At 44.4% G+C, this 123,255-nt stretch overlaps 4 protein-coding genes across 13 annotated transcripts; 1 reads left to right on the forward strand and 3 right to left on the reverse strand.

Annotated features, from left to right (window-relative positions):
- Window positions 1-12,815: 12,815 nt before the first annotated feature.
- LOC306980794 (uncharacterized protein) lies at window positions 12,816-59,331 on the reverse strand. Of its 10 annotated transcripts, none has more exons than XM_079580229.1 (5): window positions 54,959-54,980; window positions 20,847-20,878; window positions 14,939-14,991; window positions 14,008-14,045; window positions 12,816-13,937 (listed from the first exon to the last, which is right to left on the reverse strand). In XM_079580229.1, the coding sequence occupies exons 2-5, from the start codon at window positions 20,853-20,855 to the stop codon at window positions 12,826-12,828; spliced, it is 1,212 nt and encodes a 403-aa protein (XP_079436355.1). In that variant the 5' UTR covers window positions 20,856-20,878; window positions 54,959-54,980; the 3' UTR covers window positions 12,816-12,825. The 10 variants fall into 10 exon arrangements, with proteins under 10 accessions (XP_079436355.1, XP_079436350.1, XP_079436354.1 ...); XM_079580224.1 differs by lacking the exons at window positions 20,847-20,878; window positions 54,959-54,980 and adding exons at window positions 29,614-29,858; window positions 31,081-31,092 and having other exon boundaries at window positions 14,939-14,979; XM_079580228.1 differs by lacking the exon at window positions 54,959-54,980 and adding an exon at window positions 29,756-29,808 and having other exon boundaries at window positions 20,847-20,881.
- LOC306980833 (uncharacterized protein) lies at window positions 36,891-51,693 on the reverse strand. Its single transcript, XM_079580314.1, has 4 exons — window positions 51,602-51,693; window positions 47,486-47,535; window positions 46,194-46,231; window positions 36,891-38,079 (listed from the first exon to the last, which is right to left on the reverse strand). The coding sequence occupies exons 1-4, from the start codon at window positions 51,608-51,610 to the stop codon at window positions 36,902-36,904; spliced, it is 1,275 nt and encodes a 424-aa protein (XP_079436440.1). The 5' UTR covers window positions 51,611-51,693; the 3' UTR covers window positions 36,891-36,901.
- Window positions 59,332-62,649: 3,318 nt separating the features above from the next.
- ltbp4 (latent transforming growth factor beta binding protein 4) lies at window positions 62,650-104,741 on the reverse strand. Its single transcript, XM_079578080.1, is given in 33 exon segments — window positions 62,650-62,964; window positions 64,452-64,589; window positions 66,146-66,732; window positions 66,966-67,218; window positions 67,295-67,447; window positions 68,403-68,543; window positions 71,609-71,737; window positions 71,802-71,873; window positions 71,946-73,010; window positions 73,358-73,489; window positions 73,604-73,735; window positions 73,800-73,922; window positions 75,230-75,352; window positions 75,625-75,747; window positions 75,822-75,941; window positions 76,662-76,781; window positions 76,892-77,011; window positions 77,084-77,197; window positions 77,280-77,399; window positions 78,384-78,500; window positions 78,571-78,702; window positions 78,772-78,945; window positions 79,092-79,289; window positions 79,430-79,585; window positions 80,876-81,064; window positions 83,344-83,466; window positions 84,420-84,482; window positions 90,403-90,505; window positions 90,601-90,822; window positions 90,824-90,912; window positions 91,730-91,942; window positions 100,359-100,561; window positions 104,514-104,741. Coding segments are annotated over 33 exon segments (5,964 nt in total). The 5' UTR covers window positions 104,588-104,741; the 3' UTR covers window positions 62,650-62,821.
- Window positions 104,742-110,387: 5,646 nt separating this feature from the next.
- On the forward strand, window positions 110,388-117,848 carry LOC306979233 (uncharacterized protein). Its single transcript, XM_079578095.1, has 5 exons — window positions 110,388-110,447; window positions 112,407-112,827; window positions 114,488-116,213; window positions 117,395-117,560; window positions 117,620-117,848. Exons 2-5 carry the CDS (start codon window positions 112,411-112,413, stop codon window positions 117,837-117,839), a joined length of 2,529 nt encoding a protein of 842 aa, XP_079434221.1. The 5' UTR covers window positions 110,388-110,447; window positions 112,407-112,410; the 3' UTR covers window positions 117,840-117,848.
- Window positions 117,849-123,255: the final 5,407 nt, after the last annotated feature.

A 123,255-nucleotide genomic window follows, 5' to 3' on the forward strand; every position in this document is an offset into this window, starting at 1 on the left:
CTTCTGCTGCTCGAGTATCCTGTCCCACACCGTGCACACCTCTCTGCACCGTGCACACCTCTCTGTACCGTGCACACCTCTCTGCACCGTGCACACCTCTCTGCACCGTGCACACCTCTCTGCCTGCTCAGGTATGTGCACGACGCTGCACGTGTGCACGTGTGCCGTGGGCATAGCCACGTACCTCACACACACACACACACACTGTGCAGAGGATGTGACAAAGCCTTAAATACATCATTATTTACGTGGGGTTTGTTTCGGGCTCGGGTCAAGTGAAGACATTACTTCAAAGCCACTTGTATCATGTCCAATGTTTAACTTTAGTCAGACTTTTTACAGTTTTCTTCTAAACTTTATCATTATGTTTTCAACATGAAAAAAGAGACTTTATTCAAGTGTGTTTTCTAGTCCAGCCCGTGTCTTACCTGTGCACTCGGGCTCCTCTTTAAATTCGCACATGACACTGGAAGAGAAGCAGAACAGAGATAAACACAGTTAAAAATAACTCAGTTATTGCATTGTGGTTTTTTTAAGTCAATTTATTTGGACCAGGCCCATAAACATGTGATGTGAAAACAGTGAAAACCGAAACAATTCACGTTTCTACAAACTTAAGAGAATGCTTATTTGTTTGATGATTTAAAGGTGCCGTCAGCAGGTGTTTTAAGTGTTTTTTTGTTTAGTTTCACTTTGCTACGGCACAAAAGCACTTGAACCCGATGCCCTCGTAATTTCCACTTCACAAGTGGAAAGGATCCGTGCTGCGGTAAAACTGACCTGTGCTCCTCCTCCGCGCGCTCCCACAGCTCCTCCTTCACCTCCGCGCGCTCCCACAGCTCCTGCTCCTCCTTCAGCTTCACCTGGGCCATGTTTCAGAGGCTCTGGCCGCTTTAAGGAGAAGCTTCGGGGCTAAAGCGACACGGCGGCCATGTTTGTTTACGCTCCTCTTCCTCTCCTGCTCTCTCACACTCACCTCTGCCCTCTAGTGCTCACATTTAGATATAGCACAATGTAGGCCTGGATTCTAGGAGGGCTGTACTAATGTGACTTAATAACCACTAATCACTAATATTTTGGTGCAAAATTAATGCCATTTATTACTAAGACATGAAAAGAGCTGTTCATGAAAGCCACATGTACATAAATGATATAATGCACTTCACAATCAAGTTGTTTTGTTTGGTCCAATATGAAAACAGGAGTTGCTTCAAAGGGCTGGACCAAACATTAAAACAATGAACCAGAAAACAGTGTAATGTCTAAGTAACCGTCAGCCTTTGTGGATTATGATAGTGTTGTAATTTCCACACTTTTTAAATCAGAATGAGAATTGACTTTATTGCCATTGTCAGTGAACAGTTTCACAAACTAGGAATTTTCGTTGGTCGTGCAACATAAAACTTGTAATGCAGAAATATGAAACGTTTCACCAGATGTCACTGCACTCATTTAGATGTAATTCAATTAGAGACTTTCTTTTTTATTGCATCAATGTGCTTCCTTAGGTTTTGACTTTATACATCCGTACAAATGTCCTCTCCACAGCAATGCATGAGCTATGCAGAGAGTCAAGAGATCATTTTCAATAGTTTTCTGACTTTTATTGGAACTAAGTATTTCACACATTGAGGCCGCTCTGTTTTGGGGATTTAGCTGTTGAGCGCCAACAATCCAGACCATTTTTCATGATATTTGTAGAACCACAGCGTATTCTATGTTACAACTATGGACACATGTTTGAAAGGGGAGACGAGCCTCGGTTCCGGAGATTCTAAGCTGAACAGAGGCAGGTTTTGATCACAATCATTGGGTTTTTTGCGTGTTTTATGAAACACAACCGTCTCTCTCATTTCACTCTGTTCACTGAGCTGTGACTGAAAACAGGGGCTTCAGAAAAGAACATTGACTATTGAGAATGTCTGACACAGGGTTTATTTTTAGATCGGCTTGTTGACCTCATTGGTCCGTGATAATGAGGCTGACTGATAAAAACTAAAGACCGATCTGAAGCACAAGGTGCGGAGGTCGTTGTTCTCACATCCTCCTCTCTCTGCTGCAGGACCGCTGGGCGGGGCTTTGAAAACACAATGATCTAACCAGGGCCGTGGTCATTCCTGCCGCGTTGTGATTAAAAGCCCAAATGAAATGTCCAGTTGTGACTTTTCACAAGTTGTTGGTCTTCATTTATTTCAGTTCTGTTCATCACAGAGCCCCCAAAACCACACATAAGGTGTATTAGAGTTTTTTCTTTTTTCACTTTCGGCACTCAATGTGTTAAAGAGATATTTCAGGATTTTTGACATAGGGCCTCATTTCCTCGTTATCCAGAGTGTTGCTGGTACCTGGAGATACTTGTTTTGTAGTTCATACAGTTTTTATGTTTGAAGAGTTTCGTGGCGCTAGGCTAGTGCAAGGCTAGTGCAGTTCTATGGTATCAGCTAGCCTGCATTAAAAACAGTGTGACCCGCTCCACAGAGCACCTGAGGCACTGATAACACCAGACTAACCATATAAATGTCTGTGTCCATAGAATCATTTAAAATACCTTATATTTGAGCAGCATCAGCTTCGTGGTTGTACAAGGTGCTACGCAGCGGCGGAGTAATCTGCCAGAAAATAGTCCCTCAAAATGCAATCATTCATGTGATGCAGGTCAGTTATATTCCAAACATTATTCTATGGACACAGACGTTTATATGGTTAGTCTGGTGTTATAAGTGACTCAGGTGCTCTGTGGAGCGGGTCACACTGTTTTTAATGTAGGCTAGCTGATACCATAGACATGCACTAGCCTAGCACTAGCCTAGCGCCATGAAACAACATTCAAACATAAGAACTGCATGAATTACAAAAAAAATATCTCCAGGTACCAGCAACACTCTGGATAACTAGGAAATGAGGCCCAATGTCAAACATCCTGAAATATCCCTTCAAGTTAGTTTTAATAAATAATTTGTCGCATTTCAACAAAGTCCCCACATGAACTAGTCTCTCATATACAAGATTTAGAAAGTTTTCTGGATTTTTGTGCCACAAATATAAATGTGTCAACGGAAATAAATACTCTATGACAATATTTCATGAATTTACGAATAACTTGCAGATACTTACAGATAATACTTGCAGAACTAAATTAAATGCATAGATTTGAGCTTCTTTGCATTGGCTAATATTGAATGTTTTGAAAGTGTTTGACTGGCCCCCACTCTGCATTATGGACCTCCTCAGAACAGCCCACACTGAGGTCAGATGAGAGTTTCTCAGTCTTACTTTCGTGAACCGTCATGTGTCTTTTTAAAGTGACATTCAGGGTGAAACATTTTGCACAAACTGAACACCTGAACGACTTCTCCCCTGTGTGAAACCTCATGTGATAGTTTAGATTGCTCTTTGTTTTAAAACCCTTTTCGCAGACGGTGCATTTGAACGGCCGCTCTCCTGTGTGAGTTTTCATGTGTTCGTTTAGATAAGTCTTTCTGATAAAATCCTTTCCGCAGGCTGTGCACTTGTAGGGTCTCTCTCCCGTGTGAAGTCTGATGTGTTCGTTTAAAATCCTCTTTGCTATAAAACCTTTTTCACAGAACGGACACATGTAAGGCTTCTCTCCTGTATGAATCCTCATGTGTTCGTTTAGATGACCCTTCTTTGTAAAACCCTTTTTGCAGACTGTACATTTGAATGGTTTCTCTCCCATTGGAGTGTGTTGATGAATTCCTAATGTCTTCATGAACTGAAAACTATTGTGGCCATTGGCTTCGTTTCCTTCACTAACATAGTTTTCTCGAGCTGGTCCATGCAGCTGTTCTTTGGGCCTTTCAGCTGAAGGAGCCCAGTCTTCAGAGACGTCAGTGTCAGAAGAACCAGTGTCCTCTCTGTTCTCCTCTGTTTGATGAAGGGGAGAGGACTGTGGCTCTCCCTCTTCACTCTTCACAGACACATGGAGAAACTGTGGCTCCGCTTTGATCTCCACCTCCTCTGGTTCTTCTTTCTTGCAGTAAACGACTGAACTGGTGTCTTCTTTCCGGATCTCTGCAATGACCAAAGAAAAGATTAAATCCCACTTTGATATTGTCCAAGGTCTGAACGTTTTCATTGTGTTTCAACATATAAACATCAGACTGTCAGAGACGTGATTCAGTTGTGTTTTCTGGTGCAGCCTGTGTCTTACCTCTGCACTCTGGCTCCTCTTTGAACCCCCACATCACACTGGAAGAGAACAGAGACGGCTTTACACACAAGGATCACATTTGGTAGAAAAAGGCTATACTGGGTTCACAATTATGACACAAGCGAGTGTTTGATCATATTAGTATTTTTTCGTCACTTGTTCAAACTCCAGACTGTGTAAAACTGGAGGGCTGTTGGATAAAGCAGTGCAGAGTTATCATGCAGCTATGTTCCCTCACACAAAGCGGGAAGGAAAAGACATCTGAAAAACTCTGAAAAGTTACAAATGGTTAAAAGCAGAATATCAAAAAAACACTGGGACAGGACACAGAAGATAGTGGGCTAAACACTTTCACTGTGTCTTTTTGTAACATGTAGTGTCGGCCGCAGCAGCGAGCAGCAGGATTTACAGTACTACCCTTTATTCAATCTTGGTCAGTGATTCATTTTTCAATGGTTGTATCACTGCTGCTTCTTCTCATTCATTTGATTTTATTCTCATAATCCTGAGCAGTCTCAACCTGGGGGTCGGGACCCACTAGGGGGTCGCGAGACAAATTTGGGGGGTCGCCAGAGCATATAGATAAAATATATATTTTAATATTATTATTATGGTGTTGTAGCAAACATGCTGTTTTACCAGGGTGCCATTAATTGTTCTAAATTTAATTCATTTTTGTGTTAGCCATTGTTTTTTCTTTGTTTTTTAAGAGTTATATAGGTTAACCTCTTAACTCTCGCCTGAACCGAGAGGATCTTTTTCCTCACGTCATAAGATTTTTTTTCCATCATTTTTTGGTTGGTGTTCAACTCATTTTTGTAACTTTTTCATCATTTTTTTGTCACATTTTTGTCAGGTTTTTATCACATTTTTGGCACATTTTTTGTAATTTTTTGTCAAATGTTTGCAATTTTTTTTGTCAAATTTTTATCAAATTTTTGGTCATTTTTTGGTCACATTTTTTCCACTTTTTCATCAATTTTTCGTCACTTTTTTGTCAACGTTTTCTCACTTTTTCGTCACATTTCCATCATTGTTTTCGTCTCAGCTTTTTTCCAGACCCGGGTGGCGGTTATAATGGGGGTCGCGGCTCTAAAAGGTTGAGAACCACTGTTCTAAATGATCACTCACTTAAAACTGACCTGTGCTTCAGCTCTGCGGGCTCCCACAGCTCCTCCTTCACCTCCTTCACCTCCTCCTTCAGCTCCTCCTTCAGCTTCTCCTTCACCTCCTCCTTCACCTCCTTCAGCTTCTCCCACAGCTCCTCCTTCAGCTCCTCCTTCACCTCCCCCTTCACCTCCTCCTTCAGCTCCGCTTGGGCCATGTGTCAGAGGCTCTGTCTGCTTTTAGAAACAGCTTTGGGGTTTCGAGTTTAGCTTCTCTTTAGTGGTGTCGATCTGTTCGGGGCTCCTCTGCACGGCGGCCATATTTGTTTATCCTCTGCTTCTTCTCCTGCTCTACCAGCCTCAGCTCTGCCCTCTAGTGCTCACATTTAGATGTTACACGGATACATTGATGTTGCCAGGCTCTGCCATACTCTTCACTGTCCATTCCACGCAGGGAAGAAGGTGGCTGTGGTTTATCAGGCTAACATTGATGCAGCAAAAAAACAAAAAACTTTAACTTTAAATCAGAGTTTCCGCGTTGCATTCATTTAAAAAGCTATTTATTTAATTAGCTGCACACTGGTATGAAATCAAATGTTACACGGAAATGACTGTCATTGTTCAACTATTTTTATTGTATAAGACAGAGAGTCCTTTCTTTCTATCTATCTATCTATCTATCTATCTATCTATCTATCTATCTAGATAGATAGATAGATAGATAGATAGAAATATATTTCCTATTTTACTTTGAGAATCATCAGGTTTTCCACGTTTATGATAATGTTGTAAAGTACTTCCTGAAGTTATTCAAACCTTTTTTCAACCCTTTATTGGGCACTCATTGAAACACTCAACCATCAACCCCAGAGCGTTATTGGACAAAACACAACTTTATTTCTGTTGTTTGTCAATGTGAATGAGTTAAATCAATGTGAACAAAATTACCAAAATGTGCATATATGTATAAAACAATAGAAGGAAAACACCTATAAGGTGAAAGTAACACACATGTTTCAACATGAAAACATCACTTTTAGATGATACTTCAACATTGAAATGCACTAAGGCCGATGTCATGGTACCTAATAAAGCAGTTCCGCTCAGCCTTCATGCACAGGTGGACCTGGCAGACCCTGCAGAACACATTGGACCTGATAACGTTGCCCTGGCTGCTGCAGTACTTGCAGGTCTGCCGGTTGGCACGTACAGGAGCATGGAAGAGGGACAGGTCAAAGCGCACAGCTTCAGTGGGTGTGTGGCTGCAGTGTCCCCGGACAGGCTTGGGGACATCAGCACTCGAGGTCAGGCCTTTGACAGATGAATATGAGCTGGATCTCACAGGCGTCTGGCTGCTGGCCTCCCTGAACACCTGGATTCTAAAATCTTTCAGACACTGGCCATTCACTCCAAGTGCCTTACAGTCCCGTCTGTAAACAAGCCAGGCGTTTGTGAGACTGACATCGATGACATATGCAAACAGACGCAGGTACCACCTCTTGGACTTCATGGGAGTCCAGTAAAGGTGGACCAGCATGTTGCTTCTATCAATGCCCCCCATGTTGGCATTATAACTTCTGATGACGGCAGGACAGCTCACAAGCTCCTTCCTCTTGGTCTCACTGCAGTACCTGATGACTGAGGACATGGGCTCCACCCCCTGGTCTGTAGACAGCAGAGGATGCCATCATCACTGGTAACGTGGTCACAAGTGCCACAGGGGACAGTTCTTCTCTCCATCTCCTTGTTGGACATCAGTGGTGCCTTTTTGATTCTATTGTGCCTTACTGTCCCTGTAAACCTGCACTTCTGGTCTCGGAGGAACCGCATGAGCTCCAGGCTGGTGAAAGAGTTGCCAGCAAAGATGGCTGTGGTGGTGGGGGAGGACATGGTACTGGCCAGGACCGCAACAATCTGGCTGGTGGCGCCCAAGACGGTGTGGGCAGGTGTCAGGGGGACGTCGTGGGCCTCCAGGGTCGTCTTGCCCTGGTATAGAACCATGTCATGGATGAAGCCGTCCTCAGAGGCCCTGGCAAACAACTTAAAACCACACTTGTTTTTGATGTAGTGCCTCAGGTTTCCAGCCGTCTTCCCTTTATAAGCAACGATCACCTCATCCACCGACTGTTTGGGGGTCTGCGGCTCCCGCCTGAAGACAGAAGTGATGAGGCTGAACAGAGGCCGGACTTTGAAAAATCGGTCCCTGGAGCCGGGGATCCGAGTGTTGTCATTGAAGTGGATCATCCTTGTCAGGAGTCTGAACCTCTTCGACGACATCAGATTGGCAACTTGAGAGACCCTGGTCTCCATGGCCCAGTAATCTTCAATAGACGGGAGCACCACAACCCACATATAGATGAGGATGGCCAGGAAGGTCATTATTTCGTTGTCATTGGTGGTGAAGGTGGTGTTCGTGTCCGTCTGAGAGGCGTATAAGTTGGTTTGATGTGTGATGTGACAGATGATTTGGGCATCAAAGTACCTCGTAAAGTACTGAAGAGGTGTTTCAATGTAGTCAGGGGGGGAGTGCTGGTATTGTTCAGGTCAATTCTCTGCCAGGTGGTTGGCCTGGCTGCTGACTTACGGCGAGGCCTCTGAGCTCGTGGCTGCACATCATCATCATCATCATCATCCTCACTGACACTGTCGCTGTCCTGGAGCATCTCCACTGCGGGCCGGACGTATTTCCTCTTGGCAGAGGGGCCTGGAATGTCCTGGTCATAGGTGAGAGGCACAAGACCAGGGTCTGCCACATCGTCATTTTCTTCTTCCTCCTCATCATCATCATCACTGATGGCAGGGTGAGCCGGCATGACAACAGTATCTCTCCTCTCAGTATAAAACTGCCGAGCCGGCATTGCCTAAAAGTTACAAACAATATATAAACCATTAAAAGAAACTGACACAAAACAAAAAATCACTGTTTTAAGCTTTAAAAGGGGCTAGACGCAAGTTAGCCATTTTATACTCACTACTGCCACCTCAGATCATACGTGTAACTGCACCTTCTATATTAAGCTTGTGCATGACGGCACTTCGGGCCGAAGCAACACTGTTTTTAGTGACAGTGCAGGATTTTAGAGGCAGTTGTGGTGAACAGGTCTGTGCTCATTCTATACATTAGGACATGGAGGAACATGTAGTGGGAGGAAAATACTTAATTTTAACATTTTTAAACTCCGTATAGTCCCTTTAAAGGTGCATTATGGCACATTTTATGTGAAAAAGATTCAGTGAAAGCTTGATATTAGTGCATATTTGATCTTTTAGTGACCCGGTAGCTGCTTCTGTCACGGTGTCCTGGATGGAAAATATGCGTAACCATGGAGATAGTTCCATAGCAGAGAAAACCTACCAGAAACCCTAAAAACAATAGATCCCTGTTTGCCCGAGGCCACTTCACATTCAGCCGCTGGGTCACAAGGCATAAATAAATATATTTGTCTGAATAATATGTATAATTCTAGAAAACAAACCGACATATTTGGACAGTTTCTTTGTCATGTCATCAATGCTTCTTGAAGTTTGAGATATAAATTCAGCTGTAGAAATTTGGAGAGTCAACTTTGTGGCTCTTATTGGAACTGAACATAATGAAATTTAAATGTAATTCTATTTTTATACATGATTTGTTACATTTCAAGAAAGTGTCCTCTTTAACCAGTCTCTCTTCACAAGATTCTGGAGATTATCTTTAAAAACAAAAATACATTTCTAAAAAATACCTCATGTCATGTCATGACCTGTCCTGGCCACCTGTTTTTTAAATTGTATTGTTTGATTTCAAAGCCTTGCATGGACTGGCCCCACAATACATGCAAAGTGTTTTAATTTAGATGAGTGTGGCTTATAGTCCATTTTCAAAATATTCTTCTTCTATTTTTTATTTGTTTTTTACAAGTTTAGGCATAATTTAGATTATCATTTAGATTAATTTAAATTGATTTTAATTTAGATTATCTAAATTAAAACAAATAAAGAATTGACATATCTCACTTTGCATGTAGTGAGTCATATATTAGTTTCACAGTTTAAATTGAATACAGAAATAAATGCACTTTTAACGATATTTTATAATTATTTTATAATTTTCCGAGTTTCAGCTGGATATCGTGGACCTCATTGAAACGTCCACTCCACAAACGCACTGAAGCCCCAGGGCTCCAGCTCGTGGTGCCTCTGTGGTCGGGTCTCAGCTTTGTGCGGCCACTCCTTTATGTCAGTCCTCATATGTATTTTAAATTTGCTATTTCTTAATATGGCTGCATACTCCTAAAGTCTTTCCACAGTCAGAGCCTGTGTGGTGCTTGGCTTTACTCATATTGTTCCTGTGAGCTGGTCCATGCAGCTGTGCAGCTGAAGGAGCCCAGTCTTCAGAGTCGTCAGTGTCCTCTCTGTTCTCCTCTGAGGACTGTGGCTCTCCCGCTTCACTCTTCACAGACACATGGAGAAACTGTGGCTCTGCTTTGATCTCCACCTCCTCTGGTTCTTCTTTCTCACAGTGAACAATTGAACTGGTGTCTGCTAAACTCTGGATCTCTGCAATGACCAAAGAAAAGATTATATCGTACTTTGAGAAAGCCCAAAAAGTGTGGAGTTAATAAATAATGCACAATATTGTAAATCGACTTCAACCGTCTGTAAAAGCTCTAAATAAAACCAGTGCATTATTATTGTTGATCATTTATTGTTTATAATTGGAGGGGTGGTTTAGCTGTGAGTTTGTGGACACTTCAATCAGAGACTTTAATAAGTAAATAATTTAGGTTTTCTACAGCGAGTGAAGAGGTGAAGATTCAGAGACATTTATTAAGGACATGAAAACGTTTGAAACAGTGACTGTACCTACGGCTCAGACCGGAGCCTCCAGAACGACGATGCATAAGAGCTGGATTAATCACACAAAACCTGAGGGCGTTTCGGTGATTTAAGGCGTTCTCAGGAAAGTTACAGATTTAGTGGCTTTTTCCACAGAGCCCAGTGACAGTGGACCTGAAGGCTGTGCGGGATTTACTTTGAGCAGGGGCGAATCCGAGTATACAGAGGCTGGGGCAAAACAGGGGAACCACTGACAGAAAAACTACCAGAAACATAAATAAAAATATAGTTTTATATACATCTTTCAGACTGCAGCAAAAGCAGCTCATGTTTAAAAGACTTCCATTTTTTTAAGTGCCCCCCCCCCCGGGCCCCCTTCCTTAAAATGTAATGTTGTACATAGACTAGAGCATTTATAACATATATAGTTAACATTTTGTGTCTATTTAATTATTAATTAGACTTTTTAAAGTTGCTAAATCTTGAGTAAGCACTTTATATTTTCAAGTAGATTAAACACATTTTGAAAAGAAGAATTAGGCTTTTTTTTACGCTGACGTTTGTGACTTGCCGGCTAAAGAAAGACTTGACTTGACAAAAGCTATGACTCGACTTGACTTGACCCCATGACCAATTGGACCTTCAAAACTTGGACTTGACTCGACATTTGCATTTAGTGACTTCCTCCCACCTCTGGTCTCACCTGTAACTCACCTCTGCATTCAGGCTCATCTTTGAACTCACGCATTTCACTGGAACAAAACAGAGAAGAATCATTTCATTGTTTTAAAATGTGTCAGTTGTTTCATTTATTTTTAGACCAAGCCCTAATCAGCTTTGTGCTAACTCATGGTCATGGGCATTCCACTTGCCATAGCAGAAGTGAGCCAGATGTCCAGGTCTGAAGCTGGATTGGTCGCCTCTGTGGGATATGGTGGTCTGTGGTCCCGCATGTGACGCCTTCATTTTCATTACTGATTAATGCTGACTTCATGGACAAGTAGAAAAGTGCACATGAACGCCACCTCATCTCGTATTTTCCACTGAGAAACTGGGAGATCATTTTGATGCCCAAGTTCCTGAGATGACCTTTGAACACAACAGAGAGCAGCCATAATACGTTTTTATGTCTTTTAGCTGATTGTTATGAAGCCGACACTGTGCATTTAGCAATTTAGCTACTCAGTTTTAATATCATAACATCTTCCAAACTTATCGTGTTGTAAAAAATGTATTTATTTAGTTGTTTTTACAGTGAATCAGACACAAAGTAGTAGTTTAGAAGGCACTTCAGTCCATTAGGTATGTAAAATATTTAATACAATGCACTCGTAATTTCCACTTCCCAACTGGAAAGGATCATTTTTACCAGAGCACCTGAAGGCAGCATTAAAGCATAAAGCGCAGAGTTAACACTGCACATGCGCAATTGTTTTGTTTTGGTGTTCAGTCACAGATCGCGCAGTCACCCCGTGTGTGCCGCCAGTTACTCAGTGATCCACGCGGATCTAGATTAAACTTTGGTCTAAACTGACCTGTGCTCTTCCTCCGCGGGCTCCCACAGCTCCTCCTCCTCCTCCGCGGGCTCCCACAGCTCCTGCTTCTCCTTCAGCTTCACCTGGGCCATGTTTCAGAGGCTCTGTCCGCTTTAAGGAGAAGCTTTAAGGCTTCGAGTGTAGATTTGTTCGGAGCTAGCGCTACATGGCGGCCATGTTTGTTTACGCTTTACTTCTTCTCCGGCTCTATCACACTCGCCTCTGCCCTCTTGTGCTCACATTTAGTTTAACACAATCTAAGACTGTTTTTCAAGGCACATTTTTTTCATTGAAAAATCACGAGTCACACCACCGGCAGAGAATGTTAAATCTCTGTATCTCTGTAGCCTATATTCACAATATAAAGTCGTTCTCATCAAAGTGTCTTGAATAATTAACCACAAAGCCACTGTCACACCTGTCGCCTGCATCACTAATGATCTCATCTCAAAGAAATGAGCTACTGCGGCCACTTACTCAGTATTATTTGCGGATAATAATTAACTTGTTTTAAAGAAATATATATTTTAATCCAACTAGGTGAAATTGGATAATTCCACTTAGTTTCTGTTGTGCTGTTTTTATCTCTTGTTTTGATCACGAGAAGAAGAAAATACTGAAATGAAATGACGGAGTTTGTCATTGAGTGTAAACAGCACATTATTCGTCACGTAGCTTTGTGACAGACGTTGCACTCAGTGATCTACAAATGCTTTCATGAAACAGGACACGAGCGAGCATTAAACTGTTCCTATGGCAGAACACAGATCACGTTGGAAGAAGAGTGACAGCTTGGGAGAGGGAATCCTGTCAGTTAAAACTTCAAACTTTCTTCTGTGATTTTCCCAGGTAGTGACGGTATGCGTTGCACCACATGACACTGCAGTAATTTGTACAAATATTTGTTATATTTTAACCAAGTGTCCAGTAAAACTAGTCACGCATTTACAAGAGTTTGAAGATGTTCTAGATTTTTGTGTGACAAATATAAACGAGTGTCATCAGCAAAATAAATATTTTATTGAGAATATTTCATGAATCTACAAAAGAATTTTTAGATGACGAGGAAAAAGGGTTTTCTAATTCATTACAAATGCTTAAAAAGTGATTGTGTGTTTTTAAAGCACAGACTGGAGCTCGGTGAAACTTCCACTGAGCCTCTTCTTCGTGCGAGTCCTCGTGTCTTTTTACCGTTTTATCTTTTGCATAAACTCGTGTGTTGTTTTAGATAACGTTGACATGTAAAACTCTTCGCACAGGTTGAACACTTGAAAGGTTTCTCCCCCGTGTGGGTTTCCATGTGTCTTTTTAGATTGTAGTTTTCTGCAAACCTTCGATCACAAACTGAACATTTGTAGAGTTTCTCAGTGACGTCGGCGTGAGTCCTCATATGTTTCTTTAAAGAGGCATTTTGTGTGAAACCTTTTTCACACACTGAACACCTAAATGGTTTCTCTCCTGTGTGGATGTTCATGTGATCATTCAGGTGACTCTGTGTTGTAAAACCTTTTTCGCAGACGGTACATTTGAACGGTCCCTCGTTCGTGTGGGTCGACATGTGTTCGTCGAGATTCCTCTTCGCTTTGAAACTCTTTTCACAGACGGAACATGTGAACGGTCTCTCGCCTGTGTGGGTTCTCAAGTGTTCGTTTAGATTCCTCTTCGCTATGAAACCTTTCTCACAGAACGCACATACAAACGGTTTCTCCTCTGTGTGAGTTCTCATGTGCTGCTTTAGATTACGTGAATATGAAAACAATTTTGAACAAATTGAACATGTGAACGGTCTCTCTCCGGTGTGAGATCTCATGTGCTGTTTGAGAAAACGCTTGGCATTAAAGTCTTTTTGGCAGACTGAACATTTGAAGGGTTTCTCTCCTGTGTGGGTTTTCATGTGTTCGTTTAGATGACCCTTTTCTATAAAACCCTTTTCGCAGAGTGTACATTTGAAAGGTCTCTCTCCCGTGTGAGAACGTTGATGAATTCTTAATTTAGTGCCCGTCGGATAACTCTTTCCACAGTCAGAGCACATGTGGGGCTTGGCTTGGGTCCCGTCAGCTGGTCCATGCAGCTGTTCTTTGGGCCTTTCAGCTGAAGGAGCCCAGTCCTCAGAGTCGTCAGTGTCAGAAGAACCAGTGTCCTCTCTGTTCTCCTCTGTCGCTGTTTGATGAAGGAGAGAGGACTGTGGCTCTCCCTCTTCACTCTTCACAGACACATGGAGAACCTGTGGCTCTGCTTTGATCTCCACCTCCTCTGGTTCTTCTTTCACGCCGTCAAGGACTAATTCGTCGTCTTCAATCTTGACCTCTGCAATGACCAAAGTGAAGTTTATCTCCCACTTTGAGAAAGCCCGAGTGAGATCCTGGTTGTGTCTTACCTATGTAGTCTGGCTCCTCTTTGAACTCCCGGGCCACACTGGAATAAAACAACAGAAATATTTACACACAGTCGAGACATTTTTGAAACCACTAAAATACTAAAATACAAAATTGATTATGATTATTGAGCTTCAGATTTGCTGCGGTGCAAAAAGAATGAAATGCAGCTTCTCAACATAATAACCTGTTCCAGCCATTTGCACTGCTCTGTGTCCACACTCACTTATTACACCTGCACATCTGTGAACACAATATCACTGTTGGTCTTTGTCAAATTGTTGTTGTCTTAACATATTTTACTTTTTATCAGTTATTTGTTTTAATATTCATTATACATGCCCTTATAGCCTTATAGTTTTTAAGTTTTCACAGCTTATTTTTATCTAAATTCTGTGTTATGTTTGTGAACCTGTTCTTAAACAAAGGCAATACATACAATTCTGATTCTGATACAAACACACAACATTCTGTAAACATGGATGAAGAACTAACCTTTTGTTTTGTTTTTGGTCAATTCTGCCTGAACGGTCATAGTAATAAATAATGAGAATAATGACTGATCAAACTCTCATTCACACCAAGCCAAAGAGTTGTTTTCAGGGACACAGTTTTAACTTTTGTTATGTTTTACATCGTGTTTTTGTAAAAGATTAGAAAATGCTAACGGTTAGCCTCACTAATTATTAGCTCTGCACATGCGCAGTTGCAAGTTTTCCAGCAGATGGCTGCCGCCCCAAAGGATGCAGCCACTCTTTGTTCTTGTGTCGAAGTTCTCGAGTTTATTGTAAAACTACTGCCTGGTTACTTCTTTGTCATGTTCCAGTGCTTCTCAACGCCCTTGTGTTTGAATTAATGTCATTATTATTTCATTCAAAAGGTTCAGCTCCTCAGTGTGGCTCATTTTGATCAAACTCTGTGTCTGAAACTGACCCCTGCTCCTCCTCCGCGGGCTCCCACAGCTCCTGCTCCTCCTTCAGCTTCACCTGGGCCATGTTTCAGCGGCTCCGTCCGCTTCAGGGCGAGGGTTTGAGGCTTCAGTGTCGCTCTGTTCGGAGCTAACGTGAGCTAACGCTACACGGCGGCCATGTTCTTCTTCTTCTTTCAGCGTAATGGCGGACTGCTCGCCAAAGTATGGCGCATACCGCCACCTACTGTGTCGACTGTGTTACTTTATGCCTTTGAGAATCTATAATAGAAAACGCAATCTCAATGGCCGCCGCCTGGGCGCCGCAATGTTTATTTCCCATACCGACTTTGAAGCTAAGCAGGGACGGGCCTGGTTAGGACTGGGATGGGAGACCGTTTGGGAACACCTGGAAGCCTGGCGACAGTAGTGAGTTTGTGCGTGGTTGGTGCTGACCTTATTCCGTCTCCAAAGCTTTGTCTCCGAAAAAAAGTACACGCAAAACATTGCCCAAAACCTGCTCAAACACGAGCCTCTAATCAAACGCGCTGCTCCGAGTGATTTATCCTCCGTGTGAGTAAAAGCGAAAATGAAACTACCACTTAACGAGCGAATGGCCTGCACTGCGTAGTTTTTTTCTTTTTTTTTACGTTGCTGCTGGACCATTTGTTTTCTATTTTGCTTTCACGTATTGTGAGCCCAGAGGTACATTTGATTCTAAAGCAGCTTGGAAAGCATTGCCAATTTTATTGTAAGGTTATAAATATTGTCTAACAACGATCATTAGGCTATTTCATTTCAAAACCTACTTATTATTTTTTTGATTGTTCACTACCGTGATGCACCAAACCGCGGGTCCTGCACCGTGAACCAAACCGTTAGAGCTGAACCCCTAATATTTATCCATAATTATTCCAGTGTCTCTTGAATTCTATTCCCTGAGTTTAGCGAACATATTGTCGTTGTAGTTTATAAGAAAGGAGCACGGGTGCATCAAACACTCCAATTGCTGTTTGTCTAAAATAATGAATGCTAAAAATAATTTCAAACATTTATAGTGGCCATAGTTTTTGGAATGGGTTGGGAACCACTGGTCTACAGCTGAACTGTGTGACGGGTTGGACATTTCTTTGTAATCACTCACAATCTCTGAATATCAAATGTGGAGACTAGCGAGGCCCGGCCGAAGGCCGGGTCTCAGCTAGTGTTAATGTATATCCTGGATATCCATCCAGATTCACATAAAAAAAGAAAACAAAGCCTTGCAGACAGTTTTTTTTTATTCCAGACCTTTAACAGTTGGCCATGTTAGCTTTTCTTTGCTTAGCAACCATTGATTGGAGCTTTACAGCCACCGTCTGTTCCGCAGAATAAGACAGTAGGTCATATTCTATTATCCCAATCATAGAGTGAACAGCCTATGGTCCCAACATGGGATGGAAAAAGAAACATTGAAATAAGCCTTTCCTTCATAACCTCATGACACACAGTGTTGCCACAACACAGCAAAAGAACAGGCTTTACAGACTTTTCTTCCCGCTCCTGACACTCCTCACACATCTGTATGTAGTGTCCTGTTCAGAGCACTGGTCAGGACACATCTGTATGTAGTGTCCTGTTCAGAGTACTGGTCAGGACACATCTCTATGTAGTGTCCTGTTCAGAGCACTGGTCAGGCAGTGCACAACACGTACTCAGCGCTGTGATAGAGGCTTTGCATCAGTGAGGGTCAGAACCTTGTACCGACGAAACAGAATCAGAAGGAGCAGGAATCTGGACTTTCAATCAAAGCTTATTCATGTAGCATTTTACAACTCAAAGACCAATGTTGTTCACAGGAAAAAATACACGTAGTTTAAAAAAAATAAAAATAAGCTTCAGGAATTATTCTTGTCAGTCGGTGTCAATAGCAAACCCTGTTCTGCTCCCCCATATTCTCAGAGCCCATGATGGGTCTTATGGCTCTAACATGTCAGAAATGTACTAAGGCGTCAGTCCGTGAAGAGACTTGAACACAAGTAAAGCTATTTCAAAATCTATTCTCTGAGCGATGGGAAGCCAGTGCAGAGATCTGAGCACTGGACTAATGCAGCTGCATTGTTGAACAGTAGCATGTTGAATATACTGCAGTTGCAGTGCAGTTTGTTTAGACAGATCAGTGAGCCGCCGTTAGTCTAACTTGCGAGAGACAAAGGCATAGATTAGCCTCTCCAAGTCTGGCCTGAAGAAGCTGTTCTGGATGGACAGCCAAGCTGTTGCTTAAACGTGTGTCCAGTTGTTTTTCTTTTGTCTTTCTGAACTTAAGACGAGACTTGGCTCTGGTCAAATTCTAAGCTTCGCTGGCCTCTCCTTTGTGAATCCCCATGTGTCTTTTTAAATTACCAAGCAGTCTAAAATCTTTTGCACAAACTGAACACTTGAAAGGTCTCTCTCCTGTGTGGATTCTCATGTGTTTATTTAGAGTGTGCTTTTCCTTAAACCTTTGATCACAAATGGAACATTTGAAGAGTTTCTCGATGACGCCGGTGTGACTCCGCATATGTTTCTTTAAAGTGTAACTTTGTGTAAAACTCTTTGCACAAACTGAACAACTAAATGGTTTCTCTTCTGTGTGGGTTTTCATGTGGTCACTTAGATGACTCTTTATGTTAAAAACAGTTTGGCAGACGGCACATCTATATCCTTCTCCCTTGTGACTTCTCATGTGTCTATTTAGGAGGTTCTGTTCAGCAAAACCCTTTTCACAAACGGTGCATGTGAACGGTCTCTCTCCTGTGTGAGTTAACACGTGTTGTTTTAGCGAACGCTTTACTTTAAAATCTTTTTGGCAAAAGGAACATCTAAATGCTTTCTCTCCTGTATGAATGTTCATGTGATCACTCAGATGACTCTTTGTTTTAAAACATTTTGTGCAGACGGTGCATTTGAAGGGTCTCTCTCCTGCGTGAATGCTGCGAATGTGTTTTTGTAGACGGTCACTTTCAGCAAAACTCTTCTCACATAGTGTACATTCGAAAGGTTTCTCCTCAGTGTGAAGTCTCAAGTGTATTTTTAGACTATATCTATATGTAAACAACTTGGCACAAATTGAACATCTGAAAGGTTTCTCCTCACTGTGAATCCTCATGTGTTTGTTTAGATGACTATTTTCTATAAAATCCTTTTCACAGACGGTACATTTGAACGGCCTCTCTCCTGTGTGAGTACGTTGATGAATTCTTAATTGGGCCATGTACTTATATCTCCTTCCACAGTCAGAGCATGTGTAGCGTTTGGCTTTGTTTCCGTCACTAACGTTGTCCCCGTGAGCTGGTCCATGCAGCTGATCTTTGGGCCTTTCAGCTGAAGGAGCCCAGTCCTCAGAGTCGTCAGTGTCAGAAGAACCAGTGTCCTCTCTGTTCTCCTCTGGTTGATGGAGGAGAGAGGACTGTGGCTCTCCCTCTTCACTCTTCACAGACACATGGAGAAACTGTGGCTCTGCTTTGATCTCCACCTGCTCTGGTTCTTCTTTCACGCTGTGAAGGTCTGAATCGACGTCTTCGATCTGAATGTCTGTAATGACCAAACAAAAGATTCAAGCCCACTTTGAGAAAGCCCAAGTGATTGAACAGATCAACTGAGTGTCGAGTGAATAAATATGTTGTAAAGCAATATTTAATCATCTGGAAAAGCGGCCAATACATTATTGTTTAAGGCTCTTTGTTATCGCACCAAAACAACTAAATGAAGTCATTTTTGCCTTGTAACTATGGAAGCGTCTTGTAACTGATGACAGTTCCTTGGCTATAAGGAAAAAATGACTTCATTTTGTTCTTGCAGCTTTTGGTGCAACATGTTTGTTAATCACACACACAATGATGAGCTTCTTCCAAGTCCAAAAAAAAACACAACTTTATCTGACTCTCCTGCTGAAATAACAACAGATAAAAGGCCAACAACTGTTTTACACCTAATTAGAATTATATATCTCCATTTGTCCAGGAAAAATGATTTTTTTTGTTATATTTAAAATAAGTATTTTAAAATTCTGTATTTTCCTCCCCCACATGTTCCTCCATGTAGTGATGTGCCGATCATGTCGAGGCTTCGCAGCGTGTGACGAGTAATCTAGAGGAGTGTCTATTAAAGCTTGTATCGATGCGTGTGTTGATCACGTGTGTTGATCACATGTGCAGCGGCGTTCGAAGCCTCGGGAAGCGGCCGCACCACGTGACTGATTCAGGAAATGATTCGCGGGTTTGAAGCGTGATTCAAAACAAAAGCGACAGTGACATTTTGTGTATTTGAGTTGGACATAAACAAAGCAACACAAGCACATTTTCCATCACAGCTCTATAAATTTGCAAATTTAGTCCCAACAGAGCCCCACCATTTATTGTCAGCACTCAGCATGATGTACATATGGACCTGTCCCTTTTTAAATCCAGATTAAAGACTCATCTTTTCAAACTTGCTTTTAATACTTAAAGACACTGAATTGTGTCCAGGTTGTAAACATTTGGTGTTTTTGTTATTGTTTTTATCTTTCTGTGAAGCACTTTGGTCCTGGTGTTGTTGTAAAGTGCTATATAAATAAACTTTAACTGATTGATTGATAAATTTCTTGTCCACATGATGGCGTTGTGGAGCAAATAAACCACCTTGATGCTTCGAAACATGTGTGATGCAATTGGCTGTGAGGCTTCAATGCTTCATGGGGCTTCATCTTGCCATCACTTACCTCCATGTCCTAATGTGTAGAATGAGCTCAGACCTGTTCACCACAACTGCCTCTAAAATCCTGCACTGTCACTCAAAAAGTTTTACTTCAGTCCGAAGTGCCGTCATGCACGAGCTTAATATAGAAGGTGCAGTTACACGTATGACCCGAGGTGGCAGTAGTGAGCATAAAACGGCCAACTTGCATCGAGCCCCTTTAATGTCAGAAAAGACTTTTGGAGTAAAGAAAATCTGGAGTAAAAGTAACAACATTTCGGTGTGATCAGATGTTCACAGCCTGTCGTCGGCTCTACAGCAGGTTAAGATCAGTTAAATCCCGTTATAATGACTAGGGCTAAAGTTCCGTTGGACCCGGAAAAAGAGCGATGCTTTTGATACGTCCTTTCATAATTCATCATCATGTTAAAGTTATGAATCGCCAGAGACTTAATTCAAGCTAATAACCTGTATCTTACCTCCGCACTCTGACTCCTCTTTGATCTCACACACCACACTGGAAGAGAACAACAGAGAAATACCACATTAATTATCACATACTGTGTTTGTTTAATGAAGACCAGGCCCACAGCAATTAAGAAAATACTTCTATTCGGGAAGACTCGCTCCAAAATTTCAACTGGAACATCATGTCCATAGTTCAGACATAAAAAGCAGTGACAACATGACAAAAAAGATACGATCACTTTGGTAGGTCTGAGCTTTCATAGGTGCTCTGCCCTAACCCTGACCTTAAAGGAACAGGCCATCGTTTTTCCACACTGAGATCTGCTCTTACCTGAGCTTAGACGAGTTGATCCGTACCTGTCGGGTCTTTGTGCCCGTGGAAGACCTTGGTCGCTTCCAACTTCACCCCTGTTTGGAGCTATAGGAATACACTGGGAGAGGCTAAATGCCAACAACATCTTTTGTCGTTTTACGTGACTGAGCGCACGCACAAAGACCAGACAGGTACGCAGCAACTACTCTAAGCTGAGGTAAGAACATATCTCAGTCTGGAAAAACGGTGGCCTGTTCCTTTAATAAATCCTCTCAGATCCAATGACAACCACCCAATGCGGCGATTTCCCATTGTTTTCAATGAAGCCGAGAGGCCTTGCCCATGTTGGGGGGAAAACAACGAGATCCACACGGTTTTCGATCTGAATGTTGATCTAAAAGTGACCTGTGCTCCTCCTCCGTGGGCTCCAACAGCTCCTGCTCCTCCTTCAGCTTCACTTGGGCCATGTTTCAGTGAGTCTGTCCGCTTTGAAGCTTCGGGTGTCGCTCTGTCCAAAGCTACACGGCGGCCATGTTTGTTTATGCTCTACTTCTTCTCCTGCTCTGACACTCACCTCTGCCCCCTAGTGCTCAGATTAAGATATAGCGCTGAATTAATGGGCACTAATAAACATGCACCACCAAATTACTGTTGTTAAAAGAAATGAATTTATTTAAAAGACAAAAAGCTGTTCAACACAGTCCACATAATTCCACCACATTTAGGTAAACTGTTAACATTTGTTTTACATCAAGTATCGTCAGGCTTTGGGGGTTTATGATGATGATAAACACATGCAAAGAAGGTGATTTATCTTCAAATGTCAATCTTTCTGGTCCTTTGTTTGTGTTTCTTTCCCTTTAGCTGCTTTTTTCCCCTCCATTTGTCATCATGAGAGGAAGTATAAACTAAAATGAGGACATTATACGTCAGGCAGGCCCCATTATTCATGTTGCTCTCGGGAAACAGGATCAGAGCCGGCATTAAACTGTGCCCATGTTTGATTTTCCATCATTTTCCGAGGTAGCGAGGACATGCATTCACCATATGACATTGCAGGATTCTCGATGTGGTTCAAATAGAGATTGAAACGGGTAAGCAGAGCATCATGTGGAAGAGTCTAACCTTAAAAACAAGCCAAGATTTGGACAGTTTGTCATTTCATATATATTTTGTATTTACATCCATAGAAGTTCAGTTTACTTTACCTGATGCCTCGCAGACACATCAGGAGTTCAGAACACAGATTTACATTTCAGGAACAAACACATTTCCACATCAATACAATTCAATGCTTTTTTTATTTTTATTTTTAAATGGCTGTGTCTGCTTGCTCGCATGCTGCCTTCATGTGGTCTCGTAATTATGGCGAATACAACTGACCGGGTAGACAATTGCACATGAACGCCGCTTCATCTCGAAATAACTTTGATGCCCGAGTTCCTGCGATGAGAGAACTTTGACCTTTCACCACGATAAAGAGCAGCGAGAACACATTTTTATGCATTTTAGCTGATTGCTCTGAAGCCTAAGCAATGTATTTAGCTTCTCAACTTTCTTTCTCTCTGTCTTTTTCTCAAAGCGCTAAACCGTAATTATTATTTATTCACGCCATACTCTGTGACTGTAAGCTACTATTTCCACTTCACAACTGGACAAGCTCATCTTTACCAGATCACATGAAGGCAGCACTAAGCACCGCAAAACGAGGCATCTGTTGCACGTATTACTGTACACCTGATGGAGACATATATAAAAGGGGTCCCAGGATTGATCCCTGGGGGACTCCACAGGTCACAGCCACACAGCAGTAGTCTCTAGGCTGCGTTTTCATGGAGCCTCAGACACTTCTCTCTGTTCGGTCCTCAGCGCTGCATGGTTTCTCCTCTGCGTGAGTCCTCATATGTCTCTTTAAATGACTTATTTGGCCGAAGCTGTTTGCACAGACTGAACACGTGTACGGTTTCTCTCCCGCGTGAACTTTAGCGTGTTTCTTCAGATAACGTGGACATGTGAAACTCTTTGCACAAATGGAACAATTGAAGGGCTTCTCCTCTGTGTGCGTCCTCACGTGTCTCGTCAGCGAGCTCTTTTCTGTGAAATCCTTTGCACAAACTGTACATTTGAACGGTCTCTCGTCTGTGTGGGTTCTCATGTGTCTTTGCAGATTAAACTTTTCTGAAAAACCTTCATCGCAAATTGAACATTTGAAGAGTTTCTCGGTGTTGCCGGTGTGAGTCCGCATGTGTCTTTTTAAAGTGGCATTTTGTGTAAAACCTTTTGCACAAACGGAACATGTGACGGGTTTCTCTCCTGTGTGAATTTTCATATGATGATTTAGATGACTCTTTGTTACAAAACTCTTTCCACAGACTGTGCATGTGAACGGTTTCTCTCCTGTGTGAGTCCTCATGTGTTCGTGGAGACTTCTCTTTTCGATAAAACCCTTTTCACAGACGGTGCATGTGAACGGTTTCTCTCCTGTGTGAATTCGCATGTGGTTATTTAGATTATGCTTCGTTATAAAACCCTTTTCGCAGACGGTGCATTTGAAAGGTCTCTCTCCTGTGTGAGTTCTCATGTGTTCACGTAGATTTCTCTTTTCTATAAAACCCTTTTCGCAGACTGTACACGTGAACGGTCTCTCTCCTGTGTGAGTTCTTATGTGTTCATTTAGATTCTTCTTTGCAATGAAACCCTTTTCACAGATTGGACAACTAAATGGTTTCTCTCCGGTGTGAATTCTCATGTGCATGTCGAGATGATTCTTTTTGACAAACCCCTTTTCGCAGACGGTACATCTGAACGGTCTCTCTCCTGTGTGAGATAGTTGATGTATTTTTAATATGGTGACAGTCTTATAGCTCTTTCCACAGTCAGGGCACATGTGGCGCTTGGATTTGTTTCCTTCACTAGCATTGTTACCGTCAGCTGGTCCGTGCAGCCGTTCTTTGGGCCTTTCAGCTGAAGGAGTCCAGTCCTCAGAGTTGTCAGTGTCAGAAGAACCAGTGTCCTCTCTGTTCTCCTCTGTTTGATGAAGAGGAGAGGACTGTGGCTCTTCCTCTTCACTCTTCACAGACACATGGAGAAACGGTGGCTCTGCTTTGATCTCCACCTCCTCTGGTTCTTCTTTCTTGCAGTGAACGTATAAACTGGCGTCGTCTATCACGATCTCTACAATGACCAAAGAGACCAAAGGCTTGTCATGATCAGAGACAATTTTTATAATCAAAAGTCGACAGAATAAAAATACTTGCCCAGCTCTATTTAAAGTGTTTCTTACCTCTGTACTCTGGCTCCTCTTTGAACTCCTGGATCACACTGGAGCAAAACAGCAGAGAAAATATTTACTAACAGGGGAAACATCTTTGTATAATTTCATTATTACAATCTGAAAAAAAATGAACTGAAATGTGCCTCCCTTCTGTTGTTGAGATATGTTAAATGATAACAGTTAAAAATAATCATGCAACACATTTAGGCACCGGGAGACGCCACGCTGTATCACACATGTGGTTGATCGGCGTCACATGATGAAGGACTAAGACCCCGAGACGTCACTCTGCCGGTGTGAGCAATAAAAACTGGTGAGCATATACAGCTGTGCGGATCTCTTTTCCATTTTTAGATCCAGCACACTGGTGGAGAACTGTGGATGTGCGTGACTATCCTCCAAATACAGCCCAACCATCAGGGGCGGACTGGGACTGAAAAACAGCCCTGGACTCTGACCAGCCTGGCCCAAATTAGCGTAAATGTTCACTTACCACCCGCCTTAACGGAGCGCATTTTCTCCAGTTTGGCTTTACCCAAATCTAAAAGCTTCTCGACTGGAGAGCAACAGCGTAACACCTCATTTGAAAGCTGAGACCTGCAAAAGTGATTGTAGCTTTTTGTCAAGTCGCCGCATTTTTTGTGATATTTCTGTTGTTTTTTCATTACTTTTTTGTGGCTTTTTGTCACATTTTTTCAATAATTTTTTGTTGTGTTTTTGTCACGCTTTTGTGGCCTTTTTGTTGCTTTTTTCGTTGCTTTGTTGTCGTGTTTTTGTTGACTTCTCATCACATTTTTTGTCACTTTTTTTGTTGCTTTTCCGGCACATTTTTGTTTTCTTTTCATCCTCTTTTTTGTTGCTATTTTGATGCTTTTCTTTATAGCTTTCAGATTTGGGTAAAGCTCGGTTAAGGCAGGATTGGTGGCCCTAGAGCCAGTGGCCTTTCTGTGCTCTTCCAGAATGGACATATGGCCAGTCCGCCCCTGCCAACCATAGAATTATATAGAACCCAACATACGACATGTTAGTGCTTACTTTTTCCCCCAAGATTCACCATATCCCTTCACCTAACCCTGTTTTTTGTCACAGAAAATCACAGCTACTACTAAAAATAATAATAATGATAAGTGTTATTTGCATAGCTCTTTCCCAGACACTCAAAGACGCTTCACAGAAATGCAATATATATCAAACACGGCAGGCAAAACAGCATAGAAAAACTAGAGGGTTTTGTTTCAATGAATTTGTTCTGCACATGCGCAGTTGCATGTTTTGCCGCCCCCGGTGTGTCGTTCTTTGTTACAGCGTCGATAGCATGTCGATATCTGGCTCCTTCTTTGTGATGTTCTATTCACTAACTTTAATGCTGTTGTTATTTCATTAAAAATAAGTTGCGTAGCCTCGGCTTCACGTGGCTTCATTTTGATTGATAGTGATTTCCTGGACTGTAGAAGCCGCTTTTACGCAGTCGCTTCTACTTGGTGGTGGTGCTGGTGGTGCTACTGGGGTAAACTGAGGGTTTACATTGTGGTGTAAAACTGACCTGTGCTCCACCTCCACGGGCTCCCACAGCTCCTGCTCCTCCTTCACCTTCACCTGGTCCATGTTTCAGAAGCTCTGTCCGCTTCAAGGCGAAGCTTTGCGTTTTCTAGTGTCGGTCTGTTCGGAGCTAACGCTACACGGCGGCCATGTTTGTTTATGCTCTTCTTCTTCTTCTGCTGCTCGATCAAACTCACCGCTGCCCTCTAGTGACGGCAAAGCCAGTTAAATCAAGTTTAAAGAAATGATGATTTTATGGGCTCGCTGCCAGTGTTAATTTCGTCGACTAAAAATATTTAGTCTTAATTTTAGTCAAAGTGATATTTTTGACGACTAAAATTGGACTAAAACTAAATTAAAACATTTTCATGAGACTAAAACTATGACTAAAATGTCCAGATATTTGAGTCGACTAAAATCAGACTGAATAAAAATGAAAAGGAGAGCCTAAAATGATCCAAACTTCTATTGAGCGTCTGAAAGAGTCTCATATCATGTAAATTCTCTGCCAAAGGATCAGCTCTGAGCTTTGTTCATGTGGAGCAGCTCCATGAAGCAGAGGAACAAGATTAAATATGATTATAATGAATATTATCAATGCAAAGTTGACTAAATTCGTCTTAAATTTAGTCAACTAAAACTACTTGCAATTTTAGTCTACTAAAACTAGTCTAAAATTTAAGATATTTTTTTGACTAAAACTAGACTAAAATCGAATTACATTTTCGTCAAAAGACTAAAACTAAATTGAAATATGTCAAAATTAACACTGTTCGCTGCCAAATGTTAGGGAAAAATACTGATTCTCAAACTCTTTTCAAACTATTGCCTCAACATCCTTATCCCTCATAGGCGTTAAAGCATATCCGAAAATTCAGAAAATGTGGAAAAATATGACAGACAAGTTGCGTTTGTATGAAAAAACATAGACTATAACAGACTGTACAGCAGATTAAACAGAGTCCCAGTCAGAACAGTTGTATCTCGGAGCTGTATGTAACCACTAAAAAATGCCTGATGCCAAACAGCAGTACCAATGAAATACTGGATCATTTACTGCAACCGATCAGAGGAAATATGAGCTCATTTTAAGGACTGGACTCAATTTGAACATTAAATAACAAAACATCTCAACTCTATCAACCGACCATTTCAATAGATTCAGTGAAAATATGAAGGACACAGACAAAATTAACTATTCAACAAATCTTTATTGACTGTTCCACAGAATTCAAACAAATCAATGCAGAACTCAAACGAAAGGAAACACTGGACACGAACCATCACTTTATTGGAGTTGTTTTGTATTCATGATGTTTTGATAAACTTTTTGTATATTTAAAGTGTGAACATGGTAAGGAAACCTCCTCATAGGAGCCGATGATCAAACATGCATGACTCTCAGTGAATCAGTAATTTTCTGAGGTAGCGAAGAAATGTGTTGCACCATATGACATTACATTATGACTTTAATATATGTTGTGTTGTATTTTATAATATTTTGTTTTTTATCTGTGCTGTCCACTGCAGCACTTTGAGATTTGGTGTCAAATGTAAAGTGCATTATAAATAAAATGTATTATTATTATTACAGTAATATAGATGTGGTTCTGATAAAGGGTCAGAGCTCCATGTGGAAGATAGAGTCTAACTTTAACAACAAACCAACTTCCTGAAGTTTTGTATGTACATCCATGGAGTTAGCATGGAGAAGCAATACATAATAAGACTTAGTTCAGAACTAAACACAATTAAATTAGTTTTAAAGAAATAACTTGTTACATTTTGGCCGAGAAAAATCCAGAAAGTGAGAGACTGGATTAAATGAACTTCACCCAATGTCTAATTTCTGGATTTCTTGGTGACAAACATAAATAAGTGCCATCAGCAAAATAAACTTTATGGAGAATATTTCATGAATTTACAATTAAATGCACATATGACATGCAAAAAGCAAACCTACAATCTTTGCGGGGTTCCACAGTCAACACCCTATGACAAATGCATATGACTAAGATTTTAGCTTTTTGCAATGGCTGCTTATGTATACGTACGTTTTAAACCTACACCCCGAGGTCCGAGGGCAAACTCCAGCTCGTGCCCAGGACAAAGGTCAACAGTTTCTCAGTCTCACTTGTGTGAGTCCTCATATGTTTTTTTAAACCAATATTTTGTGTGAAGCCCCTTTCGCAGACGGTACATTTGAACGGTTTCTCTCCCGTGTGAAACCTCATGTGGTTGTTCAGATTACTCTTTGTTTTAAAACACTTTTCGCAGGTCGTGCATCTGAATGGTCTTTCTCCAGTGTGGATTCTCATGTGCACGTTTAGATTTCCCCTTTTGGTAAAGTCCTTTTCGCAGACTGTGCATCTGAACGGTCTCTCTCCGGTGTGAGATCTCATGTGTTGTTTGAGAGAACGCTTTGCAATGAAGTCTTTTTGGCAGACGGGACATTCAAAGGTTTTTTCCCCCGTGTGAGTCCTGATGTGCTCATTTAGATGCCCCTTAGTTATAAAACACTTTTTGCAGACGGTGCATCTGAAGGGTCTCTCTCCTGTGTGAGATCGTTGATGTATTTTTAATATGGTGACGTTCCGATAGGTCTTTCCACAGTCAGAGCACGTGCGGCTCCTGGCTTGCGTTTCTTCACTAACGTTGTTCCCGTGAGCTGGTCCGTGCAGCTGATCTTTGAGCTCAGACTGTGGCCTTTCAGCTGAAGGAGCCCAGTCCTCAGAGTCGTCAGTGTCAGAAGAACCAGTGTCCTCTCTGTTCTCCTCTGTTTGATGAAGGAGAGAGGACTGTGGCTCTCCCTCTTCACTCTTCACAGACACATGGAGAAACTGTGGCTCCGCTTTGATCTCCACCTCCTCTGGTTCTTCTTTCTTGCAGTGAACGAATGAACTGGTGTCCTCAAAACTCTGGATCTCTGCAATGACCAAAGAAAAGATGGGTTTATGGCAGCCGTCTAATATGATTGAATGTGTTATGTGCTATATTCAATTATATTCCAATTAAATGTAGCACATAACATCCATAACAACAGGTGAATGTGCAAAATTCTCTCAAGAGCGTGAAAAACCTACCTTTTTTTATCACAGACAAATCGTTTGGTAAAGCTCTAGCGTCTAACAGAGTTTTGAAAGTCTGATGTGTGATTCTAGTCGGCTCTCGACAGCAGCTGTGTCTTACCTCTGTACTCCGGCTCCTCTTTGAAGCTCACTCTGGAACAGAACAACAGAGAAATATTATATACACACAGTTAACACACTTTGTAACAATGTCATGAATGAAGAATGTGTTTGTGTAGTCATTTAATAACATCTCTGCACACGTTCATACATACAGTGATACAAAACGCTGAAATGCAACTCTTCTTCCAGCAGAACATTAAACAACAGTTCAGCTAAGAGTATCCCGATTGTGTCCTTTTTTAAATGTGATTGTTAGCACTGCGGACACTAAACTCCCCCACTGTTCAGTGCTCTGATACTAGGGGCTGTCATCATTACACCCCATTAAGGAGAAAAGATGCATTCTTGTGTCACTATTAAACTTCAGGCCTGTTCCACAGTTTCTCCACAATGTCCTCAACTCATTTTCTGCTATATTTGATTTTGCATTTGTCAATGAGGAACTTATTACATACAGATTATCATCGTTACACCACATTAAGGCGAAAAGATGCATTCTTGTGTCATCATTAGACTTCCACTCACTTCCACAAAGTGTCCTCATGTCCCTCAACAATTCACAGCAAAAAATGATGTTGTAGTGTTCACACATAAGGGGCTTAATACACTGGAATACTCACAAAATGTCAAATATTGCCAAACCAATGGATTTTAGAGAGCCATCACAATTATTCACAGGAAAATAATGCAGCCTTTCCCAAATACAGTCTCTTTACACTGTCAGTATTCCAGTGTCATTTTTGTAGTAAATTGCTGAGGGACACGAGGACACGCCATAGAAGCAAGTACAAGTGTAACGGTGATGCACAAACATCTTGTTTTGGTTCAGATAATGGAAAGTCTGGAGTCACTGTAGCTGCACAGTTCGGGGCGGAGAGTTCACACATCTCAAAAAGTACCTGTTCACAACCAGCCCCATATTCTGCTATCACAGGTACAATTACACATTTAAGTCAGTATTACAAAAATGACTTCTATATATTTATCCGGAAATGCTAACGGTTAGCCTAGCTAGCCCCGCCTCTCGCGAGAGAATAATGTGAAAAATATTTAAACCCGACAAACCCTAATGCGATCAACACAACCTAAGATTAAAGCGATGAGGGACGAATTTTCCATCGTTTATTATGACATCATTGTGTCATTACAGACATTGATATATTAGCGCTGCAAATGGCTTGGTTTTGATTACATTTGTGTGTAAACTGACCTGTAGTCCACCTCCGCGGGCTCCCACAGCTCCTCCTTCACCTCCGCGGGCTCCCACAGCTCCCCCTTCACCTCCGCGGGCTCCCACAGCTCCTGCTCCTCCTTCAGCCTCATCTGGGCCATGTTTCAGAGGCTCTGTCCGCTTTAAGGAGATGCTTTGGGGCTTCGAGTGTCGATCTGTTCGGAGCTAACGCGACACGGCGGCCATGTTTGTTTACGCTTCTCTTTTTTTCTCTCCTCTGCCCTCAGTGCCAGTGCTTAGGTTTATACTGAATACTATACACAAAATAGGGGTGATTTCACGTGGTTTTCATCACAGTTGAAACAGGTTTACTTTTTCTTCATGGATAGAAACTCTGACTCAAATTGAACACAATTATATGTAGTTTTAACCCCTTAACTCCCGCCTGAACCGAGCACATTTTCTCCAGTTTGGCTTTACCCCAGTCCAAAAGCTTCTGGAGAAAAGGTGAGATAATAGCAACAAAACTGAGACGAAAACAATGAAGATGTGATAAAAAAAAATGATGAAAAAGTGGCAAAAATGTCACAAAAAATTGACAAAATGTACAAAAAAATGACGAAAAATGTACAAAAAATTGACGAAAAATGTACAAAAAATTGACGGAAAATGTACAAAAAATGGACGAAAAAATGATGAAAAAGTGGCAAAAATGTCACAAAAAATTGACAAAAAAAATGACAAAAATTGACCAAAAAAATGACGAAAAATTGACAAAAAATCGACAATTTTTTTTTTACAGAAAAAAAATATGAAAAAATGATGAACATGTGACAAAAAAATTACCATTTGACAAAAAAAATTACAAAAAAGTTACAAAATTTAGTTGACCCCCCCAAAAAAATGATCTGAAAATCTGATAACGTGAGGAAAAAGATCCATTTAGATGTTTTGTAGATCTTAGCTTTCAAATAAGGCATTACACTGGCCTACAGGATTTGGGTAAAGCTGACAAACAAACTCTGGACAAAACACGCTTTTTTAAATATTTATTTCCAAGACAAAAAGAAGCATATCAGCAGCCCATAGCATTTCATAAAGTTGATATAGCAAAACCCCGCCCCCAAAATGGTAATCTTCCAAATCAAACATCTTAGCAACCGTTACTAGTACTGCGAACCCAGGTCCGTCAAGCCGCAGACTTCCGGTAACCGTGTCCGTGTGGCTGTTAGTTAGGCTAACAGTGGCTAAGCTAACAGTGGCACAAACAGCAGCTCTGAGCGATGAGCTGATGCACTTTTCTACAGTTTACCGCCCCAAAAAGCAGCAAAATGGTGAAGCGATGCGCCTATGGAGTGTGCAAGTCGGACACTCGGTACCCCAAAAGTGTGGCTGGAGTAAACTTCTACCCTTTCCCAAAGCCGAAAACCAAACTGCAGGACTGCCTACAGTGGATCAAACAGTGTGGACGGCCCTACTACCAGCTCAACGTGTCCAAGATAAACAAGCACACGTACGTCTGCTCCAAGGTAAGGCTCCGTTCACTCTATCCATGAGGCTAACACCTGACCAGCTAGCTAATGTGGAGCTACTGGTGGTGCGTTCAAGGCAGCTGGTATTTTTTTTTTAGGTTTAATCATTGGCTGCGCTCCTCCTACACCAGGGGCCGCCATTAACCTCTTAACCCCCGCCTGAACCGAGCACGTTTTCTCCAGTTTCACAAATCAAAAAGCTTCATGAACAAAGTGTCAGAAAAGCGACAAAAAACGTGATTAAAAAGTGATAAAAACTGTGCCAGAAAAGCAACAAAAACACTACTGAAAATGGATGAAAAGTAAAGGAAAAAAGTGATGAAGAAAGCAACAAAAAATGACAAAAACACGAAAAAAAAAGCTTTAAAAATGTGACAATACGCGGCAACAAAGCAACATAAACGTCACCATCAGTTTTATTGGTCTTAGCTACTAATTAAAGGTGCACTATGTAACTTTTTATGTGGAAAACATAAATTATATTTGCATGTATTTGACCTTTTAGTGACTCTGTAGCTTTATTGGTGCAGCACGGCACCTTTGCTTTCCCTCACAGTAGCCTTTATCATGCTCCAGAATCAATTGTTTGCGGGTTTCTGGTCCGTTTCTGGTACGAACCCTTAACAATTGATCCTAGAGGCCACTGTGAGGGAAAACAAAGGTGCCATGTTGCCCCCATAACGCCACAGAGTCATTAAAAGGTTTAATGAATGCAAATATTACGATTTTTTTCACCTAAAAAGTTGCATAGTGGATAGTTTTTAAGCTGTTACTCTGGCCTTTAGGCTGTCAACTCTCCAGTCGAGAAGCTTTTTAGATTTGGGTAAAACTCAACTGGAGAAAATGCACTTGGTTTGCCCCCTCCTATTCGGCTTTACCCAAATCTTAAAGCTTCGTAACATGAGAGCTCACAGTCGATAGCTTTCAAATAAGTTTTAGTCATTTTTGTTGCTTTTTTTGTAGCGTTTTGGCCGCATGGCGTGATGGAGCCACAAAAGTGTGACCAAAACGTAAAAAAAAATGGAAGAAAATGCAACAAAAGCGACTTAAACTTTACCACAAAAGCAAGGAGAAAATTAGAGTGGTTAAGACGGGTGGTAAGGAAAACTCTGAGCTCATAAATTGTAATTAGAACTTTGAGTGGCAGCTCAGAAATGTTTTTTGAAACACCACTTTATGTCATTTTCTTTTGTATATCAAAGTTGAACCTGAAATTATTTTGTTTTCATCTCTCATGTAGCATTTTGTGAACGGCCGGCCGACTCCTGAGCATCCCAACCCCGTACCTGCTGTCCAAGCTCGAAACCGAACTACTGAACAGAAAGGCAGAGGAAACCGGTGAGAGGGGATTTTTAGTACCTGTTCACAACTACAGTAGCATTAGTCACTTAGGAAGAATGAATGTTGAATGTTTATATATTGCCCTCACAGTAGTTGAGCAACAGTTATATAGACACTGGCATTGAAAACTTCTATTGTATTTATAAATCCAGACGCAGGTTCGTTGTGCAAGAAGACTCCAGCTCTTCTTCCAGTATTCCTGCAGAAGAGAGTCAACAGCAACATGTTTCCTGTGGTGAGTGATTGTTCATGTTAATACTGCTGTAACAGAAGTGGAGCCGTCTGTGCCCAATCCCTTTAACCTCTGTATTGTGTTGAATGATAATAATCTGCAGCACGATGTTTCAGACAGTGGATCTGTTCCTTTATTGGCACGATCATTCTTCCTTCAAAAGTCTAAACAAACACACAACAATGGCAGACACAATAGAACAAACTAACAGTCACTGGTAAAATAATGGCTGTATCATGATATATAGGAGTTTGTTCTTTGGGTTAAATATGTGAAGTGAACTTCATTGTGGCTATTCCCAAAGAGAACAAAAATCCAAGGCACACCATTGTACCTGTATAAAGAAAATATTTAAAAGGATTACCTGTGACCTTGTTCTCCCTCTATGGCCTAAAGGTGTGCATTGTCAATGTAAGTGCACGCACATGTGCGGGTGTTGAGTGTGTATGACGGCAGGTGCGCTCTCCAAACGGCAGCTGTAAAAAGTGAAAAAGATGAAAGATTATTGTGAGAAATTCCCATCATCTAAGGACTCCCTGTTTCAGAGATGAAACCATGTCTCATGCTCTAAAGGCCAAAAGAAACCAAAAGAAACCACGCTTCTTGCTCTAGTCTAAAGGCAAAAAGAAACGTAAAAGAACAAAGACTGGAGAAAATAAATCTACTAAAACTGATCCCTTGCCTCCTGTCTGTCTGTCCATCTAAGGGTTTTACATTTACCAGAGTCACAAAATTTACAATTATCATTAACATGGAAACATTCTCTCTTTACAGAGAGTCCTGAGCACCCTCCTCTTCCTGGATGCCAGCTGGGAAGGGAGCCTGAGGAGGAGAAGAACACTGTAAAGACGAAGACTACATTAGAAGAAGAAAACAACAACATGAAATTGCAACTGTCTTTAAAAGAAACTGAAATCGAAAGCCTCAAAGCACAAATCAGCACACTGAAAAAGAGAACGCTGACGCCTGAGCTGCTGGAAAGCAGTGAAATCCCCCAAATGTTGGAACACAGCACTGGGTTTACTTATGACACATTCAACCAGCTGTGCACATTATTTTGCATCCCAAATGACCCTCACACCCCTCAGATAAACGTGCCCCTGAAATACAAGCGCAGCGATTGGCAAGTTGCTGAGATGCCCCTGCGTAGCCAGTTACTGTTTACTTTAATGAAACTCCGCAACAATGAAGCCCTACAGGACCTTGCCTTTAGATTTAATATAAACATGCAAACAGCAAGTAATATTTTCAACTCCTGGATTCATTATATGTTTTATGTATTAGGTGAAATACCAATTTGGCCTCACAGAGACATCATTACAGTAAATATGCCAAAAGCCTTCGAGGCAGAGAGCCCGTCCACATTCGCAGTGTTAGACTGCACAGAGCTGCACATGGAAAGGCCCAGGACACTGAAGTCACTAGTTGCCTGTGATCCCCGCGGGGCTCTGATTTTTTCATCTGCCCTCTTTACTGGATCCATGTCCACGAAGGAAATAGTCAGACGGAGTGGCCTCATCCCGCTGCTCGAGAAACTTATCGACGGTGGTTATTTGCAAAGAGGGGACGGTATAATGGCTGATGAAGGTTTTTTAATCGAGGAAGAGATGGAGGCGCTTGGATTACAGTTAAACCTTCCGCCGTGTTCAAGGACTGAAGGACAAATGCCAGTGTCGAAGCACGTAGAGAGGGCCATCGCTAAAATCAAAAAGTTCAAAATAGTATCGGACAAAATTCCAAATACAAGGTTAGGGCTCATGAATCAAATCTGGTATGTGGTGAGCATGCTTTCAAACTTCCAGCCTAACATACTAATGGACAGTCAGAGACATTAGTTTTTCTTTTTGATTGGTTTATTTAAGTAATGCATAATATGATTCTTAAAGGGCCAACTTAAAATATGGTCACCAGGCAACAAAACACCTCAGGTTTAGTGGAACTCGCTCAAACAAAGACTTCACCAATCAAAATAAAGGACAATATAAAACAAAATGAAACTCTTCCTCCAGAGTGTGTCGTCTTCAGGGAGGCCTTTGAACCGTCCCACTTAAAATAAACACATTGTTTTGTTTGATATTCATCCTTAAAGTGAATATAATGTCTTTGATTTTTGGAAAATGTTTCCATTGTTTTTGTAAACTATTAAACATGTTTTATTTAATGACTTGAGATTGCATTGATGCCTGTTTCTATAAATATAGTTTAAATCTAAAATGGAAAAGACTGTGGTCATTTCTTTAGCAAATGCATCATTCCAACCCTCTGCTTTGTAAAGCAAGGGTCCCATCCCACATCACCCTCTAGAGCCAGTGAACCTATGAACCCCCAAAACATCCTAATGGCCCTATTCTGGAGAGCGTGGACGTGATACTTTGACATAAACCCCACTCACCTGCAGAGAACAACAGAACAGAGCCCGCGGGGGAGCCTGCAAACTGTGCATCACTACTGTACATATGACAAACTGAAGACCGAAAATCACTCTTATGTGGAGCACTTCATATTAAGTGCATATTACCCAGACTGAGGGCCTTTCCGAAACCATTCCCTCCTCCCTTCCCCTACACCCTTCCACTCAGGCCTCAGTGAGGGACCTTCCACTCAGGCCTCAGTGAGGGACCTTCCACTCAGGCCTCAGGGAGGGACCTTCCACTCAGGCCTCAGGGAGGGACCTTCCACTCAGGCCTCCGTGAGGGACCTTCCACTCAGGCCTCAGGGAGGGACCTTCCACTCAGGCCTCAGTGAGGGACCTTCCACTCAGGCCTCAGTGAGGGACCTTCCACTCAGGCCTCAGTGAGGGACCTTCCACTCAGGCCTCAGGGAGGGACCTTCCACTCAGGCCTCAGTGAGGGACCTTCCACTCAGGCCTCAGTGAGGGACCTTCCACTCAGGCCTCAGTGAGGGACCTTCCACTCAGGCCTCAGGGAGGGACCTTCCACTCAGGCCTCCGTGAGGGACCTTCCACTCAGGCCTCAGGGAGGGACCTTCCACTCAGGCCTCAAGGAGGGACCTTCCACTCAGGCCTCAGGGAGGGACCTTCCACTCAGGCCTCAGTGAGGGACCTTCCACTCAGGCCTCAGTGAGGGACCTTCCACTCAGGCCTCAGTGAGGGACCTTCCACTCAGGCCTCAGGGAGGGACCTTCCACTCAGGCCTCAGGGAGGGACCTTCCACTCAGGCCTCAGTGAGGGACCTTCCACTCAGGCCTCAGGGAGGGACCTTCCACTCAGGCCTCAGTGAGGGACCTTCCACTCAGGCCTCAGTGAGGGACCTTCCACTCAGGCCTCAGTGAGGGACCTTCCACTCAGGCCTCCGTGAGGGACCTTCCACTCAGGCCTCAGGGAGGGACCTTCCACTCAGGCCTCAGGGAGGGACCTTCCACTCAGGCCTCAAGGAGGGACCTTCCACTCAGGCCTCAAGGAGGGACCTTCCACTCAGGCCTCAGTGAGGGACCTTCCACTCAGGCCTCAGTGAGGGACCTTCCACTCAGGCCTCAGGGAGGGACCTTCCACTCAGGCCTCCGTGAGGGACCTTCCACTCAGGCCTCCGTGAGGGACCTTCCACTCAGGCCTCCGTGAGGGACCTTCCACTCAGGCCTCCGTGAGGGACCTTCCACTCAGGCCTCCGTGAGGGACCTTCCACTCAGGCCTCCGTGAGGGACCTTCCACTCAGGCCTCCGTGAGGGACCTTCCACTCAGGCCTCCGTGAGGGACCTTCCACTCAGGCCTCAGTGAGGGACCTTCCACTCAGGCCTCCGTGAGGGACCTTCCACTCAGGCCTCAGTGAGGGACCTTCCACTCAGGCCTCCGTGAGGGACCTTCCACTCAGGCCTCAGTGAGGGACCTTCTGAGGTTCACTCAGAGAAATTGGAGCAGTGACTTTCAGACGCTCTCTCCCTCGCCCCCACAGTCCTCACAGCCCATAATGTGGCAAAAATCACAAGTTCAACAGATCATACTTTTAAATAAATAAAAGGCTCTCTTATGAGTTACAAAGTAATTCAGATTCAAATATGTCGTATTTAAATTCTATAATTTAGCTTCTTCAAACTCACAAGTGAGAACTTTTCCTCTCATATTAAAATCATATTAAGTCATATTAAGCAGACTGAGTGTTAGGGGGAGGGGGAGGGAGGAGGGAGCGGTTTCAGAAAGGCCCTTAAGGCACGGGCTGCCACTGCTTTTAGGAATTGATTTTAAAATGTATGACGTGTTTTTACCTCGTGGACCTAAACCTACACTCCGAGGTCGGAGGGAAAGTTCCAGCTCGTGCCCAGGGCAAAAGTTAAGAGTTTCTCAGTCTCATCTGTGTGAGTTTTCATATGATTCTCTAAAGCGATATATTTTATAAACCCCGTTCCGCAGACGTTACACTTGTACGGTTTCTCTCCTGTGTGAGTTTTCATATGATTCTCTAAAGTGATATATTTTGTAAACCCCGTTTCACAGACTGAACATTTGAACGGCTTCTCTCCTGTGTGAGTCTTCATGTGCTGTTTTAGATAACGATATGTTATAAAATCTTTGTGGCAGACTGAACATGGGAACGGTTTCTCCACCGTGTGGATTTTCACGTGTTCATTTAGAGAATTGATTCTTAAATAACTCTTTTCACACACTGTACATTTGAACGGTCTGTCCTCTGAGTGACTCTTCATGTGTTCCTTGAGATTACTCTGTTTTAAAAAACTCTTTTCACAGGCTGCACATTTGAAAGGTCTGTCTCCTGTGTGATTTCTCATATGTTGGTCTAAGTAACGGCTTGAAATAAAAGCTTTTTCACAGATTGTACACCTGAAAGGCCTCTCTCCTGTATGAGTTCTCATGTGATCTTTCAGATATCTCTTTTCTGTAAAGCCCTTTTCACAGACTGTACATCTGAATGGTTTCTCTTCCGAGTGACTTATCACGTGCTTGTTAAGCTCACTCTGTTTGAAAAAACTCTTTTCACAGACTGTGCATTTGAATGGGCTGTCTGCTGTGTGAATGATCATGTGTCGGTTCAGATTTCTCTTTTCTATGAAGCCCTTTTCACAGACGGTGCATCTGAATGGTGTCTCGCCTGTGTGATTGCGCTGGTGAACTCTTAACTCGCAGATGAACCGATATCTCCTTCCACAGTCGGAGCATGTGTAGCGTTTGTTTCCGTCACTAACGTTGTTCCCGTGAGCTGGTCCATGCAGCTGGTCTTTGGGTCTTTCAGCTGAAGGAGCCCAGTCCTCAGAGTCGTCAGTGTCAGAAGAACCAGTGTCCTCTCTGTTCTCCTCTGTTTGATGAAGAGGAGAGGACTGTGGCTCTCCCTCTTCACTCTTCACAGACACATGGAGAAACTGTGGCTCTGCTTTGATCTCCACCTCCTCGGGTTCTTCTTTCGTGCAGTGAAGGTCTGAATGGATGTCTCCTATGTGGATCTCTGCAATGACCAAAGAAAAGATTAAAACCAGTGGTTGGAGGAGGTCAGATGGGTTGGTGGCAAAGCGCTGCATAAAAACGTTCCATTATTATTTACTGTCAGGTTGAAGTTATTACAATGAACAAGTGGTTCAGACAATTGAGAGGAAGTTCAGCTGTGGGTGGACTCGAGGTCGACCGATATTGTTTTTTCTAAGGCCGATGCCAATATTTATCCAAATGTCTCGTGTTTGAAGCTCCTAAACTGTAAAATGTGTCAGTGTTGAAGTGTGACAGCAGGGGGCGCTTTATTGGGGCATAGGATGGTATATTTGTTTAGTAGGTACTTTAGTGGGAGCTTTGTTGAAAGTCAAAAATCAGCAAAAAACGTCTCCATCTCGTATGAAGCCGAAATGATCTCTGGATGGAGATGGTAGACATGACTTTAAGAGTCAGGTGCTTAAAAGGTGAAAAAGAAGCTTCTCTGTTTGAGCAGATCATCTGTTCAAGAACCGACTCTGAATAATATATTTACACAGCGGTTTGTCACATGTTACATCAATATCATTAAATAAAGTCAGCATCAGCTCCATTTAGGTGGATTATAGTCCAGCCTTTACCTCTGCTCTCTGGCTCCTCTCTGAAGCTTCTGTTCTGCTCCGGGACAACACTGGAACAGAACAACAGAGAAGTATTTACTCACACGTACTTGAGTAACTTCTTGAAGAAATCGGACTTCTTAGAGTAGTACTCTATACATCTAGTATAGTCCCACCACCGTGTCCTGGGTCTTCCACAAGGCCTTGTCCCACTAGGACATGCCTGGAACACCTCCCGCGGGAGGCGACCAGGAGGTATCCGGAACAGATGCCCGAGCCACCTCAGCTGCTCCTTTCGACGTGAAGGAGCAGCGACTCTACTCCGAGCTCCTCCCGGGTAACTGAGCTCCTCACCCGATCTCGGAGGGTGCGCCCAGACACCCTGCGAAGGAAACTCATTTCAGCCGCTTGTATTCGCGATCTTGTCCTTTCGGTCATTACCCAAATCTCATGACCATAGGTGAGGGCGGGAACGTAGATCGATCGGTAAATCGAGAGCTTTGCCCCGACTCAGCTCCCTCTTCACCACGACAGACCGATACAGCGACCGCATCACTGCTGACGCCGCACTGATCTGTCTGTCCATCTCACGCTCACCCAGAGATACTTGAACTCCTCCACTTGAGGTAAGGACTCCCCAACGACCCGTAGAGGGGAAGCCACCTTTTTCTGGTGGAGAACCATGGCCTCGGATTTGGAGGTGCTGATCCTCATCCCGGCCGCTACACACTCGGCTGCAAACCGCCCCAGAGCAGCTGAATTTCCTGGTTTGTTGAAGCCAACAGAACAACATCGTCTGCAAACAGCAGAGATGAGATCCTGAGGCTCCCAAACCGGATCATCAGTTGTGAGGCTTCTTCAGTGGATTCTCGTCATGCGCTGCAGAAACCACACTTCTGTTGCATGTTGTCCGTTTTCCATTTGATTTGAGACGGTCCAACTCTCATTTCATACATATAAACATATATATTTCCACCAGACAAACTCAACTGTAGTCAACACCTTTTTAGATTCAAGTGATACAAGTAGTTATTGATCCCTAAACAATTGTTAGGACACTCATTACATTACCGAACACTCTGATGTATTAGCACTGCACATGTGGCTTGATTTCAATAACATCTGTGTGTTAAACTGACCTGTGCTCCTCCTCCGCGCGCTCCCACAGCTCCTCTTTCACCTCCGCGCGCTCCCTCAGCTCCTCCGGCTCCTCCAGCTTCACCTGGGCCATGTTTCAGAGGCTCTGTCCGCTTTAAGGAGAAGCTTTGGGGCTTTGAGTTTCGCTCTGCTCGTTCGGAGCTAAAGCTACGGCGGCCATGTTTGTTTACGCTTTTCTTCTTCTTCTGCTCGATCAAACACTCCTCTGCCCTCTAGCGCTCAGACAGATACAACACAATCTAGGTAATTAAAATCTGACTTCAATTTACTTTTGAAAATATAATTAAAAAAATAAATAAATGAAACTCAGATAAAACACTAACATGTCAATGCAAAAGAAGCACCGCTACATTACTGTCCAGACAAATGCATTTTCTGTGGCTTTAAGTCTTTTATTTACTCAAAAACAAAACATTAATGCAGGACATTAAAAATAATATAGAAGTTAATCACATTAAAATACATAAGCTAAACATATTAAGTTCTTTGGTAGTCATTGTGTATAAGATACCTCTATTTACTTTTTCATTGATTCCACATTTCCCGTCTGTTCTAGACTCTGAGGGTTTCTGAGAGCTGAATGGAGCAAGTGAATTCCTCCATTGTAAGATCTGAACCTCCTGAGACCCGAGAGTTTGTCTGTTGTGCATTTTATAATTGTTGTTGCTATTTGGGATAAGTAGGACCTATTATGTATAATACCTCAAATGTGATGTTGTACAGGAAGTAGTTTTTGCAGAAAATGATGTCCTCATGTGAGGACAGTGAGTCTATCATAACCTTATGAAATATCATTTGCTGTTAAGGGCCAGAAGGTCCTAATTAGTCAAAATTCAAAATTTCAGCTTAATATAATAAGTAGTTCTCTCAAAAATGTATGACCTCATACGAGTACAGTGGGTCTATCTTACCGTATGACACATATAGACTCCATTGGTCAAAAAAGTTCATTTGACACATTTTCACAGTTTATTTGAAAATGTTTACATGTTTACATTTGTTTATTTGAAAATGTAAACATCAGAGTGTGTAGCCTACACAAAATGTAAACAACCGTTTATTAAAACCTGAAACATGGCTAATACAAAAGTTAAAGTGTAAACTGTAACCAAAAACAGTCCAAAAGCAGTTGAATTCTGAAGAGCAGCCTTTGAACTGTGGCTTTTTTTAACTGTGGCATTTTTTCGAACTTGCTCCGTCCATGGCCCTATTGGCCAGTGTGAAATGCTGCAAAGCAGTTGCGCTCACTTTGCAAGCACAGATGCACATTACATGTCATGCATCGCACACGGGATTTCCCAGTGCAGCCTCGTGCTCTGCAACGCTTCGGGTTTTTCATGGCCACCATCTCCGGGAGATGAGCAGTGCTGGAACGGACTGAGATATGAGGGATTGGAGCAATCCGAGATTTTTTGCCTGGTGGTGGAAGGTGTCCGTTCTCATTCTCTTCTTCTGTAACATAAGCACCTTCATGAAGAAAATCACACTTGCTGAGAAGTACCTGAGCCACTACAATGCGAAACTCAAGAAACTTCATAATAGCTTTCCTAGGGGTGCCATTTTCCTGGCAATCTCTCCGATACAGCAGCCAGCTGTTGACAAGAGCCAGATCTGTGAAGTGCATCAGCATGCGAATGGTCCACTTCTTCGTCCGCACAGACATTCGGTAGTAGCTCATCATCCGATCTGACATGTCAACACCTCCCATTTTTGAGTTGTATTCGCGCACAATGCTTGGTCGAGTCACGGTCACATACTTTTTTTCTTTCTTTGACCACCGCTTGCAAGTATCTTCTGGCTGCTCTGAGTGAACAGTGGAGAGCATCACAACTGACTTGTTATCGTACCACTTGACCACGCATAGTTTCCCATCTGCCCTGGTCACTGTGGAGACGGCACCTCTTCCTTGGTGTTTCAGGGTTTTGTCATCAGGTAGCTTATCCATTGCTTGTTTGACTCGGCTCTTCATCACTGCACCAGTAAGATATATATCATCCTTTAGCATGTGATCAACTGCTTGTATGGTGGTAAAGAAGCGATCACAATACACCTGTGTGCCAGCAGTGAGGGTTTCAGAAAGACGTTTGATGACTAGTGTTCCTAGACCTAATCCATCTGAGTCATGAACCTTCGAAGCCAGGGTTTTTGAACCTTGATACACTTCAAAGTCTAGCACAAGTCCATCCACAGATGCCAGCACGAAGTTCTTCATTCCCACTGGATTTGGCTTTAGTGGCACGTGTTGTCGGAATGGACAGGCCCCTGTAAACGGGATCATCTGCCCGTCTATTGAGACGCATTCTGGACGAGCCTGAAGGTGGCAGCCGGTGAGTATACGGTCCATAAAAGGTCTCACCTTCCAAAATTTGTCGGTTTCCCTCTTGTCTTCTGGGACATCATGATCAATTACCACTTTCAGATGGCTCCTCAGCTTGAAGAAGCGATCACGGGACATTGTGTCACTAATAGCAGGGATTTGTAGGGCATTGGACCAGAACATCCTTATCTGTGGATAAGGCACGCAAGACATCAACATTGCTGCTCCAAAAAAGTGATACATCTCATCAACTGAAGTTTTGAGAGATCTCCCACCGTTGCCCAGTGACATGGCATTTGTGCAGTCAGCAATGAGTTTCATCAGGTCTGAGTCAATGTACTGCTCCACATAATCCAGTGGCTGCCAACCTATTCGCTCATCTTTCAGTCCATCATCTCCATCCTGAAACTGGACTAAATTCGGGCTAAATGAAGCAGACCTCCAGCGTGGGTGTGGTCTGGGCTCTTCATGTCTCTGCTCTTCCTCATCCAGCTCTGCATGCTCAACATGCTGTTGTTTACATCCACGTCTGTGCACTTGTGGATGATCTGGCTGACTTTCATTCTCAGAGTCACTATCTTCAGCTGCATCAGGTGGTGCGTATTCTTCATCCGAATCATCCCCTGGTGAATAGGGTGGCAAAAAATCAGGTTGCTCATCCACGAGGTCTACACCTTGTCGAATGACTTCGTCCACAGCGGGATCTTCCGCATCTGAGAGGTCCTCCACCTCAGAGTTGTCTGCAATTGCCAGGAGCAATTGCTCTGCTCTTGACAATGAAAGTTTCCCTGTAATGATAATGTGAAAAAATTAGAGGTGTGTTTTTTGCTCCCGATACTGGGGTTTGAGAATCTGCCAACATCCGATATTTACCGATATCAAGAGATTTTCTTAAAAGTGTCTTTCTCTGATATTGAATTGACCCCCTTTCTCCATTTTATGATCAATAAAGTCATATTTTATTGTCATTATGTTACAGATCAATTTTATCAATTTCCGGAGGTTAGAACTAACTCCGCGGTTGAATTCTCCAGGTTCATGGCTTCAAAATGATAAGCAGCCCATATTCACTTAGATTTAATTGTAAAAATCGGGTTTTTCAGGCGATGAGAGCCAAAATTGGTATCGGTTCAGTATCGGATATTTGTAGCCAAAACCCAATATCGGATTTTTTCCAGTGTCGGTTCCGATAACGAATGTCAGTATCGGATCGTGAAAAAAATAAAAAATATACAAAAAATAAACTAAAATCTACATCTGAGACAGATGGCTATCATAGAGGCTGGGCTAAATAGGCTAGCTATCTAGCACGCTAGCTATATCGTTTATTTCTACGACAATATACCATATAGTATTTACACACATGTGCAAATGTGCCACTTACAATAACTATTTACAACTGTAAATCATCTAAACAGTCCCAAGTTTAACCACATGGTAGAATAAATAACGTTATATCGTCCCAATGTCCTCAAACCAGTGCTTCACAGTCACTGATGTCCGAGTGGCTACAATTACTAAAATATGTCACATTTTAATCCCCACATGATGAAGAGACAGTGTTGGACATAAATAAATGTCTCTTATTCATATCATTTGGATAGATTTTTTAGCTGGATCATTTTTCTTTGGAGAACTGGTGTAAAAGGATTTTGCTGATATTCCCGCCATCGTCTTCTCACTGACATCGGTGTAAATGTTATGATCACCACAAGATGGCATGGGCAGTGTCCCCACATGTGGCCAACAGGTCAAAGATCATTGTGTCAAGAGGCAAAAATATAATGTCCTCGTATGAGGTCACAGGGTCTCAGGAGGAACAGGCCACAGATCTGCTCTTACCTGAGCTTAGACGAGTTGATCCGTACCTGTCTGGTCTTTGTGCCGTGGAAGAGCTCGGTCGCTTCTAACTTCACCCTCGTTTGGAGCTATAGGAATACACTGGGAGAGGCCAAATGCTAACAACATCTATGGTTGTTTTGCGTGACTGAGTGCACACACAAAGACCAGACAGGTACACATCAACTCGTCTAAGCTCAGGTAAGAACATGAGTGTGGAAAAACGGTGGCCTGTTCCTTTAAGCGCTACCTGTAATACTAGAGGACCGTCAACACTTTCTTTCCAATTCATATCCTTCTATATACATTTGAAGAAATTTACTTTACTCTCGGCTTCTGCTGACAAAAATCAAATGGTTGCAGTGAAGCTTGAATTGTCGACTGGACTGGGCTCAGTTGGGGATGTTTCGCTTTGTACACAGAATCTTTTTCTTATGTTTTGTGGTCAGAATGAGACACAGGAAAGCAAACCAGAGCATTTAAAGGGGGGGGTATTATGCAAAATGGACTTTTTCAAGCTTTACATCATGTTATTCTGTCACTCCCTCATTAAAAACATGCCTGAAGTGTTGCCTTGGCACATTCACGTATTTTTGAGTAATCTGTAAAAACTCTGATGGCGGCCATTTTAGGGATAGGTTTGCCTGAGTCCTCCTAGGAACGCCCCCACCTCCTGGAGACGCCTCCGAGCTTTCGTCACCAGCCGAGTAACCAACCACTGCTCCTCAGCAGAACCCCCTCCCCACTGATGCCACAGACAGCGTGTGGAGGGGGCATGTCGGAAAGGCTCAGAGGTTCTTAAAGAGACAGAGGCCTATTTCAAGACATTCACTACAGCCATTTTGAGAGAGACATTTTATACAAGGCAGTTATTCTAATTTACTGCATTTACAGACCAACAGAAGGTTTGTCATCATTGTAGTGTGATATAGACTGGTGCTATGGGACTGCAAAAAGCAGAATACCCCCTCTTTAATTTGATTTTGAATTTGAATCAACCACCTGGATCGACTGAGAATCCACATTTTTGTTGTGGGTTTTCATGTGTTGGTTAAGTTTGTTTTTTGTAATGAAACGTTTCTCACAGACGCTGCATCTGAACGGTCTCTCTCCCGTGTGAATCTTCATGTGTTCCTTTCGATGACTCTTGGTGATGAAGCCCTTTTCGCAGACGCCGCACGTGAACGGCCTCTCTCCCGTGTGAGTCCTCATGTGTTCGCTCAGACTACTCGGTCTCAGAAAACCCGTTTCGCAGACGGTGCATCTGAACGGTTTCTCTCCCGTGTGAATCCTCATGTGCTGTTGTAGGTAACGCTTTGCTGTAAAATCTTTCTCACAAACTCTACATCTGAATAGTGTCTCTACCGAGTGAATTTTCTTGTGTTCGTTCAGATTACTGTTAGTTATAAAACCCTTTCCACAGACTGTACATCTGAATGGTTTCTCCCTGGTGTGAGTCCTCGCGTGTCTGTTTAAATTAGTCAGATACGTGAAATCTTTGGCACAAACTGAGCATTTGAAAGGCCTCTCTCCCGTGTGAGTCCTCGTGTGTTCGGTTAGATGACTCTTCGTTATAAACCGCTTTCCGCAGACCGTACATTCAAACGGTTTCTCTCCCGAGTGACTTTTCATGTGTTCGTTAAGATTGCTCTGTTTTAAATAACTCTTTTCGCAGACTGAACATTTGAACGGTCTTTCTTCTGTGTGAATCCCCATATGTTGGTTCAGGTAACGCTTCGCTGTAAAGTCTTTTGGGCAGACGCTGCATCTGAACGGTCTCTCTCCCGTGTGAGAACGTTCGTGTGTTCTTAATCCAGCACCAGTCCGATATCTCCTTCCACAGTCGGAGCACGTGTGGCGTTTGGCTTTGTTTCCTTCACCGTCGTTCCCGTCAGCTGGTCCATGCAGCTGTTCTTCGGGCCTTTCAGCTGAAGGAGCCCAGTCCTCAGAGTCGTCAGTGTCAGAAGAACCGGTGTCCTCTCTGTTCTCCTCTGAGGACTGTGGCTCTCCCACTTCACTCTTCACAGACACATGGAGAAACTGTGGCTCCGCTTTGATCTCCACCTCCTCGGGTTCTTCTTTCTCGCAGACTGAACTGGTGTCTTCTATACTCTGGATCTCTGCAATGACCAGAGAAAAGATTATATCCCACTTTGAGGAGGCCCCACACATCACCTGAGTGTGGATCAGTAACAGAGTTTGGAAAAGCTGCCTGTATCTTACCTCTGCAGCCTGGCTCATGTTTGAACTCCCGGAACTCACTAGAAGAGGACAGAGAAGGGTTTACACATCATTAAAGAATGTGTTTATTGTTTCATTTGTTTAAACCAGGCACATAAACACAGCGATGCTCCACTTTACAACTGTAGTTATTGTTGTGATCTGAAGACAAACTCTCCTACTATTGGTATCTCAAAAAATTGAAAGTATCGAGAGCAGGGACCGGAAAAAAATAAATATATCATTAGATGCAAGTTTTGATGCTGTTGGTCCAGGGACAGCATTAACCCCTTAACTCCCACCTGAACCGAGCACATTTTCTCCAGTTTGGCTTTACCCCAGTCCAAAAGCTTCTGGAAAAAAGCTGTGAAAAAAGCAACAAAACTGAGACGAAAACAATGATGTAAAATGTGACAAAAAAGTGACGAAAACATTGACAAAAAAGTGGCAAAAATGTCACAAAAATGTCACAAGAAATTGACAAAAAAATTGACAAAAAAATGACCAAAAATGACCAAAAAAATGACAAAATGTGACAAAAATTTGACAAAAATTTGACGAAAAAATGACAAAATATTGACAAAAAATGACAAAAAAATGACAAAAAAAAGTTACAAAAATGAGTTGAACACCCAACAAAAAAAAATTGGAAAAAAAATCTGATGACTTGAGGAAAAAGATCCTCTCGGTTCAGGCGGGAGTTAAGAGGTTAAAGGAAATTGTTAGTTTCAGCTCAAATAAATGTTTTTTTTTTTTTAATTTCTTTATGCACCACTTTTTCAAATTTTGTTTACACTTATTATTTTTGCCACCATTTTTTCTCGTTTTCCGATTTGATTCACAAATGTTTCTATTACATATATTTTCCTTATTGTCGGCATCTGCCCCGATTTATTCATTTGTCTCTATTTTACTGTGTTTTTTTTTTACAAAATTTCTGCTGATTCCCAGTTTTTTACACATTTCCTGACATTGGAGATGAACGTTTCTTCCAAATATTCTGTTCTGTTTTCTGGTTCTAGACGACAAATATTTCAGTGTCGTTATTGGGAAAAAGCATCGTTCAGGTATCGGTATCGAAAATCAAGTAGGTACCGGCGGTCTTAGGGGCTAACTTTATCATACTTATGCAAACAGTTAGCCTTAGCCTAGCTTAGAGCCGCTCGTGACCGTGAAACACTCAAATGTAATCAAACCTCTTTGTTATATTATTTATGTTTTGGTGTGTCGTTTAGCAACAGGCCCTCATTGACAGACTCAGTTTGTATTTTGATTAAATCTTGGTCTAAACTGACCTGTGCTCGTCCTCCGCGCGCTCCCACAGCTCCTGCTCCTCCAGCTTCACCTGGGCCATGTTTCAGAGGGTCTGAAGCTTCGAGGGTCGGTCTGTTCGGAGTTTATTATGATAGATCCATGGTTCGGAGCTAACGCTACACGGCGGCCATGTTTGTTTACGCTCTACTTCTTCTTCTTCTTCTTCTTCTTCTGCTCTATCAGACTCACCTCCGCCTCCAGTGCTCAGATTTAGATATTTCCCTAAATAGTTTAACCTCTTAACTCCCGCCTGAACCGAGAGGATCTTTTTGCACACGTCATCAGATTTTTATTCCATCATTTTTTTGTTGGGTATTCAACTCATTTTTGTAACTTTTTTTGTCATTTTTTTGTCCAATTTTTATCACATTTTTTATCAATTTTTTGTAATTTTTTTGGTCACATTTTGTCATTTTTTCGTAATTTTTTTTATCACAGTTTGTCACATTTGTCATTTTTTATGATTTTTTTGTCATTTTTTTAAATATATTTTTGTCATTTTTTTGTCACATTTTTGTAATTTTTTTGTCACATTTTTGTCAATTTCTTGTGACATTTTTGCCACTTTTTCATAAATTTTTCGTCACTTTTTTGTCAATGTTTTCTCACTTTTTTCACGCATTCATCCTTGTTTTCGTCTCAGTTTTGTTGCTATTTTCCAGAAGCTTTTGGACTGGGGTAAAGCTGGAGAAAATGTGCTCGGTTCAGGTGGGAGTTAAGGGGTTAAACTGTAAAAGATGCTGACGCTCTCCCAGAGGCTGGTCACATGACCTGTTTATTCTGTATGAGCCTCATATAAAACAAAGCCTTGTGTAACGGACTGAACGCGGTCAAACCGAAAACTCTTCAGCTCCGGTTCATGAGCGTGACCTCCAACTGTCAAGACGTCAATGAAGAAAACATGATAATTCAGAGATGCAATGTATTTATTTATTCCATTCTTTTTAATCCAACAAAAGCAGCACATTAGGCCTGTGTGTACATGTACTGTATAACGTAAAGTCAACTTTCTGATACTTATATTCATTTGATAAATAACTTACATGTGTGTTTTTGGCTTTTATATCATAATATTTCAATGTAGAAGTGCAGTTACAGTGCTGAAGTTTTATAAACCACACCCTCATCACACGGTGGAGCGCTGTGTGAGTACAGATGGTCAGTTTGTGGAGATGTTGTCGGGGCAGGTGAGGGGGGGGAGAGTTGCCCTGATTTCAAAGGCTCTACATCTGCTCTGTTTCTCCCCGTGACTCACAGTGCACGGTGTCTGAGCCAAACTGGAGAAAATGGCACTCGGTTAAGCTGGGGGTTATAATAATTGGAGGTTCAGGTTGTGATCTCTTACTGTTTTCCTTGCCCTTTAACCTCTTAACTCCCACCTGAACGGATCCCATTTTCTCCAGTTTGGCTCAGACACCGTGCACTGTGAGTCACGGGGAGAAACAGAGCAGATGTAGCGCTTTACTCTAATCAAAAAGCTTCTTGGGAAAAAACACCAAAATAGCCACAAAAATGAGAAGAAAACAAGGATGTAAACGCAACAAGAATGTGACAAAAATGTGACAAAAATTCAACAAAAAATTAACAAAAATGTGACAAAAATGTGACAAAAATTCAACAAAAATGTGACAAAAAAATAACAAAAATTCAACAAAAACTTTAAAAAAAAGTGACAAAAATTCATCAAAAACAAAAAAAAATGTGACAAAAATTCAACAAAAACTCAAAAAAAGTGACAAAAATTCAACAAAAAACAAAAAAAAATGTGACAAAAATGTGACAAAAATTCAACAAAAATGTGACAAAAAAATTGACAAAATTTCAACAAAATATTGACAAAAATTTGACAAAAATGAAAAAAAAAAAAGTGACAAAAACGAAGAAAAAAAACAAGCAAACAAACATACAAAAGGTGACACAACACAGCAACAATGGGAGGAATAATATCAGTTTTGTGGGTCTTAGCTTTCAAATGAGGTGTTACACAGGCCTATATAATGGCCAAAGAGGACAGAATGCATTTGGTTCAGGCGGGAGGTTAATTTCACACACACTTATTTGAACGGTTTCCTTTCGCGTGAGAACTCATATGTCTCTTTAACAAAATCATTTGGGTAAAACCTTCGGCACAAACCGGACATTCGAGCGGTTTCTCTCTGCTGTGGGTTCTCATGTGATCATTAAGATGACCTTTTATTTTAAAACTCTTCTCGCAGACCGAGCATCTGAAGGGTCTCTCTCCTGTATGAATCCTCACGTGTTCATCGAGGTTCCTCTTTATGATGAAGCCCTTCACGCAGACGGGACACGTGAACGGCCGCTCCCCCGTGTGGCTCCTCATGTGCACGTTCAGATGACTCTGTCGCACAAAACCCTTCTCACACACTGCGCATTTGAACGGCCTCTCTGCAGCGTGGAATCTCACGTGTTCCTTTAAGTTACTCTGCGTTTTGAAACTCTTTTCACAGACAGGACAGCTGAAAGGTCTCCCTCCTGTGTGAGTCTTTTGGTGCTCGTTCCGATCGCTCTTTCTCCTGAAATCCTTCTCGCAGACGCTGCATTTGAAAGGCCTCTCTCCTGTGTGGATCCTCATGTGTTCGATGAGTTTGCAGTTTGTTATAAAACCCTTTTCGCAGACTGAGCATCTGCATGGTCTGTCTCCCGCGTGCCTCCTCATGTGTTCATTTAGTTTACTGTTCGATATGAAACCCTTTCCGCACATCGCACATCTGAATGAAATCTCCTCTGTGTGAATCCTCATGTGTTTCTTTAGATTCCCCTTTTCTGTAAAACCCTTTTCGCAGACGGAACATCTGAACGGTCGCTCTCCTGTGTGAGAACGCTCGTGTATTTTTAATTTAGCGACGTACTTATAACTCTTTCCACAGTCGGAGCACGTGTGGGGTTTGTTTCCTTCACTGTCGTTCCCGTGAGCTGGTCCATGCAGCTGTTCTGTGGGTCTTTCAGCTGAAGGAGCCCAGTCCTCAGAGTTATCAGTGTCAGAAGAACCAGTGTCCTCTCTGTTCTCCTCTGGTTGATGAAGAGGAGAGGACTGTGGCTCTCCCTCTTCACTCTTCACAGACACATGGAGAAACTGTGGCTCTGCTTTGATCTCCACCTCCTCTGGTTCTTCTTTCTCACAGGGAACGACTGAACTGGAGTCTTCTATCTGGATCTCTGCAATGACCCAAGAAAAGATTATATATCGCACTTTCAGCAGCATTAGCAGCATCGTTGGTTCAAAGTATGAAATGTAGCAGCTTTTAGTGCAGATATTACAGTGCATGGGGTTTGTCAAGTCCAGCCTCCACAGCTGTGTCTCACCTCTGCACTCTGGCTCCTCTTTGAACTCCCCGACCACGCTGGAAAAGACCAACACATATAGCACAGTCGTCACGTTTCGTAATCATTTCTTCAATACAAATGCTGTGGTGCTGGTGAAGCGGCTGCCAGTGGAAAAGAGGCTTCATTAGCTCACTTTTGTAGCATTAGCCGTTTTGCTTACATGCGATTTATTAACCCCTTAACTCCCACCTGAACCGAGCACATTTTCTCCAGCTTTACCCCAATCCAAAAGCTTCTGGGAAAAGGGTGTGAAAAAGCAACAAAACTGAGACGAAAACAAGGATGAAAAAGTGACAAAAAATTGACGAAAAATAGAGAAAAAATTGAAAGTGATAAGAATTTGACAAAAAAAAATCGAAGATTTGACGAAAAAGTGACAAAAAAGTCACAAAAATTTGACAAAAATGAGACGACTGCCCAACAAAAAAGTGATGGAAAAAAATCTGATGATGTGAGGACAAAGATCAATTTAGTTTTGTAGGTCTTAGCTTTCAAATGAGGTGTTACACTGGCCTACTGGATTTGGGTAAAGCTGAAGGCGGGAGTTAAGAGGTTAACTATAACTGAACCAACGTGGTAAATAGTAATTTTCAGCAGTTACCAGTGACTGAAATGGAGCAAAAATCCTGATGACTGCACATGCGCAGTTGATGTGTGCACTCACAGCGGCTTAGTTTCGATTAAATGTTGGTCTAAACTGACCTGTGCTCCTCCTCCGCGCGCTCCCGCAGCTCCTGCTCCTCCAGCTTCACCTGGGCCATGTTTCAGAGGCTCTGAAGCTTTAAGGAGAAGCTTTGAGGCTTCGAGAGTCGATCTGTTCGGAGCTAACGCTACACGGCGGCCATGTTTGTTTACGCTCTGCTTCTTCTCCTGCTCGATCAGTCTCACCTCTGCCCCCTAGTGCTCACATTTAGATATTTCCCACTGCGAAACACCAGAGCCTGTTTTGTTGCTGTAGTGCAGTAATAGAACAGGTGGATTTTACATTTACAACCTCCAACTGTCAGAGGTCAATGAAGAAATAACAATAATACAGAGATGCAATGTGTTTATTTCATTCTTTTTTAATTCAACAAAAGCCAACAGTACATTATAATATAATAACATGAGGAGCAAAGTAAACTTTTTGATACTTATATTCATTTGATAAACAACATGTGTGTCTGAGTTTTTGGCTTTATATCATATTTCAATGACACACTTACAGTGCTTCAGTTTTATAAACCACACCCTTCGAACGCCTCATTTCACAGTGGAGCGCTGTGTGAATAAAGATCAGATCAGATTCGTGTCCAAGATGGCCCCGCCTCGCTCTGACGCCACCTGTGCGGCTGGAGCGCTTTGGGTCGGCGAGCAAAATTGCTTTGCTCCGCCTCGCTCGGCTGCCTGAACTACAAAGGCCAAAGGGATTGTGGGAAATGAAGTGCTGTAAACACGTGCGCTGACAGAGGACTGACAGATGATGATATGAGTTGTGTTTAGATCAGAGACGTGTTGTCCTGACGCTCCGCGGCTCCTGCCTCATCTTTTCTCATCACAGATCTACTGAAATCTGCAGAAGTGCTTCATATTTGACAGAAAGTGCCAGTGTGTTCAACATATGGCCTACATTTAAAAAAAGCATAAGTTTATTATTCTAATCCTAAACTGTAAGTGTAAGTTATTTTAGCTGTAGTGATGGGTCTGTCTGGTGTGTGGGAGAAGCAGAAATGCGTCCTCACGCGAGACGCTGCGTGACCTGAGGCTCCTCTCTGTTCTCGAGGCTGAGATGTGTCTGCCTTGATTAGAGGCGCCTTTCTCCGCCCTCAGACGCCACCGCCTGGTCTCGTCTGGAATCGAGGCGAGGCCACTTCATCTTAACTCCCGCCTGAACCGAGAGCATTTTCTCCAGTTCAGCTTTACCCAAATCCTGTAGGCCAGTGTAACACCTCATTTGAAAGACCTACAAAACTAAATTGATCTTTTTCCTCACGTCATCAGATTTGTTTTCATCCCTTTTTTTGTTGGGCAGTCGTCTCATTTTTGTCAAATTTTCTTGACTTTTTTGTCTCTTTTTTTGTCCAATTTTTTGATTTGTTTTGGTCAATTTTTTGTCACTTTTTTGTTAATATTTTGCCACTTTTTTGTCCATTTTTTCTCAATTTTTCGTCAAATTATTCTCACTTTTTTGTCAAATGTTTGTCCATTTTAGTCTTTTTTTTTTGTATTTTTTGTCACTTTTTCGTAAATTTTTCGTATTTTTTTGGTCCATTTTTTGTCACTTTTTTGTCAAATTATTCGCATTTTTTGTCAAATTCTTATCAGTTTTTCGTCCATTTTTCCTCCATTTTTCGTCAAATTTGTCTCACTTTTTTGTCAATTTTTTGTCAATTTTTGACATTTTTTCTCCATTTTTTTCTCCATTTTTTCTCCATTTTTCGTCCATTTTTTCTCACTTTTTTGTCACATTTCCATCATTGTTTCCGTCTCAGTTTTGTTGATTATTTTCACACCTTTTTTCCAGAAGCTTTTGGACTGGGGTAAAGCTGGAGAAAATGTGCTCGGTTCAGGTGGGAGTTAAGGGGTTAAACACACTTATTGTCGGGGCAGGTGAGGGGAGGGGGGGGGTAAAGCTCCAGCCTCTGACAGAGAGTTACGCTGATGCCTCACAGTTTAATCACTGACTCTCTACATCTGCTGTTTCTCCCCGTGACTCAGTGCACGGTGTCGTATCTCTGTATCTCTGCGGCGCTTCCCTCCCTCTGCTGCCGAACACGTGGCTCTCAGACCAGTGTAAACACATGTCTCTGCTTTGGCGCACGGTAAACACTCGCAAAGTTTCCTTTTCCCGCTTCTTCAGAAACTTAAGCTTGGGCCTTCGCTTAAGCTCGACCCACGAGACCAAAGCTGCATGACCTGAGTGAAGCTGCCCCCCTGTTAAACACACGTACAGCTGGTGGGGTAAGACGTACGATCGTTCCACAAACAGGACATCATGAAGTCTTTCCTCCAGAGTGAACCTTCATGTGGACTCTTAAGTTTCCCACCTGAGTGAAGCTTTTGGCGCAGACTGAGCACGTGAACGGCTTCTCCCCGGTGTGAATCCGTCTGTGTCGACTTAAACTCCCCACGTGTTTAAACGTCATCCCGCAAACCTTGCACTCGGGCGGCTTCTTCTTCACGTGACACCTCATGTGTCTTTCCAAACCCGTCCACCGGGGGAAACTCTTGGGACAAACCGAGCACCTGAACCGCGTCCCCTCCGAGTGAGCGAGCGCGTGCTGACTCAGCGCGTACGTCTGGTCGAAAACCTCTCCACAAACCGGGCAGCGTAGACTTCTCCCCCCCGTGTGGATCTTCACGCGGTGTTTGTGAAGCTGCGAGTGCGTTTTAAAGGACTTTTCACAGATTCTGCATTTGAACGGTCCTTTTCTTTTGGTGGTGCAGTAGTCGTCTCCACCGAGAGAAGATTCCTGGTCTTCCATCTGCCGTTTGGCTCTTTGGGTCTTGGTGGGAGGGGGGTTGAACTCCCAGCTCGACTCTGAGTCCGAGCGTTCCTCCTCCTCCTCCTTCACGGACCGTCTCAGAGCTGAAGGAGCCCAGTCCTCAGAGTCGTCAGTGTCAGAAGAACCAGTGTCCTCTCTGTTCTCCTCTGGGTGATGAAGAGGAGAGGACTGTGGCTCTCCCTCTTCACTCTTCACAGACGCATGGAGAAACTGTGGCTCTGCTTTGATCTCCACCTCCTCGGGTTCTTCTTTAACTATCTGGATCTCTGCAATGACCGCAGAAAAGATTATTCAGACTTTTAAAACTCACCCTTTGGAAAAATTGTGCTCGGTTCAGGTGGGAGTTCAGAGGTCAGAGGTCAACGACACCCATTCCTACTGTCAGACATTGTGATTCTCACCTCTGGACTCTGGCTCCTCTTTGACCTCCCTGGAACAGAGAAAGCTTTACAGAGTTTTCACATTCAGCTGAAACGCCTTTCGCCTGAGAAGCGTCTTGTTGTGGCTTCATTTTGATTAAATCTGTGTCTGAAACTGACCAGTGCTCCTCCTCCGCGCGCTCCCACAGCTCCTGCTCCTCCAGCTTCACCTGGGCCATGTTTCAGAGGCTCTGAAGAAGAAGGAGAAGCTTTGGGGCTTCGAGGGTCGGTCTGTTCGGAGCTGACGTGTTTATAATAGATCCATGAGCTGACGCTACACGGCGGCCATGTTTGTTTACGCTCTGCTTCTTCTTCTTCTGCTCGATCAGACTGAGCTCTGCCCCCTAGTGCTCAGGTGTAGACATAACATTCGCCTGAGAGACAAGATTGTTTGAGAGTTCCAGGAAATTCTGTCTGGCTTTACCCCAGTCCAAAAGCTTCTGGAAAAAAGCTGTGAAAATAGCAACAAATCTGAGACAAAAACAATGATGGAAATGTGACAAAAAAGTGACGAAAAATTGATGAAAAAGTGGAAAAAATGACTAAAAAACGACAAAAAAATGACAAAAATGTGACAAAAAATGACAAAAATGTGACAAAAATGTGATAAAAATGACAATTAAAAGTTTCAAAAATGAGTTGAACACCCAACAAAAAAATGATGGAAAAAGAAATCTGATAACGTGAGGAAAAAGATCCTCTTGGTTCAGGCGGGAGTTAAGAGGTTAAGAAACTCTCCACAAATTGGTAATTGTTTCATCTACATAGAAAACACCTGTAACACATGTGCTGAAAGTCTGTTATTCATGTATTTTTCCCACACATTTTGCATTCTCGTCCTTAAGTCCAGATTCATTTAGTCCAAAACATGTTTACAATGTACGAACAAAAAGAGTGAAATACAGTATAATGTAAAGCTGCCTTGCCATAGTTTCAGCGGCATCGAAGGGTGGCTTAAATGCAGAGGACAAATAAAGTACAAACAAACAAGTATGTGTGTAATTTAAAGTGTTTTTTAAGAGTTAATGTAATTAAAGGAAAGAATAAAGTTGGCAAAGTTTTGAAAAGTGTAAGTTAGTGTTTTTACAATATTCTTCAGCATTATTTATTACCATACACTTTAGTGACATAATCTTTGGAAATATCAAGATTTTATTATCACCAAAAAATGACAAAAAATGTGACAGAAAAATGACAAAAATGTGACAAAAAAATGACAAAAATGTGACAAAAATGTGATAAAAAATTGACCAAAAAATGACAAAAATGTGACAAAAAAATGACAAAAATGTGACAAAAAAATGACAAAAATGTGATAAAAAATTGACAAAAAATGACAAAAATGTGATAAAAAATTGACCAAAAAATGACAAAAATGTGACAAAAAAATGACAAAAACGTGATAAAAATGGATGAAAAAATCGACAAAAAAATGACAAAAATGTCACCACTTTTAGTTGCCGTTCAGAGAAAATAATTAGACATGAGTTCATACATAACTTCAAAAGAAAACTTAGATTTTCAGTTTCAGTTCAATTTCAGTTTTTCTTTCATGGGATTCTTCCAGATATTAGCCAAAAATTAAGAAATCTGCAGTTTGCCAATTACCATGGTTACCACAGTTACCACAGTTACCATCATGGGATTTCCATCTGCTCCACCTCAATTTTAAACTAAAAGCTCTTTAGAATGTTGTGACGTCACGTGAGCGCAGCCGAAAGAGAATCACCTGATCAGAAGTTTAGGACCAGTTGAAAACTGGACGAGGTTCCGAGCAAAACCTCAGCGTGCAACAAGAAAAGGGAGTGAGACAAAAAAATGATGGTGAACTTTTTATTGAAAACTGAAAGTCTGTTTTTGCGGCTGATCAAAAGTTCAGGATCATGTGACTTTAAAAGACTAAATCTGTGCAAAAATGTGGATTTAGTGTCATTTTCTGTCAGGTTTTCACACAGACTTTGTCCTGATGCAAAGGTCGTGTTTGGGTTGTTGAGCTACATGAGCCGAGGTCAAAGTTTATTATTTATAAAGCACATTAGAAAACAGAGTACTGTCCCGAAGTGCTTTCCAACGCAAACACACAGACAACACACAAAAAACACCCGAGACGGAAAAATCAAACAAATCTAAAACTGCAACAATGTACGAAATGTAAAAGCGGGGCCTCTCGCAGCTGGGGCGGGGCCTCTCGAGCTGGGGCGGGGCCTCTCGCAGCTGGGGCGGGGCCTCTCGCAGCTGGGGCGGGGCCTCTCACAGCTGGGGCGGGGCCTCTCGCAGCTGGGGCGGGGCCTCTCACAGCTGGGGCGGGGCCTCTCGCAGCTGGGGCGGGGCGCAGTCAAACAGTCTTTTTGAATGTCTGAAAAGGTCCTGAGGGAACAAAAAAGTGGAAGAGCAGAAAAATGTCCCAGCGCTGAGCCGGAGGATCCTCCACTCAAACGAAACCGTCACTGGAGCGACTCAAATATAGAGAACGAAAGTCCCCACAGGGATCAATAAAGTCGTCAGTAAAGTAACGTTACCTTAAGAAGAATAAAATAGCTTTAAATTGATCTGCCCCATGTTGTGTCTGGTGTGTCTTACAGAGCCTCTCGGAAGTATTCATACACCTTGAACTTTTGCACATTTTGTCATGTTTACAGCCCTAAACATAAAGATTTTATTTTGATTTTTTTACTGAACGTTCACACACAAGTAACAGACGACTGTGAAGTGAAAGCAAAATGATACATGATTCTGTTCATACAGCATGAAGGAATACTTTGTGGAACCCCCTTTTACTGCAACAACAGCAGCAAGTCTTTTGTGGTTAGACTCTACAAGATTAGCACATGTAGAGACTGACATTTTAACCCATTCCTCATGCATCATTTTGCTTTCACTTCACAGTTGTCTGTTACTTGTGTGTGAACGTTCAGTAAAAAAATCAAAATAAAATCTTTATGTTTAGGGTTGTAAACATGACAAAATGTGCAAAAGTCCGAGGTGTATGAATACTTTCGAGAGGCACTGTATATCATCAAACAGAGGCTATGATGATGTTTCTCCTCTACAGAGTGAGTTATATGTTAGGTCACATCGCTCTGCTCTGAGTGGATTTTCATGTGTGATTTGAGTTTTCCGATTTGTCCAAACTGTTGAGCGCAGACTCGACACGTGAACGGCCTCTCGTTGGCGTGAGTCCGCATGTGTCGGTGTAAACTGCTGAGGTGGATGAAGCTCAGGTCGCAGACGGGGCAGCCGTGCGGCGTGTTTCTGGTGTGAGTGTTGACGTGGAGTTTTAACCGACTCATGGTGGGAAAACGCATCCCGCACACCGAGCAGCGGACGCCCGGCGCGTGCCGCTTCATGTGCATCCGCAGGTGTCCGCTCTGTCTGAAAACCTCGGCACAGATGGAGCACTTGTACGTGTACTCGCCGGCGTGCGAGCTCACGTGGCGCTTCTGGTGGGTCCTCGTGATGAAGCACTTCCCGCAGACGGGACATTTGAACGGCCTCTTCTTGGGGAAGGTCCAGTACTTCTTCCCACAAACAGAAGCCGTCAAATCTTCCATCTGCCGTTTGGCTCTTTGGGTCTTGGTGGGAGGAGGGTTGAATTCCCAGCTCGACTCTGAGTCCGAGCGTTCCTCCTCCTTCACGGACCGTCTTTGAGCTGAAGGAGCCCAGTCCTCAGAGTCGTCAGTGTCAGAAGAACCAGTGTCCTCTCTGTTCTCCTCTGGTTGATGAAGGAGGGAGGACTGTGGCTCTCCCTCCTCACTCTTCACAGACACATGGAGAAACTGTGGCTCTGCTTTGATCTCCAGCTCCTCGGGTTCTTCTTTAACACAGTGAACGACTGAACTGGAGTCTTCTACACTATGGATCTCTGCAATGACCAAAGAAAAGATTATTTACAGCAAAGAGAAAAGTTAGAACAGACCGGTAGATAAAAGGTGGGGGATGAAATAAAGTTATTTTGTTTATTTGAGCAGTTTACATTCTTAACCTTTGCACAACATTCACATTATACAGTTGGCTGAAGCTTTCAGCTCCTTAGCTTTCAAATGAGGTATAGCCTGTGCTTGTGTTCATGTACAGGACAACTCTGCGCCTTTCACAGGAGAGCCGATTCGTAAAAATAACATGTAGGTTATTTACTAGAATAATTGATAGTTTCAGCCCTACTCGAGTAAGTACTTTGTAGTACATCCTACCTCTGGACTCTGGCTCCTCTTTGAACTCCCGGACCACACTGGAACAAAACAACAGAGAAATATTTACACAAAGGACTCAAGGCAAACCCCAGGTCCATAAAGATGAGCAGATCCATCTGGAGAAGGGTGGAGGCTCTGACGGAACAATGGCTGAAGCGCCTTGTTGCTTCATTCAGATGAAATGTTGTTCTGAAACTGACCTGTGCTCCTGCTCCGCGGGCCCCCGCAGCTCCTGCTCCTCCTCCGCGGGCCCCTGCAGCTCCTGCTCCTCCTTCAGCTTCACCTGGGCCATGTTTCACCGCCTCCGTCCGCTTTGAGCTTCCACAAAAAGCTTTGGAGCTTCGAGTGTCGATCTGTCGGAGCTAACGCTACACGGCGGCCATGTTTGTTTATGTTCTGCTTCTTCTTCTTCTGCGCTTTCAGACTCACCTCTGCCCTCTAGCGGCCACAGGGGTTACACGGGCACCAGCAAGTCACATCTAATGCTTTTAATGACAATTTAAGGCCCACATACGATATTTGAATGCCACAAACGCAGAAAGAATCGGTGCATATTTAATTTCTTAAAATTTGAAAACATTTAATCAAACAGAGGAAAGAGAATTGGACAAATGGCAACTGAATGTGTTTCCAGGGATGTCATCCCGCTCTGCTCTGCCCGATCAGAGATCCAGACCTCGGAAGCTCAGCAGGAAGGGGGGTACTTGGATGGAGATCGTTTGGGAAACACCAGGAAGCCTGGTGAATGTAGTGAGTGAGTGGGTGGTGGTCGGAGGGGCCGATGGCGCAGACTGGTTGCCTCGCTTCCGTCAGTCTACCCCAGGGCAGCTGAGGCTGCGAATAATGCAATAAAAAGCGTCTTTGAGTGTCCAGAAAAGCTCTATATAAACCCGAGACATTATTGTTATTATTATTATTATTATGTATATTATTTAAGCTTCCAAAGGTTTGCGTCACATTAACGGCCTTGATATCGGCGCAAATCATTTAATGACTTTTAAATGACTTTTAACGCATCGGCGAAACCTTCTCAGGTTTACACACCACCTACGTGACTCTAAAGCACATTACGATTATTATTAATTACATTTTAAAACACATTTTGTTCTATTAACTGTGTGGAATGTTACACGGTGTGGCTTCAAAATATTAACAAATGTTGCTGTAGGTGAAATCTTTAATAACTACTTAAACTGCTTACTTAACTACTTAAATACTGATATATATATATTTTTTTTTTTAAGTTACTATTTTTACGTGGCCTCTAACCTGGCTAACGCCATGCTGCTGTGTGCGCTCGAATTATTTCGAACTGCACAACAGCCTGGGGACCATGGCCGACATCTCCGGTGGATTTGGGAACCAATCACAGAGCGAGGAGGGACGGCAAGACGATGACGCGCTATTCGATATATTGAAGCTTGTAGTTTATTTACGGATAATAAAAAAAAAAGTTTATTTACGGATCCAACGTGACAGCAGCAGACACGATGGTATTTTTTGATCAAGCTTTAGACCTTGTTCTAAATAGTTTATATTCAAAAGTTTACAGCGGGTACGTCATACGTCATCTCATACGATGATACGATTGGCTGTGGCTACGTGCAGACGCAAGAGACTTTTTTTTTTTTTTTTTCGTATCGCCCAATAAACGACTGTGGACGATCGTAAACCACACCTCTCCTACGAGAAAATGAATTGGTGTCCCCAGACTAAATATCACTTGTGATTTTAGTCTGGTGTTAGCCAGGCTACGTGGCCTCAGTATTCTCATGTAATCTTCAGACCTTGGCGTCATGTCAACACTAAAATGTATAAGTCAAAAAAAGCACAGACCAGACGACTGTTTTCACATTAAAATTGTGCAAATCTAATTCATTTTCATTGGAACAGTCAGTGATGAACTCCACAGTGCATGTTACATCGGTGCAGACAAAAACCATGAAAAACTTCAGCCGCGGCTTCATTCATTTCAGTAAAAAACATCGAATCAGGTACAAAAACATTCAGACGATACAAAACACGACAGGCACAGCTTCGTTTCTGTGGGCGTGGAGGATGTTTTGTAGATACTTCATAAACATGACTTGATCTGAGGGGAACAATACGGGACTCGGAGACCAGAATCTGTCCCCACAAAAGGTCCAAACAAGTGCAGCCACAGCCCTGCGTCTCGCCCTGCTGGTCACCCCTGGGATAAAGGCTTTGGTCACGGTGAAGAAGGGACGAGCTGTGTCCGGAGGGGTTTTTGGTCTTTGTGCTTTGGTGGAGACCCTTCCTCTGCTTTACGTCATCAGTGACATCAGCAGGAGGCAGGAAGTGAGCAGCGGGAAGAAGATTAAACTAAAACTACTGTGAAATTTTAACTTGAAAGTGTCGTCCTGTTGTGTGTTTATGAGCAGGAACAGGAGCAGTTTGGTTCATTCCTGTCAAAACTAAAGCTTTTTTTATTTTTTATGTTACTTTGTATTTTGTTTAAAGCCGTTAATAAAAAAATGGCAATAATACATTCTTATGTTGGAGTATTTATCTCTGCAACTGTCAGAAATGTAAATTCCCTGTTAATTCACAGTAATACCTGAAAATGTAGCTGATAATGGAGCTGTAGGGACAGTAGGAGTCTTTAGGGGGCGCTATAGTTCAGTGATGGAGCTGTAGGGGGCGCTGTGGTTCAGTGATGGAGCTTTAGGGGGCTCTGTAGTTCAGTGATGGAGCTGTAAGGGGCTCTGTAGTTCAGTGATGGAGCTGTAGGGGGCGCTGTAGTTCAGTGATGGAGCTGTAGGGGCGCTGTAGTTCAGTGATGGGGCTGTAGGGGGCGCTGTAGTTCAGTGATGGGGCTGTAAGGGGCGCTGTGGTTCAGTGATGGGGCTGTAAGGGGCGCTGTGGTTCAGTGATGGGGCTGTAGGGGGCGCTGTAGTTCAGTGATGGGGCTGTAGGGGGCGCTGTAGTTCAGTGATGGAGCTGTAGGGGGCGCTGTAGTTCAGTGATGGAGCTGTAGGGGGCGCTGTAGTTCAGTGATGGGGCTGTAGGGGGCGCTGTAGTTCAGTGATGGGGCTGTAGGGGGCGCTGTAGTTCAGTGATGGAGCTGTAGGGGGCGCTATAGTTCAGTGATGGGGCTGTAGGGGGCGCTGTAGTTCAGTGATGGGGCTGTAGGGGGCGCTGTGGTTCAGTGATGGAGCTGTAGGGGGCGCTGTAGTTCAGTGATGGAGCTGTAAGGGGCGCTGTAGTTCAGTGATGGAGCTGTAGGCGGTGCTGTAGTTCAGTGATGGAGCTGTAGGGGGCGCTGTAGTTCAGTGATGGGGCTGTAGGGGGCGCTGTAGTTCAGTGATGGGGCTGTAGGGGGCGCTGTAGTTCAGTGATGGAGCTGTAGGGGGCACTGTAGTTCAGTGATGGGGCTGTAGGGGGCGCTGTAGTTCAGTCATGGAGCTGTAGGGGGCGCTGTAGTTCAGTGATGGGGCTGTAGGGGGCGTTGTAATTCAGTGATTGAGCTGTAGGGGGCGCTGTAGTTCAGTGATGGAGCTGTAGGGGCGCTGTAGTTCAGTGATGGAGCTGTAGGGGGTGCTGTAGTTCAGTGATGGAGCTGTAGGGGGCGCTGTAGTTCAGTGATGGAGCTGTAGGGGGCACTGTAGTTCAGTGATGGAGCTGTAGGGGGTGCTGTAGTTCAGTGATGGAGCTGTAGGGGGCGCTGTGGTTCAGTGATGGAGCTGTAGGGGGCGCTGTGGTTCAGTGATGGAGCTGTAGGGGGCTCTGTAGTTCAGTGATGGAGCTGTAGGGGGCGCTGTAGTTCAGTGATGGAGCTGTAGGGGGCGCTGTAGTTCAGTGATGGAGCCGTAGGGGGCGCTGTAGTTCAGTGATGGAGCTGTAGGGGGTGCTGTGGTTCACGCGGCCACACAGTAATGCGGCCGCTCCGACAGCACGTATCCACGGCGACACACGCAGCGGTACGAGCCCACGGTGTTGACGCAGCGAGCGTTGACGCACGGATACTCCAGCTGCACGCCGCCCTCACACTCGTTTATGTCTGAAACACATGAAGAAGACGATTAAAGGAGGCTCAGAGCAGAGTGGCCCCCTCACCAGTGGGGGCGCTGCAGCGGGAATTAGCCAAAGAAAGGACAGGGGAAACTGTGAACAAAACCCCAGCTCAGTGGAGGCTCACCGATCATGAACATCAATATTAACCCCTTAACTCCCACCTGAACCGAGCACATTTTCTCCAGTTTGGCTTTACCCCAATCCAAAAGCTTCTGGAAAAAAGCTGTGAAAATAGCGACAAAACTGAGACGAAAACAATTGATGAAAAAGTAGCAAAAATGTCACAAAAAAATGACAAAAAAATGACAAAAATGTCACAAAAAATGACAAAAATGTGACAAATGTGACAAAAAATTGACAAAAAATGACAAAAAAATGACAAAAAAATGACAAAAATGTGACAAAAAATGACAAAAATGTGACTAATGTGACAAAAAATTGACAAAAAATGTGACAAAAAAAGTGACAAAAAAATTACAAAAATGTGACAAAAATGTAATAAAGATTTTACAAAAAAATGACAAAAATGTGACAAAAAAATGACAAAAATGTGACCAAAATGTGATAAACAATTGACGAAAAAAAGGACAAAAATTTGATTAAAAAATGGCAAAGAAAATACAAAAATGTGACAAAAAAAATTACAAATATGTGACAAAAATTTGATAAAGATTTGACAAAAAAATTACAAAAATGTGACAAAAAATGACAAAAATGTGACAAAAAATTGACAAAAAATGTGACAAAAAAATGACTAAAAAATGACAAAAATGTGACAAAAAATGACAAAAATGTGACAAATGTGACAAAAAATTGACAAAAAATGTGACAAAAAAATTACAAAAATGTGACAAAAATTTAATGAAGATTTTACAAAAAAATGACAAAAATGTGACAAAAAAATGACAAAAATGTGACCAAAATGTGATAAACAATTGACGAAAAAAAGGACAAAAATTTGATTAAAAAATGGCAAAGAAAATACAAAAATGTGACAAAAAAAATGACAAATATGTGACAAAAATTTGATAAAGATTTGACAAAAAAATGACAAAAATGTGACAAAAAATGACAAAAATGTGACCAAAAAATGACAAAAATGTGACAAAAATGTGACGAAAAAAATGACAAAAAATTGATTAAAAAAATGACAAAAAAACGACAAAAATGTGACAAAAAAAGTTACAAAAATGAGTTGAATACCCACAAAAAAATGATGGAAAAAAAAATCTGACGTGAGGAAAAAGGTCCTCTCGGTTCAGTCGGGAGTTAAGAGGTTAAAAGCCAACGGAAATGATTCAGCGATTGTGTCATAGTCTCTGGCCTGGAACACTCAGAAACGCCACAAGAGAACTTCGAACTCAGAAACTGAAATATTTTTGGGATCGTATCATCTCCTGCTGTCGTCCCGTCTGATCGACACCGGGTCAAATGGTTCACGGACACAGTTCAGCCGGTTTTGTTTTCTCTCACCGACGCAGGTCATGGCGGTCAGATCCAGCTCGTATCCGTGGTAACAGTCGCAGGTGTAGCCCTCGGCGACCCGGATGCACCGTCCGTTCACGCAGCCGTCGACAATCCCACAATCCTCTGCTGCAGCTTCAAACCGCCCTGAACCGGAGAGACACAGGGCTCAGATTTCACAAGACATTTGTTCTCCCACAGAGGCTCCCGGGGCTGAGTCAGACTTCACAAGAGAAACCTTTGTTTTGGTCAATAATGTCCGTCATCTCTCCAGGAGATTAAAATAACAAAACCTTATTACATTAGCCTGTTTGCAATTTAGGCCTTTATCTTTTTATAAGAGGCAAATGTGAAGCCTTTACAAATCAGAAACATAACCTCTATGTCAGAGAAGCCTGAATCAAACTGTGAAATTCGGGTAAAGTTGAGCATCATCTCTTAGCTGTTGTTCGTTTCTAGCTCTCACAGCCCACACGCACATCCCTTGAGTTAATTAGAAGCTTGACTTAGCTGGAGTTTATAGTGAGACGTGCGACGTGAACAAGGCGGAGCGCTAATGCTAATGCTAACGCTGTGCTTCATTTAGACTTTGAATTCCTTGTTCGCGCTGGAGGAAAATAAGCCAAACAGTGAACTGTATCTGGTCTGTCTTTCTTTCACAAATGTCGCCTTCACGATGTAGAGCTATAGCGCCAAAAGAAGTTTACTCTAGTTGATTAGCACAGCTTTAAAGCTAGCCTAAAAACATACGAGCAACTAAATGTAGGCTATGTACCGTAAATGCTCTAATATGGGCCGGGGCCTTTGTTTACTCGAGGGCATCGAGGACCAGGCCTTTATTGGAACCAGGCCACAATTAGAGACAGGCCTTTATTTCTATTTGAGCAAAACGGACGACCAGGAAAATGAAGAACATGGAACATTGACGCCTTTTATTTTGTCGGGACAACAGGAAGTGTTTCGTTGCTGTTAGCGGAACATTGACATCAATGTCACTGCAGGTTTCTGTTTCGTTTTTACCGGATTATTTGTTGTTATCTCGTGTAAAAGGCGAGTTTAGACGGAGCGTTTGTGTTTGTGATCGATCATGAGACTGACCCGAGAAGACGAGACGCTCGCGCTGATGGGAGGAGTTATTTTGAGGCGTGGGACTGACCTGCACACGGAGCAGCTGGACGTGCTTTGAAGACGCGATGGAGACTTTATTAAAACCCTGGAGGGTCACACAACATTTGTTGCCCTGTTTCCAAATATCATCACAGGAGGTTTGAAAAGTGGCTAAATCTGTGTCAAAGTTACGCTCGGATCAGCTCCTCCGCAGCGTCCCCCTCGGCCCGGGTTCCCGTTTGTTACTTCCTGCACGTGAGTTTTCATTTACATGAGTATGAGACAAATTCCTAACATGGGGAATATTTCCACCGCTAAAGTTTTTAATAAAAGCCCCGGCCTGTTTTAGAGACCGGCTTTAATTTGCTTCCGCCAGCCGTGAACCCGGCCTCTGTCAGAGACCCGGCCTCTGTCGGAGACCCGGCCTCTGTCGGAGACCCGGCCCCTGTTAGAGGCTAACTTTTCTGTTCACGGTATTTATACAACAAAGGTGTCTCTGGTTAAGTTTTAGCTGAGCCTCGTCAGAGTCCAACACTTCTCTCACACTGTAGAGCTGACGTTTAAAAAAATGAATGTTGCCTGAACATGGTACTGACTGTCGTATACTCTCCGAGGTCCCGGTCGGGTGAAGGGGGGGAAGCCTCTCCAGTCCTGCTCCTCAGCCTCGGTGTAGAGCGACGGGTCTGAGGCCGGAGGCGGCTGCACCTCGAAGGCCTGCTCCGATCTGGGGTCAGGAGGGACCAGGAACGGCCCTGAGTCCGGACTGAACCTGGAGTCTGGGCTAAACCTGGAGTCTGGGCTGAACCTGGAGTCTGGGCTGAACCTGGAGTCTGGGTTAAACCTGGAGTCTGGGCTGAACCTGGAGTCTGGGCTTAACCTGGACCCGTCTGGACTAAACCGAGTCTCAGGGCTTAACCTGGACCCGTCTGGACTAAACCGAGTCTCAGGGCTTAACCTGGACCCGTCTGGACTAAACCGAGTCTCAGGGCTTAACCTGGACCCGTCTGGACTAAACCGAGTCTCGGGGCTAAACCTGGACCCATCTGGACTAAACCGAGTCTCGGGGCTAAATCTGGACCCATCTGGAATGTAGCTGGAGTCTGGACTAAACCGAGTGTCCGGACTAATCCGGGTCTGGTCTGGGCCGTAGGGGTCGTAGTCTTGTTCTGGGAAGAATCCTCCGCTGAAACAAGAGGAAATGGTTCAGAAACGGTTAATAGTTCTTTATAATAATGTGGCCGTGAAAAAGGCCAGGTTGTTTCCCTTTATGCAGTTCAGGCGCCCCCTAGTGGTGAGTTTTATCAGTAGAGTTTAGTTATAATTATAAGTCGACGGATATATCAGGCCAATATTTGTGTGTTTTACAGTATCGGCCGAGTCATTAAACTGAACCACAGTACATGTCAGAGGCTTTACCCGTACGGAGGGCCTCTGTATTCGGGAGCCCTGAACCCGGGGTCGTAGCCTCCTCCAGCGCCCCCTGCAGGAGCAGTGTCGTCGTAGTCCACAGGAGGGTACAGCTCCGAGGCGAAGGGCGGGAAGAACGGCGCTCCTCCTCTCTCTGCTCCAGGGCTGGGTCCAGGTCTAGACCCCGCCGGGGCCCGGGGGTCTGAGAAGGTGTCGGGGTAAAGCGGAGCGTGGACGGAGCTGCACAGGTTGGCGTAGTCCTCTGTGGAGACACGGGCGGCGGCTCGTTAACCACTGATGCAGTATAGTTAAAGTAGTGAGCGGTAACAGTACTTTACCCGTGTCGGGCTGCGGGCACAGGGCACACTCCATGCCCCAGCCCTGCCCGTACAGACAGCAGCAGTCACTGAAGGACAGCTGGGCACCGAGCAGCAGAGACTGGCACAGCAGGTCTGCGCTCACAGTCTGCCAACACAGGGACACGTGCTCATCTGAGGACGCAAGAGACACATCTGAGACGCCTTAAAGAGGGGGTATTATAGCACCAGTCTATATCACACTACAATGATGACAAACCTTCTCTTGGTCTGTAAATGCAGTAAATTAGAATAACTGCCTTGTATAAAATTGCTCTCTCAAAATGGCTGTAGTGAATGTCTTGAAATAGGCCTCTGTCTCTTTAAGAACCTCTGACCCTTTCAGACACAAGTTAGCATTCTCCGTTATTCATGTCTTTATGGGCTGTTGAACCACTTTGCTCCTCTCCATGTCTTTCTATCTTTATTTAGTAGAAACTATATTCATAATTCAGCGTTTGTTACAGTAGTTTTTGAATAATTAGACAAAGTTTAGATTTTTTTCAAAATTGTTTCCCCCCTTTACTGTTTTCAAAAATGACCATATATGGGCGATTCCAGAGATGCCGTCTGTATCTATGTTTAAGTTAGTCATTTCCCCCCAAATATGCGTTTTATGAGATATTAGCATCGGCGCTAAATAGCCATTAGCTCGCAGCTAACGTTAGCCTGCTACTTATTTCAGTTGTGTTAATCTGTCTATATATTTAGGAGCCATAGGGGACCTTTTTTTGTATATGTAACTTGTAAAATGCTGTTTTTGTTTGTTGTTTAAATGTGAACTCATACACACTTTTCTGTGTCATGGTCACGGTTTTTAATCCTCATTTTTATGCATCCAGCAAATAAACCCAGTAAAGTGTTTTTTGTGAGATGATGAGGCTTTGACATCACCTAAACGTGGACGGCAGCTGAAAACACCTGGATCCGATGTTTGATGCTAATGCTCAATTGCTCACGGATGCTATAGGAAAAATACATTGGGCAGGCGACAGAACTCAAGCCCAGTTTAACTCTCTGTTCACTCCCGTATCGTGGTTGTGAAATGGCAGTAGCTGCTGGAGACATTTGAAGACAGAGTAAACTCTACCCAGGCTCTGCTCGGTGGCGTTGATGCAGGTCCTCTGGGTGTCGTCCAGGACCAGGGGGTGGGGGCAGCTGCAGTAGAACGAGCCGTCCGTGTTCACGCAGACGCCTCCAGAGCAGCTCTCCTCCTCACACTCGTCGTGGTCTGAGGAGGACGAGAAACCGTCAAGGAAACAGAGACGACACCTCCTGATGCCCACACCTCCTCCGTCTGAGTTTAACCTTTTGTTTACAATGTTTGAAATCGATACCAGATACAGTATTTTTCCCAGGATCTGCTCCGAGATCAGTCCATCCCTTACGTTTACCTTCCAAATCACCGACATGGCAGATTCAGAAGGGCAGTTTTACTTTTAGGCGATTCTATTCCATGTGAAAAGTTGTGTGTGTGTTCTTGTAACTATAACATTGTGAGGACCAGTTTGATGTTTTTAACCAGCAGCGTGAGGACATTTTGGGTGGTCCTCACTTATTTGAAGGACTGTTTGAAGGTCAAGATGTGGTTTTAGGGTTAGGGTTAGGATTAAGGTTAGGGGCTCAGGGTTAGGGTCTGGGTAATACATTATGTCTATGAGTGTCCTCACTAAGATAGCATTACAAACGCGTGTGTGTGTGTAGGATTATGTTTGTACCTGTGCACTGGAGCAGGTTTAAAGGCCCGTGTGTGTAGGATTATGTTTGTACCTGTGCACTGGAGCAGGTTTAAAGGCCCGTGTGTGGGATTATGTTTGTACCTGTGCACTGGAGCAGGTTTAAAGGCCCGTGTGTGGGATTATGTTTGTACCTTTGCACTGGAGCTGGTTTAAAGGCCCGTGTGTGTAGGATTATGTTTGTACCTGTGCACTGGAGCAGGTTTAAAGGCCTGTGTGGAGGATTATGTTTGTACCTGTGCACTGGAGCAGGTTTAAAGGGCCTGTGTGTGGGATTATGTTTGTACCTGTGCACTGGAGCAGGTTTAAAGGGCCCGTGTGGAGGATTATGTTTGTACCTGTGCACTGGAGCAGGTTTAAAGGCCCGTGTGTGGGATTATGTTTGTACCTGTGCACTGGAGCAGGTTTAAAGGCCCGTGTGGAGGATTATGTTTGTACCTGTGCACTGGAGCAGGTTTAAAGGGCCTGTGTGTGGGATTATGTTTGTACCTGTGCACTGGAGCAGGTTTAAAGGGCCCGTGTGGAGGATTATGTTTGTACCTGTGCACTGGAGCAGGTTTAAAGGCCCGTGTGTGGGATTATGTTTGTACCTGTGCACTGGAGCAGGTTTAAAGGGCCCGTGTGTGTAGGATTATGTTTGTACCTTTGCACTGGAGCAGGTTTAAAGGCCCGTGTGTGGGATTATGTTTGTACCTGTGCACTGGAGCAGGTTTAAAGGCCCGTGTGTGGGATTATGTTTGTACCTGTGCACTGGAGCAGGTTTAAAGGGCCCGTGTGTGGGATTATGTTTGTACCTGTGCACTGGAGCTGGTTTAAAGGGCCCGTGTGGAGGATTATGTTTGTACCTGTGCACTGGAGCAGGTTTAAAGGCCCGTGTGTGGGATTATGTTTGTACCTGTGCACTGGAGCAGGTTTAAAGGGCCCGTGTGTGGGATTATGTTTGTACCTGTGCACTGGAGCTGGTTTAAAGGGCCCGTGTGGAGGATTATGTTTGTACCTGTGCACTGGAGCAGGTTTAAAGGCCCGTGTGTGGGATTATGTTTGTACCTGTGCACTGGAGCAGGTTTAAAGGCCCGTGTGTGGGATTATGTTTGTACCTGTGCACTGGAGCAGGTTTAAAGGCCCGTGTGTGGAGGATTATGTTTGTACCTTTGCACTGGAGCAGGTTTAAAGGCCCGTGTGTGGGATTATGTTTGTACCTGTGCACTGGAGCAGGTTTAAAGGCCCGTGTGTGGAGGATTATGTTTGTACCTGTGCACTGGAGCAGGTTTAAAGGCCCGTGTGTGGGATTATGTTTGTACCTGTGCACTGGAGCAGGTTTAAAGACCCGTGTGTGGGATTATGTTTGTACCTGTGCACTGGAGCAGGTTTAAAGGCCCGTGTGTGGGATTATGTTTGTACCTGTGCACTGGAGCAGGTTTAAAGGCCCGTGTGGAGGATTATGTTTGTACCTGTGCACTGGAGCAGGTTTAAAGGCCCGTGTGTGGGATTATGTTTGTACCTGTGCACTGGAGCAGGTTTAAAGGCCCGTGTGTGGGATTATGTTTGTACCTGTGCACTGGAGCAGGTTTAAAGGCCCGTGTGGAGGATTATGTTTGTACCTGTGCACTGGAGCAGGTTTAAAGGCCCGTGTGTTTAGGATTATGTTTGTACCTGTGCACTGGAGCAGGTTTAAAGGCCCGTGTGTGGGATTATGTTTGTACCTGTGCACTGGAGCAGGTTTAACGGCCCGTGTGTGGGATTATGTTTGTACCTGTGCACTGGAGCAGGTTTAAAGGCCCGTGTGGAGGATTATGTTTGTACCTGTGCACTGGAGCAGGTTTAAAGGGCCGTGTGTGTGGGATTATGTTTGTACCTGTGCACTGGAGCAGGTTTAAAGGCCCGTGTGTGGGATTATGTTTGTACCTGTGCACTGGAGCAGGTTTAAAGGGCCGTGTGTGGGATTATGTTTGTACCTGTGCACTGGAGCAGGTTTAAAGGCCCGTGTGTGGGATTATGTTTGTACCTGTGCACTGGAGCAGGTTTAAAGGGCCCGTGTGTGGGATTATGTTTGTACCTGTGCACTGGAGCAGGTTTAAAGGCCCGTGTGGAGGATTATGTTTGTACCTGTGCACTGGAGCAGGTTTAAAGGCCCGTGTGTAGGATTATGTTTGTACCTGTGCACTGGAGCAGGTTTAAAGGGCCCGTGTGTAGGATTATGTTTGTACCTGTGCACTGGAGCAGGTTTAAAGGGCCCGTGTGTGGGATTATGTTTGTACCTGTGCACTGGAGCAGGTTTAAAGGGCCCGTGTGTAGGATTATGTTTGTACCTGTGCACTGGAGCAGGTTTAAAGGCCCATGTGTAGGATTATGTTTGTACCTGTGCACTGGAGCAGGTTTAAAGGCCCGTGTGTGGGATTATGTTTGTACCTGTGCACTGGAGCAGGTTTAAAGGCCCGTGTGTGGGATTATGTTTGTACCTGTGCAATGGAGCAGGTTTAAAGGGCCCGTGTGTAGGATTATGTTTGTACCTGTGCACTGGAGCAGGTTTAAAGGCCCGTGTGTGGGATTATGTTTGTACCTGTGCACTGGAGAAGGGTGCGGTTGAAGACGTATCCGCTGGGGCAGTAGCAGCTGAAACCCGGGATGTTGTTCACACAGACTCCGCTCTTACAAACTTCCAGACCGAAGCGCTTACACTCGTCCACGTCTGAGGGAGACAACACTGCGTTTACTACATCAGTACTTTTCTACTTTAGTGACAGTATTCGCACCCCTGTAGTCGAACGCTCCCGGTCCTGTCGTGACGTAGCCTCTGCCGTTCGGACACAGTGCCTGGAACTCCGCTGAAACCACAAAAAAACTCGAATAAACGGAGCCGGCGTCGGGGGATGAAGCCGATGTGGGCGTGGCCTCACCTGTGTGCGGGCGTGGACAGGTGTGGTAGACGCAGCCCCGCCCCCAGCCCTGCCCCTCGGTGCAGCAGCACTCCTGGAGGGTGGCGTTGGACGAGAGGACGCTGCAGGCGCCGCGCTCGGAAAGGTTATAGTAACACTCCCGCAGCTCACCACGGCCAGCAGGGGGCAGAGAGGAGGCGGAGGTGGAGGGGGAGGAGCCAGCATTGGGCAGAGAGGAGGCGTCGACTGAGGGGGAGGAGCCAGCAGGAGGTGAAGAGGAGCGGGAAGTGTCTGCAGATGAGGAGGGGATAGAGACAGAGGGACGTGATCCAGCTATGGAGGAGGAGGAGCCTGAAGAGGAAGGGGAGGAGCCTGAAGCGGAGTGGGAGGAGCCTGAAGAGGAGGGGGAGGTTCTTGTAGAGGAGGGGGAGGAGCCAGCAGGAGGCGAAGATGAGCGGGAAGTGTCTATAGAAGAGGAGGGGATAGAGACAGAGGGACGTGATCCAGCTACAGAGGGGGAGGAGCCTGAAGAGGAGTGGGAGGAGCCTGTAGAGGAGTGGGAGGTTCCTGTAGAGGAGGGGGAGGAGCCAGCAGGAGGTGAAGATGAGCGGGAAGTGTCTATAGAAGAGGAGGGGATAGAGACAGAGGGACGTGATCCAGCTCCAGAGGGGGAGGAGCCTGAAGAGGAGTGGGAGGTTCCTGTAGAGGAGGGTGAGGAGCCGGAAGTGGAGTGGGAGGAGCCTCTGGAGGTGTGGGAGGAGCCTGAAGACTGGGGGGAGCTTGAAGAGGAGTGGGAGGTTCCTGTGGCGGAGTGGGAGGTTCCTGTAGAGGAGTGGGAGGAGCCTGAGGAGGAGTGGGATGAGCCTGATGACTGGGGGAGGCTTGAAGAGGAGTGGGAGGTTCCTGTAGAGGAGTGGGAGGAGCCTGTGGAGGTGTGGGAGGAGCCTGAAGACTGGGGGAAGCTTGAAGAGGAGTGGGAGGTTCCTGTAGAGGAGTGGGAGGTTCCTGTAGCGGAGTGGGAGGTTCCTGTAGCGGAGTGGGAGGTTCCTGTAGCGGAGTGGGAGGAGCTGGAGGCATCAGATGAAGCTGTTGGAGACAGAAGACACTGATTAAGAAAAGGACAGAGACTGAGGTCCATTGCTTATAGTTCCCAAACATGAGCTGGAACCGGAGCTGCAGGAGGATAATGTTTCCTTCTCCAGTTCAACTTCACCCAAATCTAAAAGGTCACAGCCTATAGGCCTCATTTGAAAGCTAAGACCAACATAATTTAAACAGATTTTTTTCCTTGCGTTAGTGTTGCGTTGTTGCAACTTTCTGGAAAACCTCAGGGATTCTGTGGCTTCTTACAATAATAGTGTACGGCATAATAGTAGTAGTAGTGGTAGTAGTAGTAGTAGTAGTAGTAGTAGTAGTAGTAGTAGTAATAGTAGTCGTACCCTTGCAGCTCGTCCCGTCCGGCTCGGAGCTGTAGCCCTCGTCGCACTGACACCGATAGGCCCCGATCAGGTTCACACATGAGGCGTGGGCCCCACACACCTGTGACCCGCTGCACTCATCCACATCTGGAACACAGAGAATCCAGTCAGATGCCCTCCCATCATTCCATATCTCTCCCGGAGCATTGAACGACTGAGGCTACGGCAGATTTTACGGACATCCGGGGAGATGAGACTGACCTTGGCAGGCGCCGCTGGGGGACGTGTGGTGCCCGGGCGGACAGGGGGCGAGGCAGCGGTACGAGCCGATGGTGTTCTCGCAGCGCTGAGAGCCGCAGACGGAGCCCAGAGACGACACACACTCGTCTACATCTGCAGAGAGGGAGAGGGGGTGAGCCGGGGGAGTCGGGACAGCACTGACCTCAGGGGGACGTACCCAGGCAGGTGTTCCTCTCGGGGCTCGGGCTGAAGCCGCTGCTGCAGGCACAGTGGAAGGAGCCGGGGGAGTTCAGACAGCGGCCGTGCTCACAGACACCGGGCCGCGAGCACTCGTCCACGTCTGCGGAGGGAAGACGGCGTCAGAGCTCAGGACTTATGAAGACACGGCGGACTCATAATGGAGGCAATATTCGGAACGATGAAGGGACTTTGAATCCAATCACTTCTAAATAACGATCTGGGAAAACATTTGGACATTTCCACAACTGTGTGTGTCCCATTGAGTCTCCGCCTACTTTGCCAAAGTCTGCTGAAGTGGACTCCCACCTGAACGGATCCCATTTTCTCCAGTTTGGCTTTACCCTAATCAAAAAGCTTCTTGGGAAAAAAGCACCAAAACAGCCACAACAAATGAGAAGAAAACAAGGATGTAAACGCAACAAAAATGTGACAAAAATTCAACAAAAATGTGACAAAAGCTCAACCAAAAAGTGACAAAAATTCAACCAAAAAGTGACAAAAACTCAACCAAAAAGTGACAAAAATTCAACAAAAATGTGACAAAAACTCAACCAAAAAGTGACAAAAATTCAACCAAAAAAAAAACACAAATTATCTCCGAATCTAGAAAAAAACCTGTGACTTGTGAACCTGCTTGTTTTTAAAGCCCTCCATGGTCTCGCTCCGTTATATCTAACTGAGTTGGTGACCGTACATCGCCACAGCAGAGTCTCCGGTCTCTGATCAGATGGTTCTGGACGTGCCCAGGTCCCGGTACAAACAGTGGGGCGATCGCTCCTTTGTTGTTGCCGCGCCTAAACTGTGGAACAGCTGCCCCTCAGTCTGCGTGTTCTCACAGACCTGTCCCTCTTTAAATCAAGATTAAAACTCATCTTTTCAAACTTGCTTTTAATACTTAGAACACTGAATTGTGTCTAGGTTGTAATTATTTGGTGTTTTTAAAATGTGTTTTATCTTTCTGTGAAGCACTTTGGTCCTCCTGGTGTTGCTGTAAAGTGCTATATAAATAAACTTTGATTGACCGATTTTGATAATAAATTTGCCTCTGTTTAGATTTCTCAGGAACTGAATGGAACAGTTTTCACCGACGGAGAGCTTAGAGGTCCGTCTTTTAAATGAGCCATAGCCTGTGTCCATAGCTACACAGAATATGTTGTGGTGCTACAAATATCATGAAAAATGGTGGCACTCTAAAGCTAAATCCCCAAAACAACGTGGCCTCAATGTGTTAAGTAGTTCTTCATCGAATAGCCTTGGAATGTGCACTGAAGGGCTCCTTTGTGAACTTTTGCTTTTGCCCCAGAAAGACTAGCCCGGCTCTGAACAGGCCGGGATGACTGAGAGCGTGTGAGTGGGTGGAGACCACAGGGCTGCGGCCGCTCAGGTAAATGTGACGGGGAGGCTCACCTGAGCAGCTGGTGCCGTTGGGGCTGAGGCTGAAGCCCTGAGCGCAGACGCAGCTGAAGGAGCCCAGAGTGTTCACGCAGTCGCCTCCAGAGCAGCGCCCCGACTGCAGACACTCGTCTATGTCTGAGGGGAATCAGGCATGAGAGGCAGCAGTAGTAGTAGTAGTAGTATAGTAGTAGTAGTAGTAGTAGTAGTAGTAGTAGTAGTAGTAGTAGTAGTAGCAGTAGCAGTAGCAGTAGCAGTAGCAGTAGCAGTAGCAGTAGCAGTAGCAGTAGCAGTAGTAGTAGTAGCAGTAGCAGTAGCAGTAGCAGTAGCAGTAGTAGCAGTAGCAGTAGTAGTAGTAGTAGTAGTAGGAATAGTAGTAGTAGTAGTAGCAGTAGCAGTAGCAGTGGTACCTCTGCAGCTCCGGCCCAGGCCGCTGCTGTATCCTCTGGCACAGCTGCAGCTGAACGAGCCCACAGAGTTCACACAGACTCGCTCGGAGGGACAGGCCCCGGGGACCGAGCACTCGTCCACATCTGCACACACAAACAGCACTGTGCCAGATGCCCTCCCGACTGTAACCTGAGGTCAAAGGTGGGAGTGACGTTACCGTGACAGGAGCCGTCCCGGGCGCTGTATCCCTGACGACAGGACACACATCTGTACGAGCCCAAGGAGTTCACGCACATCTGTCCGGGACACTGGGACGGGTCCGAGCACTCGTCTACGTCTGAAAACCAGCAGTAACACGTCAGTAACACGTCAGTAACACGTCAGAAACACGTCAGACAGGTCCACAGTAACAGGTCAGGCGGGTCCACAGTAACAGTAACAGGTCAGGCAGGTCCACAGTAACAGTAACACGTCAGAAACACGTCAGACGGGTCCACAGTAACAGGTCAGGTGGGTCCACAGTAACAGTAACAGGTCAGGCGGGTCCACAGTAACAGTAACACGTCAGAAACACGTCAGACGGGTCCACAGTAACAGGTCAGGTGGGTCCACAGTAACAGTAACACGTCAGACGGGTCCACAGTAACAGTAACACGTCAGACGGGTCCACAGTAACAGTGACACGTCAGACGGGTCCACAGTAACAGGTCAGACGGGTCCACAGTAACAGTAACACGTCAGACGGGTCCACAGTAACAGTAACACGTCAGACGGGTCCACAGTAACAGTAACAGGTCAGACGGGTCCACAGTAACAGTAACAGGTCAGACGGGTCCACAGTAACAGTAACACGTCAGGCGGGTCCACAGTAACAGTAACACGACAGACGGGTCCACAGTAACAGTAACATGTCAGACGGGTCCACAGTAACAGTAACACGTCAGACGGGTCCACAGTAACAGTAACAGGTCAGACGGGTCCACAGTAACAGTAACACGTCAGACGGGTCCACAGTAACAGGGGGAGGAGCAGTAGTTGTGGTAAAGTGTGTTCTCACCTGTGCAGACTCCACTGACGGAGCTGTATCCCTCGGAGCAGGACACACAGCGGTACGAGCCGTCTGAGTTCACACAGCTCTGTCCAGGGCAGGGCTGCCTCTCCTCACACTCGTCTATGTCTGAAACACAACAGAGGCTAAATCTGGTTCATTAAATAAACTAATACATTAAACTATAAAGACGGCCCAAACACACCTTCAGAAACAAAAAGGCATTAGGCAATAGTTACCGATGCACTGTCTGTTGTGGAGTCTGTATCCATGGCGACAGGACACACATCTGTACGAGCCGGCGGTGTTCACACACATCTGTCCGGGGCACTGTGACGGGTCCGCGCACTCGTCTGTGTCTGAAGTAAAGGAACACAAAGTCAACGCTCTTTTCTAACCCGCAGACCCCCACCTGCCCGGGCGAGCGGTACCTGAGCAGGTGCCGTTCTGGAGCCTGAACCCGTGACGGCAGACGCAGCGGTAACTTCCTGGCGTGTTCTCGCAGCGGCCATTGGTGCAGGGCGCCCGGCGACACTCATCGATGTCTGAGAGAGAGAGAGGAGAATTCACCTGCAGCGACCCTGTGACGTTTGTTTGTTTGTTTGTGTGGTGTTGTAGCGCCCTCACCTGTACACACGCGGTGCAGCAGGCCAAAGCCCGGGCGGCAGGACACGCAGCGGAACGAGCCCACAGAGTTCACACACTCCTGACCCGGACACAGCAGAGCATCCTCACACTCGTCCACGTCTGAAACACAACGACGATTAGCGTTAGCATTAGCCTATTTACTGTATTTTTCCAATAGCCATTAGCATTAGCCTATTTTATGTATTTTTCCAATAGTTGCTAGCATTAGCCTATTTACTGTATTTTTCCAATAGCCATTAGCATTGGATTATTTACTGTATTTTTCCAATATCCGTTAGCATTAGCCTATTTACTGCATTTTTCCAATAGCCGTTAGCATTAGCCGATTTTATGTATTTTTCCAATAGCCGTTAGCATTAGCCTATTTTATGTATTTTTCCAATAGTCGTCAGCATTAGCCTATTTTATGTATTTTTCCAATAGTCGTTAGCATTAGCCTATTTTATGTATTTTTCCAATAGCATTAGCATTAGCCTATTTTAGGTCTTTTTCCAGTAGCCGTTAGCACTAGCCTATTTTATGTATTTTTCTAATAGTCGCTAGCATTAGCCTAATTACTGTATTTTTCCAATAGCCGTTAGCATTAGCCGATTTTATGAATTTTTCCAATAGCCATTAGCATAAGCCTATTTACTGTATTTTTCCAATAGCCATTAGCATTAGCCCATTTACTGTATTTTTCCAATAGCCGTTAGCATTAGCCCATTTACTGTATTTTTCCAATAGCCGTTAGCATTAGCCCATTTACTGTATTTTTCCAATAGCCATTAGCATTAGCCTATTTTATGTATTTTTCCAATAGCCATTAGCATTAGCCTATTTTATGTATCTTTCCAATATCCATCAGCATTAGCCTAATTACTGTATTTTTCCAATAGCCGTTAGCATTAGCCTATTTTATGTATTTTTCCAATAGCCGATAGCATTAGCCTATTTTATGTACTTTTCCAATAGCCATTAGCATTAGCCTATTTTATGTATCTTTCCAATAGCTGTTAGCATTAGCCTAATTACTGTATCTTTCCAATAGCTGTTAGCATTAGCCTATTTACTGTATTTTTCCAATAGCCATTTAAAGTAAACCTGTGCAGGCGTCTCCTCGGAGCTTGTATCCACGGTGACAGATGCACCTGAAGCTGCCGGGCGTGTTCTCACAGCGAGCGTTGGCGCCGCAGGGGTTGTGTGCGCACTCGTCTGTGTCTGTGGGACAAACTACAGTCAGATCTCTGCACATGTGCACGACTAACCCTTGGGGCAGCGCCAGTCGCACCGTGGCAGGAGGTGTTGGCCGCGTTGGGCTTGTATCCACGGTGACACACGCAGCCGTGCCTCCCCATTGGCTGATTGACGCACAGGCCCCGCCCACACACGCCTGGCCGCGCCTCACACGCCCCCGCTGCACCTGTGGGCGGGGCAGAGCGAGGTCACATCCTGTTTCGCTCGGACGTTTGTGTCAGGGTGCAGTACTCACCGCGGGCTCCGGGGGGACGCGTGGAGGTGGTGGTCGGGCGCTTCGTTGTCGTCGTCGTCACGGTGACGGGGCGTTTTGTCGTGGTGGTGGTGAGGGGGCGTTTGGTCGTCGTGGTGACAGGGCTCCGGGGGCGGGGCACCGTCTGCTCAGGGCGAGGAGGAGAGCGAGCGCCTCCTGAAATATCGATCATAAAACTCAAGAAAGAACCTTGTCATAGTAACCGCCCGGAACAAAATGGCGGCCATGTTGTGATGGTTCTTTTAACTGCAGAGCTCAGTAAACCGGTAACTCTAGATTCTTTGACCGTCCCGGGTCAGTACCTTGTCCTGGTTTGAGCTCCGAGCCGGAGGAAGTGGCGGCGTCACTGGGTCTGTGTGACTGATGAGACGAGGTTCTGCTGGGACCGGCCTGAGGAGGGATCGGTCTGATCACAGGCTCTGGAGGACCGGGAGTCTTTGGTGCAGCCGGACCTGGCCTGCTGTTGGGCTGAGGGGCACCGGGTCGACTCAGCGCAGAATCTGTGGGGATTTTTGAGCAACACATTCATCCACAGAGTTAATTTTAGTTAAACGGATTCGTATGTTCTACAGTAAATAGTCCAGTAGCTTCTCCCGTCCGTGTCCTGGAACACGCGCCTCTCATACAGAACCACACTGACCTGGCGTGTGCTGCGCTCTGCCTCCCTCTGTGGAGTTGGTCGGCAGCAGTGGCGCCCCCCGGTGGCCCAGCTGCTCCATGGCTCTCTGATTGAACTGCAGCGCGTTGGCGGAGTAGTGGTACCCGGGACCGGCCGGACAGATCTCCTTAAAGGCGGCTGCAGGGCACGAATCAGATCTGTTACCCACCGATGTGACTGTGTCGGGTTTATAACTAAAGGCCTAGGGCAAATAACTAAAGGCCTCTGTCTATGGCAGGGGGGGGCAATTAATTTCCATAAGGGGCCACAAAAGAAGCCTGAATTGAGTCGGAGCTGCACCAACAGCAACTCAAACTTATTCTGCAAAATGTATATGGGGAGCGTATCGTCGGGTCCATTAATCCCACCTGAACCGAGCACATTTTCTGCAGTGAAAATAGCAATAAAACTGAGACGGAAATGTGACAAAAAAGTGACGAAAAATTGATGAAAAAGTGGCAAAAATGTGATAAAAAGTTGGAAAAAAATGACAAAAATGTGACAAAAAAAAGACAAAAATGTGACAAAAAATACAAAATTTGACAAAAATGTGACAAAAATGTGATAAAATTTAGAACAAAAATGACAAAAATGTGACAAAAAAATGACAAAAATGTGACAAAAAAATGAGAAAAATGTGATAAAAATTTGCCAAAAAAGGACAAAAATGTGATAAAAATTTGACCAAAAAATGACAAAAAAATGACCAAAAAAAGACAAAATGTGATAAAAATTTGACCAAAAAAATGACAAAAATGTGACAAAAATGTGATCAAAAATTGAAAAAAAATTACAAAAATTTGTCGAAAAAATGACAAAAATGTGACAAAAAATGACAAAAAAATGACAAAAAAGTTACAAAAATGAGTGGAACACCAACAAAAAAATGATGACGTGAGGAAAAAGATCCTCTCGGTTCAGGCGGGAGTTAAGAGGTTAACAAAAGCTCCTAAATAAAAATGTTTTGATTGGGAACATACAACTGAGGAAACATTTTTCAATAAATGAAAAACAATGAGCCTGACAGGACTGTAGTGTTTGTATCCTGATCTCTCATTATGTCAGCTCCCTCTGCTGGACACATGTGGAATACTTTCTTTTTCCTTTTATTAAAACTGCCCCCTAGTGGCTGGAGTGAGCATTCTGGTCATTTCTTTAAAAAAATCATAAGTCAGTCTCATAAGAGGATAATGAAGGCAGTGAAAATGAAAAAAAAAAGATCAGTTTTGCGGCTCAGTTAAGGCGGGGGTTAAGAGGTTCACTGAGACATTTGTAAGTGTAGATGAATGTTTCCCAACCAGGGGTTCGGGGACCCCAGGGGGCACTTGGAAGGTGGAAGTGTCTATAAAAGTGAGGGTTCACGTCACATCTTTGAGGCCTTTGTTTACAGGGAAAATCCCAAAGGCTGGAACCGGACCGGGCGCTGACCTGAGCCGAACGGCGGGCACCTCTGGCAGTCCTCGCCCCAGGCCTTGCCCACGCGGCTGCAGCAGCAGATCTGTTTGGTGATGGTGCGGAGGATGGGCAGCGAGCAGGACGAGGCGGAGGACGAGGCGGAGGACAGAGGCGAGACCACGCGGAAACAGCGGCCCTTCTCCTCCGAGATCACACTGTGGGCTGAGACAGAGGGTCAGGGCGGGACACCAGGGGGCGGGACACCCGGGCGGGACAGAGGACACACAGGTGCTCATGCTCAACTCATGTGCCACACCGGTTACCAAGCAACAGATCAGCCACGACAGACAGACTGCGGACAAACCAGGAAGTATTCGCTGTGGAAAAGTACAAATACGTTTAAATAAGTGTGTAGAAAAATAACTTTGATCTGTACGGAAACACGGCGGGAACAAACAGTGTTTACATTTAGGTTCTCAACACGGGACGGGACAAAAGGACAGGACGATGCTTTCGAGGCCCACGGGACAAGCTGACGCCACTGGACATGGAACAAAACCACTGGACATGGAACAAAACCACTGGACACGGAACAAAACCGAAGCACATAAAGTCGTTTGTTGCCAGGCAGAAAAGACCTGCATCCTCGGCTCCGCCTCCTCGGTGAATGCAGGTGGGAATGAACAGAGCACAGACTCACTCACACTGAAGTTCTACTTTACGCTTTATAATAAACTAAGGATGAAAATAATATTATAAATCAATGTTTGCAAGTAAGTGTATTTAAGGCGAGAAGCTGCAGGTGAATAGGGAGATAATGTTAAAAGTCATTGTATGTTTTCATTTAAAGGAATAGGCCACCGTTTTTACATACTGAGATATGTTCTTACCTTAGCTTTGACGAGTTCTTTAGGACCTGTCTGATCTTCACCCGTGCCTTCAGTCACGTAAACACAGCGCAGACGGCGTTAGCATTTAGCCTCTCCCTCTCTCCTCTATAGCTCCAAAACAGGTCAAGATAGAAGCTACCAAGCTCTTCCACGTTTTCCCTGTTTAAATATGGTTACGTGAAGTGTTCCACTACAAAGTATAATTACACAAAATTAAATAGTGTGGATTTTCTAAGCGGATAAAAGGGGGAACTATATTGTAAGGCGTAATAATACCAGGAGTAGTTTGGCATCCGCGCAGTAAAGTGAAGATTACTGCGCTGATTTCGAACTACTCCTGGTATTATTACGCCGTACAATATAGTTCCCCCTTTTATCTGCTTAGAAAATCCACACTATTTAATTTTGTGTAATTATACTTTGTAGTGGAACACTTCACGTAACCATATTTAAATAGGGAAAACGTGGAAGAGCTTGGTAGCTTCTATCTTGACCTGTTTTGGAGCTATAGAGGAGAGAGGGAGAGGCTAAATGCTAACGCCGTCTGCGCTGTGTTTATGTGACTGAAGGCACGGGGGAAGATCAGACAGGTCCTAAAGAACTCGTCAAAGCTCAGGTAAGAACATATCTCAGTATGGAAAAACGGTGGCCTCTTCCTTTAAAGCTGGGTTTTTAATGCATTATTTACCAACATTATTTGCCCATATTTTCAAATGGGCAAATCTAAATAATGGAAAAGCCAGGTTTAAATGTTTTATTTGATCATATATTAGTTTCAAAGATTTGCTCAGAGGGATTATGGATCTACTTTACTTTTTCAAACTTTTTCAAACTTTTTTAATTTTTTTGAAAAACTTTCCAATAAAAAAAAAACTTTTACAAACGTACAAATGTTTTAAAAATCTTCCAATTTTTTTTAAATTTTTTATAAACTTTAAAAACTTTTCAAAAATGTGCCAATTATTTAAAGACTTTCCAGTGTCTCCCACAAAGGACCATATTTGGATTACAGTGTCATTCCTGCTACACGTCGATACCAAACATGTCAGGATTTTTTATATATTTAAAACTCTCAAGTGCAAGTCGGGAAAACGTCATAAATAAACATCGTAAAGGGACAGTTTGGTCTTTTTTTCACTCTGACGTTAAAGGGACTATACGGAGTTTAAAAATGTAAAAACAAAGTATTTTCCTCCCTCTACATGTTCCTCCATGTCCTGATGACCTGTTCACCACAACTGCCTCTAAAATCCTCACTCAGAAACATGCCGTCATGCAGGAGCTTAATATAGAAACTGCAGTTACACGTATGACCTGAGGTGGCAGTAGTGAGTATAAAATGACTTGCATCTGGTCTCTTTAAGGGAGAAAATCACCTGCAGCGTCTCACCTTTCAGACTGTAGGTATCTGATTCTTAAACCTGCCGCCCCTGACAGTCTCGCCGCTGTCACCGTGTGGAGTGAGGCGTGTGGAGTGAGGCGTGTGGAGTGAGGCGTGTGGAGTGAGGCGTGTGGAGTGAGGCGTGTGGAGTGAGGCGTGTGGAGTGAGGCGTGCTCTGCGCTCGTTCCCTCACATGCGGCGGTTTCGCTCCTGTCATTCCTCTTACTCACAGATGCAGAGGCCGTGGGTGGCGTCCAGGATGAAACCAGCGCTACACACGCAGCTGTAGCTCCCCCTGGTGTTCACGCACAGACCGTTCTCACAGCGGCCCGGCTCCACGCACTCGTTTATGTCTTTACACATGCACACACACACACACACACACACGCACACACACACACACACACACACACGCACACACACACACCAGCGTTTGACCCATTCAGAAAGACACAGGGGTCAGACTCAGTATCAGATTAAGACTCACTGTCTTCACATTTTCCTCACAGGATGCTCAAAAGTGTTACATTCAAAAACATGTATGTGATTTTGATCTCTCGCCGCTCCTGCTTTTAAGGACTGCACTTAACCCCTTAACTCCCGCCTGAACCGAGCATGTTTTCTCCAGTTTGGATATAGCCCAGTCCAAAAGCTTCTGGGAAAAAGATGTGAAAATAGCAACAAAACTGAGATGAAAACAATGTTGGAAATGTGACAAAAAAGTGAGAAAACATTGACAAAAAAGTGACGAAAAATTGATGAAAAAGTGGCAAAAATGTCACAAGAAATGACAAAAAAAATTACAAAAATTTGACGAAAAAAATGACAAAAATGTGACAAAAAATGAAAAAAAAATGAAAAAAAATTGACGAAAAATGAAAAAAAAATTACAAAAATGACAAAAATGTGACAAAAAAATGACAAAAATGTGACAAAAATGTGACAAAAATGTGACAAAAATGTGACAAAAAAATGACAGAAATGTGACAAAAAAATGACAAAAATGTGACAAAAAATGACAAAAATGTGACAAAAAATGAACAATAAAATTAGAAAAACATGACAAAAAAATTACAAAAATGTGATAAAAATGTGACACAAAAATGTGATAAAAAAATCAACAATAAAAATTACAAAAATGTGAAAAAAATGACAAAAAAGTTACATAAATGAGTTGAATACCCAACAAAAAAATGATGGGAAAAAAATCTGATGACGTGAGGAAAAAGATCCTCTCGGTTCAGGCGGGAGTTAAGAGGTTAAACACTGGCCCCTGGTTAATGATTATGTTAATGAGAACGCTCACCTTCACACTTCCCGGTCCCGTCGACTCTCTCAAACCCCATGGGGCAGCTGCTGTTGCCTTTGTCTGAAACAAATGGAAACTGAGTCACGTTCACAAAGACAAGGACGCTTCTTCAGGGGCCACAGAGAGTTTGTTATTTTACCATTTCTGCCTGAAACTAAAACCTTTTGTGCCAGATCTGGTGCAGCCGGGGTCCAAACGCATCGTCAGGCATCGTCAGACTGTTGCACTATTCGAGGTTGACTGTCTCGTTTACATGGCGCCCCCTCGTGTTCTTCCTTCAGCATTACAGGCTTCATCAGCTCTATCGTCAAACTAAGTGCTTGAGTTAAACACTGTCCGTGTCCGATGTACAGCCGGTCCCGCTGGGGCGCGGGGTCGGCACTCGCGCGGCAGTAATTGCATCAATGTGACCAAAACAAAAGCACATGTTCGCCCCCCATTCCCCACATGAGTCAGTGCTGCCCAAAAGAGTGCAAAAAGACTAAGGCTGTATCCAAATGTCCACACTATTCCCTATATAGTGACTATATAGTGACTATATAGTGACTATATAGTAGTCATATAGTATACTATGTCCGAATGTCCAGAGAGAAAAAAGTAGTCCACTCGAAATTTCCCACAATGCATCTGGAAAAGTAGTGAGCATCGATGGTCACTAAATGGGTCAATATAGATCACAATGCATTGCGAGAGTCGGAGAAGAGCCTGAGAGAGACAGGTCTTTGAACTAAACAACACGACTGAAGTAAATCAGCTGTTTCAGTCGTGTGTTTGTGTTTCTCATGAATAAACGACCAAAATATAACCGGTTACGGTGAAAAGATGCTAACATTAGCTGCTAACCTTTAGCTTGAACTGTTAAATGACCGACAGCTTCTTCTCGAATAATCCAAGTTATTCATGTAAAATCCATGTGAAGTAAAAGCGTATCTGACTCGTGTTAATCCATAAATATTCCACTGTCTCTGAGTTTGGTCTTTATCACAGAAATACTTTATTCCCGGAGTTTATTGAACTTTTATCAGATGTAGTCGCTCAATCTGCTGGTGTTCGGACACCGGGCTCTGACCGACTTTCGGCGTCTCTGAGCTCACACTGGAGTGATTTTTTTTTCTTCCTTTTTTTGTGATGATAAAAGTGCCAAAAAAGTCGTTCTGTTTCATAAAATAAACGTTTGTAACAATAAAGAAATTCAGATTAAAAAATTAAAGAAAACATATCTGCAGCCGCAGCGTGCGTGACGTCGCACAGCGCGGAGAAAGTAGTGGCTTCTGTCCGAAACGCCAACAGAATCAGTGACTATATAGTGACTATATAGTGACTATATAGTGCGGGCCTGTGTAGTGAATGAGGGGTTAGGGACTAGTGTGGACATTCGGATACAGCGTAAGACTAAGAGGGCGCCAAACACAACACTGTGGGGCTCGGAGTAGAGCCGCTGCTCCAAGGGAAGAGGTCACTACAAAGCTGAGCGATGTTCCCGATGAAGCGTTTGTATTTACAGCGTGTGTTTGGCGGCTTTAGTTTGGTGTTTCTGGTGTGGATCGCTCTGCAGCGTGGCGTCAGCTCCGCAGCGTGGCCTTAGCTCCGCAGCGTGGCCTTAGCTCCGCAGCGTGGCCTTAGCTCCGCAGCGTGGCGTTAGCTCCACAGCGTGGCCTTAGCTCCGCAGCGTGGCCTTAGCTCCGCAGCGTGGCGTTAGCTCCGCAGCGTGGCGTTAGCTCCGCAGCGTGGCCTTAGCTCCGCAGCGTGGCCTTAGCTCCGCAGCGTGGCCTTAGCTCCGCAGCGTGGCCTTAGCTCCGCAGCGTGGCGTTAGCTCCGCAGCGTGGCCTTAGCTCCGCAGCGTGGCGTTAGCTCCGCAGCGTGCCGTTAGCTCCGCAGTGTGGCCTTAGCTCCGCAGCGTGGCCTTAGCTCCGCAGCGTGGCCTTAGCTCCGCAGCGTGGCCTTAGCTCCGCAGCGTGGCCTTAGCTCCGCAGCGTGGCGTTAGCTCCGCAGCGTGCCGTTAGCTCCGCAGCGTGCCGTTAGCTCCGCAGCGTGCCGTTAGCTCCGCAGCGTGGCCTTAGCTCCGCAGCGTGGCCTTAGCTCCGCAGCGTGGCCTTAGCTCCGCAGCGTGGCCTTAGCTCCGCAGCGTGGCCTTAGCTCCGCAGCGTGGCCTTAGCTCCGCAGCGTGGCCTTAGCTCCGCAGCGTGGCGTTAGCTCCGCAGCGTGCCGTTAGCTCCGCAGTGTGGCCTTAGCTCCGCAGCGTGCCGTTAGCTCCGCAGCGTGCCGTTAGCTCCGCAGCGTGGCCTTAGCTCCGCAGCGTGCCGTTAGCTCCGCAGCGTGCCGTTAGCTCCGCAGCGTGGCGTTAGCTCCGCAGCGTGCCGTTAGCTCCGCAGTGTGGCCTTAGCTCCGCAGCGTGGCCTTAGCTCCGCAGCGTGCCGTTAGCTCCGCAGCGTGCCGTTAGCTCCGCAGCGTGCCGTTAGCTCCGCAGCGTGGCCTTAGCTCCGCAGCGTGCCGTTAGCTCCGCAGCGTGCCGTTAGCTCCGCAGCGTGGCCTTAGCTCCGCAGCGTGCCGTTAGCTCCGCAGCGTGCCGTTAGCTCCGCAGCGTGGCCTTAGCTCCGCAGCGTGCCGTTAGCTCCGCAGCGTGCCGTTAGCTCCGCAGCGTGGCCTTAGCTCCGCAGCGTGCCGTTAGCTCCGCAGCGTGGCCTTAGCTCCGCAGCGTGCCGTTAGCTCCGCAGCGTGGCCTTAGCTCCGCAGCGTGGCCTTAGCTCCGCAGCGTGGCCTTAGCTCCGCAGCGTGCCGTTAGCTCCGCAGCGTGGCCTTAGCTCCGCAGCGTGGCCTTAGCTCCGCAGCGTGGCCTTAGCTCCGCAGCGTGGCCTTAGCTCCGCAGCGTGGCCTTAGCTCCGCAGCGTGGCCTTAGCTCCGCAGCGTGCCGTTAGCTCCGCAGTGTGGCCTTAGCTCCGCAGCGTGGCCTTAGCTCCGCAGCGTGGCCTTAGCTCCGCAGCGTGCCGTTAGCTCCGCAGTGTGGCCTTAGCTCCGCAGCGTGGCCTTAGCTCCGCAGCGTGGCCTTAGCTCCGCAGCGTGGCCTTAGCTCCGCAGCGTGCCGTTAGCTCCGCAGTGTGGCCTTAGCTCCGCAGCGTGGCCTTAGCTCCGCAGCGTGGCCTTAGCTCCGCAGCGTGGCCTTAGCTCCGCAGCGTGCCGTTAGCTCCGCAGTGTGGCCTTAGCTCCGCAGTGTGGCCTTAGCTCCGCAGCGTGGCCTTAGCTCCGCAGCGTGCCGTTAGCTCCGCAGCGTGGCCTTAGCTCCGCAGCGTGCCGTTAGCTCCGCAGCGTGGCCTTAGCTCCGCAGCGTGGCCTTAGCTCCGCAGCGTGCCGTTAGCTCCGCAGCGTGGCCTTAGCTCCGCAGCGTGCCGTTAGCTCCGCAGCGTGGCCTTAGCTCCGCAGCGTGGCCTTAGCTCCGCAGCGTGGCCTTAGCTCCGCAGCGTGCCGTTAGCTCCGCAGCGTGGCCTTAGCTCCGCAGCGTGGCCTTAGCTCCGCAGCGTGGCCTTAGCTCCGCAGCGTGGCCTTAGCTCCGCAGCGTGCCGTTAGCTCCGCAGCGTGGCCTTAGCTCCGCAGCGTGGCCTTAGCTCCGCAGCGTGGCCTTAGCTCCGCAGCGTGGCCTTAGCTCCGCAGCGTGGCCTTAGCTCCGCAGCGTGCCGTTAGCTCCGCAGCGTGGCCTTAGCTCCGCAGCGTGGCCTTAGCTCCGCAGCGTGGCCTTAGCTCCGCCCCCGTCTCTCCCTCAGACTCGCGTCCTCCTCGTTTCTCCTACAGCGCAGAGCGATGGTGGAGGAGTGAGCGCTGCAGTGGCCGGTCTCTCCCAAACACAGTCCCTGGAGCTGCATTCCTCCAGCCTGAGTCAGAGCCATCACTGCCCCACACACACACAGGACTCGCACTGCAGCAGGACCACAGTACAACAACAGCATAAACAGGGGCAGATGCGGAGCGGAAACCTCTGCACGAGTTACACACGGACTGTGGATTTACTGTGTTTGTGTTTCAGACAAACAAACGCCACCGCAGCTCGGGATCTAAGGTCACAGCAAATGAATGGAGCCAGGCCCAACACTAACTGAGCGGCTCCCTGTAAGTCAGGGGCAAGTTTTCGTTGTGGAGGCCGATTTTCATCATTGCCAAAACACCCAAGGGCCGAACCTCAACATTGTCGCCTAAAGTAAAGAACTATTCTCTACAAACACCAATTTTTCCCAACGGTTCCCAAGTGGAGGACCAAAGGACAAGATCGCGAATACAAGCGGCCGAAATGAGTTTCCTTCGCAGGGTGGCTGGGCGCACCCTCCGAGATCGGGTGAGGAGCTCAGTTACCCGGGAGGAGCTCAGAGTAGAGTCGCTGCTCCTTCACGTCGAAAGGAGCAGCTGAGGTGGCTCGGGCATCTGTTTCGGATGCCTCCTGGTCGCCTCCCGCGGGAGGTGTTCCAGGCATGTCCTAGTGGGACAAGGCCTCGTGGAAGGCCCAGGACACGGTGGTGGGACTATGTCTCCGAGCTGGCCTGGTGTCGCCTCGGGGTCAGAACAGCTGGAGGAGGTGTGTGTGGATCGGGAAGTTTGGGCATCTCTGCTGAGACTGCTGCCCCCGCGACCCGGCCCCGGATAAAGCGGAAGAAAATGGATGGATGGATGGGTTCCCAAGTGGGATTGGGACCCAAATAAAACTGTAATTTGTCATGTATCGTATAAAATAGGTAATAAATGAACAAGCAGTAGATTTCCCTTTAAGAATTATGATCAAAACAACCCAATAACATTCATTTTTACAGACACATTTAGTGTTTCTATGCAGTTTCAGATGGAAAATATTGAATAAAAGTTCCCTATAGACTCGCGACCCACTGAAAATGGTTCAATGACCCACTTTTGGGTCCCAACCCACCAGTAGAGAATCATTGTTTAACATTATATATGACCAAGCGGGATGTTCTGAGAGGACACTTTTTTAAATACTGACTATTTTTCGCATTTTAACCTCTTGACTCCCGCCTGGACCGAGAGCATTTTCTCCAGTTCAGCTTTACCCAAATCCTGTAGGCCAGTGTAACGCCTCATTGGAAAGCTAAGACCTACAAAACTAAACTGATGTTTTTCCTCACATTATCAGATTTTTTTTCATGACTTTTTTTGTTGGGCAGTCGTCTCAGATTTTTTTTCCATCAGTGTTTTTGTTGGGTATTCAACTCATTTTTAACTTTTTGGTCATTTTTTTGTCCTTTTTTGTCAATTTTAAATAAATTTTTTGTCATATTTTTGTAATTCTTTTGTGACATTTTTGCCACTTTTTCATCAATTTTTCATCACTTTTTTGTCAATGTTTTCTCACTTTTTTGTCACATTTCCATCATCGTTTTCGTCTCAGTTTTGTTGCTATTTTCACAGCTTTTTTCCAGAAGCTTTTGGACTGGGGTAAAGCCAGGTTCAGGTGGAAGTTAAGGGATTAAAAATGTTAAAATGAAGTATTTTCCTCCCCCTACATGTTCCAGTAATGTCCTAATGTGACTGACCTCAGACCTGTTCACCACAACTGCCTCTAAAAGGTTTAACATCCATGCAGTAATATCTTCACTTTACTGCGCGGATGTCGAACTACTCCTGGTATTATTACGCCTTACAATATAGTCCCCCCTTTTATCCGCTTAGAAAATCCACATTGTTTAATTTTGTGTAATTATACTTTACCGTGTAACACTTCACGTAACCATATTTAAATAGGGAAAACGTGAAGAGCTCGGTCGCTTCTGTCTTCACCTGGTTTGGAGCTATAGAGGGGGAGAGGCTAAATGCTAACGCCGTCTGTGCTAACGTGACTGAGGACACGCGTGAAGACCAGGCAGGTCCACATGATCTCGTCTAAGCTCAGGTAAGAACTTAAGTATTGATGGACGGAGTAGTGCAGTAACAGTAGTAACAGTAGTAGTAGTAGTAGTAGAAGTTAAGTACTGATAATAGTCTTCACCTGAGTGGTTGGGGCAGAGCTCACAGTGGTCGATGCCCCAGGCTTTGCCGACGCCTCTGCAGCAAGTCTCTCTGCTCCTCAGGCCGGGCAGAGGCGAGCTGCACTGGAGCCAAACACACGCACAGTTAGGGGAGCAGGGAGGGCATCCGGCTTTAACGGTTACACAAGAGCAAAGGAGCGGGAGGGCATCTGGCTCACCTGTCCGTCCTGGGCCTCTCTGAAGCAGTACTTGAAGCCGGAGCTCTGGGAGTAGGTGCCGCTCCCCGTGACGGTCTGAGCCTGCACGCCCCTGGGCACCGGGGCAGGAAACCCCGCCGACCCCGAGGTGACCCCCATGGTACGAACGGACGAGCCGGGCACCTGACGGGACAGTGTTTCGCTTAAAGAAAGGCCTCTTTGCTCAGGGCTCTGCGTGTTTGGTTAAGGTTTTCACCTTCAGGACCTGGTGGACCTGGACTCCGGCCTCTGGGGGGTGCTGCACTCTCACCTTCACCATGTGTGGACTGGGAGCTGCACAAAGAAGAGGGAGACACTGTCTGCCAGATCGAACTCATAATTATCCCATGTTTATCACAGAAATCCATTATCACTGAGGGTTAGCAAACTTTACAGTAGATGTAGTCACTGACGCTGCAAACTTTATTTAACCCCTTAACTCGCACCTGAACCTGGCTTTACCCCAATCCAAAAGCTTCTGGAAAAAAGCTGTGAAAATAGCAACAAAACTGAGACGAAAACAATGATGGAAATGTGACAAAAAAAAGTGAGAAAACATTGACAAAAAAGTGACGAAAAAGTGACGAAAAAGTGGCAAAAATGTCACCAAAAAAATTGACAAAAAAAGACAAAATAATGACAAAAATGTGACAAAAATGTGATAAAAATTTGACAAAAAAAATTACAGAAATGTGACAAAAAATGACAAAAAAAGGCAAAAAAATGACAAAAATGTGATAAAAATGTGACCAAAAAATTTGATAAAAAAATTTGACAAAAAAAATTGACAAAAAAAAATTGACAAAAAAATGACAGAAATGTGACATAAAATGGCAAAAAATGTGACAAAAAAATGTGACAAAAAAATGACAAAAATGTGACAAAAAATGACAAAAATGAGTTGAATATGACATGAATGAAGATTATTGCCTTTTACCTCAGGGGGCGCTAACGATCATTTAACGGCTCAAGCTAAAGCTCAGAGCTAACGTAGGTAACAAAATCTGAAATACAACATCTTGAAAATATCGCGATAAACGACGAAGTGTCCCTGAAGCTGCAAACCCGACGCACAGACTTTCCCGTCACACTGATGAACGTTTGGCCTCACCTCCCGCGCTCCTGGTCTCCTGGCCGGGTCCCAGCGGGAGGTCGAACTCGGACCTCGTCAGCTCCTGATTGGCCGAGGGCGGGGCGCGGTCGGCGGACGAGGCGTTGGAGGACAGCGGGATTTGGCAGAACTTCCCGGTGAAGTTGGGGGGGCAGAGGCAGCGGTCCTTCTGCAGACACAGCCCGCCGTTCTTACACAGCAGCGGGCACAGGTCTGCGGGAAACAGGACCACAGGTTCACAGTCTAACAATTTTCACCTATTGTACATGTTTTGTCACCTCTACAGCAGAACATTTGACCCGATCAGAAACCTGGGGGCCTCGAGCCGTGACCTCTTCGCTCTGAGGTCACTGCGGTCGCTGCGGTTTGAGGTTTTTCAGTGAAAGTGTCAGATCAGTATCACAAACATTTCCTACTTCCTGTCTGACAGGAAGTGCCCATTGTTCCCGGGGCTCGGTCTGATCTCAGACGCCCCGAGAGACGGGCACCGAGCTGGGCACATTCCTCCAGGAACACAGTTAAAGCCATTTCAGGAATGAACATTTTTGGATGGTTGTGGTTGGATTTGCGTGTGAGCGCTGTTTTCCTGATTCCCCTGAGTCTGTGTTTCCCGTAGCCATAAAAACATGTACAACAGGCTCCAGGGTAAGGGCTCCCATCAGTTATTACGAAAAGCAGGAACTGTGTGACTAGTTTAATCCAATAGGTTTAAAAAACTAAAAAGCTGGGCTCACGTTTTTGAACAGGCTCATGTATAGGTCGTGTTTTTATCATCCAAGCGACTTCTATGCACTGAATATGAGTGAATGAATTATTTGCATCTTTGTAAAGATCCAGCCTCTGTCCTGGATCCTCAGAGCGTCTCTGTCCTGGATCCTCAGAGCGTCTCTGTCCTGGATCCTCAGAGCGCCTCTGTCCTGGATCCTCAGAGCGCCTCTGTCCTGGATCCTCAGAGCACCTCTGTCCTGGTGTGAGCAGCTGCATGGTGCAGGAGCAGCTTCAGTTCTTCACTCAAACCCCACATATTTAGCATTTCTTATCAGAGCCATAAATCAGGCTTTAGGTGAAGGAAGCGGCTCCGCCTTCGCTCTGTGTGAACTGTGTTTTCAGAAAACACATTTTCCTGTTCGTTACAGAAACATGTATCTGGGCTCAGGGCTGATCTCTGTCAATTCCTGTGATTGATGTGATTGACAAGCACATTATATATGACACAAACGGTCTGCAGTTTGTGAATAAGAGAGTCAGGCTGTGTCCGAATGTCCACACTAGTCCCTAACCCCTCATTCACTACATAGGCCCGCACTATATAGTCACTATATAGTCACTATATAGTCCCTATATAGTCACTATATAGTCACTATATAGTCCCTATATAGTCACGATATAGTCACTATATAGTCACTATATAGTCACTATATAGTCCCTATATAGTCACTATATAGTCACTATATAGGGAAAAGTGTGGACATTTGGATACAGTCTTAGTGACATCAGCCAGAAGAGCGGAGACAAACGTCATTAGTAACATTTAGAAAAGGACTAAAGACTTTCCATAGATAGAATATGAACTGTTTCATTAAAGCTAGTTTATTAGTTGTGGTTAATTGGGTTCCTGTGATTGGATCAAAGAAAAGCGTGGTGATGTTTTCATGCACTGTCCCTGAAAATGAAGAAATAACGCTGAGGGAAAACGTTTCTCCTACAGCTCCACAGGCTCTTTAGGGGAGTCAGGTCTCTCCTTGTTTTGTGGTTTTGCGGTTGGATAATGGGCCTTGTCACGAATATTAACGATCAGGGTCTGTGGACGTTCTCCTCCCCTGCTCCTTCAGCTCGTTCGTGTTCCTGATGTGGAGAGCACAGCGCTGACCCAGATGTGCCTGGGACAGATGGAGCCCATCAGCTCGTACATGTAAACAGCGACGTGAGGAGCCTCCTGGACCGAGCTGCAAACACGCTCCGTGAGCTTTAAAGGGCGAGGGGAGGACTTTAACGGGTCTGTGGAGGTGGTTTCAAACACAGCTTCATCTCCGTCTTCAGCGCCTGGAGTCACTCTGATGTCATGAGCCTTTAAACATGTGTTTGTGGCCACATCAAAGTGCCCCACAATGCCTTTCACCTGCCGGAGGAGCGTTAGCAGGTGAGGAGCAGCTGCATGGTCTTTACGTCAGACAATGGAAGGTGTTTAACAGCGGGAAAGAGACGGCTGTGACCGTTAGAAATCCATGCAAACGTGTAATCCAAGTAAACCTTCTAAAGCAGAGCTGCATGAGGTGGAAAAAAACATTGTAGAACGCGTCAACTCTAACAGTCTATATGAACCATTCCAGCCCACTAAGTCGCTAATGATCTTCTGCTCTCCACCTCCGATCCTCATCCTCCTGGACCTCACTATGGACACATCAGTCACTCCATCCTCCTCCTGTCCGCTCTGTCCGGGCTGTCCAGACTCTGAAGGCGTTGGTTCTCACAGACTCTGAAGGCGTTGGTTCTCACAGACTCTGAATTCGTTGGTTCTCACAGACTCTGAACTCGTTGGTTCTCACAGACTCTGAATTCGTTGGTTCTCACAGACTCTGAAGGCGTTGGTACTCACAGACTCTGAATTCGTTGGTTCTCACAGACTCTGAACTCGTTGGTTCTCACAGACTCTGAAGGCGTTGGTACTCACAGACTCTGAAGGCGTTGGTACTCACAGACTCTGAAGGCGTTGGTTCTCACAGACTCTGAAGGCGTTGGTTCTCACAGACTCTGAAGGTGTTCGTTCTCACAGACTCTGTAGGCGTTGGTTCTCACAGACTCTGAAGGCGTTGGTACTCACAGACTCTGAAGGCGTTCGTTCTCACAGACTCTGTAGGCGTTGGTTCTCACAGACTCTGAAGGCGTTGGTTCTCACAGACTCTGAAGGCGTTGGTACTCACAGACTCTGAAGGCGTTGGTACTCACACACTCTGAATTCGTTGGTACTCACAGACTCTGAGGGCGTTCGTACTCACAGACCCTGAAGGCGTTGGTACTCACAGACTCTGAAGGCGTTGGTTCTCACAGACTCTGAAGGCGTTGGTTCTCACAGACTCTGAAGGCGTTGGTTCTCACAGACTCTGAAGGCGTTGGTTCTCACAGACTCTGAAGGCGTTGGTTCTCACAGACTCTGAAGGCGTTGGTACTCACAGACTCTGAAGGCGTTGGTTCTCACAGACTCTGAAGGCGTTGGTTCTCACAGACTCTGAAGGCGTTGGTTCTCACAGACTCTGAAGGCGTTGGTTCTCACAGACTCTGAAGGCGTTGGTTCTCACAGACTCTGAAGGCGTTGGTACTCACAGACTCTGAAGGCGTTGGTTCTCACAGACTCTGAAGGCGTTGGTTCTCACAGACTCTGAAGGCGTTGGTTCTCACAGACTCTGAAGGCGTTGGTTCTCACAGACTCTGAATTCGTTGGTTCTCACAGACTCTGAATTCGTTGGTTCTCACAGACTCTGAAGGCGTTGGTTCTCACAGACTCTGAATTCGTTGGTTCTCACAGACTCTGAAGGCGTTGGTTCTCACAGACTCTGAATTCGTTGGTTCTCACAGACTCTGAATTCGTTGGTTCTCACAGACTCTGAAGGCGTTGGTTCTCACAGACTCTGAAGGCGTTGGTTCTCACAGACTCTGAAGGCGTTGGTTCTCACAGACTCTGAAGGCGTTGGTTCTCACAGACTTTGAAGGCGTTGATACTCACAGACTCTGAAGGCGTTGGTACTCACAGACTCTGAAGGCGTTGGTTCTCACAGACTCTGAAGGCGTTGGTTCTCACAGACTCTGAAGGCGTTGGTTCTCACAGACTTTGAAGGCGTTGATACTCACAGACTCTGAAGGCGTTGATACTCACAGACTCTGAAGGCGTTGGTTCTCACAGACTCTGAAGGCGTTGGTTCTCACAGACTCTGAAGGTGTTGGTTCTCACAGACTCTGAAGGCGTTGGTTCTCACAGACTCTGAAGGCGTTGGTTCTCACAGACTCTAAAGGCGTTGGTTCTCACAGACTCTGAAGGCGTTGGTTCTCACAGACTCTGAACTCGTTGGTTCTCACAGACTCTGAACTCGTTGGTTCTCACAGACTCTGAAGGCGTTGGTTCTCACAGACTCTGAAGGCGTTGGTACTTACAGACCCTGAAGGCGTTCATTCTCACAGACCCTGAATTCGTTGGTACTCACAGACTCTGAAGGCGTTCGTTCTCACAGACCCTGAAGGCGTTGGTTCTCACAGACCCTGAATTCGTTCATTCTCACAGACTCTGAAGGCGTTGGTTCTCACAGACTCTGAATTCGTTGGTACTCACAGACTCTGAAGGCGTTGGTACTGACAGACTCTGAAGGCGTTGGTTCTCACAGACTCTGAAGGCGTTGGTACTCACAGACTCTGAAGGCGTTGGTTCTCACAGACTCTGAAGGCGTTGGTTCTCACAGACTCTGAATTCGTTGGTTCTCACAGACTCTGAAGGCGTTGGTTCTCACAGACCCTGAATTCGTTGGTTCTCACAGACTCTGAAGGCGTTCATTCTCACAGACTCTGAAGGCGTTGGTACTCACAGACTCTGAAGGCGTTCGTTCTCACAGACTCTGAATGCGTTGGTTCTCACAGACTCTGAATTCGTTGGTACTCACAGACTCTGAAGGCGTTGGTTCTCACAGACTCTGAATTCGCTGGTACTCACAGACTCTGAAGGCGGTCATTCTCACAGACCCTGAAGGCGTTGGTTCTCACAGACTCTGAAGGCGGTCATTCTCACAGACCCTGAAGGCGTTGGTTCTCACAGACCCTGAATTCGCTGGTACTCACAGACTCTGAAGGCGGTCATTCTCACAGACCCTGAAGGCGTTGGTTCTCACAGACTCTGAATTCGTTGGTTCTCACAGACTCTGAAGGCGTTGGTTCTCACAGACCCTGAATTCGTTGGTTCTCACAGACTCTGAAGGCGTTCATTCTCACAGACTCTGAAGGCGTTGGTACTCACAGACTCTGAAGGCGTTCGTTCTCACAGACTCTGAATGCGTTGGTTCTCACAGACTCTGAATTCGTTGGTACTCACAGACTCTGAAGGCGTTGGTTCTCACAGACTCTGAATTCGCTGGTACTCACAGACTCTGAAGGCGGTCATTCTCACAGACCCTGAAGGCGTTGGTTCTCACAGACCCTGAATTCGCTGGTACTCACAGACTCTGAAGGCGGTCATTCTCACAGACCCTGAAGGCGTTGGTACTCACAGACTCTGAAGGCGTTGGTTCTCACAGACCCTGAATTCGCTGGTACTCACAGACTCTGAAGGCGGTCATTCTCACAGACCCTGAAGGCGTTGGTACTCACAGACCCTGAGGGGCGTTCATTCTCACAGACCCTGAAGGCGTTGGTACTCACAGACCCTGAATTCGTTGGTACTCACAGACTCTGAATTTGTTGGTACTCACAGACCCTGAGGGGCGTTCATTCTCACAGACCCTGAAGGCGTTGGTACTCACAGACTCTGAAGGCGTTCCCCTGCTCCGCGCCTCGGCCCCCGTCACTGCTGTACACCGTGGTGACCTCCCCTCGGTCGCACAGGTTCACGCATCGCCCCTGAACGCAGCGCACTTTGCAGACGGTGGGAGTGAACTGCACCTGGATCCTGTCGCCATGTCCCGCGTCCTGCCTCTGCCCGCGGCCTTGGAAAACACACAGCGCACACAGCAGCGCGAGTGAGAGCTGCATCTTTCACTGTGGCTGCGTCCGAACAGCGGATTCAGGAGAGAGGGAGGAGAGAGGGAGGAGAGGGGGGAGAGAGGAGAGGGGAGAGGGCAGGCGGAGGATAATTGAAAGCAGTTTTGTGGCTCGGGTCCAATCTAAATGTTTGGCAGGACGCCTGGGTCCGGAGCGAACTGAGCGTGTGCAGAACCGCGGTGATGCAACAGGTTCCTCTGGACTTCACTTTAAACAATACGACACTAGAGCAGAGAGAGGGAATCTGCAGAAGGAGCAGGGAAAACATGTGCATTTTCCTTTTGGACATTTCTTATGAAAACACCACACGATGGACACATGACACTGGCTCTAACACACTTCTGTGCGCCCACAGACGGCCTGCTATAGGTCCGACCCCTGTATAGGACTGAAGGACATTAATCCTGAAATAGGATTGTGTTTTAGTCAAACAATAGGTTGTGATGATGTGAGTTGGAGCCGTACACTTGTAAAAATGCCTCTGAGCCGCTCGAGGTGGTAATTTCAACATGTAAACTCTGCAGGGGCGGATCTCGAAAAAAAATCACAGGGCAAGCAGGGTCAGGGATCATTTCTGGAGTGGCAACACATTTTACACTGTTGAATGTTTTTAGCGGGGGTACACACGTTTTACTTGATAACGTGGCAATTTTTTCCATTTAGATGCAAGTTGAGCCTCACAAAATGATACACAAATAGTTGCATTGTCCATAATATAAGCAGGAGGTGTCGAACTCAGGTCAAATGGAAACTTGGGAGTCAGAGGCACCTGACTCCTTATTTAGCTATAACGTTTTTATTCTTTGTCCTGGTTATGCCTCTTTATTCCGGTGTTTCTTGCTGGTTATGCCTCGTTATTCGTTATTCCGGTGTTTCTTGCTGGTTATGCCTCGTTATTCCGGTGTTTCTTGACGGTTATGCCTCTTTATTCTGGTGTTTCTTGCTGGTTATGCCTCTTTATTCTGGTGTTTCTTGCTGGTTATGCCTCTTTATTCCGGTATTTCTTGCTGGTTATGCCTCTTTATTCGTTATTCTGGTGTTTCTTGCTGGTTATGCCTCGTTATTCCGGAGTTTCTTGCTGGTTATGCCTCTTTATTCTGGTGTTTCTTGCTGGTTATGTTTCTTTATTCGTTATTCTGGTGTTTCTTGCTGGTTATGTTTCTTTATTCGTTATTCTGGTGTTTTTTGCTGGTTATGCCTCTTTATTCTGGTGTTTCTTGCTGGTTATGCCTCTTTATTCCGGTGTTTCTTGCTGGTCACACCTCGTCATCCCGGCGTGCTCTCTGCCCCGCGGCGTCCGCCCTGTGAGCCCCGCCCCCCTGTCAGGCTGAGTGATGGATGATGTTTGTCCTGACTGTGACTGAGGTATTGTGTTTGTGAATGAGCTCATGGCGTTGGCTCCGGTGGAGAACCTGACGCACTGACGGCGAGTTCACAAAGCAGCCTCAGACTAAAGCCTTTAAAAACACACACCGGAGCGGACGAGGCGGCGGCGCTTACAGACATCCTCACAAGCAGCTCCTTTAACGCCATTCGCTCTGAACAAAACCTCAACATTGTGCAGTGTCATCGCGGTGGAGTTTGCATGTGTAGGTTTACCCCAGTTTCCCCTACCTAAAACATGTACAACAGGCCCTGTATTAATGACGTGTGAGTGAAATAGTTTTTAACCTCTTAACTCCCACCTGAACGGATCCCATTTTCTCCAGTTTGGCTTTACCCTAATCAAAAAGCTTCTTGGGGAAAAAAGCATCAAAACAGCCACAAAAAATGAGAAGAAAACAAGGATGTAAACGCAACAAAAAATTGACAAAAAAAAAAAAAATGTGACAAAAACTTAACAAAAAAAAATGACAAAAATTCAACAAAAAAAATAACAAAAAATCAACAAAAATGTGACAAAAACTCAAAAAAAAAAAAAAAAAAATCAACAAAAATGTGACAAAAATTCAACAAAAATGTGACAAAAACTTAACAAAAAATGACAAAAATTCAACAAAAAAATTACAAAAAATCAACAAAAATGTGACAAAAACTCAACTAAAAATGACCAAAAATCAACAAAAATGTGACAAAAATTCAGCAAAAATGGGACAAAAACTTAACAAAAATGACAGAAATTCAATTAAAAAGTGACAAAAACTCAACAAAAAAATGACAAAAATTCAACCAAAAAGTGACAAAAAATCAACAAAAATGTGACAAAAACTCAACTAAAAAATTACAAAAATTCAACAAAAATGTGACAAAAACTCAACTAAAAATGACCAAAAATCAACAAAAATGTGACAAAAATTCAGCAAAAATGTGACAAAAACTTAACAAAAATTACAAAAATTCAATTAAAAAGTGACAAAAACTCAACAAAAAATGACAAAAATTCAACCAAAAAGTGACAAAAAATCAACAAAAATGTGACAAAAACTCAACTAAAAAATTACAAAAATTCAACAAAAATGTGACAAAAAATCAACAAAAATGTGACAAAAACTCAACTAAAAATGACAAAAATTCAACAAAAATGTGACAAAAATTCAACCAAAAAGTGACAAAAATTCAACAAAAATGTGACAAAAATTCAAAAAAAATGACAAAAATTCAACCAAAAAAATACAAAAACTCTAAGCTCTAAACTAAAAAAAAAAACATAAAAAAGGTGACACAACACAGCAAAAACGCGAGGAAAAAGATCAGTTTTGTGGGTCTTAGCTTTCAAATGAGGTGCTACACAGACCGATATAACGGCCAAAGAGGACAGAATGCATTTGGTTAAGGCGAGTGGTCAGAGGTTAATGAAAGAAATGAACTTTATTGTTCTGTTTTCTGGTTCTATATGACAAATGTTTGAGTATAGGTTCTGAAACACTCGCTCCATTGGCTTTGACTGCGGTACCTGGAGTGATGCGGACGGTGTACTGCCCCCCGTGGGTGTGGATGACCCTCTCTCTGACCCGGACGGGGGTCGTAGTCGTAGCCGCGGTGACGGGGCGGAGCTGCTCGCGCTGCTTCTCCATGTGTCTCATGAGGAGGGCGGCCATCTTGTCCCCTCGGCCTCCCGCGGCCTTCTTCAGGAGCAGCGACTGCACCTCGCGCACGCTGGACACACGGGTGAGTGCACACGTTAACACACACGTCAACACACACGGAAACACACACGGTAACACACACGGTAACACACACGCTCAGAACAACATGGCCCTGGCTGAAGTTGAAAGAGAGATTTACAATTGAATTTGACCAGAAACATAATTACAACTAATCTGCCAAATGTGCTTTACAAGAGCGACATTTTAGTTCTTTATTACGGATCCCCATGAGTTTAGCTGCACTGGTCGGCTCCTGCACCTCCTCCTTCCTGCAGGTGTGTGTGGGAGGGGAGAAGGGGGGGGTCTGTGTATTTTTATCTAGAGTATATTTACTTTATTGTTCCAGGCCGAAGTCGCACAAGTGTCTTTGCAGCAGAAGACGCTCTGCCATGTTTCAACAGTAACTGACATGAGGAAGCTGCTGACCCCTGACCTCACTGCAGGACTGTTGCTTTAAGTCTCAGGGGGAGGCTGGAGTAAACCCTCTAACCGCTGTGCCATGAGCGTTTGTTGGTGTGAATTCCAGAGCCGTGACAGAACCTCACTGTGGGGTCTGTTGTTCCACAGATAACGTGGGATTCAGAGCAGTCTGTCGTTTATCTGCAGATTTACAGAGACTCGCAGACGCCGGGGCTCATCTGGACTCACTCACACCACAGCGCCCCCCGGAGGACACAGAGCGGACACATACACGGGTTAACGTGCCGTCTGCCGCCCCCTGCTGTCCTGACGGTGTCCTGCACCAGCACTGGCTTCTGTTGCTGGGTTACAGGTGACATCACAGCATTCTAAAGGCTTATACTGTTATATAGAGCAGGGGGAGGCAACGTCAGGCCCGGGGGCCAAATCCAGCCCTCCAGCACAGAACCTCTGGCCCTCAAGGTGATTTTGAGAAATAACTTCACACAAATCAGAGGTACTTTTACCGTTGTAGAGTTTAACCTCTTAACCCCTGCCTTAACCGAGCACATTTTCTCCAGTTTTCCTTTACCCAAATCAACTGGAGCTCACAGCCTAGAGGAGTAACACATTCATTTGAAAGCTAAGACCGTCAAAACTGATCTAAGATTTTTCCTCAGGTTGCCGCTGCGTTGTCTTCACTTTTTTGTTGCATTTGTCGCTAGTTTTTGTCGATCTTTTGAAGAAGAAGCTTTTAAGATTTGGGAAAGATCAAACTGGAGAAAATGTGTTCGCTTAAGGGGTTAAGTACTGGAAAAATATGAAAAATACTATCAATTACTTAAAAGATTCCAAACAGAACACCAAATGAGGTCATATATTATGCACAGCACTGGCATTTGTGAGCTTTACTTTTGGCTAAAATTGCCAGGTTCGGCCCTTGGTCTTTTTACAATGAAGAAAATCGGCCCCCGACCGAGCAAACTTGCCGACCCCTGGCCTATACTGTTATATAGAGGAAAAATTATTTTGTTTTTGAGGAAATGTTTGGTCTTGTACAGAGAGATCATGGACCCAGTGTCATACATTTTCTTCTCATGGATTTGGGACCAATCACAGAACAAGGAGGGACGGCAACACGATGACGAGCTATTCGACATATACGGAAGCTTGTAGTTTGTTTATGGATTTTGAACATGACGCTATATTTCGTTTACAGCAGGTGCGTCATACGTGATCTGACACGATGATACGATCGTAAACCTCTCCCACCAGAACATGAACTCGTGTCCTCAGACTAAATATCACTTTGGTGACTCTGGTAAAGATAATCCTTTCCAGTTGTGACGTGGAAATTACGAGTGCATGTAAGCAGTGTTGCAACAGAAAAGTAATGTGATTACAGATTCCTTTAAAAAGTAACTACTGATTACTTGATTTTAAAAGTAACTAAGTTAGTTACAAGTTACTTTTTCAGTTACATGAATCAGATGCCGACTTAAAATGCAAATGAACCGGTTTTGCCAAAACTCTAGTTACTGAAGTGCATTTTAACATCAACATCTGCCACAGATGTTTCACCTCTATAGGTACAGACGCATCTCCGGAATCGCCCATATATGGTCATGTTTGAAAACAGTTAAGGGGGAAAACAATTTGGAAAAAAATCTAAAATTTCTTTAATTATTCAAAAAATACTTTAACAAACACTGAATTATGAATATAGTTTCTACTAAATAAAGATACAAAGACATGGGGAGGAGCAAAGTGGTTCAACAGCCCATAAATACATAAATGCTAACTTGATGCTTCATGTTAGCATCGGGCTAATGCGAACGGTTAGCTAGCGCTTGCTACAACTGCTGTTTTTTCACTTCTGCTGAACAATCTGCTGTGAGAAAATATCCATATGGGCCTGATTTACACTGGACTTTATTTATGTGATAAATAAGTTCAGATTCCACCAGAAAATGGCTAAAAAGTGTTAAAAATTGTGTTTCCCAATAGATTCTATTTTCCCCCTCGGCGAAGCCACGCCCCCTTCCATGACGAGATGCCGTCTGTATCTATTGAAGAAATGCAGTTTTTGTAAGAAATCTCCAAGACGAAAATTGACAAATGTTTTTCCTCATCAGTGTTTGATCGTGATCAGATTCACAAACCTGTGATATTATTTTTATGTCTGTAAGTCTTTTCTATTGGGCAACATCACAGTCATGTTTTCCCATATTGTCTCCACTTTTTGACGTTTTTCTGAGAAAATAATTGGACATTAGTTCATATGTGCCGACAGAGGAGACCATGAACTGTGTGACAGTTATTGTTCCATGTGGATTCCTCCAGTAATGACTGAGACATGAGCCGAAAAACAAAGACATAAAAATATGCATTTTGTCAGTTACCACCGTTACCATTACTGTCAGTTGCTCCAACTCAATGTTAAAAAACTATTGACCTTATTCCGCCCCGCCCACTTTTGCCACTTTTTGCGTTGTCTCGGCGCCTCGTTGTCCAGACACTTCCGGTCGAGCGCGAAGCCCGTTCATTTTAACGGAGAACGAGGGAAAATATTCTCCGATCAAATCTGATGTTTAGTCGATTGATTTGTGTAAAATGTCCGATGTTCATTTGCACCGACATGTCGACACTGCAGCGTTTCTCTGTCGGCCTGAAAACGGCTTTGTTTTTGTGTAGTGACTGATTTTATGTGGACTTCTCCAGCCCCATGTTAACACATAGGAGAAAAGGGGCGGGCACAATTCATGGCGGCGCCCACGCGAGGCTCCGGAATAAGGTGGATAGGCTGTTTACAATGTTATGATGTCACGTGAACGCTGCCTTTTGTTTATGTTCATGTCGTGAATCGTCTTCAGGCTGAAAATGTGACTTGTCGCAGACGTTGCGTCACATCTGTCAAGTTTTGGATTTGAAAACACGTCTCACCAGCTCAGTCAAAATCACGAACTGTAAAACTCAAATTACAGAAGTTTCTCGGTCAGAACAGGAGACTTGACCGTCACGCGTGAGGTCAGTCCACGAGACGCAGAAATAAAGAAAATGCCAGAATAGTCACTTTACTCTGATAAGTGCTGGTTACTGGAAAGAGCCGTCAGATTCGAGTCCCGTCCCGACTGGAGGACGATGGGAAAGGACGACAGAAGGACAAACAGCGGAGCGTCTTCCCACACTCTCCACCTGCCCTCTGACCCCTGACCCCTGACCCCCGCCCTCTGCCCCCGGGTTTACTCCGACCGAGAGTTTACCAAACAAACCATAAACACATGAACCTCTGCGTTTCACTCACTTTAAAAACGACAAAAACAAGCCCACGTTTTCCACCAGGAAGAGCTTTAAGGCCAGACTTTGCAGCTGGATCGTGATGCACAGATGTGGATTTGGAGCTTCTGCTGTCGTTTAGTGGCGTAAATATGACGGGAAGACGATGTGTGTAAAGTGTGGAGCCTTATGGAGCGACTAAAGTGCAGAAAAGGGAAGTAAATGCCTGATACAATGAGGCCCCCTGCTGGTCACAGGTGACACTGCAGCGTCCACAGCTCACTGACCTCAGGGCCGGTCTCCTTCGCTCGGACTTCACTGGTTTCCCATCATGCACCTGCCGCTCTGGACCTGCAGTCATCGCAGTAACAGCAGTAGTAGTAGTAGTAGTAGTAGTTGAAGTAGAAGTAGAAGTAGTCGTTATATCGAAGCCTTCAGGTCGAGTCTTCGTGTTGTCATCTGTCCTGGGGAAACACAAAGCTCTCAGTGTAAACCTCCGGCTGAACTGACGATATTTACACTCAGGTACTTTAAGTTTTTAGAGTTAAACACATTTCGGGCGCTTTGCAAAAATGTGGCTTGATTATAAAGGTGGGAAATATATCGTCTGTAAGAGAATATGTGAATGTACATCAGAGAGTTTATCTCCAACGTCAAAAAATGTGGGTGGAAAAAAAGAAAAATGGGAAAAAAATGAGGAATAATGTAAAAAAAATGGGAGAAGTCGCCAAAAAAAAGGGGGAAATATGGAGGAATAATGTAAAAAAAAGAAAAAAAAAGCGGGAAATATGGAGGAATAATGTAAAAAAAAAAAGGAAAAAAAAGGGGGAAATATGGAGGAATAATGTAAAAAAAAAGAAAAAAAAGCGGGAAATATGGAGGAATAATGTAAAAAAAAAAGGGGGAAATATGGAGGAACAATATAAAAAAAAAGAAAAAAAAAAGGGGGAAATATGGAGGAATAATGTAAAAAAAAAGAAAAAAAAGGGGGAAATATGGAGGAATAATGTAAAAAAAAAGAAAAAAAAGCGGGAAATATGGAGGAATAATGTAAAAAAAAAGGGGGAAATATGGAGGAATAATGTAAAAAAAAAGAGAAAAAAAAGGGGGAAATATGGAGGAATAATGTAAAAAAAAAAAGGGGGAAATATGGAGGAAATATGGAGGAATAATGTAAAAAAAAAGAGAGAAAAAAAGCGGGAAATATGGAGGAATAATATAAAAAAAAGAAAAAAAAAGGGGGAAATATGGAGGAATAATGTAAAAAAAAAAGAAAAAAAAGGGGGAAATATGGAGGAATAATGTAAAAAAAAAGAAAAAAAAGGGGGAAATATGGAGGAATAATGTAAAAAAAAAAGAGAGAAAAAAAGCGGGAAATATGGAGGAATAATGTAAAAAAAGAAAGAAAAAAGCGGGAAATATGGAGGTATAATGTAAAAAAAAAAGAAAAAAAAGGGGGAAATATGGAGGAATAATGTAAAAAAAAGAGAGAAAAAAAGCGGGAAATATGGAGGTATAATGTAAAAAAAAAAGAAAAAAAGCGGGAAATATGGATGAATAATGTAAAAAAAAGAAAAAAAAAGCGGGAAATATGGAGGAATAATGTAAAAAAAAAAAGGGAAAAAAAGGGGGAAATATGGAGGAATAATGTAAAAAAAGAAAGAAAAAAAAGCGGGAAATATGGAGGAATAATGTAAAAAAAAAGGGGGAAATATGGAGGAATAATGTAAAAAAAAGAGAAAAAAAAGGGGGAAATATGGAGGAATAATGTAAAAAAAAAAAGGGGGAAATATGGAGGAAATATGGAGGAATAATGTAAAAAAAAAGAGAGAAAAAAAGCGGGAAATATGGAGGAATAATATAAAAAAAAAAAAAAAAAAGGGGGAAATATGGAGGAATAATGTAAAAAAAAAGAAAAAAAAGGGGGAAATATGGAGGAATAATGTAAAAAAAAAGGAAAAAAAGGGGGAAATATGGAGGAATAATGTAAAAAAAAAGAGAGAAAAAAAGCGGGAAATATGGAGGAATAATGTAAAAAAAGAAAGAAAAAAGCGGGAAATATGGAGGAATAATGTAAAAAAAAAAGAAAAAAAAGGGGGAAATATGGAGGAATAATGTAAAAAAAAGAGAGAAAAAAAGCGGGAAATATGGAGGTATAATGTAAAAAAAAAAGAAAAAAAAGGGGGAAATATGGATGAATAATGTAAAAAAAAGAAAAAAAAAGCGGGAAATATGGAGGAATAATGTAAAAAAAAAAAGGGAAAAAAAGGGGGAAATATGGAGGAATAATGTAAAAAAAGAAAGAAAAAAAAGCGGGAAATATGGAGGAATAATGTAAAAAAAAAGGGGGAAATATGGAGGAACAATATAAAAAAAAAGAAAAAAAAAAGGGGGAAATATGGAGGAATAATGTTAAAAAAAAGGAAAAAAAGGGGGAAATATGGAGGAATAATGTAAAAAAAAAGAAGAAAAAAAGGGGGAAATATGGAGGAATAATGTAAAAAAAAGAAGAAAAAAAAGGGGGAAATATGGAGGAATAATGTAAAAAAAATAATTGGAAGAAATGTAAAAAAAGAAGAAAATAATGGGGGGTTCAGAAAAAAAGGTGGGATTGGAAAAATGTGAAAAAGAAGAAAGGAAGGGAAGAAATTGGGCAAAAATAGAGAATAATTGAATACTTTTGTTTTGTCTGTTTCTGCAGCACATGTTTTCAGTATCGCTTCATCTTTACGCCTGTGGTCAAATATTACTACTTCATGAAGGTAAAGTACTGAAGTATTTTCTGTCGTGTGATCGTCTTTACCTTTTTGCAGCGGTTTCCTCTTCGACGCTTTTCAGGACTTCGTTTTCCGTGGCGAGCGCCGTCGGTCCCGCCTCCTCGTCCTTCAGACTCTCTCTGCACAAACAAAGACTTCAGGGCCGGAGAAGCAGAAGAAGAAAAGACCTGGAGGAAATGACCATATTTGGATCACAGCGTCCTCCCTGCTACACGTGGATACCGAACATGTGAGTCACTTCCTGGATAAACCTCAGTAAAACCCGCCCCGGTGGTCTCGGGTTCGTACCCTCCTGGCGGCGTCTTCGGGACTCGAGCCGCGTCGCCGTTTCCTCCGATGACCACGTGGACCCTCCTGACCGCCCGGCTCTGGTCGGACAGGACCGTCAGCGTGGAGAACTGGCAGCGGTCGCCGTGGAAACCCGGGCGGCAGACGCAGAGGTTGGGGGCGCGGCACACGGCGGCGTTGTGGCACCGCGGGAGGCACCGGGCTGGAGACACACAATAACACACAATCACACACAATACAATAACACACAATCACACACAATACAATAACACACAATCACACACAATACAATAACACACAATCACACACAATACAATAACACACAATCACACACAATACAAAAACACACAATACAATAAAGGTACGACTGTTCAAACATCACGACGAGGAAAGTAAACGCTGCTCCCTTAACATCTTAACTCCCACCTGAACGGATCCTCTTTTCTCCAGTTTGGCTTTACCCTAATCTAAAAGCTTCTTGGGAAAAAAGCACCAAAACAGCCACAAAATGAGAAGAAAACAAGGATGTAAACGCAACAAAAAAGAGACAAAAATTCAACAGAAATATGACAAAAATTCAACAAAAAATTAGAAAAATTCAACAAAAATGTGACAAAAATTCTACAAAAAGTGACAAAAACTCAACAAAAAAATGAGAAAAATTCAACAAAAAATGACAAAAACTCAACAAAAATGTCACAAAAATGAGAAGAAAAGAAAGAAAGAAAAAACATTCAAAAAGTGACTCAACACAGCAACAACGCGAGGAAAAAGATCAGTTTTGTGGGTCTTAGCTTTCAAATGAGGTGTTACACAGGCCTATATAACAGCCAAAGAGGACAGAATGCATTTGTTTTTGGCGGGGGGTAAGAGGTTAAATATTCCGTACTGTGAGTCCAGAGCAGGGACATGAGTAATCTGAATAAATACTCAAGATCTAAAAAAGTACTTGGAGAAGATGTTACTCGAGTACATTTGAGCGAAAAAGTCAGATTTATTTTCAATCAGAGACGAACTATTTAAAAAAATGTATTTGTCACTTAAGCTCTTAACTCCCGCCTGAACCGAGAGCATTTTCTCCAGTTCAGCTTTACCCAAATCCTGCAGGCCAGTGTGACACCTCATTTGAAAGCTAAGATCTACAAAACTAAATTGATCTTTTTCCTCACGTCATCAGATTTTTTTCCCATCATTTTGGGGGGTTTTCAACTAATTTTTTTCTTTCATTTTTTTTTCACCTTTTGTCACATTTTTGTCATTTTTTTGTGACATTTTTCATCATTTTTTAATTTATTTTTTGGTCAAAGTTTTCTCACTTTTTTGTCACATTTCCACCATTGTTTTCGTCTCAGTTTTGTTGCTATTTTCACACCTTTTTTCAGAAGCTTTTGGACTGGGGTAAAGCCAAACTGGAGAAAATGTGCTCGGTTCAGGCGGGAGTTAAGGGTAGGGCTGCTCGATTATTGAAAAAATAATAATCACGATTATTTTTGTCATAATTGAAATCACGATTATTCAAACGATTATTTGTTGCCTTTAAAAAAATCCATCAAAAAAAAGACAAAAATCCATTTAAAAAATGACAAAAATCCATTTAAGAAATGACAAAAATCCATTAAAAAAATGACAAAAATCCATTTAAAAAGTGACAAAAATCCATAAAAAAATGACAAAAATCCATTAAAAAAATGACAAAAATCCCCCCCCCAAAAAAAAAAAAAAAAAAAAAAAAAATAGAAACAAATAATTATAATCGATTTTTTGCGATTATGCTAATTTTGTAATCGTTTACTGTTGTAATCGAAATCGTAATCGAATTTCGATTAATTGCACAGCCCTAGTTAAGGGGTTAAACATTTACTCACAGCAGAAAAAGTAAATTATTTTTACTCATGTAAGAAACAGATTCTTCATTATAAAGTTACTCAAGTAGAAGTAAAAAGTACTGCATGATAAGACTCCTCTTCATGGGGTCATTTGTATCGTTTTAATGTATTTGTATTGATGTGAAATAAATCTGTTTCTTATTTAACCTCTGAACTCCCACCTGAACAGAGCATATTTTCTACTTTGGCAAATCTAAAAGCTTCTTGAAAAAATAAAATAATCTAAATAGTGACAAAACGAGACTTAAATGATGAAAATGTGACAAAAATGCAATGAAAAAGTGACCAAAATGTGACGAAAAATGTGATGAAAAGTGACAAAATTGCATAGAAAAAAAGACAAAAAAGTGACAAAATTTGATGAAAAATGTGACGAAAAAATGACAAAAATGTGACGAAAAAATGACAAAAATGTGACGAAAATGTGACGAAAAAATGACAAAAATGCGACAAAAATGTGACGAAAAAATGACAAAAATTGGACGAAAATGTGACGAAAAAATGACAAAAATGTGACAAAAATGTGACGAAAAAATGACAAAAATGCGACAAAATTGCATTGAAAAAAAGACAAAAAAGAGTAAAAAAAATGACCAAAAAGTGACAACAGTGACGAAAAAGTGACAAAATTGTGGTGATTTTTTTTTTTTAAAGCAAAGAAAAAACGGCAAAAATGCAGCAAAAAAGCAAATAGTGATAACAACAACGAGGAAAAAGATACATTAGAGCCATTTTGTGGATCTAAGCTTTCAAAATGAGGCGTTTCACAGTCGAGGAGCTTTAAGATTTGGGTAAAGCCGAACTGGAGAAAAAGTGCTCAGTTAAGGCGGGTGGTAAAAGGTTAAAAAAAAGTTACATTTTCTCCAAATACTTTTACTTGAGTAACATGATTAAAAAGTAACGTTACTCTTAAGTAAATGTGTTGTGTACTTTACCCACCTCTGTATTAGGAGTAAATCATTTGTTTTATTCATAATAATAAAAATAAAAATAATATCATAATTCAGACCAAACAAACGTCCCTTTAACGCCCGCAGAACCACGTGACCCTCAGGCCTTTATCTAATTCTCTCACACTTACCTTTAAAACACGCTTAAAGTCACTTTATTCAGATTAAAGGCAGATTATTGGGCCGATTTTCGCCTGTGTGTCCCGCGCGCGTGATCGGCCGATTTTAGATCAGGCACGCGCTGGGGCGACCACGTGACGGAAGGACCCCGCGTGCAGCGTCAACAGCCAAACAAGGACACGGTTTCACCGGAGAAAACGGTGAGATTCAGGCTTTTCAGGCTTTAAAGACACGAACCGGAGCCGCGGGGGTTCAGGCGGGGCCCGCCGGTCCCGGTCCGCCCGGGGGGGGGGGGGACAGGGACCGGCGGGGGGGGGCGAGGGGGGGTCACCAAATAACTCCACAGGCCCGTCATGTTTGGGCAGATCAGGAAGAGGGAAAAGGTTCAACAGTGTTTGAATGTTACAGGAAAACTGGATCATTTAGGAAGAACATGAAGAAAAGAGGCAGTGAAGCAGGAAAAGCTGCAGGAAACTAGAATATTAAACTATATATAACTAACTATATATAACTATAATGTATGTTTTCACTGTGTGAGGAGAGACTCTTTCAGCTTTGGTACATTAAAACACATTAAAGTACATTAAAATAAATAACTGTAAAGCCTTCTCCAATAAAGTCTGTCTCATCTTTTCTTTACCTGATTTAATTCAATCCAAACTGTTTCTGTTTTTTGGTAAAGTTCTCAACTTAGAGGGTTTATTTTAACTCCCGCCTGAACCGAGAGGATCTTTTTCCTCACGTCTTCAGATTTTTTTTCCATAATTTTTTTGTTGGTGTTCAACTCATTTTTGTAGCTTTTTTGTCAATTTTTTGTATTTTTTTTTTAATTTTTCGTTAATTTTTGTCACATTTTTGTCCATTTTTTAATCAATTTTTTTGTTAATTTCTTGTGACATTTTTGCCACTTTTTCATACATTTTTTCTCACTTTTTTGTCACATTTCCATCATTGTTTTCGTCTCAGTTCTGTCGCTGTTTTCTCACCTTTTTTACAGAAGCTTTTGGATTGGGGTAAAGCCAAACTGGGGACAATGTGCTCGGTTCAGGCGGGAGTTAAGGGGTTAAAGTGAATAAACTTTCACAGATACTGAAGCGTCTCACACGGGCTCCCAGACTAACTCAGGCACCATCGAAGTTATCTCCTCTTATGCTTTAGGGCCTCATGATACCAGAGGTGTCCCGATCCCCACTTTGAGAACCGCTGCTCTAATACATAAGACCAGGTGTTATTGCAATATTAGCTGCAGGAAATCCATAAAGAAGAAGAATATACAGCTTCCATTTTCCTTTACACAGTCTAAAAAACTTCAGGCGTTCAGGTTTAATCATGAGTTTCAAATGATTATTAAAAGTACAATATGTTTGTGAAGTGATGACGTCATCGCTGCACGTCTGTGTCCAACATAACTTTTCACTGTGATGGGACGTTTCAGCAGGAGATTCAGATAAAGTTGTGTTTACTTTAAAGTAGGGCTGAAACAACTAATTGATTATTGAAATAGTTGTCAACTATTTTAGTGATCGATTAATTGTTTTCTAGTAAACACAGACTTAAAAAGAGCAAAAGTTACATGAACATTTTTTATTTTTGATGGAAAACTACTTTGTTTTTCAAGTTCGGGTCTGTAGAGTTTTGTACATTGAAAATGTCATAGATCTGTCTGTGTCTCATCCAATTAATAAAGCACAACTGGCACTAAGAGCCTACAAAAACACTTTACCGTTTAAGTTTACTCCATCAACATGTCCTCAAGAGATGCCACTTTAGCTTTATGTGAGTAAAAATAAATGAAAAAATACAATTTTCATACACCATTCACAGCCAAGCGATTAATCAATTAATCGTAAAAATAATCGGTAGATTAATCGATTACCAAAATAATCGTTAGTTGCAGCCCTACTTTAAAGACTGAATATTGTATAGTTTCTTATATTACTGGTAAATGGACGTATGCAGCGCTTTTCTACCTTTATCAGGCCCAAAGCTTTACAGTGAGGAACCAGCCCCCCCTCACTCTCTCATTCAAACACCAGTGTACACAGACAGGCTGAAGTGTCTTGCCCAAGGACACACGATGTGCATTTGCAGGAGCTGGGATTCGAACCCACAACCCGCCCTGTCACTCTTCACTCTGACCTTGTCGCTTGTGTCTCCAGGGAAATGTCGAAGCGTCTGTTCAACCCGCTGTGGCTGCACTTCAGCGAGTCCACGCCGGGGAAAGCCAAATGTCTGCACTGCGAGCAGATCGTGAGTCGCGGCGGCTCCGAGGGCAAGAACCAGAACACCACCAACATCTGGAGGCACCTGGAGAAGCACCACAACGAGCTGTACCGCGAGACCAAGAGGAAGAAGCGGGAGATGGAGGGGCTGCCCTACGACGAGGGCGTCCCGGCCCCGCTGCCCCCCCTCAAACAAAAAACAACCCAACCGTCCCACAAGTGGAAGGAAACGGACGCCAAGTCCAAGAGGTTAGACAAGCTGATCATGGAGATGTGCAGCACGGACGAGCTGCCCTTCAGCCTGGTGTCGGGCAGAGGCTTCCAGAGGCTGCTGAGCGAGCTGGAGCCGAAGTACCACGTGAGGAACATGATTCACTTTACTCCAGGGGTCCCAAACGCTTGGTCTGGTGTTCCCCCTCAAGTCAAATTTTGTAGTTTTTTTGTAGTTCATGCAGTTTTTATGTTTGAAGAGTTTCGTGGCGCTAGGCTAGTGCTAGGCTAGTGCATGTCTATGGTATCAGCTAGCCTGCATTACAAACAGTGTGACCCGCTCCACAGAGCACCTGAGGCAAATCACTTATAACACCAGACTCACCATATAAATGTTTGTGTCCATAGAATCATTTTAACCATTTTGCATTTAACCTCTTAACTCCCGCCTGAACCGAGAGGATCTTTTTCCTCACGTCATCAGATTTTTTTTCCATCATTTTTTTGTTGGTGTTCAACTCATTTTTGTAACTTTTTTGTCTTTTTTTGTCACATTTCTGTCATTTTTTCGTCATTTTTTGGTAATTTTTTTTGTCACATTTTGTCACATTTTTGTCATTTTTCCGTCAATTTTTCCGTCAATTTTTGGTCAGATTTTTATCCATTTTTTGTCATTTTTTTGTCAATTTTTTAATCAAATTTTTGTCACATTTTTATCCATTTTTTTTGTCCATTTTTTTAAATCAAATTTTTGTCAAATTTTTGTCATTTTTTTGTCAATTTTTTAATCAAATTTTTGTCACATTTTTGTCATTTTTTCGTCAATTTTTTCGTCCATTTTTGGTCACATTTTTGTCATTTTTTTGTCAAATTTTTATCAATTTTTTGTCATATTTTTGTCATTTTTCCGTCAATTTTTGTTCAATTTCTTGTGACATTTTTGCCACTTTTTCATACATTTTTCGTCACTTTTTTGTCAATGTTTTCTCACTTTTTTGTCACATTTCCATCATTGTTTTCGTCTCAGTTTTGTTGCTATTTTCTCACCTTTTTTCCAGAAGCTTTTGAATTGGGGTAAAGCCAAACTGGAGAAAATGTGCTCGGTTCAGGTGGGAGTTAAGGGGTTAAAATACCTTATATTTGAGCAGCATCAGCTTCGTGGTTGTATAAGCTACGCAGCGGCGGAGTGATCTGCTAGAAAATAGTCCCTCAAAATGCGATCATTCATGTGATGCAGGTCAGTTATATTCCAGACATGATAAATTTATATGTTTAGTCTGGTGTTTTAAGTGAGTCAGGTGCTCTGTGGAGCGGGTCACACTGTTTTTAATGCAGGCTAGCTGATACCATAGACATGCACTAGCCTTGCATTAGCCTAGCACCACGAAACTCTTCAAATATAAGAACTGCATGAATTACAAAAATAATATCTCTGGAAATCGGCAACACTCTGGATAACTAGGACATGAGGAAATGAATATCCCTTTAATCTCTAAACATCCGCCACATTTTCTCCAGTTTGGCTTTACCCAAACCTAAAAGCTTCTGGAGTTTACAGCCTGTAGGCCAGTGTAACACCTCATTTGAAAGCTAAGACTTAGAAATAGCTTTTTTCCCGTACTTTTTGGCCAGGGTTTACTTGTTTTTTAATTGTGTTTTGATTCTAATTTGTGGCTCTTTTCCTTGGTCTCTTTTTTGTTGTATTTTCATCCTAATTTTCGTTGCTATTTTGACACTATATTCAAGAAGCTTTTAGATTTGGGTAAAGCCAAACTGGAGAAACTGTGGATAATGTGGTTCCTCCTCAGGTCCGCAGTGAGAGGTTCTACCGCTCGGAGCAGCTGGAGGTTCTGTATAAGACGGTCCAGACGTCGGTGCGGATGCTGATGGCGGCGAAGCGGCAGCAGCCGAGCGTGTCCTTCACGGCCGACTGTTGCCCCGGCGGCGCCGAGTCGCTCATGAGTCTGACCGCCCACTTCATCGACGAGCGGTGGCGGCGGCGCCGGCTCGTGCTGCACGTGAAGGCGGTGACCGAGGCCAGCACGGTGGACTACATCCACCAGTTCTTCCTGCCCGTCCTCAAGTACTGGAGCATCAGCCAGAGGAGGGTGTTCCTGGTGCTGCGGGACGGGGGCGCCGACCTGTCAGAGGAGCAGAGGCTCAACGAGGTCAGTGGGACCACAGGGCAGAGGTCAGAGGTCAGAGGAGGGTGTTCCTGGTGCTGCGGGACGGGGGCGCCGACCTGTCAGAGGAGCAGAGACTCAACGAGGTCAGTGGGACCACAGGTCAGAGGTCAGAGGTCAGAGGAGGGTGTTCCTGGTGCTGCGGGACGGGGGCGCCGACCTGTCAGAGGAGCAGAGACTCAACGAGGTCAGTGGGACCACAGGTCAGAGGTCAGAGGTCAGAGGAGGGTGTTCCTGGTGCTGCGGGACGGGGGCGCCGACCTGTCAGAGGAGCAGAGACTCAACGAGGTCAGTGGGACCACAGGTCAGAGGTCAGAGGTCAGAGGAGGGTGTTCCTGGTGCTGCGGGACGGGGGCGCCGACCTGTCAGAGGAGCAGAGACTCAACGAGGTCAGTGGGACCACAGGTCAGAGGTCAGAGGTCAGAGGAGGGTGTTCCTGGTGCTGCGGGACGGGGGCGCCGACCTGTCAGAGGAGCAGAGACTCAACGAGGTCAGTGGGACCACAGGGCAGAGGTTAAACGAGGTCAGCAGACGATGACATCATCAGTGAACCAGAGGATGACATCATCAGTGAACCAGAGGATGACATCATCAGCTCCTCACATTATGAAACTCTGTCTCCCCTTATTCTCACATGAGTTTGTTTATATGGTCCCGGGGCTGCGTTGCTCCGCCCACCTCCTGCAGAGCGCGGTGGAGGAGGGGCTCCGCGCCCAGAGCGACGCCACCGACGCCATCGCCAAAGTCAGGGCGTGCGCGGGACATTTCCGAGACTCGATCCTCGCCAAACAGCGGCTCCGAGCCGTCCAGCACGAGCTGAACGTCCCGCAGAACGACCTGGAGCCGGACGAGGCCGCGCGCTGGATCTCCACGCTGGCCATGCTGCGGCGAGCGCACGAGCAGAAGCGGGCGCTCAACTGCTACGCGCAGAAGTACGGGAGCTTCACGGCGCCGAGCGGCGAGGACTGGGACCTGATCCGAGCCGTGACGGAGACGCTGTCGCCCGTGGAGGAGGTGGCGAGGGAGATGAGCGACACGGGCTCGTCCATCTCCTGCGTGATCCCGAGCGTGTCCGTGCTGAAGATGTTCCTGCGAGCGGAGAGCGCCGCCACGAGGAGCACGGCGGCGCTGAGGCGGGCGCTGCTGAGCGGCCTGGAGCAGAGCTACGCCAAACTGGAGGAAACCAAAGTCATGGTGCTGGCGACGCTGCTCGACCCGCGCTACAAGTGCAACGTGCTGTCGCCCGCGGCGCTCAGCGTCGCCCCCAAGTGGCTGAGCGAGGAGTACGCGGCGTGGGCGGCTCTTCAGGAGGAAGAGGGCGAGGACGAGGAGAGGGAGGAGCCAAAACCAGGTACGACTGCCCCGAACAAGAGGGTTAAGCACATCTGCATCACATCAGGGGCATTAAAGTCGTTCAAGTGGGAAACAAACTGGCCTCAAATCAGGATCAGGCAGGATTTACTCACTCCCTCTGTACAGAGCTCCACAGTCCCGCCCCCTGCAGTCCTGTTGCTCCGGAAGCAAAAACTCCCCGTCTACACGACCGTCGATTTTCCGAAAAATTCAAATATTAAGAGTTTAACGTCAGTGCAAAAGCTAATCCGCTCTGTAGCAATTCATGACCATAAAATGTTTGATTTCAGTCCAAAAAGAAGACGACATGTTGAAGAAAAGGCAAAGGTACAAGGCTGTGACATCATTCACTTCCTGACTATAGAAACTCCGTATCCCAAGAACCATTGCGACATCGCGCCCGCTGGTCAAGGCAACCAGGTTTTCAGCAAACACGGCCAGTTTCTTTTGCTTTGCAGACAAAAGTTCTATATTATTTCACTGTTAAACAATCTGAATCCTGCTAATGTGAATAAAAATGATCGGTGGTTTGTTTAATTGGATCGTTGGAACATTATTTTGACGTTCAGTGTTAGTCAATATGTTTTCTACATTACAATAAATAAATAAACACGTGTGGGAACGTGAAGCTCCACCAATCAAAAGCCTCATAGAAGATCGTGGGACTCCCGAGCATCCTGGGTAATGTAGTTCTAGGACGAAGGCTCGCAGTTAAACTAGATGGATCTCAGATGTGCTTTTATCACCTGCGTCTGACTTTGCGGTCGCTTTAGAACCACAGAGCTGGATTCAGCCCAAGCTGACGGAGTTACGGAGTTAAAGACTTTATTCCAAATCAATACGGTCTCAAAGCAAGGGGAGGTTTACTTCCGGACCGGAGAGGAGGCGGGACTGTGGAGCTCTATAAACCGTCCAAATCTCTTCAAGTCGTAATAAATCCTTAAGTTCAGTCCCTTTGTCTGTGTATATTTCTCCAGTCTTTAGCCGCTGCTGTCCACCACAAAGGAAACGACCATATTTGGATTCATCTGGGTCACAGCCTCTCCTGCCACACGTGGATACCAAACATGTCAGTATTAGTGAGTGAATACGCGTGGGAAGGACCAGGGAGCGACACGGCCATGTTGGAGGGAAACTCGACAGACTGTATCTTGTGCAGTGACTCTGGTCTGTCCGTAGGTTTGGTGAACGCCGCGGCGGAGGACGAGAAACCCGCCGGCACAGACCTGGTGGAGCAGATCTTCGCCAGCATCCTGGGCTCTCCTCAGCCTCCTCTGGTGGAGCACAGGAGCCCGGAGCTGTCGGGACAACTGGAGCAGTACCTGAACGAGCCGCTCATCGACAGGTAATGAACACCAGGGGGCGGCGGCGAGGCCAGACTCCACGTTAACGGTGTCTCTGCAGGAAGCTGGGCGACCCTCTGGGCTGGTGGAGGAGCAACGTGTCGCGCTTCGACCTCCTGGCGCCTCTGGCTCGGAAGCTGCTGTCGGCGCCTCCGGCCTCGGTGCCGGCGGAGAGGCTGTTCGGCGAGAGCGCGGGCCGAGGGGGCGGAGCCACCGAGGAGAACGCGGAGAAGCTCTACTTCCTCAAACACAACCTGCCGCTGATCGAATACGAGTACTGAGTCTGCAGGGGGCGCTCTCCTCTCGGGAACACGTCAGCCTGTCTGTGAACGGACCTCCCTCTGCACCTCCTGAGGTCCCGAGGCCTCGCCAGGACACGTCACACACAGGTGGACACGGGCGGAACAACAGAAGTGCAGGAGGCCATGATTTAGAAGAGGTTTTTAACCTCCTAACTCCCGCCTGAACCGAGAGGAGCTTTTTCCTCAATTTTTTTTGTTGGGTATACAACTCATTTTTGTAACTTTTTTGTCTGTTTTTGGGTCTTTTATTGTCACATTTTTGTCATTTTTTCGTCAGTTTTTTAATCTAATTTTTGTCTTTTTTTGTCACATTTTGTCACATTTTTGTCATTTTTTTGTAATTTTTTAGTTATTTTTTGTCATTTTTTGGTCATTTTTTGTCATGTTTTTGTAATTTTTTTGTCACATTTTTGTCATTTTTTCTTCCATTTTTTGTCAATTTCTTGTGACATTTTTGTGACATTTTTGCCTCTTTCATCAATTTTTCGTCACTTTTTTGGCACATTTTTGTCATTTTTTTGGCACATTTTTTGTCATTTTTTGTCACTTTTTTGTCTTTTTTTTTGTCGTTTTTTTGTCACATTTTTGTCATTTTTTCTTCCATTTTTTGTCAATTTCTTGTGACATTTTTGTGACATTTTTGCCGCTTTTTCATCAATTTTTTGTCACTTTTTTGTCACATTTCCATCCTTGTTTTCGTCTCAGTTTTGTTTCTGTTATCACAGCTTTTTTCCAGAAGCTTTTGGATTGGGGTAAAGCCAAACTGGAGAAAATGTGCTTGGTTCAGGTGGGAGTTAAGGGGTTAATGCAGGCTACTAGTTACCATAGCCATGCACTAGCCTAGCACTAGCCTAGCATCACTAAACTCTTCAAATATATGGACTGCATGAATTAAAAAATATCAACTACACTGGAAAACAAAGCTCGTGTCGGACACAAACATCTCTGTTCTTTACGAGGTCCAGGAGTTTGACCTAAGTCCCAAACCGTGACTCTAATCCAGAGGAAAATAATCTGAACCCACGGCGAGTTCAACAAACAAACACAGGCTCACCATTTTACAATCCCCACGTCACAGATGTTTAACCTCTTAACTCCCGCCTGAACCGAGAGCATTTTCTCCAGTTCAGCTTTACCCAAATCCTGTAGGCCAGTGTAACAACTCATTTGAAAGCTAAGATCTACAAAACTCATCTAAATGGATCTTTTTCCTCACGTCATCAGATTTTTTTCCATGTTTTTTGGGGGGAATTCAACTCATTTTCTAGCATTTTTGTCTTTTTTTTTTTTTTTTAATCAATTTTTTGTCTTTTTTTTTGTTGTCATTTTTTTCATAATTTTTTTGTCATTTTTTGTCACATTCTTGTCACATTTTTTGTCACATTTTTTGTCACATTTTTTGTCACATTTTTTGTCTTTTTTTAATAAATTTTTTGTCATTTTTTTGTCATTTTTTGTCGCATTTTTTGTCTTTTTTTTAATCCATTTTTTGTCATTTTTTGTCACATCTTTTGTCTTTTATTGTCAATTTTTTGTCTTTTATTGTCATTTTTTTGTCATTTTTTGTCACATTTTTTGTCTTTTTTTTAATACATTTTTTGTCACATCTTTTGTCATTTTTTGGTCAATGTTTTGTCTTTTATTGTCATTTTTTTGTCACATCTTCATCATTGTTTTCATCTCAGTTCTGTTGCTATTTTCACACAGAAGTTTTTGGATTGGGGTAAAGCCAAACTGGAGAAAATGTGCTCGGTTCAGGCGGGTGGTAAGAGGTTAATAACCCGGCCCTTCTGACCCAGGGCCATGTGATCAAACAGACACCACTGGTTTCATTCAAACTGTTTTATCTTTTTGAGTTATTTCATTAACATTTTGACCGGCCTTATGTCAAATATGGCGACAAAATAAAGTTTTTGCTGTTTTTCACTGTTCTGTTTTCTTATTTCAGTTTTACAGGAGGCGGAGACTTAAGCCCAGTGGAGGGTCAGTGAAGGGTCAGTGAAGGGTGAGTGAAGGGTCAGTGAAGGGTCAGTGAAGGGTTTGAGGGTTTGAGGGTTTGAGGGTTTGAGGGTTTGAGGGTTTGAGGGTTTGAAGGTTGATCTTTGTGTGACTCACGTTTGGTGCAGCCTCTGGTTTTGTGAGACCAGCTCCATCCGTCACAGCACCGGCCTCCGCACACGTTCCACCTGCAACAACAACAACATCACATTTAAACTGAAACTAAAAACAAGAGAACTTCAGGGATGGGTTTAGATCAGGGGTGCCCAAAGTGGGGCCCGCGGACCAGGAACAATTCCGTTGGCCCAGCTAGAGAGTGACCTGCTTTTGGTTTTTGGTATGGTTAACTCGCTCCCATTCATTCTCGATGGTGAATCTAGATGCAGTACACTTTTTGGCCACCAGCGTCAAATTAGGGGCGCCGTTTCACTCCTTTCACAAAGTTAAAGGGATGTTTCAGGATTTTTGACATCGGGCCTCATTTCCTAGTTATCCAGAGTGTTGCTGGTACCTGGAGATATTGTTTTTGTAGTTCATGCAGTTCTTATGTTTGAAGAGTTTCGTAGCGCTAGGCTAATGCGAGGCTAGTGCATGTCTATGGTATCAGCTAGCCTGCATTAAAAACAGTGTGACCCGCTCCACAGAGCACCTGAGTCAAATCACTTATAACACCAGACCAACCATATAAACGTCTGTGTCCATAGAATCATTTAAAAGACCTTATATTTGAGCAGCATCAGCTTCGTGGTTGTATAAGCCAGCGTTTTTCAACCTTTTTTGAGCCAAGGACATTTTTTTCATTGAAAAAAATCACGTGGCACACCACCAGCAGAAAATTAAAAAAAAAATGTAGCTCTGTTGCCTATATTCAGTCGTTCTCATCAAAGTGTCTTGAATAGGAACACCATATAGTCTCACTCGCCACAATGCCTCAATGCATCACTAATTCTCTTGTCTCAAAGAAATTAACTACCTGATATGGAAGTGTAATATATGGTTACTGTGCCGATCACTAGACAGCACAGACACTCGAAAACTGTACATTATTTGTGGATAATAATGCATTTGTATTCAAAAAACCAACTAGGTGAAATTGGATAATTTCCCAAGGCACACCAGACAATATCTCACGGCACACTAGTGTGCCACGGCACAGTGGTTGAAAAACACTGGTATAAGCTACAGCGGCGGAGTGATCTGCTAGAAGATAGTCCCTCAAAATGCGATCATTCATGTGATGCAGGTCAGTTATATTCCAAACATGATAGATTTATATAGTGAGTCTGGTGTTTTGACTCAGGTGCTCTGTGGAGCGGGTCACACTGTTTTTAATGCAGGCTAGCTGATACCATAGAAATGCACTAGCCTACCACTAGCCTAGTGCCACGAAACTCTTCAAACATAAGAACTGCATGAATTACAAAAAAAACATCTCCAGAAATGGGCAACACTCTGGATAACGAGGAAATGAGGCTCTATGTCAAAAATCCTGAAATATCCCATAACTGTCTCCCCATTCATTCTCAATGGTAAATATGGATGCAGTACACTTTTTGGCCACCAGCGTCAAATTGGGGGCGCTGTTTCACTCCGTTCACAAAGTTAAGGAAACACTGTTGTGGTGTGTTGGATTATTGCAAAGGTTGCTGAAATCAACAAAGGTCAAGTTAAAGATTGACTTATAAAGAATTGATGCTGTAGGTGCCCCCTTTGGGCCCCCCTGGTCTAGATGACAAATATTTTGGTATAGGTAAGAGTATTATTCAGGTATCGGTGTCGTAAAAGTACCGGTACCTAAAACAAAATGTGACGCTGCCCACTCCAAGATAAAGTCATTAAGTTTGAAGTACAAAGCGGCACAACTGGGTCAGAGTTTGTGTAAAACTGGGACAAATCCTCTGGCACACGGGACAAAGGGACAAAAACCGGGACGTCCAGTGGTGATTTTAAGAGAGAAATGTTTTCTTCTGATTCTCGGTGAAAGATGTGACTGAAAGTGTGGTTTTGTCCGAGTGCCGCTGTTCGAAGGCTGGTCCCGGGACACAAAGAGCCCACTTTACTGTGAGTAATGTTTAAATCCAGAGCAGATCACAGACCGGACCACAGTCTGCGAGGACAGACCCGGAGCCATGACGTCACTGAGGAGGTGAGCGCCCCCTGTGGGAGAGATCCACTAAAAATGTGCAAAAGTGCAGTTTTCAGCTTCATACAAACATTCAGAAGATGTTCAGCGACAGAGATGACAGATCTAATCCTCAGGGAGACAGTGTTTCACTCACAGTGGGGTAGTTTCTCCTGTGAGCGCGATGTTAAAGGAGCAGTGGGTTCTGGATATTGAAGTGATGGGAGATTTCCATGTCTCAGAGGGTTCCGGGACGTTAAAGGAGCAGAGGGTTTCTGGGACGTTAAAGGAGCAGGGGTTTCTGGGATGTTAAAGGAGCAGAGGGTTCCAGGACGTTAAAGGAGCAGGGGTTTCTGGGACGTCACAGGAGCAGAGGGTTCCGGGACGTCACAGGAGCAGTGGTTTCTGGGACGTTAAAGGAGCAGAGGTTTCTGGGATGTTAAAGGAGCAGAGGTTTCCGGGACGTCACAGGAGCAGTGGTTTCTGGGACGTTAAAGGAGCAGAGGTTTCTGGGACGTTAAAGGAGCAGAGGGTTCTGGGATGTTAAAGGAGCACATTGTTCGGGACTTCGCAGGAGCAGAGGGTTTCTGGGACGTCACAGGAGCAGGGGTTTCTGGGACGTTACAGGAGCAGGGGTTTCTGGGACGTTACAGGAGCAGAGGGTTCTGGGATGTTAAAGGAGCAGAGGGTTCCGGGACGTTAAAGGAGCAGGGGTTTCTGGGACGTTACAGGAGCAGAGGGTTCTGGGACGTTACAGGAGCAGTGGTTTCTAGGACGTTACAGGAGCAGAGGGTTCTGGATGTTAAAGGAGCAGAGGGTTCTGGATGTTAAAGGAGCAGAGGGTTTCTGGGACGTTAAAGGAGCAGTGGTTTCTGGGACGTTAAAGGAGCAGAGGGTTTCTGGGACGTCACAGGAGCAGTGGTTTCTGGGACGTTAAAGGAGCAGAGGGTTCTGGATGTTAAAGGAGCAGAGGGTTCTGGATGTTAAAGGAGCAGAGGGTTTCTGGGACGTTAAAGGAGCAGTGGTTTCTGGGACGTTAAAGGAGCAGAGGGTTTCTGGGACGTTAAAGGAGCAGTGGTTTCTGGGACGTTAAAGGAGCAGAGGGTTCTGAACGTTAAAGGAGCAGAGGGTTCTGGATGTTAAAGGAGCAGAGGGTTCTGGGACGTTAAAGGAGCAGAGGGTTCTGAACGTTAAAGGAGCAGAGGGTTCTGGATGTTAAAGGAGCAGAGGGTTCTGGGACGTCACAGGAGCAGGGGTTTCCGGGACGTTAAAGGA

Source organism: Gobius niger, assembly GCF_951799975.1.
Source record: "Gobius niger genome assembly, chromosome: 1".
In the NCBI taxonomy this organism is placed as follows: Eukaryota; Metazoa; Chordata; class Actinopteri; order Gobiiformes; family Gobiidae; genus Gobius; species Gobius niger.

Bases quoted from the DNA above. Each gene is read 5' to 3' on its own strand.
- LOC306979233 (XM_079578095.1), top strand. From the start codon at position 112,411: ATGTCGAAGCGTCTGTTCAACCCGCTGTGGCTGCACTTCAGCGAGTCC. The intron at 112,828-114,487 runs GTGAGGAACATG...GTTCCTCCTCAG, and splicing joins AGCTGGAGCCGAAGTACCAC to GTCCGCAGTGAGAGGTTCTA. The intron at 116,214-117,394 runs GTACGACTGCCC...GTCTGTCCGTAG, and splicing joins GAGGGAGGAGCCAAAACCAG to GTTTGGTGAACGCCGCGGCG.
- LOC306980833 (XM_079580314.1), bottom strand. The intron at 46,232-47,485 runs GTCAGTTTAGAC...GTCCTCTTCTAG, and splicing joins CGCGCGGAGGACGAGCACAG to TGAGTTCCGGGAGTTCAAAC. The intron at 38,080-46,193 runs GTAAGATACAGG...TGGTCATTGCAG, and splicing joins ACATGAGCCAGGCTGCAGAG to AGATCCACATAGGAGACATC.
- LOC306980794 (XM_079580221.1), bottom strand. From the start codon at position 29,724: ATGGCCCAGATGAGGCTGAAGGAGGAGCAGGAGCTGTGGGAGCCCGCG. The intron at 23,710-29,602 runs GTCAGTTTACAC...GTTTTGCTCCAG, and splicing joins CCCGCGGAGGTGGACTACAG to TGTGATCCAGGAGTTCAAAG. The intron at 23,563-23,671 runs GTAAGAAACACT...TGGTCATTGTAG, and splicing joins AGAGGAGCCAGAGTACAGAG to AGATCGTGATAGACGACGCC.